The sequence below is a fragment of the Ixodes scapularis genome, unplaced genomic scaffold (genome assembly GCF_016920785.2).
Source record: "Ixodes scapularis isolate PalLabHiFi unplaced genomic scaffold, ASM1692078v2 PGA_scaffold9__187_contigs__length_104089568, whole genome shotgun sequence".
Lineage (NCBI taxonomy): Eukaryota > Metazoa > Arthropoda > Arachnida > Ixodida > Ixodidae > Ixodes > Ixodes scapularis.
Genome location: NW_024609884.1, coordinates 38,886,194 through 39,012,777, shown reverse-complemented (window position 1 = coordinate 39,012,777; position 126,584 = coordinate 38,886,194). Strand labels below are relative to the sequence as shown.

General features: G+C 44.0%; 1 protein-coding gene across 2 annotated transcripts; it reads right to left on the bottom strand.

Annotated features, from left to right (window-relative positions):
• Nucleotides 1-10,149: 10,149 nt before the first annotated feature.
• LOC8036346 (cardioactive peptide) lies at nucleotides 10,150-109,549 on the bottom strand. 2 transcript variants are annotated; one of them, XM_040500526.1, is made up of 5 exons: nucleotides 109,401-109,549; nucleotides 24,829-24,937; nucleotides 16,965-17,174; nucleotides 12,939-13,016; nucleotides 10,150-10,453 (listed from the first exon to the last, which is right to left on the bottom strand). In XM_040500526.1, exons 2-4 carry the CDS (start codon nucleotides 24,913-24,915, stop codon nucleotides 12,939-12,941), a joined length of 375 nt encoding a protein of 124 aa, XP_040356460.1. In that variant the 5' UTR covers nucleotides 24,916-24,937; nucleotides 109,401-109,549; the 3' UTR covers nucleotides 10,150-10,453. The 2 variants fall into 2 exon arrangements, with proteins under 2 accessions (XP_040356460.1, XP_002402276.2); XM_002402232.3 differs by having other exon boundaries at nucleotides 12,947-13,016.
• Between the last annotated feature and the right edge of the window lie 17,035 nt (nucleotides 109,550-126,584).

Below are 126,584 nucleotides of genomic sequence, written 5' to 3'. Positions count from 1 at the left end.
AGATTCTTTCCCAAGTATGTGAATAGGCTCCTTGCATTGACGTCACATCGGACACATTTGCACACCAAGTAAAAGGAGGAGAGGGAAGCTGCTTTTGTAAGAATTTTGAGTGACGGGTTAATCTTCTATAATCTTCTGGGAGGAGAATAGCGACGCCTGTGCAAATCCGGAAGGCACAAAGGAGGGTCCTGATAAGAGGGGAGCTCCTTCTCCCCCTCTTCTCTGGAGGGTATCGGAAATGACGTCATGTGCAAGGAGCCTATAGGAACCTTGACGGGTAGTGACGTTAACTGTCTCGCCTCCGGCCACCACAAGAGAAGGGGGAAGGAGGAACTCCCTTCTCCCCGAGAATCTGTGACGTCACGGGTCCAAACAAACCGTTGCTAGGGTCGTTGTTATGGGCAAATGCATGTGGCTAGGATTCGCTGCGAAAACCCGACCGTTCAAAATCAGGAATAGGATTTAAACTTCTAAAAATCACAGATATAGAAAGCTTGACTGTCATATATGTTTCGACAGAAGTGTGCCGGTAATCGCTTGCTTCTGAGATATTTACGACTGCAATTTCCGGTCCTCAAGATGCCTGCAGCAGACGACGAATGCAAGAAGTATGCCGTCTGCTGTCGTTTGAATCGTACGTGCGGATGAAGACGATATTCTGATATTGCATTTGTTTGAAATATGAGTTTCAGACAGAATTCATAGTGGGGTGCGATGCAAAATATCGTTTATCGAAAGTCCGGGCGTCGATCGAGACGATCGTCTGCTAAAGATCGCATTGCACCTGTGGGAAAAGCACTTCAGGTGATCGGTTGAGATCCCAAATTTTGTTTGCGGACTCGCGCTATGGGAGGGTGCTTTGTACCTGGTTGTAACCATCGCGTGGAAGAAGATTCTTGCAGTGTCTTCAGATTTCCGCGAAACCCCAAATCGCGAAAGAACTGGATAAAAAAGATAAGGTTAGTACATGTAGCACTGGCGGACAGTTGCCTTGATGTAAAAAAGAGCCAAAGCAACCGAGAGCACGTAAAACCCATATTCTGTTCGCTCATAATGTCTTAAAATATGGAGCTATACTTATATATTATTACTATAATATTGATAAAGTAGTTGCATGCAAGTAGTAGTGAGTGAAAAATCGTATGCCTGTCCATGCGCTACCCGGTTATTTTCCCAAGCAGCACAAATATCCTGTGAATGTCCGCAGGCCATCCCTGGGACATTAGGACATCCTAAAGACGTTTACAGGACGAAGTGTGCTACTAGCGTTGTAATGCTTATATATCTACCTTCGGTGATGTTTTCTGATTGTGCTTTCATACGTTCTCCTGTTCGGACTTGCTTTTTATTTTAGTATTTAGTACAGGAAAAAAAACGAAAAAACAAAAACGCACATTGCGAAGGCTTCTACGGCCATGGCGATGCATTTGTTTTTGTCACTCGTTTACCGACGCAATTCAATGAAGACGCTCGCTGCAACAGAGGCCAGCAAATCTATCGTGTCGTCTGCTACCAAAGCGAGGCAGAGTGTAATACTTCAGAAATGGCTTTCATCGTTGGAATACGACACTGAGACGATAAGAACATCTTCATAATTAGACATCAAGCAGTTAGGTTGCTTACAAAAAATTATTTATGTACTTGTAAGCAAATATCTAGCATCATGTGGAGTCTCCATGCATTAGTCCATAGCAACGTCCCTAGCAACGGTTTGTTTGGACCCATACGCCGGCCATGTTGTGATGTAGTCACGGGGTCAATTGTCCCTCTACAAGATCATAGAAGATTAACCTGTCACTCAAAATTCGTGCACAAGCAGCCGCTTCGATGACTGGAACGACTTGGACATCCTTTCCACGTCAGCCTCGCCACAGCTTTGCTCCTCCCGAGACGAACTACGTCACGATTGCGTCGGATCTCACGTTCTCTCCGCTGGCTGCTCTCCGAGCGCTTGCCAGAGTGGGCCGTTTATAACGAAAAATACAGCCACCAGGCTCAAAATACAAACGTGCGATTTTCATTTACGGATATTGTGCATCATATTCAACCTATTTTTGAATACGTACGACGGGTATATTTCAAATTTCGTCGAAGTATCCCCTGAAGTCGATTCTGAGATCGTCCTTTTGTGGTGACAACTCAATATAGACGCCCTAAGCATCCCAATAAACCCAAAATTACAATCGTGCGTAACTTATTTTCTGGTTAAAAGCGTGTTCAAAGATGGCGACACGCCCTTTTTGGTTCACGCTAGAGTTTCTGTATGTGCTCCCCCAAAGGGGTGTAGCTATATACAGGAACTCTATAGTTCACGCTGCTTCGCGGCGACAGTCTGCGGCACCTCATTACAAAAATGTTAACCAGCCTGACCTAGAGTTTTTGCGCGTCTGTTTTCCACGTGCGGCCGTGCCGCTATTCGCCGAGATCCGATCACATGAGGAGCACACTCAAATGACGTGCAGGAAAGTAGACGTTGCGCGCGCCCCGGCGTACGTTCCTCTGCTTTTGAGCGCGCCGCGCGCCTCAAACGCGCGGGGCCGCTATTCGCCGAATTCAGACACGTGAAAAGCAGGCTCAACATGCCGTGTAGGAAAGACGGCGCTACGGGAATGAACGCAGAACTCTGGTTCCCGTACGATGCAGGAACTTTAACCTGACCGACCCGTACACGCCGCTTCGCGGCGAGTCTCATGCAGCATATATTACAGAAAAAAGTTAATCTGAGCTGTCGATGAAACTTCGTTTGATGAACTGATTGCCACTGGAGTCTTTACAGTTGTTATGCAGAAGTTGCTATTGTTTATTTATTACAAATAAATTTATGCGAATGGCACCGCCGGCAGACACCGCGAATGGCACGCCGGCAGAAAAGCAGACACCGCCGGCTTCGCTCCATGGGGCAGTTAATGCTTTCGCATTAATAATGAGCCTATCAATTATAAGTATGTAGACGGCACTGCAATAGCCTCAATTCGGCCAGAATTCTCGCTTTATAACTTCACAGACACAAAAGTAACGCAACATGTTTTCGCAGATTCCGTTAGTACATATCATTAGACTTTAATTAGAAAGGTTTAAAAAGAAACATTAAAGATGTCATTTTTTGAATTGATTTTCAAAATAATCCGTATTTAGTCAAATGGCCCATTTGTGCATTTTTCGTAAATTTGTCCCGCTAACCAGGACAACAACATTTAGCTCAAAGATTAAAAATATGCAGAGCGACACGTGGCAAAGATTAAAAATTCTAGCGTTTATATGCGTGAAAACAAACACACACACAGACACCATTTATTACGCGATGTGTCATGTTTGCTCTTCTTTTACGATCTAATGACGTTGTTACTCCGTAGTAAATACTTGGGATTAATCCTTCCTGTGTATTTTGTCAGTAAATATCTTTAGATCCGTAGACGGAGCGATTGTTTTGGGGGAGGTGCCCGAAATGCCAACCTCAAGCAATCCGCAGAAAGCGCTTCGGACCAAGGGTGTGCTAACATTTTCCCGCAAATACACTTTCTTTTTTTTTTTTTCCTGCTAAACAAAAACATTTTTTTCTTTGTATGGGCATTGGACCAACAAAAAAAAAAAAAAAAAAATATATATATATATATATATATATATATATATATATATATATATATATATATATATATATATATATATATACCCAGGCAGCACCGAGTTCTGGGCCAAAATTTGGCTTGCGTCTGGCAGTTTAGGGCATTAAAATGCCCGAAGAAGCCAAAGTAGTGCCAAACCTGACCTCCCTTGGCAACAGTCTGGGTATCTTGGCCCTAATTCGCCAAACAAGTGCCATATATATATATATATATATATATATATATATATATATATATATATATATATATATATATATATATATATATATATATTAGTCAAAATTAAAATGGCCACCGGACTTGGTCGGCCGAAGTTTATTCGGCGATTTTTTTAGCTGCCCCAGCTAACTATATTTTCCGAATCTCCGACCTTTGCCCTTTCCGGTATGCTGTTTAGTATCGCGAAATTAACAACAGTTATTATGAAATCGGCTAGTGAAAATGCTGCGAAAAACCAACATTCAAATATACCCGCGCTTTTCAGTACGTCAGGGTGAGGCAGGCTTGCAGGTCGAGCGGGCAGCCTAAAAAATGGACTATGCAGAGCATTTGTTTTGTGCTGCTGCGCGGGTGCCGGAACGAGCTTCCAAAGCATTCGTTTTACGCCACGAAACTGCTTGTAATCAGCTGGGAACAAAGTCTACAGCCCAAAGAGTGAACCCATTCCTTCCAACGGCGTCACTTTTTAGAGCGCAGCTCTTAGGCGCCTGTATCCGTGTTGAGCAACGTCGCCGTTGCCGTCGGCGTCGGCGTCGGCGTAACCGCCCCGACAATTTTAGCGGGAATTGAATTGGTGTTGATGTCACGTGACGTCAATTTTCCCGCTATATCTAGCGGAGAAACTGAATTTGTTCATGGATGACGTAACGCGAAGTCATGTGACGCCATTTTCCCCGCTAAATTTAACGGGAAACTGAATAGGTGTTGAGATCACGTGGCGTCAATTTTCCAGCTAAATTTAGCGTGGAAACTGGGACAAGGGGAGGGTACAGAGGTGGAGGATGGGAGGGTAGACAGGAGGAGGAGGGGAGGGTAGACAGGAGGAGGGGAGGAGGAGGAGGTGGATGAGGAGGAAAGAAGGGGATGAGGAGGAACACAGGAGGACGGGAGAAGAGAAGGGGAGGAGGAGGAAAGGAGGGGAGGGTACGGAGGAGGAGGAGGAGGGGCTACCCTCCCTTCCGTACCCTCCCCTCCTCCTCCTCGAGAGTTGTGCTCTAATTTCGCATTACAGAGATTTGTAAACACCTTTCGTTTTTTATTGTTGCCAGTATAGAGACTTTCACTTTGAAAAACACGGTGAGGACCAAAATTGTAAATGTAATAACTTCGCGAAAAACTAAATATTATTTTAACCCAATATTTCGGTTACTATTTCAGCGATGTTTGCTGGTCTGTTTAGCAAATTTTCTGGCAAATCGGGTACTGTGAAGAAAACGTCGGAGTGGCGTGTACCCAAGCATTTTGTTATCGCTCCGCAGCTAAGGACACTCTGCGCTGATAAGAACACGTACCGAAGAACAAATCTCGAAGTAAGAAGCGTAAACATAGGCTGCCAGCGAATCGGTGTTTATATTTGCAGCCCAATTTATTCCTGCATGTTTTGTGGTATATTCCGTCACAAAACAGAAGACGCTAAAAATGTGCAACTACTAGTGGACATTTTCTACGAGTATCCAAGAGAGCAAGAAGGCGACGGTCAAGCTACTACTGATCTGGTTTCCTCGCAAAGGAAGTACCGTGAAAGGAAGTCCTCTGCATGCTGCTCGCTGTCTTTGCTGAAATTGATTGCCGATCGCGTGTTGAATTGCGCACACTCAGTAGCTGCATGCCTTTGAACTGCGGCAGTAGACGCCGGGATATGCTAATTAATGCTGGTTTCATCCTGGGAGCAATGGCAGCTGCGGCCTATAGAGCGTATACAAAATCAAGTTATTTTGTTTATCTTTTGCAATTCTTTTACGAAGAGGTGTTATCATTTTTATCGCTGCACCTAACAGGACTCTTCGCTTTCATCGTGTATAGACGCTTTCAGCGCTCGCCAGATTGAGCCTCCATTGCCGACCTCCTCTTGTCTTACCGAGATGCCGAGCCACTGACGTTGACGAGCCTCCACAAAGGCCTTTGCTAGGGAGAGGGACACAGTAGCACATAAATTGGTAATAACCTGTCCTGCTGTCGCAATGATGAAGTGGAGCGAACGGAATAAGAGGGAACAAAACTGAAGGTCAGTTATGGCAGCGCCCATGCACAGCTGCCTGAAAGCGTCTATTCTGTTGCACAGAGTCGAAAAAGTATAAGACCCCTGGAGCGTATCCAGTATCCGTTTAATACGTCGGCTGTGATGAACAAGCCTAAAGTAGATATATTTTTGCGTGAATGTTCTGCCATTCGATTTCTGCTAGAACTTTTTGGAATGGGTGTTTATTTTAGCCAGTACTGATATGTAGAAAGACGCTGTGTGAACTTTTCTTCTTTCAATTTTCATGTCTCAACAGTTTATACCAGACCGTATGTAACTTAGAGTACTATTTTATCCACTAAGGTATGTGTAATTCTCTTTTACACTAACTACATACTTAAAAAAAAAAGAACTCCGGAAACGCTGTTAGTTATGCTGTTCTTTCGACTACGTTGTGTGCAATATTTTCTTCATTTACAATGACTTTGTATTGTTGCTCCAACAAACGTCCTGCATCAATGCGATATGTATCTGACAATCGGTGCAGTTTTCCATAGGCTTACAGGCTGTTTAAAAACACCAGAAAACTCAAATAAATGAAAGAAATCACCGAACGACTCTGCGGCCTTCGCAGTCAGGGCGGATAGGACATTTCGCAGAATAATTTCTGGTTTTTCTTTATCTTCTGCGAGAAACCTCACTCCTTTGTCGACCACGTCTTCCTCTGCGAGATTTCGCCATCCCTTCCTTGAACATTTCGTATTTAATTCCAAGATTCAAAACAGCGTCAAACGGTAAATTCGTTTGGTACGCTAGAAACGAGCGAGCTAGCTATTGCCAGCCACCGAGAAACAGGCTTTTCGTCCTGGGTATTTTGCGTTTCCCTTTGATGCCGGCGCTATCTGCAGCAGATTGTCGTACCTTTCTTGCCTTGCATCTCGGGCAGCAATGAGGGAGCTCATCTGCTGGTAGCTGCCCACGAAAAGGAGCGACAAGCCAGAATGCGGGGATTAAGGAACAGGAGGGGTGGCCTTCCAGATGGCTTGACAAAACGAAAGTACCGCTGCTCGAGAGCCCAAGCACTTCCGTTGCGGCCGATATAGACTGAGGTTGCAGTTTTCGCTGTAGAACATGTCCCTCCACCCAGTTGAGTGCCTCCTGTTTTCCAACTGTTTTCGCGTACTAAAGTCGTAATCGACTCATATTTTTTTTTCTATTTATATATATATATATATATATTTTTTTTTTTTTTTTTTTTTGCGTTAGGGCAGGCTTTGGCGGGGCCATCCACGATGTAATCGCAAAATCTGGCTCAGATTTCTGTTCTAGTTTTAACAGCATAATAATGATTTTTTTTTTTTTTGGGGGGGGGGGGGGGGGGGTTATTTTAATCTAAAAGAAGACTCTGAAAAGGACTCATTTCAAAAAGGCGCATAGGTAAGGCCTATAATAATCAAGATGTCCATGGGCCCTGCGAAAGCATAAACGATGAGACATGCCCGCGAGTAAACTACTGTTTGAAAGTGATGTAATTACCTGCGAGGGATCCTGCTCGAAACGCTCGTTTTTACAGCTACGCTGTGACTCGTTGGTCGGGTTTTTTCGTGTTCGTCGACTCAACAGTATAAAACCATCGCGCGCGCGCCTTATCTCTGATCATGTTGTTTTGACACTTGTTTCAAGAAGAAAACCACAAAAAAAGTGTCAAAACCACGTGATAGATGATAAGCACGTAGCGCTCCCCGCGTGCGTTTCTGGGTAAAGATTGCGGTTGCATATGCTGCCGCGGCAACGGCAGTTCTACAAAGTCTTGAATATATAAAAAAGTACTGGTACAGTGCTTTTACTTTTCTTTCGTCACTCAATCGTTCCAGGTGATATACCCCAGCTTCGCTGTTCATATCATATCACAACGTAAATTGGAGCCTTCATTTTTTTTTTTTTTTTTTTTTTTTGGTATGCAGATTTATTTTCGAACGACTTGATAGGCCAGTTTTGAATAATGAGGCATATTGCTGGTGAAAAGACGCACATGGTATTGTAGCCTACTTTCGGTTGGATTTTATTGTTCGTACATCGTTGCTCCTTTTCAGTCGAGGACGTGGCAGCTTCAAAATGACACAATGCACGTACTGGTGTATACTTAAGGAGACAGGCCGTTAACGAATTTTTGTCTCGTATGGATTGGTATACACTTAGCACTGTGTCCGTTATGATTAGAACGTCAGATTCGTTGGTTAACTTTTGACGCAAACATGACTAATGCAATTGATGCGATGAAGTGTTGAACAATGCTCTAGATTGTTTTAGTCTTAAATTAGAATTTAAGAGCATTTCATGTTACACTGCTTTAATCACAACATGACTGCGTAAGTGTTTCGTTTAAGCGAATATCGGTGGCGTATTTCTGAGTACCTAATCGCATGGTAGCATACACACGCAGAAGTCAGGGTCTAGCATTTTCATTAAAAATCATTCACGATTAAATTGTTACTCAAATGGACGAGAATATGTTACGGCCAGAATAAGATGCGGAGATCACACGGAAAGGAATGTTGCATTTAGCTATAGAAGTCCCTGGGGTTGACGGTTATCAACCTCGTGATTAGCGCTTAGTGTGCTTATGATCGTGAGGTTGTGTTATTTATATAGTACATTTATGGTTCGAGTAATCAAGTTTCGTAACTAAAAATGGTAGCCTATTGTCACGCACAAATTAAGACATGCAGGGCGCGCCTTACACTCAAAATCGGATTACGCACATATGTTACTCATTTGCAAGTCGTTACACATAAACATGAGTAACATTGGCGAATGGCGCAATCTTATGGGGTGCGGAATCGACATGTCCTGCGTTTCTTCAGCTGTCAGTGACTAGAGAAAATAGCTTTGTTCGTCGCGGAAAAACAATGCGTGCAGAACATAACAAATTACAAAAAACACGATTCTTTTTTCTTTTACTTTTGTTTTTGTGTGGAAGATTTGTCCTCTTGAATTTTTAGGAGTCACTGTTGTCGAAAATAGAAGTTTGAAACGGAACGAAGTGGTGAAAATATAAAATTCACCGTTACATTTTTATCCTTTTATTTCCAAGTTATATTTCGATATTCGCGTTTAAATATTCCATTTTCTTGGTGTGTCGTTGTACTTCATAGCAGTTAGCTGCCTCTAATTAGGTAGTGTTCTGGGCTTTTATTTTTCCACAAGCTTACGCAAAAGAATCGGTCAGCGCGTATCGTTTTTTCCTCTCAAGTCCAGCGCGGACTGCAGCAGCCAAGAGATTACCGAACCTGACTTTTTGTCAGGTTCGGTAACCTTTGACGAGAATTTTCAATTCTCGTCAAAAAAGCACTGCATGTGTTCAGGCCCACATGTGAAGTAAACTGATTGAGCCAGCATACGAATTGCATATACTCTGTGTTCGCTTAAAGGGCGCCTGAAAAGAAAAAAAGAAAGTTTTTGTTTGAACAGTCCGGTTAAAACACGCGTGTCAAAAAAAAAAAAAAAAAAAAATTACGCGAAAAAAAAAAATAGTTTGTTAGAGCAATATTGACGGTAAGAGATTTATTTGAAATTCTGCGCGCGAAGTCCGTGACGTCACAGGTCATTCCGGAATGACCATCTCGGTCGTGAAGACGAAGCCGCTCCACGTCTCCTCCAGGCGCACCAAGTGCTGAGAGAGAAAACAAGTGGAAAGGATGTGGCTGCCGACTAAATCGCGCCTCGCGCCGTCAATATGGCTCTAAAAAAATATATATATATATTTTTTAACTTAAATGGTTTTTTTTTTTGACAGGCGTGTCCCAACCAGACTGTTTAAATGCACTTTATTTTTTTTTTTTTCTTTTCAGGGGCTCTTTAAAAGCTAAAAAGGTCCTCGAAAAGAGAGGTGAATTTTTGCGCATTTTTGTCTGGTGAATTTGAATATCACAAGGATTTCAGACGAACTTATCAATAGACGCGAGAACAACCAAAAAGCCAAGCGCTGGGTGTGACGTCATACCCAGAGGTTTCAACTGCCTTGCGCGCGCCGGCCGTGAGGGAACGCGTGCAGCGCTCTTGACTGCTCGGGCAAGCCTTGCGGAAGGCGCGGAAATCTCGAGATCTTTATATAATTCGTCATGATAACCTCCTCGCCCCGAACGCGACGGGAAGGAGGGGCTTCAGCGCTATCTTGAAAGCGCTGTTGTGGCTACTTGGCGCATCAATCTGAGATATAATTTTGATACGCGTAATCCTGGAGGCCGAACGGAGACGATTTAAGGTTTTTTTTTTTCTTTTTTTCGTCTCAAATATAGAACTGTTTGAGTTTCCCTTTAACTAACCTACGAAACCGCGCTTTGGTGGCGTCTTGAAAACGAGGGCAGTTTATTCGAATTTACGACTACACGACTAGTCTACAAGGTCACGACGACGTGCGTGGGCGTACTCAAGCAAGGTGTGCTTGGACGTGCAAAGCTCGGGTCAACGAAAACGCTGGAATGCAAAGACCGGGAGCAGAGATCGCCTAAACAAGGTTCGTGGCACACCGCGCTACACAAGCTGATCGACGTTCATCTTCGGCGACCTCGGTCAACAGGGCTGGAGACAGCGGGAGGGAGTCCTGTGAGAGCCTGCCTCGAGACGTACGTTGGTATCCCAGGCTAAACTCCTGCGGAAAAAAGAGCAACCGTAAAGGTAACAAAGATTAGAAAACGGCGTCGTTGGGAAATGCATCTCTGACCTAAACGTGTCATTTTTCGTCAGCAGAGTAAAGAAAACTCGAGAAAAAAAGCGCTTCGCTTCACCCCCATAAATATACGAATGTATAGACGCTTTACACACGCGCCAAATTACAGCCGCCATTGCTGACCTTCTCTTGTCTTACCGAGATGCCGAGCAACTGAAACGGTAGTTGACGGTCCTCTACAAAGGCAGATGCTTTAGAAAAGGACACAGTTGAATCTAATATGGCAATAACCTGGCCTGCTATGGTAATGATGAAGTGAAATAAACGGATTAAGAGGAAACAAAAACTGAAGGTCAGTTATGGCGGCGTCCATGCACAGCTGCTGCAAAGCGTCTATACCTTGAAGTACAATAGCATTTGACCGCCAAGTCAACAAGCTTACTAAAAAATTGGGTTGTGTGTATATTTATACAGCCTAGAACTTGGTCTGCCTCACAGGGGCGACGAGTCTCCCAGCTGTAGATGAGCAATTTAGCCAGTGCAGTAGAACCGCTAGCCTGGGGTCTTTAACGTGCACCACGCAGTAGTGATACACGACCGCACGCCGGTACGATGCTCATCCAGATCGAAACCGGCGGGGGTGGGGATTGAACCCAGGATCCCTGGGTTCTGCAGCGCGAGCTTTCGCTCCACGTGCTCCGAGCTGGTGTGCGCTAGCCCACTCTCTTCTCGAAATGTCTGTGTTAAATAAGCCTCTGCTGTTATTCAAATTTAACATCACTATCCTCGGAAAAGCGGTAAGTGTAAGAGACGTTCAGGGACGGAAGCGGCATTTTTCCTTATGTTACAGGTTCTGTAGCAGTCAAAATATGGGTTTGGAGCAGCCACTAAGCTTTTGGAGCAGATGTCAACATCTGTTAACACATCACTTAAAAAAAAAAAAAAAAAAAAAAAAAAAAAAAAGCTGCTCATTTTCTTTTTTTTTTTTTTAAGATTAGTTTACAATTAGGACAAGGAAGGTCGATCTGTAATAATCCTGAGCAGAATTTGCGTGCCTATCGCGCTAAGTCAGGCGCTCCCCCAGGTCAGCCGCTGCTCCTAGCACTCTGGTGCAAAGCGGCGAAGCTCGACGCGCGTACGCTGATGTTAGGCGGTGAATTGTTGACGCGAGCGGCGCCAGTGCCACGGTACTCTGCAGCCACGGAACGAAGGCATGTGGCAGACATTCACCTGATCTGATCAGGAGTACAAGACCCTGGTTTTGTTTTATCACAATAGCCGCTGACTTATATCACAATAGCTCCTGACATCGACGACATCGTCTGAAAATGTAGACGATGTCGGCGATCAACTGGCCAGAGTGGTTAAAGCGCAGCATCAACGGATCGAAACGAACTATACGATGATTAGAGACGCTGAGAAATACATATTTGTACAATGTTTCTTCTTTTTTACTTCTCTGAGTATTAGGGTGGACCAACAATAAAATATTAATTGTTTCGCTTTGAGCCAATCTTGGCGCAGGTGTGGCGCAGTTGTTAGCAAACATGGCATTTTGGCGCAATATGTAGCAAACTTTCGTTCATGGTTAAATTTGGCGCGAATGATGCGCAGCCCTTCCATCACGTTGCATCGCCTTTCTCTGCATCGTATAGTATAGATGTGGGGTGTAAGGAGAAATTATATTTGCATATTTTCTTGTAGAGTGTCTTGAACAAGCTGCTCTATATTGGACAAAGTTAAACATTCTTAGTGCGACTACACGCTGCCGAAGTGCTTACAAATCGCCAGAATAACCGCAAGCAGTGCTGCTTTTTTTTTTTTAACTATGAAGACGCCGCGCCTGTAAAGTGCGTCCATGCTTGTGCCTGTCGTTTGTAAACTGTGTTTTGAGTCGACTGCATACATAAATACACACGCCCTCAAATGCAGGGATCGCTCTGTCGTTTTTCGAGGTGCGTGAACGCTACATGGAGTTGCATATGTTTAGGGCTACGGTCTCATTTTAGACACAGTGACTTAAAGCTCAATAATCGAAGGGACATAGTCAACTCGAGTCTAAGAGACAAATTATATATATATATATATATTTTTTTTTTTAAGCGGAAGATTTTGATCAAACCGGAAATCATGCAAAGGAGGACCTCGAATTCTGCTGTTGAATCGGTTCCGCGTTTTAAGAGATATAAATAAACTCCATATCGCACGTTTAGCGTGCATATAATTATTTGGATAAGCACAACTTAGTGAGTGTACTACGTTGTTTTTGAACTGTTTTCCCGGTGGATATAGCACTCGTGTTATGAACAAAGCAGATAAACATGTCCATTCTCGTCACAGATGCAGGCCTGCTACTTAGAGCGATGTGACCAGAATCCTTGAGACGGGAAGCCGAGTTCCGCGTTTTTCAGCGCGTCAAAGCTTTCGACATTTCGAAGATATGAAATAGAACTTTAGAACGGCCTACCTACGGACCTTCCATTGGGAACTTTCGTTTCCGGAACGAAGGCGTCAGGAGGTCCATTAGGAGGCCGTTGCTTCGAAGCTGCAAGGATAAAGAACGCATAGGTCATAACAACACAGTTTAATGTATTGTAAGAGCCTTTCTATATGTAAAATGCCCCCATAAATCTAATAGCTCTCACTGCTATAACGTTTTTTTTTTTGTTTTTTTTACATCCTTTAGAAACAATTTAGGGTGACCGTTAAAAAAGAGCTTTAACCACGCCCCATTTTTACGGGTGACTTTCCTGTAGTCGTGCTAGTTAACGATCGTTGTGTCAACATCGTTTTCCGGCCCACACCTTCAAACAACGCAGTCTGTGCAACGTTGCCTGCAAAGGGGAATGTCCCGATAACAAATGCTATCAGCCGACTCGGCTCCATGAAACTTCCCACCCCGTCTATAGCCATCCCTGTAATATCCCACGCAAATGGCGTTAGCAACCCCTTTCCCTGCACCTCCCATCGAAGGTTAAATAATCCCTCGAGTTCGTGCTATTGCGCGCTCTCGCGCTTTTTTCTCTGTGTGGCATGGCTCGTTTTGTTGTTGTTACAGGCCTTGTTTTAAACATTTTCAACTAGACCTGCAATAGAGATAAGCTGTGGCTATAATAAGGATGCCCTAGAAACGTTATAACTTGTCCGGTAAATACTACACACGGTCGCAGATACGGGATTATACGATTGACGCATGGATTGGGGCAATAGCTTTGAAACAACAGAAAGGTTCAAGAACCTGACGATCGAGCATCGACGCGCATTGAAAATAAATAAACTCTAGTCAGTGTGGACAACACCAAGAAACGGTTGGTGCTAAGGTAGCAGGTTCTCACTTCGTATTGACAACCACAATAAGAATACCGATATAGTATCTTCTTTTTTAATATCGACGTACCAAAAAGGTAAGAGGATATACGCAAAAAAAAAAAAAATGAAACATGCAAAACAGGGGACGAAGGCTAAGAAAAAAAAAAAACACAACGAGCGAAGTCAGCGCCTTATTTGTTATCTCAATTTTGTTGCTCCTGGTTCTACGTGTACTAATTGCCCAACTTTCAGCTTCATAAGTGGTGCCTATCTCTTCTATTATTTCAAGCAGGAAAGTGCACCTTGAGACAATGTTAGCACCAATTCAACATCATTTACCCGAGTAACTTTTAAAGAAATGGTGATCATCAAATTATGACATATATGTTAGTGTCCCAAATGAACACTTTGCACCGCACTAGTTGTTTTGATAATAATACAAATAATAATATTTATTTGACCCCTTGACTCTCGGGTCGAGGGGCAAAAGGTAAACGGATTTACCTGACGAGGTCCCACCACCCTATACACTGCTCAGCAGGCAAACAAAACATACTAGCAATAAACAATAGAACACAAGTAAAAACGTCAGAAAATCTGATCAAACAATGTTTCACTGTGCCTAGTAAGCACGAAACAAGCCATCTACAGAATAGTGAATTAAAAAAATCAGATCAGGAGCAAAGTACAAATTGGCAGGAGGAGCTTTCAAGAGAATAATAAAACGAATAACTGTGTTCAGAGCTGATTATACGCTATTCAACCCAATGCTTAACCAAAACGCTATAAAGAGCCTATCGCAAAATATGACGTTTCATGTTATTTTTGAAGGCAGCAAGGGAAGTAGCATTCCTCATTAATTCAAAAACACTTGGATGATCGTTCAAAAGCTGCGGTATTTTATACGCTGGAGCTTGGGAGCCATAATTTGTTCGTATTTTAAGTTTTGTGTATATTTCATTTCTTATATTGTTTTGTTTTGGGGTTGTAGATCTTACAAAACTCATTTTGGCCACTGTTGTACTCACGGCAGGGATGGGCAAAATACATGCGATTATGTATCGAAATACAAATACAAAATACTTCGTCAGAATTGTATTTAATTACAAATTTAATTACATTTAAAAAAAAAAGCATTTAAGTACAAGATACAAATAAAACCAAATGTATTTGGTCTCCTTCAAATACTTTTCCAAATACATTCCTCAAAATTTGCGTCAGCGACTTCAGGGCACCTGCAACGGGTTTCTGTGTATCTCATTTTAATTTTGCATCGTACACTCGGGAGTTAGTGTGCGAGGCTCTAGTAACGTAATAGAAATATAATCACAAAAAAATGCAATCAGCTTGGACGTAATAGGTGAAAAAGGTACAGAGCTTCAAGAAGCTTTTTTTGTCGATTACATTTTGGTATAAACCAACAAAGAACCGCGACGACCAAGACGCGCAGCACTAGCTAGAGAATTTTTTTATTGTTGCAACTCGCACCGGTTACAAAAATCTGGACGACCCGCGCATTTAGAATGTTCCAGGCAAAAACATGGATGGAAATCAGGCTGGAAAGCATCACAAGTTGTCACAGGCACTTATTTAGCCAGTCTGCCTGTGAACGTCGATTTCGTCGCTATTCTTGCTCTGGACTAGCACCGTAATCACAGTCACTAAACGTTTGTGCTTGATTGAGAGACACTGCATTCGGAGCAGAACGTAGTTTTCTTCCTGCTCTGGACAGTGACACTAAATTTGAGGGATGTATTTTCGCCCACAAAATTGTATTTAATTACAATTGTATTTGAAATACCTACGTCTTAGTATTTAATTACACACATCAGATACATTACCCAGTTTGTAATTAAATACAAATGCAAAATACACAAAGTATTTGAAATACGTATTTCAAATACTTGTATTTGAAATACTGCCCATCCCTGACTAACGGTGTATTCTTATCGCTAGTTTTAAAATAAAAAGTTAATGGATATCTAAAATTCGATATTTTGCGAAATATGGGGCTGAATGATCGTTATAGTGAAGGTTTTCGATGCAGCGCACAGCTTTTACTTGTAGGCATAACAGTCTGTCTAGATTTACTTTCGTTGTGGTTCCCCAAACTAGTAAGCAATAATGTAAATGAGATCGTGTAAGACTGTAGTAGAGTTGGCACTTGAGCCAACAGGGAAGGAGATGTTTAAGTTTATACAAGATTCCAATAGATCTAGATATGTTCGAGCGAATATGATTTATGTGATCTGCCCAGCTGAATGTTTCTTACCTAGAAATTTTAGGGAGACACTCGTTCCAATTCTGAGTTTCTAAATTGTACCGTTAAGTTACTACAGAGTTGCTGACGCTCAGGCTTGAAAATAACATATTTTATTTTGTTAATAATCAATTCTATTTCATTAGATTTGATGACAACCCTTTGATTCTAAAAAAAAAAAAGAAATTAGCGCGGGCTTGTTTACACCAACAGTTTCGCGCAGTGTAAATATTTCTTGTCCGAACAGCCCAGCACTGAAACAAAGCATGTTTCGGTGCTCGTCGGATTAAGTCACTGTCACTGTCCAGTGGAAATGGCTCAAAGGTTTGTGGCGGCGTTTAGACCCCTCTTCTGTACAGCCCTTCAATTTCCACAGACTGCAGCGGTATCGGGACATGTTAACTGGTTTCACTACTGACTTCAAGCAGTTATCGCAAGATCACTTTTATGATCGACTTAAAGGTATGCGCTTTTACGCAGGGGGGGTTTTACAAAGTGCGCCTCCAACATCGTTAATTCATTGCTGCGACGATCTCCCATATGCTACTCAAAGGTCGATGGTTATGTGTCTGTCGAACCAGGTGCCTGAAAGAGAGTTCGGGGACTTGGTTATTTACTGCAGTAAAATGTGGCAGTGCATCGAAGATGCCGACAGCCTAAACATCCACGATTAGCAAGTCTGACAACCGCAATCATCAATTGTATGTCAGCCATTTTGTGTTATCCACATTGAAAGACTACACAATTATGTGTTATCGCAAAGCCGGCTGGATTTATGGGGACAAAATCCCACCCATCTGCCGAACTACAGGATAAGAACGGCAAGAAGGTCTCGTGAGTTTCGAAGGGCAACGACGAAGGGCAACGATCGCGTGTGCTGGAGGCATCCGAAATAGACTCCTCGCGCTTGTTCAGGCGACTCACGTTGTCCGTGTATTCATCGTGTCGGCGGCTGGGGCCTTCTTCAAGTCTGGTTCGGAGTTCCAAATTGCGGATCTCACTGAGCAGCCGGTTCTGAAGTCGAGCCAGCAGATCTATTCGGTTGGGGGAAGATCTTTTGCCTCCGCAGCCCGTGAAGGCGTTGCAGAAGGGGCGCTTCTGTTCCACCAAGTAGCTGTCGTCGGCGGTGTCATCCTGTGGAGAACCAAGATGTCAAATTAGGGGAAGTGAGAATTATAGAAAGTCAATAATTCAATTATATCGCTGGAGATACTAAAGGCTGCTATACCAAACACACTGAGGTCGTGAAATGATTTTCGAAGGCAAGATCAGGCGCTTGCAGTGATGATATACTTTCGATCGCCTGTGGACGAGTTCGGCGATACTACTTCCTCTGGACAAGAACCGTAGACACGACACTAATGTGTAAGGGGGATCGAACTATGCTAAAAAAAAAAAGTGGGCTCAGAGAGACACCACCGCTTATCTTGCAGACCGGGCTCTCCTTCTGCGCCGATTTATTCGGTCGCCATTTCAGTGGGAGATGAAATAGACGAGCAGGCTCTGGATTGTTTGCGAACCGGGTAGTCGTCTGCGTTCTGTTTTCTCCATTCCTTGCAAAGGGTTCGAGTAAACAAGTCCACAGCCATTACCTTCTCAATGAAGGCTATGCCAAGCGAAACTTGTTTTCTTCTTTTTACAACTGACATGAGATCGTTTGTATGGAATCGGTACGTGAAAGGGTGATTTGCGCAGTTCGATTTATCCGTTAGAAATACTGATGGTAACGAAGAGGTTAGGAATTACAGACTGTTTCTGTCGGCAGTCTCACCTCTCGCCCAAATACCTCCCTCGCGATAAGCATGTCGGCCGGTGTACAGTGAAAGCTCATACAAGGGCGAAGAGGCGAAAACCCATCGGAGCAGGCGCACCACCTCCGGAGGTAGAGCCATCAAAAGAGACGTGTTGCTTCGTTTTTAGAGTAAGGAGGGGCAAAATGAGACATTTTGAGTTTAGCGCCATCTTTATTCGAATATTATAATTTGATTAATTTTATGCTGTTCCGACATGTGCCGGCGCTTGTCCGCTTCACTTTATAAAAAATCTGCTACATCTGGTGGAAACACGTTGGTGAAAAAAATTGCGCAGTTATTGTTCATGGGTCGACGGACCGCAAAAATGTGGGGAAATTCTGCACTTGCATTCTTCTGGAGGCGTGCAGCTGAGTTTGAAAAAGATACTGCGCCAAGAAAATATTTTAATTTATTAGTTTGTTTTATTAGGTAACTGTGGATGAAATTGTATCGCTATAGGTTTTTATTGTTATGACTATAAGTTTGTCTAAATAAGAGTATATGCAAAAGGCAAAACACCTCAATATCGTCATCAACAGGCATAAACTGTCTTTTTTATGGCGGGTTCAATGTTTTTTCCCCAGCTATAGTATTTTTTCTCGTGTTGTCTAGGATGGTCTGCACATACACAAAAAAAAAACAGCCAAGGCTTTATGGTGCGAAAATGACATGAAGAAAGCGCTTGAAAGTATGCATCAGCAGGGTCAGTCTATTGGCGCTGCAGCCATAGCCTTTGGGGTATCTAAACTAAGTGTACACTCAAAAAGCTTGCAAGGAAATTAAATGAGTGGAAAACGCGAGTGATTTGAAAAAGTGAATTCTGATCCGAACAAGGAATTCTTTCCGACCAGCAAAATAAAAAGGGTTCCGTGAGCATATTGCGTATATGGAAAAGTTCCTTCTGGGATCACGTACAAAGATCTTCAAAGGATAGTTTACACCTGCTGTGAAACAAATGAAACAGAGGAGAAAGATTAGAGAGGATGAAGGAGAGAGTCTGCAGACTCTTTGTTCACTGAATGAGTCAGCAAAGCGAAAACGTTCTGCAAACTGCGCGACGAGCGCCAACGTGACTAGCAGTGCCTGGTGTGCAAAGAAGTATGGAGTAAAACAAAGCACCGTTCTTTGTAGATCCAGTGCACGGCGTGCGACTAGTGGGCTCACAAAGATTGAGTGGGGGCCTCCGGAGTATACTTCAATTGTTCTGAGTGCGAGAACTGAGTTATCTTAATTTTTTTTACCGTGTGTCTTATTTTGCCCCGCTATACATCGTCTCGCCCTACGATGTACTAAAGGCAAAAGCTGCTGACCGCCAGATCCAATCACGAGCCACTTAGAAGTTGCGTGTTATTGCGCTTTGATGCACGTATCACTGCCCGCGTCTCGGATCACTGATGGGGATGGGCGGACAGTGGTTATAATCGAATAGCAGTGAGTGACTAAACAATTTTACATCGCAAAGAAAGCCACGACGTACAGGCTGTCGGCAGTGTCGAAGCTATAGAAATTATGCAGCGTTTTAGGGTTCGGAGCATTATTCGTCTACGCCTAATCAATGTTAGGCATGTCATAGTTTAGCGTGGAACGTGATTGGACCTGGCGGCCCGTGGTTTTGGCCTTTAGTCCATCGTAGGATGAGAGAAGGTATACACTCTTCAAAAAGCCCGTGCGTCTACTTTTTCACACAACACTCGGAGGGCCAATCACCGCAACATACGGAGGCAGCTCAGCGAATAACGATGCCGAAACATATGTTTAGACCCACGAACGCAATATGAGTTGTGACATTAAGCAATGCAAGCGTGACGTTTTGCATTGCTTAATGTCACAACTCAGACCGCGTTTTTTGGTCTAAACATATGTTTCTGCGTCGTCATTTGCTGAGCTGCCTCTGTAAGTTGCGGTGATTGGCTCTAGGAGTGTTGTGGGGGAAAGTAGACGCACGGGCTTTTTTTAGAGTGTAGCAGCCTCGTTTTGGCCCCGGGGGTCGGGGAAAAGTGAGACATTTTTGACTTCTTAGTAAAATTGTACATCTCGAGTCTAGTTTTTTTTTTTTTGATAGCAATGATAAGATACCAATGAATAGTTTCGTTTAATGTTTGCTTGATTCGCAAGTAAAAATAAAAAATACAGCATTGATTTGCAAACTTTTTGTCTGATTTTGTCCCACCTTACCTTACTAACGAGTTGTTTTCATCAGGCATGCTGCATGTGAAAGCCCCTCTAGAATTACACAATTATATATGATCCTAGACTGCTGCAAGGGCTAACGATGCACGTACTCAAAACCAACTCCGTCATTCAGTAATGGATTCGTTCTTTTGTATTTTATTTTCTTGTGGATGTATTGGCCTGTTTTGGAAACACTCTGTCAGAGCGCCTATCAAGAAGACATTTACTCTAGGCATAGAAAGAGACGTAGAAGTTTTCGTTCAATTCTAGGTCTCCACTGTCAATCGAAGATACTTGTCTTCAGTGATGAGTCATAAGTGACCGATATCTTAAACATTGTTACTAGAATTGAAATAGAACAGAGCCACAGGCTTGACCAAAAAAAAATAGAAAAAACTGCAAGATACCCAATGGACTACGAGCATAAAAATAACAAACCACAGAGAATGGGTTGCAGCACTTGAAGCTGAACTGATTGCCATGAAAGTGTCATGTGATGGAGGCTCTAACAATGTTGAAGCTTTCAGTAGAATTGTACTGGACATAGCAAAAGTAAATACACGATATGATGACGCCGAAACTGAACTACGGCTTATGAACTTGTTATTCTTTGGCCTACGGGACTCGCAGACTGAAACCTGGCATTAATCAGAGGGAACTTTTGTGGTTCTTTTGTGATAAACATCTAGGAATTCAGATTGACCCGATTAACATTGATCGGTCACATCGGCTAAAAAAATTTGTACCGAATAAAAACGACCAATTACTGTTAAATTTTTACGTTTCAAAGATGAACAAAATATCTTAATTTCCGCTTTTACGTTGAATGATTTTCTGTATGCCATGCGCGAAGACTTATCGGATTCGGTCCGCTTCGCTCAGATTAATGTGGACGGGCTCAGAGTAAAACGTTTACAATTCGATTTGATAAACTCTACGTCAACAACAAAATGCTACCGATATGATGCTTCTTCTGACTCAGTGGTGGAGCGCTAGTTAACTAAAGTTGTCTAACGACGTTCGGCCTCACCCCCTTATCCATGCAATGCGATGAAAAATCTTGGACTACAATATACGTTCACTGGTATTCGAAGAGTGCTGCCTAAACGGGAAGAACTAAGTAGTTTTATTTGTGATAACAACTTCAGCATTGTCATTTTGAGGCTGGCTGAAACCCGAAATAAATTACAGTGAAAAATTTACCAGTGACTTGCACTTTGACGTTTACCGGTGTGACAGACCCGTTCAAGGAGGAGAGGAAGTAATGATTTCGATAAAAAAAAATTATATATCATCTTTCTTGGTCGGATGTACCCTGAAATAGAGGTTGTGTTTATCTGCATCACGTCGGCCTGTAGGCAAACTTAAATCGGCCCGTGTTGTCGGGCACGAAACAGTGTTAGGGAGTGTTGTGGACACTTGTATTTTGTTTTACTTCATATTTAAAGCACCCACGCAAAAGTGCATTTCTTGTTCTTCGGTGACTAATCTTTCAAATATTGATTGGCCGAATTTGACAACTAGTTGCTCAAATAATGCGAAATAATTTCTTGATAACGGTTTGAACTTCAACCTCACTTAAGTTGTAGATGTACACACCCGCGGGGACGATACTCTTGACCTAGGTCTTACTAGCTCCCCCGAACTGATGAGAAATGTTAACTACATTTTTGGTTCAAGAGACTATCAGATATTGCTCGTCAAGATATTCGTTTCTGTCCTTGCGAAAAGCCCAACCACTAAAACGATTTGTTACTTTAACAAAGTTGGTTACAAGGCAGTAAATCGGAACTTTATTTCCTTGTTATTCCATTTTTTGTAGAAAACTTTTTTTCAAGGTAAGTGCAAGAAAATGGGTTACTTTTTAAAACAAGTTAAATAATCTAACAGAAATGTGTACCTAGTGTCACTATTCGTAGCGACGGGTATAATAACCCTTGGTATCATTAAATCTTACGATTACTAAACAATAAAAAGACGTGCCTGGTTAAAATAGCAAAACGCTTGATAACTTAGCTTGGAATGATTATTTTCTGTTCCTTAAAAACTATACCAAAAGTATCGGGTTGTCAAAACAAAACAGCTTTACTATAGACTCACCTAGAATCCTTCAAAATAATCCCCAAAAGTTTTAGAAAATATTTTCGCCCAGAGATAGCGCTCGTACTATCCAACTGAAAAATGCAAACGGAGCCGCAATTTCTGAACAAGATGGCGCTTTGGTGTTAAAAAAAAAAAATATATATATATATATATATATATATATATATATATATATATATATATATATATATATTTCTACTGTATTAGTGAATGAAAAGGGTGATGAGATTCCTAGCTTGCCCTCGCCTGGCTTTGAGCCGATGGCTCTCACAGATAGTTCTGCCTGCTGGTACACTTCTCCCTGAATCATTAAAGCTAGCTTGATCTTGTGGTTCTGACAATATTAACTCAAAACTGCTCGGAAACACAAAGAATATTTCTAGTGAAGTGCTCAAATTAATGTTTTTCTCGGTCCTTACAACAGGGTTGCCCACCATCGAACTGAAAACTAGGGAAGGTCATTCCTTCATTACGTCCAAACTTATCGGGCACATATACACTCACAATGTCTCGTACTAAGAAGCCAAACATTTTTCTCTACGGTTACCAGCACGGATTTCGCGAGAGCTACTCATGTGAGACGCAACTTTTATAATTCACTCATGAGCTACTAACCAACCTTGATTCACAGGACCAAACAGATGCTTTGTTTCTTGATTTCTCTAAGCCCAAAGGTATTCCACAGAGTTCCTTATCATCGCCTAATTTCAAACTTTCTTGCGTTGCTATTGTCCCTCTTATTCTCTCCTGGATTCTCGACTTCTTTTTTTCTCGCACACAATTCTCTGCCGCTGACGACCTCAAATCTAACTGTACGTACGCCACTTCTGGTGTCCCACAAGGATCAATGCTCGGTCCGTTACTATTACTATTTCTAATGTGTATTACGTAATTACCCACTTCCATTAATTCTAGCATCCCCATTTTTGCTCATGATTGTGTCTTATGCCGCAAAATTAGCTCATTTAACGACCATCTACGTTTTCAAAGTGACATTAAAAAAATAAACGCCTTGTGCTCTAAATGGCTTATGTCATTAAATATGTCACAATGCAAACTAGTATGCTTGACTCGCAAAAAGTAACATTCTTTTTTTGTGTATTCTCTTTGATCTTAACTAATCTCACCTGTCTCCACTTATAAATAGCTTGGCATAACTATGACTAAAAGTGTAACTTGGAATAGTCACATGGAAACCATCAGAACAGAAGCTTCGAGCCCTTTTGGATATATCAAGATGGAACCTTAAAGCCGCACGTTCCCATCTACGTAAAATGGCCTACGAAACATACGTGCGACCGAAATAACAATGTAGAGCAGCAGTTTGGATCCCTCATCAAATTTACCTTATAAATCATCTGGAGTTCATTTAGACCGCGCAGCAAGATTTATCCTCAACAATTACAACCTAACAACCAGTGTCTCCGCACTGAAACGCCAGTTAAATATTCCACATTTAATCGCACTTACATGGTAACCCAAAAGCGGAGGAAAAACGAAACAAACACAAAGCTCTAATTTTTTTTTTTTGCTTTGTGTTTTTTCTTTCCGTTTTTTCCACTTTTTGCTTTTGTTTCAAATATGTAATCGCACGCCGTAAGATATCACGTTTAACTATATTCCATAAAATTTATTATCATTGTTCATGCCTCCGTGACTTATTCCTACTTACTCCTAACATTGCATCGTCACAATTAAACCACTCGTGCCATGTTTCTCGATCTCCAGACGCTCAAAAATATTTCAACCGGTAATTTTTTTTCTCTCCAACAGACCGTCATAAACTGGAGTGGCCCTCCCTGCAACATAGTAGTAATAGGTGACCCTGTCTTCTTTTAAAATGCTTTGATTTCTCATTTGTGTTAATAGATAATTTAACAGTCTTGTGTTCACATTATTGCTTTCTGCACTGTTTCAACTTTTCTGTTCAGCACTGTTAGCTGACAACTACGTGTTTGTTTTTGTTGTTCGTGATATCTATATTTTCGGAATGTAACCCCCTTTTTTTGTGTGTGTGCGTAATGCCCCTGTATGAGGCCTTTAAAGGTATAATAAATTATTTCATGAATATAGACTCAAGCATCTGACATCTAACCCCCGTTATCCCCAAAGACATGATGATAACGAGTACAGATGATAAAAACATCGATGCCCTAAACAGGAGATCCCTGCAGGACGCTTCTCTACCGGGCGACACCTTTGAGTTGATCAGTTAGGAACACCGAGACGCGGGTGTAGACCACGCTTCCCGGCGTCTTGGGGCTTCCCTCTGATAATCAACACGTTGCTTTAAGCAGGGAACACATGAGCGATGCAAATGGTCGCCGCGTGCCAGTATCCATAGCAACCGGTGGTGGCGTCCCTACTGCACTTCCTCGCTTTAGCCGGACCATATAATGTATCAGTCACAGGTTATTTTTTTCCGTTTCGGTTCTGGGTGCAATTCATTGCCACATCTAAATATTGGTTTCGTTCTGTTTACGGCTCTCGAAAGAAAAAAAATATTTAATGGTTTTCGGTTCAAGTTCCGATTTCGGTTATTGCTCAATTTAGATAACTCTACCTTTCTCTGCTCAATCAAGATAACTGTTCCAGGCCGGCCTGTAGTATGCCGTTCTAGAAAGGTTATCTGGAGAAGATTCAAAGTCAAGCTCTCCTATCCCTAAGTTTTCTTTCTGTCGAAGGTGATGTGGGTTACGTACTTTCGAGTACGCGCTTACCTGCTTTTCTAGCGCCGCGCTAAGACAGGCTGAAAGAAGCAAGATGTACAGGGAGGACGAGATGACGGTGGACAGATCTGGCTTCATGGCCGATTCCAGTGGTCTGCACCTGCAAACAGATGGAGCGCTCATTGGGAAAAATTGCGTTTTCTCCGATCTTTCAACGTACATTATCACTTGTCCGTATAAAAAGCAAAGCGCTAGATTTTTTTTTTTTTTCGCTAGTTCTTGGGCAGTTAAAATCATACATGTTCTCTCATTTTTTTGTTTGTTTACGTTTTACGCGTAAGGAACTCTGCGGAGTCGAAGGCAGACAGCCTTTTGCCAGTTTAGCTAGATTGCTTTCCTATAGCACAAACGTCTTTTCACTTGGTTACTTTATTTCTGCTCCTTTTAAATTAATCTATTCTAGCTCCCCGCAAGTGAAATTATTTTAACTCATTACACGTTTTCTGGCGAGAGCAGCATGGTCAAAACGTACGACGCAAAAGCGAGACTCGATAACGAAGCACAAAATAATTATAACCGAAAGAACAATATGTCAGCGCCGCTGCAGGGCTTCAACGCGGGTGGTGCCTCACTCCTATCGGTGAGCGTAAGCGATCATGTAATCATAGCGACATCCAATGGCGCCCCATTCGGAAGTCACGGTATGAGTCTCGGTACGTAAACGACTGGCACCGAGATTTGCCGACCCAAAAACCTATTCTACGTATGACGATTTTGTCAACTATGACCAAAGTAAACTGTTCTCGTTTTTTCGTAAATATTGCGGTTTCTCTTTATTTCAATGTGTTCTTGTCAAACCAAGGTTCACTACTTAAGTACAAAAACAAACGTGATTGTTTTCTGTAGCCGTTTATCTGCCTCCACCCCGTTTTGACCTGTTTAACCTGGGGATCTATGTTGGACAAATGTTTCGTTTCTCCTAAAAGAAACGGAAGTGACGACATCGCGTCTGATTGGTTGAGGCTCGAATGACGAAAGTTCCCTACGAAAATGTGGGCGGAGACGGCGAATTGCCCCCACCGGAAGTGACATCACTTTGACGTATCGTTTCCTCGGTGTTTCGTCTGAAAAGGGAACGAGTCTGTCGATGGTCTCTTCGCGGTAACGAAATTGGAAACACGGCGTCTCGGAGGCAGAGCGACAGTCTTTCTATTGTTCAACTTTTTTTTTCCGTCCGGAAAGGCTCCACCGGCTGCACCGCGACACCGCGATGCCTTTGAACTACCGGAGGAAGCTTTTCGGAGGTAGTACCGTCTCACCAAGAATGTGGTCCGTTGACTGTGCGACGAACTGCGCGAGGAGCCAGAGTTGAGGCTGCGAGGTTCGTGGACGGTGATGTCTGTGGAACAGCAAGTATTGTGCGCACTTCGCTTTTACGCCACGGTGAGCAAACTGTGCGGGGAGCTTTCAGGGCATGGTGGCGAGCGAAGAGCACATAGCGAGGAATCAGGCTAGTGTCGGCATCGTTGTGCGGGCTGTGTCCCTCGCTATTGTGCAGCGTCTGGGGATCCGGCGCGGCTAGATCGACTTTCCCCAGACAACCGGCAAGAGGGACGACGTCGAGAGGGGCTTCCAACGGCTCGGCAGGATACCCGGCGTCATCGGTTGCGTCGACGGGACGATGATCGCCATCGTCGGCCCGTCAGAGAACGACCCCACCGTCACGAAGGCGGCGTATTGGTGCCGCAAACAATTCTACGCTCTGAACGTGATAGGGGTATGTACGATCACATATATACTACGTCTCACCTTAGCATGAGTGCAAGCGCGAACGGCTTGACTGGAGCACTCGCTGCACGAGCGCTCGTGCAGCCGTCGGGGCTTTATCCAAAGCAGCTAGCTCGCGCTTTTAGCTATAGATCAATGACCGTTCTGAATGGGTTTGAAAAAGAGCGTAACGCTAATACGGTGTGGATATGCCATTTTATAAATGAGAGTTGTGAATTGTTAGTACTCGTTCATCCTCCGCACAAGCGTTTGTTCGACGAAGGAAGGGAGGGTTTGTTAGCTGAAGAGCTTTCGATCTCTGTTTGTTTTCATGTCGTGTTAAGCTTTTAAGCATTAGTCCCTATCCTGCATGATAAAGTGTAAACTCTCCTTTGAAGAAAAAAAAATTGCCTAAACTATTACGTGGATCAAAGGTAGTGGCTATTTATCATATAATTTTAATCTTTGTAACGGACAGCGCTCTGTCTGTGTCCTCCTTCATTCACTCCGTCGTTTTTTTTTTGTTTTTTTTTTGCGCTGTTTTAATACTTTAAATTTGTAAATTACATAATTTATGGTGTTGTGTTGGTCAGCATGTAAATAGTGTTTGACAGGGCCCCATGACAATGAGTGCAATCAATTGTTTGTGGATTCAGTTGAATTAATGTCGACATATGTCTCACTATCGCAGGTGTGACGCCGACTGCCGGGTGATGAGCATCGATCGACCCACGGTATCCTGGGTCGTTGCACGACTCCTTTGCGTGGCGCTACTCGTGGCTCCGGAGCAACTTCGAGCAAGGCCGGCTGATAGACGATGGCAGGCTCCTGCTCGGTAAGCATACTTTATTTGTTGGTTATGTACATGATGGCTCTGCACCACTTATAAGCTACAATATCACATATACTGTTCCAAACATGAATAACTGGCATGCGCTCTGGCCATACCTGTGACACGTCTCCTTGGAAACACTCTGACGCAGCTGTCAACTACGGGGGGGGGGGGGGGGGGGGGGGGGGGTTAGGTTGCAAACAGCAGTTTTACCTGCTTAGTTGTCAACAATTTTAAAGGAATAGTACAACGAAATTTCGGTGCTTATTTTTTGGTCTATACATGTTCAAAAGAGCAGTATCACATCGGACACATCCATATCTTGTTAAAAAAGGCACGAAAAGGCATTTAAAAAAAATTAGGCAATTAGCAAAGAGCAATTTCTAGATGTCGCTAAAGCCGTTTGTAATGCCCGTCTAGGAACCTTGACAGGTGGTGATGATAACTGTCTTACCTAGAACTATACATGCTTTGAACCTGACGTCATACGGACAGCTGTACGGCGAGCACAAAAGTGGAGGGAGGAACTCCACACTCAACGGGACTCTCTTTTGTGTGTCCCAAGATGATAGAAGATTAACCCGTCGCTAAAAATTCACACAAAGCAGCTTTGGGGTTAGTTGCGGTGGCCCGATCGCTGGCGTGCTTCGACCGCTTTGGTTGCTGGAACAGCTAGGGCATCCTGACGACGTCTGCCTCACCGCAGCTTTGCTCATCCCGAGATAAACTACATCACAATTGCACCGGATGTGACGTGCTCTCAGCTGGCTGCTCTCCGAGCGCTTGCCAGTGTGGGCTGTTTATAATGAAAAATACAGCCATCAGGCTCAAAATATAAATGTGCAATTGTCATTTACGGGTATTGTGGATCATATTCAGCCTATTTCTGAACACGACGGGTATATTTCAACTGTCGTTGAAGTATTCTTTTAAAGAGAACAGCGTTAATATCTTACATTTCCTTCTCTGACTCTGCAGGTGACAGCGGCTATGCCTTGGAGCCTTGGCTCATCACCCCTGCCCCTGGATTCCACGCGACCTCCACCGCTTGCGGCCGGTTTAATAAGGCACATTCTTCGATAAGGTCCGTTGTGGAGCGCTGCATTGGGCTGTTGAAAAGCAGATTCCAGTGTCTGCAAAGGCATCGGACTCTGTATTATCATCCAACAACAGCCACCGTCATTATATCGGCGTGTGCAGTGCTCCACAATATCTGCCTTTCATCAAGAGAGCCAGAATCGGAGCCAGACTGTGACCCTGACAAGCCAAGGTTGGAGTTTGGGCCAAGCTCGGAGGGGTCAGTCGCGGATGACGAGAGGCTGGCTCCTGCCCACCCTCGGGTCAGCCTCTCGGACAGGGGCAGGGCTCTGAGGCAGCGCCTTGTTGCGCAGTTCGGAACCCGCCACGGCCGTGCCTCCCTGGAGCCCCACGGAAGCCATGATGGCAGTTGCGCCCACCAGGGACACCACCAGCGTTAAGGAGTCCGTCGCCACAACGGAGGTCCCGCCCATCAGGGACGCCACCGACGACAGCGAACCCCTCATCGTCCTCACCTTGACTGACGCCCTCGCCACCAAAGAAGCCCCCCCCCCCCCCCCTCCCCCCCCGTGGCAGCATGTGCTTCAGTTGTTGCTCCACAGTCATGGCCGTCCATAAGCTCCACAGTGTCAACTCCAACGCTTTGCGCAGTTCATCGCACAACCACCGTGTTACCTTTACGGACATGTAGAACTGCCTCCGAAAAGCTATTCGGTGCATCACGGTGATGTTGATAGAGCCTTTTTTTAATTTGCAAGCAGGGTGCATAAGATGCGTGGGACAATAACAGAAGGTTTTGTAGGGTTATTTAGCTAGCTAACGGGGCATCTGGCTCGCCCTTGTAGGAAACGGAGAACTCAATGAGGCTACTGGTGAGACCTGTTTTGCTTCTTTTACTGCAATATATTGTTTGTATCGGGTTTGGACATTGATTCATTTTCTCTACACTTCCATTGCCCTGCTCCATTTTACAATCTATTATGGCTACCACAGAGCCAAGTGTATTACTCGATAATCGCATATTGGATTTGTGTCTGTTTGAATGTATAAAGAAGACAACAAGCAGTTTGTCTTTGAAAGTGCTTTCTTTTTTTTATAACAATGCCGTAACGTGAAAAATAAACATGTTTGAAAACACAGGTTGCAATACTTTCTTTAAAATGAAATTGAGCATGGACTAGTAAACACCATATAAATTCTTTGTCATTATCCAGGCTATATCACAGACATTATTTCACACTTCACTTAATTCAGCACACTGCCATTTCGTTTGTGTTTTGTCACACATGGAAGCATGGCAGATTCCATAGTAGAGGAATATTGAGATCAACAATGATATAAGAAAACAAACAAAAAACACAGGGACACAGACGAAGGAAACAGGACAAGACACACTCTCAACTGAAGTTTATTGGAAATTCAACTTCAGTTGAGAGTGCACCTTGTGCTGTTTCCCTTCGGCCGCGTCCCTGTGTTTTTTTTTTTTTTCGTCGCTTTTCTGCTTGCAATGAACGAACTGGCCGAAATCTCCACTTTATTACGATATAAGAAAAATGGCAAACCTGGAGGCCAGTTTCAGGCGGGTGGCAAGTTGTGGCTAGAGTGCAGGCCTCTTGGTTTCAAATAAAGAAAACCCGGGAGCGCCCAGGGCCGAATCCTCGCCCACCAGCGTCAAAATACGTGAGTATGATGACGCCAGTGAGCGCACCCGGGCGCCTCCGCCCCTTGTTTGCCTGCGGCTAAAGGAAGTAATTCAAAAGCTTGGTCCACACTATGAGTAGACTACGCAAATTACCTCGCCTGTTTCGCCACCTCCGTAGCCTGCGCCCGCGCCTTCGACACTCGCATGGCCCAGTAGCGTTTCCAACCTTCCGGCTCCTTCCTTGGAGGCCCGAGGAAGTTGAGCCGGGAGGTTAGCTCGTTCCAGAGACGAACTTTGTCGTCTCTGGACAGCGCCGGGCTCAGCTCAGTTGCGCCGCGTACCAGAGAGGCCACATCCTCCCGTTTCTTGAGCAGTCATGAGCGCCAGTAATTTGAACTAGGCGCTCATCCGCGTCCCGCATGTTGTTCTAACCTTTTATGCGAGTTTACTCCATCTAATATTTTCTGGAACCGCTACAAAATCAGCAGTTCATTTCAATAGAACACGTGTATTTTTTTAGTTTGACAAGTTTCTTTAAAAAAGAGCCGATGTGAAGGTCGCCGCCGCAAGGAATTGGCTGCCATCGCTTGACTAAAAGCAGAAAATGTCTTTCCGGTTGCCGGAGAAACGGACGCTAGCGTAGGGACTAGGTTCCAGATAGGTACCGCCAGGAAAGCGTAGGTACGGCAGGGGGACAGCGTAGCTACTTCCGCTCTTCGGTGGTTGGCTCTTGACGCCTCTCAAGTGAGTGACAGACGCCAATCTTGCCATGTCGTCACGGCGTCAAAGAGGGCGGTTTCGCGGTGTGCGCCGTTGCTTGGTTACGCGTCTCCCGCCGCTACGTCACTTCTGTTTCTAGTTTCTCGAAAGTCCAACATAGGTCCCCAGAATGCGATTGAACGGCTATCTTGCCGTTCGAAACAGCTCAGCTTGTCACAAATCACAATTCAGTGCTCACACAGCCAGGACCTCATGCGTTATTTTACAATATACTGGGATATAACCTAGCTACTTTTTTATAACTCTAGCTGCAACTATATAAACATGAAAAAGCTAAGCTGTGTTTGTAACTTAATTACATTTAAACTCATAGGACTATAATAGTAGTAGATCAATTCCTTTCACCAGTAATGCTGTCTTTTTTATCCAAAATCCTTAGATGCAATAGGCGCTTTTGGTTTTTTAATTATCCTTATATTTATTTATTTATATTTTTTAAACAAATGTAGAATATCGCCATGGACGTTTTTTTTATTTTTTTTATACTGCTCTAAGATAGCTTTGTTATGATTAATTCCGGGCAGCGAACGGAAGGTACAACGATTTGCTGCACTACAGCACTGCTGGCGACCTAAAAGACGGGAGCCGCTTTGGCCGTACAACTGGACAGGAGCGCTGAGTCAGCGTTCGATAAGGTGCTCAGACACTACCTAGATGGAGACAGAAACAAGCTAATTCCATCAATTTAACGCTAACACGGAAGCAAATACATCCGACTACAATCGGTGACAGGTTAAAGACCCAGTAGATGATGATAATTTATGATAGACGATGAAGTGTTATCAAAAGCAGAAAGCTCACACTCGAGGCGGAGCATCTACGTGGGTTCTAACTCCTTAGCCTGTCACTGACTTTAGTTCGGTAATTGCACTTCCTCGCCATTTGCGATTTCGAACTGGTTTTAGAGAAGAAAAGTTGGGGCTTCAATCCACGCTGTGAAGGTAGTTGGAGAGCGAAGTTGTGGTATATCACCTGCAATGATTGGCCACTGCACTATAGATCTATTTCACAAGGGCGCCGCCATCTTGAATTGTCTTCACTTCCAGTATGGGCAAAAACAGTGTTTAGCCGTCGCCACGCCAAAGAATGCATTTAGGATATAAGCGTAACCGCCACACATTTTCGTTTTGTCTCCCCTCTATTGCTTTACTCTTTGCAGGATGAAATGTTTTATTATGTTTTCGTCGTCCATACCGGACATGCCTACCAGGTGACTGGGGACGGGAGTAAGCGAAAAAGAGCTATAGACCCTTTTTATGGCAAACGCCACCAGCTGGTGCTTCAGTCTTTGACGTCCCAGAGAGCTTTTGGTTTATACAACGAATGAACAAAGGCCATCTTAACACCGCTGCTTGAAATGTAGATGAAACGTTTAATTACAAATTATCCAGGTGAACGTCAAAAGAACGAAGGAGTGCGAGATACGTTAAAATGTTTCGAGTATTCTTGTAAACAAACTTGCCTCCTCCGAGATGTAATATTGTACAACTGAAGGCCCTCGTTAAATCTCCAACTTTATTGTCCGTGTAGCATTTATGCTTTCTAGCACTGGCGACATCAGCAAGCTCAACAGGCTTGCAAAGGCGGTGCGACCGGAAGTCGCTTGGTACACAAGCGGCAGTTCATGCTTGCAAAGAGCAGAATGGTTTATACCAAATGATTGTCAAAAGAAACGTAAATGCACTGTACCAAAACCTTTTTTTATATATGAAAGACTTCGTACGGCTGCCGTTGCCGCGGCAGCTTATACGACCGCCATCTTTACCGAGAAACGCATGCGGGGCTATACTCCGTTTCACGATAACTTGGCGAATTGTGGAGGCTGTGGCCCCCGCGACCCAATAAGGGCGCCGGAGCAAGGCACGTGATAACGCTCCATGGTCGAGGCCACCGGGGCCTCCTTACCCCTACAGTAACAGAGCCCTCCGCGACAAAAGTAGTTCTAGGCTTCCTTTTCTTTTAACGACAGTTGAACTCGCGTGATTCCATCTATAAAGAAAATAGATGAAGATAATCACAAATTTAATCGCAATAAATAATAACAATAAAACTCACAATAAATAATCACAAATTGATGAGTTTCAATTATATTTAAACCAAAAAAGTTACGTCACATCCGTATCCGCTCGATTTTTTTTCCTTGTAGCACTTTGACCGTTGGCAATCACCGGCGATCGCAGCCGTGTAGTGGGCCGTTTCCGATCAAAACATCGCACTGCATGTGCCCTGGCATTAGCACCCGTCACAGATTCGCGGCTAAATTGAGCTTATGGTTGTCTCATGAACTGTTCCCGAAGTGCTGGCTATTCTAGCGGACGGATATGTTGCTCCTGTGGAAGTTCATTCGAAATTGGTTGGTTTCGGAGCAGACGACCCTTGGCTATCAGACGACAGCCGGTTCCTCCGGGTCTCGCGCCTCGCATTTGGCGTAGTGACACAAATGCTCCCGGGACGTCGGGTCACGTGTCGCGCTCTGACGCTCTTATTGGGTCGCGGTGCCCTAGCCTCAACAGTTTGTTAAGTTATCGTGAAACGGAGTATAGTGACGTCACACCGCACTTGGTACTCTGTCGTTGCCGCGGCAGCTTATGCAACAGCAATCTTAACCGAGAAACGCATGCGGGGAGCGCTACGTGCTTCGCATTGCTCGCGCCCGCCTTATCATATATCATGTGGTTTTGAATTGTTTTGTGGTTTTCTTTTTGAAACAAGTGTCAAAACCACATGATAAATGATAAGGCGCGCGCGAACGGTGATAAGGTGCGCGCGATGGCTTTCTGTCGACTACCGTTCTGTCGACGGGCACAAAAAAATCCGACTAACGAGTCTTATACAACTTCGCTGCAAAAAAAAACAAATAGAAAAAAAAAAACAAGAATGTTTTAATTAGGAGGAACCTGTGTGACATCCCAAAAAATTTCTGGAAGGAGTACTAAACTTTTATCTGTTTTGTCTTCTGTTGTTATTCACGCTAAAATTCGCGCTTATTAATCCCTCCTCACCTATACTTCTTCGTTCTGTGTCTCGTAGGAGCGCCCTTTGTACGCAAAATCAAGATGTGAGACTGGCAATTGCCTAGCTATAAGAGCATGGTTGAACGAAAGTACAGAATTCCTCAGTGAGCATGAAACGTATACAACTACGAAAGCAGGAATGTAACTGTAATGAATAATAGGATACTGTAGAAATACAATACATATGAAGTGCTAAGAAAGATTCGGAAAGGGGATAGGGTGCGTATTCTAACTTTTGGAAATGAAGTCCCATTCAGAAAATCGGAAGTCCAAGTGAGGCTAGAAATGAAGTAGCTCGGGATAAGTAGGTTGGCCCTGGAAGCACACGGCGAAACTCGGAACCAGGCGTTAGTACAATGAGCCTTGGGATGGAAATCATTCGGAGGCGGGAAAAATAGTAGCATTATAAAATTTGATAATCGAATGAGGGAAATGAATGATGTGTGGTAGGCACGAAGAATTCTTAGCTATTTGTACATGAGGAGTATCAACCCAAAATGGAGAAAGTGAACTAGAAAACTTACAGCAACAGGTTTGCCCAACATTGGGGGACAGACCAGAAAATATCAGTTGAGTTAAAGCTACAGAGAAGAATATGCGAGAAACAGGTACGTATAGCCTTGGAGACGTACATATTGTTCAAGACAGACATTACTCGAGAAGCTATCTATGACAATTCTACGGTGAGCTATTTCTTGTTCCAGGCCAAGACGGGAGTGTTGCGTACTAAGATGTACATTGTTAGATAAAGATTGACACAGTATGTGGGACGTGTGGAGAGGAATATGAGATGGTTGAGCGCTTGATACCTTGTAATGGGGAGGTCCCTGCAGTTGTCGAAGGCGTGACAGTTTTAGAGAAGACACTGCGGTTTAAGAGCTACGATAGAAAAGGATGTCAAGAGTGTAGAGACAAATAAGCAGAGGCTATATGACTGGAGGAAGAAGTTCAGATAAGGATAAATAATCGTGTTTTTTTTTTGTTTTTTTTTTTTGTTGTGGCGACCTCCATGGCGGTAGGTGCACGCACCTACCTGGTTTCAAGGAGGCGCTTCCGTCACAGGATCGGATTTTTTTCTTTTTGAAAAGCTTATCTTTAATATAACTAGTGGCAGTTAAGACTAAAAACAATTGCTACGTGGCGCAAGCCGCCACCTGATTAAGTGATGGATGAAGAAAGAATAAACAATTAAAAGAGGGACAACACAACCACATCTTTCAACTAGCAACAGACGAGTAAACTTTCAACAGCGAGCATCCGACTATACCCAGTAGGCTTCATTCATTCATCCATGACTTAAACCAACACGCTCTTCTACCAAGCATACCTGATCAAGTGGTTTAACCAAATCCATTATTAAAGCATTCAATAGTTTGAGGGGGGGGGGGGGGGGGGGGCTTCTCTCTCCACCTACGCAATCCCTTACTCTCGTGTGATCGTGTTTTCGCCCCAGCCAGCGCTGCTATCGGGTGATAGGTGCACCCACTCTTCTAATCTGACCACTCTCGGGGAAGAATTCACATGCGTCTGTGCCACGCTTGTTGCCCTGTGCAAGGTGTTAGAGTGGAAAATTAAATTGTGGACCTTTACAAAAACCCTAAATTCGGTAGCTTATGTGGCAACTGAAAACAGTAATTAAAGAACACACTTAAAATTTGAAATTCGAGAAGGGAAATTCGAGATCCGCACAGAAAAACAAAAGAAACCTGAGCGCCCACCCGCGCTATGTTTCTGGCGACTGACCGGTCCCGGGTACAAAGGAATACCGTTTTGGAGATTTTTTATCTTCTCTTTCGCTGTTAATGCGGCAGAATACGCGACGCTGGAGACAATACGGGCATTTGGAAAGTACCTTTCCCGTAGAATTATCTTTTCCTCTCCCGCATACGTTGTTAAACTTTCCGTTTCAGTGAGGAAATTTGAATCGAAAGGTTGAAAGCATTGTTGGGACCGTGTTTAACGGCCATGGCTTGCATGCAAAGAAGGAGCTATTGGGTACAGTTCTCAACAGTCAGGAAGAGAGCACGCTAATCTAACTCTATATGCCTTAGGCACCAAGAAGTTGCACTGTATCTTGATGTATCACAAAACTTGAGGTCTATAGGACTTTCGAGACCCGGCTGCAGTATGGGTCGGGGATTCCTCACGCATTAGCTAGTATGACAAATTGAACCTTGTTGGTATGTTCGAGAAATACGATTGGAAGTGAAATACCCGCTATTCTTGTTAGCCTATACATTGTCAATGTATAGCACTCCACTTGATTCAGAAAAAAACAAACAAAAAACGATAATGAGTGAGAACAAAAAATGGGATCACTAGCGCTGGTCAACTGGTCGATTAGCCTATAGATTACTCGATTAATACGTTAACCATGATCCATTCTTTAACCGGTCAATAGGTAAAATTTTGACGAACCAAAATAAAAAAATAAAAAATTAAACGCTTTCACAACGCATCCGCAGACGAGAACACCTGTATAGAGGGCAACTTTTTGGGTGAAATTTTAACCTAAAGTAAACTGCATGGGCAAGATTTGTAACTCCAAAGATGTGAAGAAAGTTACGCGTGTTCCGGCCACTTCAATGCCATGCGAGTGTTCGTTTAGCGCAGAAGAGACGATTGTGAACAATCAGAAGAGGTCGCTCTTGACGGCGGAATATCAACGAAACTCATTGCTTCATGCAGATGAAATAATAGTCTGTAAGTGTGAATGTCTTTAAACCCGTCTCATCTACAGACTGAGGTTGATGCGTTAGCAAAATTGTATATTGCGTCGTTTATAACATTATCAGCAGGCGAAAAAAAACAGGAATAATTTTGAATTTTAAAGATATTATTCAGGGAAATGAACGAGACCGATTATTCGATTAATTAATCGATTAAAGGGGATGATTAATCGGCTTAAAATTTTAATCGACGCGCAGCCCTTGTGATCACTGAGCAATGTTTGTTCGTCTGTATTTTCAAGCTACTGCTCCTGCTAGTGCTAGGTGACAAAAGGAAAGCTTTCTCTGACCTTTCTAGCCTTGCTAGCCAGCCCTAGCCCTACACTCTTAATTTTTATGAAGGTGAACACCACCCAGATTCAGATTCCTTACCGCAATGCCTGTGGGCAGTTCTTAGCAGGCCATTGCCGTTCTGACCAGTGCGGACTTTGGCACTCCCCTGAGTGACACTTCACCAGTGTCTGCCGTTCCGAGAAATTGTTCGTGGCACGTAACAAGGTCGTACCTTAACCTTCTTATCGATGTAGAGTGCGTATCCGGTCATTGGACACATAAAGTCTGGCACTGCTGCACAGCTCTTAATGTCAAAAGTAAATTGGGTGTTAGATGTTTAGAGACAGCTTGTTAATGTGCCATAGTATGGTGACACTGGTTCACGGTGTAAATAAGAAATTTAGCCAATGTGTTACGGTTGCTAGCCACTTGGACTGTTTAACGTGCGTCACATAGTAATGATTACACGAACTCACGCTGATACGATGATCATCCAGATCGAAACGGGCAGGGACTGGGATTCAGTTGAAGATGGGTGCTACTCAACGTGCACGAAGCTTCGTCGTACGATCACCCCGGCACCAATCTCCACCCCATGATGTACAAAAGTTATAAATGATGTTATGAAAAGCTATCCAATGAATCATTTACAAATATAGATGATTCGCCGTCGTTATGAATTAAACATGCAAATTAAATTCTTCTCGCCCATCGCACCGAAATTGGTAAATTGCGAATACCGTGGACATTCACGGGTTGTAAGCAACTTGTGTGTTTCCTTCTTTTTCAATGCCGTTTAATCCGCTTGGAATTGAGCCTCTTTCTACGTATTCCACACTTATTCCTCGTGCTGTTTCTATTTTTAGCCTCCCCCAAATATAACCCCGTTGAGGGTAATGCAATTGTAAAAAAAAAATACATCTAATAAAATATATACATGACGAATGCAACTTTTCACTGTAGTTTGATGAGCCGTACAACCTGTTTTCCTCACCTCTGTCATTGATCGGTGGTGTAAAAAATCCTTAATGAATGGCCCTATTTGTCCAACAGTTTAAGTAACGACCATTACCACTTCTATCGACGCAGGCGGTAATTGGAGCAACGGAAACAATTCCCCCACGCCGATGCCCCAGGCTGGTAAATGCAAATTGTTTGCTCAAAGGCTTTGATTTCTGGTCAAACAGGCTTTGACGGGGAATGCCGTGACACGTCTTAGTCTGTTTAGCATTTACCACGACCTCATCTTGACCTGGCTCGTTCGCGGAGTCATTTGTAGAGCTGGATTTAAAACCGGCCGCGCGGTTTTGCTTGAGCACCGAACACACACGACGAAAGCACTTCGCGATATTTGTTTCGGGCACGTCAGAAGAAAAATTGGCTGACTTTCGAGGCAGAAACATCAAATTTTAATTAGCATTTGGACCGTGTCGACAGTAATGTGCTGCTTTAAGAATCGACTGTACATAGTTCACCCGCTGGCTTGTTTCTACAGAGTTCTGTCGTGCGTCAGATAGCTTATCTCCGGCTTTAATTCCACCTTAAAAGGGGGATGTGTATATGTGTATATCTTGTCTGCTTTTCTTTCTTGTTATAAATATTTTATTGATTGCTTAAGGGGCGTAGAAATCATGTCAGCAAAAGTGGTGTTGCAATGCAGTTCGTCTGAGTTATTTCTCTTTTCGATCAAACTCTGCAAAATGTCTTTAATACGGAATCTTTTTTTATATTTCTTATGAAACATGTTTATAGTCGAATCTTTAAAGCTGTAATGATGCTGAATTAGAGATGACTGGTTCGTAGGTATTTCCAAATCCCTTGGGTCGGAAGGACGTTTCCTGTGCACATGAAGGCAAGCTCACTTTAAGAAGGGCAAAAGAGCTGCGATGTGCGTATGTTAAAAGCAGCAGACGAACATACAAAAACCGAGATGTCAAAAACAACGCTATTTGTGTCCTTTGCTTTGAGGGATGTTTGTAGCAAGTTGTCGGCGAACGCACTTCGAGGGTTACGAACACTTCTAGGCCTGTTTCCACTTCTGATGCTTTCGACTTTGACAATGAAACAAAAGCCTATAAAAACATATTCCCATTAACTTACGAGTTGCAAAACCTCAAAGAAGAGGAAAAAAAAGTGTTTTGTTTTATACACGTAGACTCCAATGAAAACTGAGATTGAAGTTATCCAGTGCTCCTAGAAATAGTCCTTGGATATCGCCCACTTTTTTTAATTGCAATCACTGCGTCCACGGGAATGTCAGACAAAGCTTTGGCTTCGTCTGTCGCTACATCCTAAAGCATAGCCGCTTACTACGATTATGCTTATTTTTGGTGAATTTATTAAATTATTATTACCTTTAGTTTTATGGGAGGCACCTACTTAATCGGAAATAAAGTAAAATTACTCGATTTCGATAACAAATTTTAAATAGAACCGATTGCGGACCGATTGAACCGTGATCTTGGGGCACGGTAATGGTTTGCTAAAAGGCCTCAATTAGCTGCGGTAAAGCATTGTTATGTGTACGGGGATGAGTAGCGTAAGTCGCTAAACATGTTTTCAGGCGCTCACCCGCACCATGTTGGAAAAACTTTCCCGAAAAAAACTGGCCCCGTAATGAATAGCCCCTGAAAGAATTGTCCCAAGTGACAGTAGGAAAAAAAGGGTCGCAAAGGACAAGGAAAACATATTCATCGTGAAACCCATTTTGGAATTGGAGATAATAACCTCGCAAATTTTTCGAACACAATAATTGAATTCTGATTTGAAGTTCTGTCATTTGTTTCTTTTTGTGTCTAAAAAAAGAAAAAACAGGGAGGAGCGCTTTTAACACACCGGCGTGGACATTTTCAGTACACGCAAAAACGTTAGAATCCTGTGGTAATGCCGACAGCACGCAGAAGGTCCTTTATTGATGTCATACCAGCGACACACTCCTTTGCTCCTCTTTTTGGGAGGAGCGCTGACTCGGTCCTGGGCCATCTTCGTGGCTATACGGCCGGTTCCCCTGACCGTAAGGCGTCGATGGCCTTCCACACTGTTGGAAGCTCATGGCTGTGACGGACAATGCTTTCCATACCATGTATTCCGCGCTTCACGCCAGTGTTTCAAAGTGCGTCCCCTTGTTTGTTTTTATTACAAAAAAAAAAATACAGCACTTCAAACCAAAACGCAATTACTGTGTTGGGGAAACATTGCGAGGTTAATACCTCCCATTGCAAAATGCGTTCCGCGTAAATAATGTTTTTCTTACCCCCTGGGACTATATATTTTCCTACTTGCAACTTGGGACCATTCTTTTGGGGTCGTATTTTCCGGGGCCGTTTATTCCGGGGCCCTTTATTCCGGGGACATTTTATTCCGGGTACATTCTTTTTTTTTTTCTCTTTTTTTTTTTTTCGGAACCCCTCGCAACCATAACAGTTCTGTCAGAACGATTGACTGAAACGCCCAAATTCGTTTTCTTTTTTTCATACGTTTATTTGCTCGGTGTCTCAAAGTCTGGTTTCTAAGGTAGAAGTGTCCGTAGAAACCACAATGAACTAAAACATATTTGAATTCACCCCATAAGATGAGCAACACGGTGTAGTTGTAACAGCGCGTAACAACGAGGACTATAAAAAGAACACACAACACAGGACGAGCGCTGGCTCAATTTAACGTCCACCAACTAGCCCAGCTTTCTACTTTGTTATCATGACATTAGTGCTACGGGACACATTCTTCCGCCTCCCCCCCACCTTTATCCAGAAATAAAAAGAAACAAAAAGAAAAGGTAATTTGTGCCTTTAAGGGGCCCTGCAATCATATTTCAGCGTCTACCTTTTTTTTTGCGATTTCCACGTCTCTTGGGGTTCGGGCAAGCCAGCGGGCACGGAGAAAGTAACTAAATATCAGTGCATCATATAGTAACCGAACGACGCGGAAACCTCCTCCACCTACGGGGGCGACGCGCGGGGCCGAAAGTGCGCGAAATGTGATGTCTTTGGTCCTGGGCTTACTACTGGTCAGAGTCACTAAAAGCTTCTTTTTAGTCGAAATAGAAAATATAAGTGGCGCGAGCCGGTTCAACGATTTATAAAAGTAGTTCTCGTTTAATATTTTAGATTAAAAAAAATGCAGTTTATAGAGTACGGAAACACCAAAATGACCCGTCGACATGCCCGCCACCAAGCGGTGGAATAGGCGGCGCGTACTAGAAAGGTGTAGTGGGATCAGGCACCGACGTGCGGCGAGCGTAGAAAGGTCCCGGATGTAAGTGGCGGCGCTGCAGTCGAGGATCCCACCGGTTCTGAGTGTTCCGAAGGCCTTCGGCGAGCAGCTTTGGCTTGCGGTTTGGCCCTTTGGCGGTATGGCAGCGCGAAGTGGCTCCCGTTCTGAACTGATCTTTACCCCGTGTTTTCTGTCGTTTGTGGCCAATGAAGTGTCATGCCGAATTTGTGTCTAATCGTGCAGCAAATGCAATGCGAGCCGCCCTGGCTGCCCGCTTCATCCAGCCTATTCAGTAGATACTTTAGTGGCGCCCTCTCGAGCCGTCGACACGGAGTGCGGCAGCCGTGAGCGCTCGCTGAGCTCACTACCACTCCTCTAGTTCACGGCCACTCAAGCGACCAAGGACGTCATGAAGGAGGTTATTTCTTGCTTGTTTTTGTAATTTTAATTTGCCTATAGCCTTTAAAATAAAGCGAAATTCGAGAAAAGAAAAGTTTCATTAAGTTACTACGTTCAGTGCGCTCAGGCTCGGTGCAAATTAAAAACCAGTAAAAAAGTCCTTGCAGGGCCCCTTTAAGAATGAAAATTGGCTCTTCCACTCTGCAGCTTTGTTCTGTGTCTGTGGTTCTTTCACGTTAGATTGTTGCATTCATTACACCGTAGTCACTGACAGCAGAAGAAACGCAGGGCTTGGCCTCTTAGGTTCACGCCTGTTGTTTCGTGATCGGTCACTGGGCGTTCTTATCGGCTGACGCCGTACTCTGATTGGCTGCGGAGCGATGATAAGGTGTTCGGGACTCGCAGCAACCTGCGTTTCTGATACCGACAGTGACCACGTCACCAACTTCTGGAGATGCTCTTTCGGCGTTATTACTTATCCCCATGCTCCTCTTGTATTAAATAACGATGTTGACTGAGCGATGGTTTGATTAGCTCGACATAACCATCGCTCCTTTCCTCCTCTCGCGCACGAAAAAAGAGAAAAAGGAATGACACCATTCGATTGGTTTAACGGGTGCCGCCGTGCGCGCCGGATGTGCGAGCTTGTGACGTCATCCAATATAGTTCAAAGACACGCCGCCAGGCACAAATCATATCGAATGTTAGATTTCGCGCGGAGCTAGTATTAAGTGACTGGCTGCACATAATCATGTAGATTTGAGAAAGAAAAAAAAAATATCGCGCGAGCATTGCTGTAACAACAGATTTCAGCCGTCTAAAATCAAAAATTAAATCCCATATTTAGAAAAAAAAAAAGACGTTTCCGGTTGTTAGATTAAAAAAAAAAGATTAAAAAAGTGTCGCCCGAGTTTTTAGTTTCGGGCTTTGAAAACTGCAAGATTGCGAACGAAAGAAGCAAATTATGCGTATCGGCAAATAAAATATATTCAACGCTTACGGGGCGTGTTAGTTGGCTCGTTTATCCAATATCTCCTTTTTTTCTTTTTTTTCAGTGGGACATTTTTATTAAATCTTCAATGGCCCTTGGTTGAAATGATGTATGGGTGTCACGCAATGCTGACAGGTTATATTTGAGGAATCGCAGCGGTAACGCGTTATTTGTTTCCGGCGCCACAAGAAGTCGGGCCAAGATTTATTGCAACGTCCGATTTTTTTTTTCTTTAGGGACATTTTACCTTTGTTTGAATGAAGAAAACAACTTCGGATTGTGAAAGTCCGCCCTACGTAGGTACAGACTTGCTCGTTTGCTTTCTGAACGAAGCCACAATTTTCTAGTTGCATAATTGGCCCAAAACCACCTTGCTTCTATGATTCGTAGCTAGAAACGAGAAGTTGTAATTAATTATAGTGCAATTAAATGTAAAGGTGCAAGCGAGCTGGACAAGAATGACGAAAATAATCCCCGAAGAAGGGGAACAAGAGGTACAAAGGACAAACACAAATCGTCGTTCGCTCTATCATGCCGTGAATAGAGATGCTGCAAACTTCTTTCGAACCTCGGGTTTGAAGATCGAACCAAGGGGTGCAAAAGGTTCGACAACGTTTCGAAATGTCGAAAGCTTACGCCAAAAATTGGAAGATTTTTGAGCTTTAGAATTTTCGGCGCAAAGAAATTCGGTTATTTTTCAGGCTCTAGAAGTTTTCGCACTACGACATTGGACAATTTTCGAACAAAAGTTTGACGAATTCCTGAACAGAAGTTCGACAAAATTCGAACCAAGTTTACCTCTAAAGGGTTAAGGCAACACATATAAAGAATACAAGATGTGATTTTTTGCAGTGGGGGAATGCACTGGAGCTTCATTTAGCCGATCATGGGGTCGCCTCGGCCATGTACCTTCTTCATCCGGATTCCGCACAGAGACTCGCCCGCGCCCAACTCGGAAGGCTGCTCCGAGGTAACCGGCGGGCCAACAAACCCCTGGTCTGCAGGCTTGAAATTCAACCGAGGCTCTTCGCTGGGGTGTCATGACCCCCGATTTCCTCGAGTAAGCGGGCGCGCGCGTAGCGCGACGCTGACACGTCGACGCGCTGCGGGCGTTGGATCGCGTACTCGTTATCGTTTGGAACCATGGCTGCATTTTAGAGCTGCCAAGGTGTTCACTCATCGAAGTAGAAAAGTTCCAGACACCGGCAATATGGTGATCCCAATGACGACCGGTCATGACCCGGGTCTCTAATCTGGACGCGAGGCGGAGAAAGTCGACGAGGAATTCGGTGGCCATGACTGGCCGGCTCCGCGCTTGGCCTTGGCACCGGCCATTGACGTAGGTCGGACTGCTCGCCGACGTTTTCGCCAAGTGTCCATAAAACCCCTCATGAGCTGTTTTTTTTTTTTTTTCTTATTTTTTTTTTTTTTTTTTTTATTGGGGGCTGGCGAACTTCTTAGTTTAGTTTGGTTGCCTTCTCCTCAACCTTGAGCTGTATCGGGTGCTGTGCCTGCGTCCAGTGTTTTCTCCATCATACGGGTCATCCCACCGAAAATAAACGTCCAGAGAAACTAATATTGCTTCCATTTAAGATTCGTCATCATTTAAATCCGCCATTACCGAACATTTTTTTCATCCTACACTTGTTTAATGTTTTGTATTTTTACTGCATATTGTACCACTGTTGAGGTATTTACTCCATGTACCCACCCCCTTTCTAGTGCCCCATGGGCCCTGAGGCTATTCAGAATAAATAAACGTTTTCGGGAAGCCTGGATTTCCGAAAGCGGTAATTTATTTATTTTGTTTAGTTGTCCCATGCCAGCATCACATTTAAGCGACGTTTAACTGGACTGCTACTACTTAAAAAAAAAAAAAAGATAGAAGGTACGTTTTCAGGGCTGATCGATGAACCGTTCAACCAGTTCAGCTCTTGTTTCATGAGTTGCGATAGATAACATGTAATACAGGTGGTGCCGTCAGTACCACGGTACTTAAGACGAAGTAATTACGGCATAAAAGAAACGTGCAACGTCTTCAGTAAAATCATGTAGCACATTTCGCGATTTGTCTTTTAGATGAATCCGTAAAATCTTTATTCGAAACTGCGGGGCTCGATCTCCGTCTGTGAAATTCGAAGACTTTGAACTTCAATTCGACCTTTTCGACCTTGTACAATGAAAAAATTTGAACATCCTCGAATTTTTAGAACCTAAAATTTCAAAGAAATTAGAAATATTCATTATTATGATGCAATTAAATGCAAAGGTGCAAGCGAGCTGGAAAAGGATGACGAAAATAATCCCTAGAGAAAGGGAACAAGAGGGACAAAGGGACAAGAGGGACTCTTGTTCCCCTTCTCCAGGGTTTATTTTCGTCATTAGAAATATTCCAATTTTTCGAACTTTTATTTGTCAAAAATTCGAACTCCTCGAACTCAAACTTTGAGAAACCTTGATATGTCCGTTTTTTGTTTTTTTTAGTTCGAATTTTACCGGGTTTGAAAGTGAAAAAAATTTGTAAAACCTTTCGAACTGAAACTTCGGGAGGTTCGGGACATCTCTAACCGTGAACACCGAAATACCGCTTAGAATTAATACTTGACGTTCATAACCTACGAAACACTCGTCGAAGTGGTGCTATAGAGAGCTCTTATCCTTTCTCGCCGTTTGGCACAGCCTGAGAAGGTAGAGGCGCGCCAGTTCTAGCAGAATGCTGTCGTGGAAAATTTGTGTTAACGCCCCATCAGCTCAGGGTTGACTAGTAAGACGGACTATGCAACGCCAGTGCGAAAAGGAGTAATTTCAGTTTATCACTCGGCGTGGCCCTACGTTAAATGGAACTAAACGTTTTCTGCTCGTTTTATATCCCTACACAGAATACCCTATCAGATGGTTGTCACTCTAACTTAAACATCTGCTTTGATGAGAGACTGATTCACGAACAGTTAAATGAAATTTTATGCTCCTTGTTTCAATCTAACTTGGATGGCGCTAGAGCTGCAGTCCCCGTGAGTTAGTAAGAACGCCCGAGTAAGGCACGTGACAGCGCTTCGGGGGTACGTTCCGGCAGTTCCTGGGCGTGTCATTCGTTCCTACGCTCCAATTGGGTCACGAAGACCGTAGCTTTCACCGTTCTCAAGTTTGGCGCTGCCATCATGGGCGCTGCCATCTTGGAATCACGTGATGCGGCCGCCATTAGCTTGCTTCAACTCGTCGCTCCGCTCTCCCCTCCACGCCTTGGCGGATCTGTTGTATTAATGTTTTTCGTCCTATTTCACCGCGTTTTCTTTGCTTTACACCGCAAAGTGTCATTCGGTACTTATATGCACCACCTGATTGCGTTAAATCGTTATGTGCTCAACTTCTATAGGGCTGGGCAATTGATCGGTTAACCAACCGATTAATCGATTAACGCTTTAATCGCGATTAATATTTTTAACCGGTTAACCGGTAAACTTTTTACAAAACGAGAAAGTAAAAAGTAAACGGTTTCACCACGCAGTACGAAAACGAAAACACCTGAATGAAGGGCGAACTTTATGTAATTTTTTAACCTACAGTAAAGTGGGCAAGATTCGTAACTCCTGGGAAGTGTAGAAGGCAACACGTGTCCCGACCACTTCAACGCCGCTCGAGTGTCTGCTTAGCGCAGCAGAGACTAGTGTGAACAATCAAAAGAGGTGGCCGGATAATATCAACGAACCTCTTTGCCTCATGCAGATGAACTGCATATATTCTCTGCGTGGGAGTACCTTTGTACTGTTCTTAGCTACACATCAAGGTGGGTTTCATAATAAAAAATTGTATACTCTGCCCTTTAGGTTACCTCATATTCAGCAAATGCATGAACAGAAAAAAAGATTAATTCTGACTGAAAAATTATTATGTATAAAATTAATGAGACCGATTAATCGACTAATTAATCGATTAAAGGGTGGCGATTAATCGGGATGAAACTTTTAATCGACGTCCTGCAGTTAACTTTGTAGCAAGGTTTTGACTAGTTTCACCGTCGGCTGATACATGTGAGGATATATGAGGCACGGGAATCAACGCTAGCACTGAGGCACATTGAGTATTTAGTTGACTCTAAGATAGCACGAGGCTTTAAAGGCAAATTAATTGTGATCATTTCGGTTTGCTTACTACGGCGGAACATTGGCAATACGCGAGGGAAGGTGACAAGAAGTCAGCGCACGGATCCCACTGTGTTTCCAGAAAACCTCGTCCTTTGTATTCTAACAGGCCAAAAACAGTGGCTTTTGATTGTAGCTCGTGAGGAAGATAGGCAACGAACGTTTAAATGGCATTTCATCTGATGCTAGGAATAATGGAACGTCAACATCCCGTGATATGTTTGCCCATACTATCACACCTACATGTGTTCGGCGTCTTTAATCGATTTTGCGTTATAAACTTTCGCTTGATCGGTTTATTTATGAAGTTCAAGAAACTGTATTCCGTGCTCGGTCCCGTGTCTGCAGTTTTTCAAGTGATGTAATGATTTCTTAAGATAAACAGTTTAATTTATTTTATTTACAAAAAAAAAATTGAGCTTCCCGCGTAAGAAACTGTCACAAACAGTCTGAGTGCCTGGGGACCGCAATCTGAGACGCCGACAAAAAGCCGTCTACATGAAAATCACTCGAGTGCAGCGTTGCCCATGGCGAAAATAGATTTGCTTTCAGTGGCTGGCAACGCAGAAATCTACGAAGTGATCTGTTCTAACAATTAAAGATCTGTCGACACAGGTTCATGAAGTGGCGCTTGGCGTTTAACTTCACTCAAACTTGCCGAGTCAACTTCTCTCGCACCCTTTTTATTGTTAGGCAGATACTATGGATAACAAATGACAGGCCTAATTTGTCGGGCTTGTCATTTCTCTCACCTCTTGAGCACGCCATAAGCGAATATTCATATAACAAGTAGTTTATTGCCTTCGGCCAATATTGTGAACTGCTGTGAATGAGGTCTTTAGCAGTGCCGATAATGAAAGAATTGCCGTGCTCAGCCTAGGTCGGACAATAGATATAATTCTCGAGTATCGCATTTCTTTAAAGAAAACCGGTCAAGACACTATCTTTTCATAGCTTATCCGCGTCATTATAGGAGACTTTGACAGTCTGCGAAGTTCACAAAAGTTGGTGGGAACAAATAGAGCCATAGAGTTGCGATTCCATCAGTTCGTCGCGTTTCAGCGCATTCGCTATGCATTCATGGATTATGCATTTTAATTAGTTTATTTTTAAAACTAGTGTGATCGGGTACTACCGTAGACTATTTTAATCCTCCCTGTGCACCAGTGCAGTCGTTTCGTCGCCAAACCTAACCGAAAGTAACGATAAATGTAATCAAATTTATCGAAGGTGTTCGTGAAAATGTCCGTAATTGAGGCTCGAAATCACTTCGTGGTTCTCAATGTGGACAAGCACTCCCATTTCATTAGTTGTGTGCTATAACGGACATATTGGCGAACCACAAAATTAAGCTAAAGCAACATAACCCAGCAACACAGCCGCGTGCACGTTCAAACAGAAACAAACCAAACTGATGCAACCTAATGGCGGCGTTGAGTCAGCGTCCTCTATCCGCCGGTCAGTCAACTACTGAAATTAAAAGGTCTATATACTTACTCCCTTCTACGCGGACCCCAATTTGCGTCTAAAAGACGCATCGTCATCACCCACGAGGGACAACACGAGGGAGTCCTCGTGTTTTGACGTTGACGGCAGCTTTCGGTTCGACCACAACCCTCTTTTGCCTCCGCATTTTATCGCTGTGTCCCCCCTGACGCCACCAGAAACTGTCCAAGCTAAGTGCGGCCTCGAGTTTGCTTCACAAAACGGGCCTAATTGAATTGGGAGCGCGCTGGCGCACTCACAGCTGAGCACCGCAAATTCTGACGACGCCTTTGCGGACCTGAGCTCGCTGCTGTTGTGGCTTTCACGAGATGCGGCAGATTTTGTCGGCGCGTTTTGAGTGGTCTTGGCGTAGCGACAAACACTCCCCGTGGCCTTTTTTGCGCGGTGCATTGTGCGGTGTGGGTGCGCCGTACTCGGTGAGGGCGCGACGGTCGAACGCCCATTGTGGCCGGATTCGCGCTCTGGGAATGCATGTCGACATTCTCCGGGCAGCAGATGCCCGCTTTCCTACTTCTACTACGGACGAAAGTGCACGCGTACGTCTTGATCGTTTTATTTCATTTTGTGCTCTCTTTTCAGACACCTCAAGTGTCCGTTTGAACAGTGATGTCGACTTCGTTGGCATGCGGGTTTATCTGCGCGTATCTTAGGAATTCAAAATACAAAACTATCTCATAAATAAGAAAAAAACGAACTGTGCAGATTTTTCACACAAAACGCCAAAGCTGCGTGGTTCCACCATAAATGAGGGAGTAGTTCTTTGAAAATTCTGCACGGGAATGTTAGTTGCACCACGTAATGTCAAACGAGAGTGCCGAGTTCCACGTTTACACTGGTTTGAGCTGCTTCCTTTTCATCCACGACCTTTAGTAGAATGCCGGCGTGCATTTTGTCGAGCGACTTTCCTGAAAATGTTCTGTGTTTCTTCTGAATTGTTTGGATTAAAAAGCGCGGGAATGCGAACCCTGCGGGTATTGTGCCTCGAGACCGAAACCAGACTTCTGCAAGTGTTTTTCTTCCCAGGATTGCCTGACAGGCACACACATTTTGCCTAAAGCGACGACTGACCCCTAAGTGAGAGCAAATTCACGGAACGAGAATTCAGAAAATTTGCTTGTTCTACTGAAAAGCCGTTGCAAGTTCGTACGGGAGTGTGCTGACTTCATGAATCTAGTAACTTTGTACAGCGTCGATAGGTGGTCCCCACAACATGTTGCGCCTTTGGAGAGTCCTATATAAATAATTATGGTGTTTTTGTAAGTAATCAGCATTTGATTAGCTATTTAAGTAAACAATAAACATTTTAATAACACATTTTATTTTCGGTCAGGGAATTTTAAAATGATGGATCGCTTTTACTTGCTACCGCGTTCGACACTGTGCAAGCCTTTGGCAGTATCAAACATACTGTTACCAACACGCTTGTTTTGTACTTAACTTTTGACAGTGCTCGCACGAGTTAAGCTTTCTTTCAAATATAGCTTCTCCTATTTGTCCATTTCGTAAAATCTATCATAGCATGATATTCCTCAACCCAGTGCACAGCTCATAATCTCACCATTGCTAGTTTCAGCACGTTGATCATCGTCACAAAGTCGGTGTCCAGTTTTAATACTCTAATTCATTTTTTGCATCATTCATTCCTAGAACTTCTATTGGCTTTGTTTCATCCTAAGTCCAGACGCAGCCGACGCTACGAGCTGATGGGATCAATCAGACATCAAAAGCGCAATACCGTCACAGTGTCTATCATGTTTCTTTACGTATTCTATTATCGCTGAACCAATCTTTTTTTTTTTTTACATTTCGGGATATCATCTTAGATGAACGAAACATATTTTCAGTAGCATTCGGGCTTTGCTCGGATGTTTCCCCACTCAGCAACTAGATGTCGAGAGTAACGTAATATACACGAGGAGCAGGTCAAGCGTCCGCAAACATTAGAAGAATAAAAGAGCAAAGGTTTATGGTGCGTACATAACACCCACATCTATAAAATCAGGGAAATAGCTAATGATCGGTCCCAATTGATTTCTGCCATTGCCTTTGACAGACAACTTTTCACGCTGCCTTTTCAAAATTTCGATGGCAGAACATGTTGCCAATGTTGCAAAAAAGTGTGCTAGATAAACTCTCTAAGAAAACAACAATAGACACACGTGAATGTACAAACGTAAATGTGAACAGGTTGCAGTGATTTTTCTTCCGTTAGGAAAAAAACCATCGATTAGCTTTGTTTGATCCGTTTCACCGTCAGTGTATCGCAAAGTGCATGACTCATTCAATACGTTCCAGCAAGCTCTACCTAGATTCGACTTCACACTATGGCCCAGGCCTTCATACAGGATAAAAATTCTCCTTTCTCGCCAAATGTTCTGACATCGAAAAAGTCGGTCCACCAAAGCCTAACTAGACTTCGTTGAAAGCCTGAGCTTTCGCGACAATTTAATTAGTAGGAGCCGCTTTCTTTGCGAGTTAGTTCCGGAACGGCACCAAGCGCAGCCCACAACACGTCCTCGCAACAGACTATGGTGCCCTTTCTTCACGACCATAATAGGCCGTTGCTCAAACAACTCCCCGTGCCATAGCCTCGTACAGGCGGTACAGCTCCGTAAAGAAAACGAACGGAATGTGTGGAAAGCTTCAAACAAGCGGTGCCGGGCGCCTCTGGTGCAAACGAGCGTGTTCGAGACAAGCTTTATTTTTTTTATTTGAAAGCAAGCTCACTGGATTTAATTACGCAATGTATATAGACGCATCCTTCGGTTGCTCGCTAATTGGTCAGAAATCTTCACTCTGCCAGGTGCCGCAAACCTTTGAAATGGGTCGTGCATTCACGCAGCTGTTAAGCCCGCTTTCTTTTTTTTTTTTTTTTTTTTTGCAATTGGCGTTGCAATAGCGTTCATTCAGAATACACTATAAAGCCACGCAGCGTAGAATAAAGTTTCGTGTTCGTTTTGTAGTTTGTTTTCGAGAGAAAATGGGAGCGGAAGACTTAGAAGAGTACCTCAATGCTGCATGAAACTTGTGTTGTTTAGCAACAATTTTCCCGAAACAGCCATGAACTTTGCATTGAAGGCTTTAGATTTGACGTGAACGTCCATGAATGCAATGGATTGTGTTGCTCTTCAGCGGGCTAAAAACGTGTGTTTTCTTTGACATATTTTTGCCTAATAGAAGGAGACGTCGCACATCTTCTGGAAGAGCAGCGATCATCGACGGTCACTCGTTGCCTTTCATACCCGACAAGACTGTCCAGCGTTAATCATACCCTGGTCCTTGATTCTTGAACAATACTAATGTTGGCGTCTCCCGGAACTCATGTGTGCCGAACGTTTTAAATGTGGATGTGAAAGATGCCCAGACGAAGCCACAGCGCTAACGTCCATGAAACGTGCCCTTCTTTGACAACTGTCAAACTATGCCAAGTGCACCAGCCTATGTTCTGGTTCAAAAAACCTGCAAGACAACGTTTTTTTTAAACTCTTTAGAAAGAGATATTATTATTTGGTGTCAAAGTTATGCAGTATTCAGTTAGAACGCTGTTATGTGCAGCCATATTTATTTTCAAATTAGGGGTAACTTGACATGCATTTCTGTTCGTCTGCTAGCCACGGCCTGCTATTGATCTTGAACACAGGCTTTGTCCACCAAACCAAGAAAGGTGTTCGTAAGGTTGCAACAAGTGGCACTAAAAATAGCACGTAGATTTATTGGCATAAATTCTGAAAAAAAAAAAGAAAAGAAAAGAATAGGTTTGTTAAGGAAGACAGTGAGGTCGCTCCAAACTGCTTGCCTGAACAGATGCTCCCTAACAAGAGGTCAAATACAGAAAGCGCTAGCTCTGTGCTGTATTGTCTTCCTTGTTCCCGTTTTTCTGAGGCGGTTTCATCTGAATGAACATAAACCAACTAGCCCAATAAGCCATTTTGTTACAGAAACCGGCAGGGTTGATGGAATATGGCTGCACACTGGTCTCCACGTTCGAACTCGTCCTAACAATGGATGGTACAGCAAGTTCCTCGAAGGCGATGTGGTTCGCATAAACGGGAGTATTCGCTTGTTAAAGATGCAAGCCATCGCTGCCTGCCGAAGTGGAGTCAGTCAGCGACTAAATATGGTAGTGATCGTCTCGGTAATAGGAGGTGACCTCAGGCACTGCAGCGTCCATTAAGTATGGTCATTGACTCACCGTAATGCTCATAGAACGTTCTGTCATTTATCGTATTCCATAAGTACACTACCAGGGTGATTGGAAATTGGGTTGACACCATAAACACACGACGACGGAAGAGCGAGCCTTCCGATGCGAAACCGACGATAACCTATCCCAAAGGCTCTGCTCTACTTTAAGAAATGCCTGCCGTTCAGTTCTTTCATATTGCTAATATTTTCTTTTTTCAACTTTCAAAGACAGGCCTTTAAAAAAAAAGAGCGTTTCAAAGAAAGAAAGCGCTTTTCAAAGGTAGGCACTTTCTGAGGAAAAAACTTATTTTTACCTTTTAGAATTATTTCTTTACAAAAATATTCAACTTGCTACCAGTTTGCCTCAATTTCAGACTGTTTTATGAGCTTAACCATTAAGATCTATGATATAAAACAACAATCAGTGTGGAGCTTCAGTTATATCCTGCTCCAAACATGTCAAAAATACAAAAATGTATGATTTGACTTTTTCAAATTTTTTTTGTACATTTTGTTTTGGTTATTCATGACGTTGACACTCATCGCATTTAAATATTGTTTGACGTTTTTTTTTTTTGTATTGTATTTTTAGAAAACAAGTTAAGTAAGCCTCCTTTTTCCTTTCCTTTTTTGGTCCAACTTTTTAAAGAACATTCACTTTGAGTTGATTAAGGTCGATTTCCTCAAATAAGCCAATATTAATATTTTTCTTACTTTTTTTTTTTTGAGGATCGCCCATATAAGGCACAGAGTCACTGGATATAACTATTGGTTAATATTATTCTGATCCGTTCACGGCACAACCAGTTACATAAGCCGCCTTTTTACTTGACTCGCTGTCTTTGGCTATGGGATGGTGGCTTCACAGCAACGAGCTTGGGGGGCTCAAAAATAAGAGTTCGCAAAATCTATTTTACCATGACGTATTCATTGATGTATCTTTCTCGCAATGTAAGTTGTAACCAGAAAACATCCCCGGGCCCTAGGTAGCTTCAAGTACTTCGGCTCAATTAGGCGAAGTACTTGAAGTACTCGGCTAATATCACAGACCGTGGCAAGCAAATTTTGATGCTTCGAACCTTACCCAGGAGGGCGATTTCTTTATTACAATATTCGCTGAAGTGTGACGTGACAGCGATAAATTTATAAAATTCAGTTAACACTGATTAATCATCAATGCAGCGGGTTAGCACGTGTGCCGTGGTCGTGCGCCTTTTGCGCACGTCAGATTGAGTAAACAACCATGACAACTTTTGTTTTAGATAAATTACGCCAAATTTAAATATTATTAGGTAAGCCACTACAAAAAAAGAAATTGTAGAGCCCATCCACTTCTCGTGAAGATGGAGGGCCAGCGCCCAAGTCTCTTTATCAGCATCGCGGAAGCGAAAGAAAAGAAGGTGAGATCGGAGGCGTTCTGCCCTCAGCCTCGTCACAGCGCACTCTTAGCTGAGATAAGTCGGTGACCGTAGATGATAACAGCGGATCAGGACCTCACTATCTAACATTCCCAAGGAAGGCTGCTTCACGCGGGTTGCCCCCTCTTTTTATTTATACTGGCCACGACCAATCGGAACGAAGGAGCGCCGTTTAAACGAGTTTTTTTGTTAACATCCATGGACGCAGTTTTACAGCGAAGCTGTTATGTGCTAGGATAAGAAAACAAAATGAGTCCATGGATGTTAACAAAAAAAAAAAACTCCCGTTTAAGCGGTGCTCCTTCGTTCCGATTGGTCGTGGCTAGGATAAATAAAAAGAGAGACCAAGCCCCGTGAGTCAGCCTTCCTTGGCATTATTAGATAGGGAGGTCCTGATCCCTTGTTATCATCTACACTCTAAAAAACGTCTGTGCGTCTACTTTGCCGCACACCACTCGGAGAGCCAATCAGCGCAACTTACGGAGGTAGCTCAGCGAATGACGATGCCGAAACGTATGTTTAGACCAAAAAACGCAGTCTGAGTGTTGTGACATTAAGCAATGAAGCATGACGTTTTGCATTGCTTAATGTCACAACTCAGTTTGCGTTTTTTTTGGTCTAAACAGATGTTTCGGTATTGCCATTCGCTGAGCTGCCTCCGTAAGTTGCGGTGATTGGCTCTCCGAGTGTTGTGCGGGAAAGTAGACTTACATACATTTTTTAGAGTGTACGGTCACCGACTTATCTCAGCTAAGAGTGCGCTGTGACCAGGCTGAGGGCAGAACCGCTCCGATCTAACCTTCTTCTCTTTCGCTTCCGCGATGCTGATAAAGAGACTTAGGCTCAATCGGAAAAAACTGTCCTCGAGGTGCGCCTCGAAAATTTGGGTTTAGAACCTGCCCATAGGTGACCGTAAGGCAATGATCACTTTAGTCACTAAGAATTAAATAAAGACAATTAAAAACTAAGTCGTGTAAAGTGTTATTATTGCAATCAAACGTAAATCATATAGATGTCGTATAGTTGTCGTAATGTTTTCGTAAAGATAACAGCTGGGCTGGTCCTCCATCTTCACGTGAAGTGGATGGGCTCTGCAATTTTTTCCAGCCCCTAGCACATAACAGCTTTGCTCTAAAAAGAAAAAAAAGTTATCTGTCAAAGGAGATGTAATACGAATACGATATCATAGGAGATCCTCTACTTGCTGCTGACGGAACCCCTACGCCACGCCACCGCGCGCTCCTCCTAGGCCAAGCGCAGCATCACGTCACAGCGCCGTCTCTCTATGTGCGCAGCAGGTTCAAAGCTGACGTCACCTGGTCACAAACCTGTTCAATGTGCGATATATATACTGGTACATATACTTATATCCCTTTTTTACGTTGAAGTTTTGCTGTACATTATAGTCACTGACGCTTAAATACGCGCACGACGTAGACTGTCGTGAACATCTTCTTATCGCACATCTCAGCCGATGAGATTAAGGTATCAGCGAATAATAACGCCGAAGAGCGAATCACGAAGGAAAAAGCGTGGACGTATAAGGCCGTTTTAGAATAACGCACGCAATTTCAGCTTACGCTAGCGCAAAATTTAGCGCTTACGTTCGCGCGCAACACGCCACAGAGTTTTCGAAAAGCGTTTTTCCGCCGCGACTATAAAGCCCGAGCATCTCGCGCTTGCAAAGCCACCAAGATACAGTAACCATTTTTATTTCACACACAAAATGCTGTAACCTAAAAAAAAAAAAAAATGTTTTTTTTTTTTTTCAGAGCAACGTTTTTGATTTGTTTAAATATGAGAATGCGACGGGAGCGGTCGACCGGCGCGTGCCTTTTTGCGTTTCCTCGGCGCCTTTGCATACCTTCGCCTAGAAACACTCGCGCGTCGCAAGCAGCAAATTTCCGCCGATCGTTGCCCACCCTACACTGGGTCTTCCAAACCATTTGTGACGTGCACCTCCCATAGGAGTGCAATGTCGTCCTGTGTTGAAAATCGCAGTTGCAAGGATATGCCGCCGACGTCGCGCTCACGACGCCGCCAATGCGGCCGCAGCGGCGGCATGGTGCACCTGGAACGCGTCTCTGACTGGAGTGTTTACCGCGCCCCAAAGAGAAGTGCTTCCTCGATTTCCGCCTGATGACGTCATAGAACTGTCATGATGTCGCCGGTCGCGATCCAGGCAGTGTCCCAGCAGCGGTGCTGTATGTGGCAGACGCCTGCTCTGCTGCGGGTCGCTCTTCACCTGAACAGTCCACGGAAGCTTCGGAAGCCTGGAGTTGGGACGCCGCGACGATAGCGACACTCGTGTTCTCTCGTGCTTTTTTTCCGGTACTTCTAGGGCCAACCGCCAGGATCGCGACATCCGACAGCATGACACTCCGGCTTTTGTGACGTCATTTGCTGCCACTTCGGGACCACTTTCGGTGAATGGGCGGGGTGGGACGTTAAACACACCGGTCGGAGACGCGCTCCGGGCACCCTAGCCGTGGTCCTGGGTGGGAGCCGCCATATTCTAAGTGTGCTCGTCTTGGCTTTGACCAACTTCCCATCACGAATCCTCCTTGGAGAAGCGCAAAGACTCTTTGCGTATACGCGTATACGCACGCTATTTACAATAAAAAAAAAGCGTACGCTAAACTAGCGCCCGCAGGGCGGAAACTGCGGTTAGCATTCGTCACATGCGCAGTGGCGACGAGGCTATTCCTTGCGTATACGCAAAGCCCTTTTACGTCGCTATTTTAAAACTTCCTACTATGCCATTCCCTGCGTTTCTTCAATTGTCAGCGATTATAGTAAGTTTATTTTCCCTTACAGCCGTAGCATTTATTCGTGATTATTGTTGACTGCAACAAGGCAGAGTGGCTTAGAGCGATAAAGTGGTATCCCGTTCACAAGACAAAAGTTACCCCCCCCCCCCCCCCCCACCCCTGGCTGCCGCCATGCTGTACAATTTTGACCACTAGACACGTGACCGTACCAAATCCTGAGGCTTTTGCGCAAAACTGAACCGAGATTCGTAATGCGATCGTTGTAAAAAAAAAAAAAAAAAAAAAAAAATATATATATATATTATATATATATATATATATATATATATATATATATATATATATATATATATATATATATATATATATATATATATATATATACATTTTTTTATAGTGTTAGCCCCAGAGATCAGTGTCTACCTCTGATACAAAAAAATAATAGAAAATACCGCACCACGGCTGGCGGCATCTAGCGGAGGCATATCGAAGCTGCCCGAGGTTTTGTCGTAAAAGCACATTTTGGACTTAAAAACAAACGAAACATAACTTATCTCGTCGGTACTGTTAATGAAGATCGGTAAACAATTATTTGTGCACGGTACTTCGTCAAAACCTAGACGTAAAACTATAAGGTCACTTGTCTAGTGGTCAAAAATGTGCAACATGGCGGCGGCCGGGTAAGGCTCACATTCAGCTGCCAGCTTATCGCTCTAAGCCCCTCTATCTCGTTGGTTGACTGCCACAGGGGACAACACGAGTGTATGTCGTACACTTGTTCCAAAAGGGATTTTGGCGAGATCGAAAAGCAGTCACAGGACGAAACGAGGTGTCACTTCCATCGAATGTGTGCACTTTCTAATCTGAACAGCTACATTCCGTTTCACTTTATGTTCGACCGCAGCCGAGGCTGCGATATAATAGAGCCAATCAAACATCACCAAAAGCGCATCATCATGGCGCTCAGCTTCTTTGTGCGTTTTGTCCGAATAGTGTCAATTTTGGCCACCGCGACGAAAACACACGTTACAATAAACTCTCCCAATTTGTAGCCGTAACTAACACCGTCCAAACTTATTTTGTCCAATTTAAGCTTAGTACGATTCATGATGTGCGTGGCATGCATTTTCCCACTTTTCTTGTTCTGCTTACTTAGTGGCGTTTTTGTGATGCGCGAAACTAGCGCAGACTGTAGAAAACCTTTGACCTTTCGGCCACAATGACAGGAGAAGTTTGTGCAACCCTGTTTTATGAAATATTGCCACGAGCGTATACGGTCCATCTCAGCGCGCAGTGCGCCTCCCTGCGTGTCTGCCATACGCCTAGTCTTTTCCGTCGAAGCCTTCCCGTCTTATTTTATTTGAAAACTTTTTTGAAGATCCGAATCTTTTGAAAAATTGCCCTCCAGCTTCAGCCACGAGCTGGCAGATTTTTCTCAATGCTGAGACCATCAAAAAATAGTACAAGGGTCGAATAAACGAATACATATTCAAAACTAGGAAACGCCTCGGTTCAGTGAGGGCATGTGCAGACAGGGATAGGAACTGACAAAATAAATAATGCGAATGCGTAGCGTTGAGGGGCCCGTGACGTGCAAGAGGGAAGGTGACTGTTTATACGAAGATGGGTGGACTGCCCACCCCGAATGGAAACGACCAAACAAACGAATAAGTCTACACAGTGTACGGGGCACAGCGAATGCTGTTTTACATCGGGATCGTTCCGTATGGATGCGTTTTTAAGTGACGTCGCGCGACTCATAAAGCTGGCCGTGCTTTTCCTCTTTGCTATGTGGAGCGCGGACGGAATGATATGTCATTTCGTATTTTGTTGTCATTGTCCGATAAAGCATCCGGCGCTGCGCATGTGCATGTGTGCGAGGGTTACTCATGTTTCTCGATTGGAGTGAATGGTTGTGGGCCCGCAGGCTACGCGCTGGGAAGTTCGCTCCGCCAGACTTGGTTTACACTCAGAAAGACGACGAACGGGAAATTGGTTTTGAAATGTCCTTTTCACCGCCAAGGCGACGCGGTTCTTTTGCCGTTGGCTGAAAAGATGCTAGGCACGAACGAAATCGAAGGAGAGTCGAAGACAGCGGTGTGAAGTCTTTGCTGTCAGCCGGTCTCACCGGTGCTTTCTGTCGTGCTCTAAAGGCCGATGAACCGCGTGCTCGATGTTTCTTAAAAAACTAGAAGTCGATTGCAAACGCCGTTTGCATCTCGTTGAGAGCTCTAGTTCTGGACACAAGTTTTTTCGCTTTTTTTAATTTTATTCATTTAGCTGTTTGACATTTTCCTTCATAAGCGTCTATGCCTGTCCATGCTTCTTTCCACAACTTCGATCGATAGCTTCTAAGTAAAGAACCTCTTCTCTTCTCTTTTTTTTTTTGCGTTACGGGGATAGCTTTTTTAGTACAGTTGGCAACTGTAGTAGGTGTAGATATAGGGACACACCTCTGTATTGTACTAATTCTAAAACTTCTTTTTTTTCTACAGGTTAATTACGCATGCTTGTTCGGAAAATTTGTCGTTTCCTCGTAACTAAATTTTGTGTAGTTGAAGAGCCATTCTCACGCCAGAGCCATTCTCCTACGTGCCCCACTAAGCTGCATGCAGTTTGTAAATTTTCAAAAATTGTATCGCATGGTTAGAGAAAAGCAGCTAAAGAATTATAGCTCGTATATTATACATCATTATTTGCGATTACACTCAAATTTTTCTGCACACTTTATTCAAAAATAAACATATTAAAGCAGTGAGTTTCTACGATAGCAAATTCTTTTCATCATGATTAAGAAATCTCAGTTATACCAAATAATCGACTGCAGTGAGTTCCCAGTCTTCAAATAATGTATGGCAGAGTACCTTTTCAACAATCAGAAACAGCGTACCAATAGTAATGTCGAGCAATACTTCTTGTGGCTGCCTTCTCCGTTCAGAAGGACCGATAAACAGCCGACACTGCCACATCATTGCAATCTTCTAAAGAAGATTGCATGATCGCTTTTGCCGTCTGAACGGCGAAACCGTCCATGCGTTCCTTGGGAAGGAGCTACACGACACTGTGCCTGTCAAGAGTGATAGTTGTGCACGGGCGACTTTCCCTAACGGTGCCGAGAGACACAAAGTTGGCAGCGTTTTGTGAGAACTGTTTCTCGTTCTCTCTCGTTCTTCTTCAGTTCTAGTTTTCTAAACTCCACAACTCCCATGCCCCACGTACACAACCCCTACATCATGAACACGGGTACTTCTCAAAAGCAGACACAAAACCTAGGGCACACAAATATGTCCTGTAGTATTTAGAAATGTTTGCTGCGTGCAATGAAAGGGAACCAATAAAAAATATGTAGCGATGATGACATACCGCAGCTGTGTGTCGACGTTCCAAGACGCCTGCTTCAGCCTTTAATCGACGCAAAGCAGAAATTACTAGAAATACAATGTAGAATTTATTTATTTTTTCGTACCGTTACAGTCTGAGATAGTTCCCGACGAAGCCACAAAGATTATTAAGGGCCTCTGCGGGAAGCTTACACGTGGAAGAGATCAAACTCCTCCAAGCTTCAGAATGGTGCAAAACTTGGTTCGAAGCATAGGCGTAGATTTCGGGGGGGCATCGGGGCTCGTGCCCCCCCTGGTGAGCAGCGGGGGGGGGGGGGGGGGCGGGGGGGAAGAAAGAGGAGGGGCAGAGCCCCCCCCCCCCCCCCCCCCCCCCCCCCCCCGGGCCCGGGCCTCGATCCTTACCGAGACGCTGCTTACGTGCCATGTAACGAGCGTCTAGTAGTGGCATGTAAAGAAAATAACGCCCACGTTGCCTTTATTGACAAAATACATGGAAAATGGAATCCCAGCGTGCTTTCGTTAACTTCAATCTCCAGTTCTGGCGAAAAGGTAACGCGCAGCCCCCCTCTTCGGGAAAATGGAAAGTCTACGCCGCTGGTTCGAAGACAGGTTGGTACACAAATTCTGCACCAAAGGGGCACCTAATTGCATCGCCGGAGCCGCCTCGTGGGCGTCGTAAGCCAAGTTTCGCTTCACTGATTGTTGACTTTCTCGAAAGCAGGGCTGAAGGACGATTGGTAACCGCTGTCGATTGACCCTTGAGGAGTCTGCTGATTCTACTTTGATCGATCGTGGCTCCAGCTGGCTCACGTTGAAAGGGAGCTGCCCCGAGAGCTTGTCACTGGTCCCGGATGATTAACTCGTTCGGAATACGCACGGTGTCTATGCAAACGGCGGGATTTACGCAACGCACCGTGTTCGAGAACATGATTAATTTGAGTCGATAATGTACCTAGGCGGCTCGGATGGGGAATGAACGGAAGGGCAGGGGGCAACTCGAGGTTTGAGTAAGGAGGTCGTGGACCTGACGCCGTGTTTTCTGCGAGGGTTGGTTCTCGGTTTCCTCACGTTGCCTGGTATACCTTCGACTATGCATATGCTATAAACGCTATATAATAGGGCTCCATGACTGTGCTCTTACGGCGTTCACGCTGATTATGCACGAAATCATTTATGAGTTTCAGAAGGCATCTAATAAAAATACTCACGAATCTGTCGTTAGGCAGCAAGTATTATAAACGATTATTTTACGCCTCCACAGGAACTCTCATATGCTCGAAGCGATTATTTCACGAGATAATAAGTACCTAAAACTGCAACTGCATCCCCATATTTATTTATTAATAACAAAGTGAGGATTATTACTAAACAAGTATCAAATTGATTATTTGACAATGAACTACTATATTAACGTTCTTTTTACACACGGTGAAAACCCTATCATTGGAGAAAACACAAAGGCGAATAACAATGTGTAACGTCACAAACGCAGCTACTTTCATGTAATAAAAAACACACGCAGGTATCCAAAATAAAAAAAAGAGAAGACAACCTAATGTATTCCTTAAAATGTATTCTACGCTCAACCTATGACTGAAGACGCTCGGTTCAAATAAAAAATGATAATCTCGCTTTATATTATAGGAGTGTAGCAATTGGTGCGTAAGCTGCATAGAAATATTAGAAACATACAGCTTATCCTTTGGTATTCAGAACTCTGCCTAAAATACTGTAAACCTACAAACCCTAACATGATTTAAGGGCACACAAAATAACATAAATCTGGTTTAAAAAAATAAAAAAATACCTTTTTTGTAGACATGTTTTCGAAATGTTGCTCGTGAGCAACTCCGGGCATTTGCAGCCCTGGTTAACGTCGAACGACTGAAAGCAGTTACGACCTGGGAGAAGACACAGGTGCATATCGAATTTCTCGCGGTAGAAAAAGGTGTTATACTTCGTTTCAGCTTCGGTCCAGACGCAGCCGATGCTACAAGCGCGAGCATGTGGCCCAGAACAGTGCTTGCACAGCACGAGCGCGCGTGCTTGGCAGGGAAGCTGAAAGCCCGGAGCTCGCGCTTGTAGCTTTGACTGCGTCTGGACCGAAGCTGAAACGAAGTATAGTGGATTTTGCCATATCTGTGCCCGCTTTCCCTCTCGCACTGATTCGAGGCAGTGGTGCACGCCGTCCTAGCTCAGATTCGCCGTCGGATTTGGTTTTGAAGGGCGAGCGATCTGTTTTGAAGATACAGTAACGTTCATCCTCCGCTGCAAAGCGCAGGTATCCTCGGCCTTGCGACAGAGGGCTCCGAATTTATTGGGCCGCACGTGGAGCGGGAAAAAATAAAGTAGTTGCTCCTGGGCAACGCAGGGCATCAAAGGGTTTTATTGATACCATTCAAGGCCCGTTCACACTCTTGCGACCTCTTAAACCCAGGTTCCTTAAAACGTCTTAAACGAGGGAACACACTGGCGCCATTTATTGGGAAGCAGTGTAAACTCGGCGGTCCGGCATATTTTTTTTTTTATTTCTCGCGCATTATCCTTTCTTTCTTGGCTCGAAAATTTTTCGTCGATGCTATAAACGAGCCTTTCTATGGGTAATATGCACATTTGACCTCGGAAATCTTGCAAAACCTTAGCTCTTCTGAAATGCAGTTCCAGGGTTACCGCATAGATGGCGCCACAATGCTCAGAGTGTTCCCTCATTCTAAAAACATTTAAGAAGTTTTAAGAGATCTCGTCTCTCTCAGTCGTACTCGGTCGCAAGAGTGTGAACAGGCCTTCACACTTAAGGCCCGTTCACACTCTTGCGACCGAGTACGACTGAGAGAGACGAGATCTCTTACAACTTCTTAAATGTTTTTAGAATGAGGGAACATACTGACATTGTGGCGCCATCTATGCGGTGACCCTGGAACTGCATTTCACAAGAGCGAAGGTTTTGCGGGATTTTCGAGGTCAAATGTGCGTAATACCCATAGAAAGGCTCGTTTATAACATTGTCAAAAGTTTTTCGAGCCAAGAAAGAAAGGATAATTCTCGAGAAATAAAAAAAAATATGCCGGACCGCCGAGTTTACACTGCTTCCCAATAGATGGCGCCAGTGTGTTTTCTGGTTTAACAAGTTTTAAGGAACCCAGGTTTAAGAGGTCGCAAGAGTGTGAACGGGCCTTTAAGCTGAGACTGTAGCCGATGCCACAGGCACGAGACCTCAAGGTCGCTGCTTTGAAGCGTTCTTGGTCAGACCGAGATCTCGCGCTAGAAATGCATATCTCAAAGCCAGGAGCGTGGGCTGCAGTCTCAGTTTAAGGGTGAACAGAGTGCGGACCCGTTGCTGCTGTGTTCCATGGGCGTCGTCATGTTTGTTTATGCTGACGCCATGACAAAGTAGTGGGGCCGGCTATGCTTTCTGCAAGCCTCCGTTCTTTTAGAAATCTTCGCACATACTATCGTAGTGGAAGAACGTCAGAAATGTGTAGTCACGAAGCTCCAAGAGCAACACCGATGCTAAGTGTGCTGTAGAAAGCAAAATTTCGTGTTTTATGCGCAGCCCTTCTCTTGACAAGAGCCCGCGTTTTCAGATTATTATTTCCCATTTTTATCGCTGGGGGCTATAGTCCAGTGGCGTAGCCAGAAAATATTTTCGGATGTGTTTTAAGATGCTAACACACACACACACACACATACACACACACACGCACGCACGCACGCACACACGCACGCACACACGCACACACGCACGCAAAATATATATAAAGGGTATTTCACGTAACTTGAGCCAAGGTTTAAAAATATTTTGGTGCCTTTTAGAAAGACGAAACCAAATAAATAAACATGGTCATTGTTTAGAGCAAGTCAGGTTATTTTTTGTATTTTGCCCAATAAAATAATTAATTAACATTGTTAATCAGCTTCTGAAATATTGAATTCAATATAGAGCAAAAGCTCCAAAGACAAAGTTGTAGAGCGTCCTCAGAAACATCTAATTCAGTGGTTTTTTTATCGAGAAACCTTAACACAGTTCTTTTTTTTCTGGACTTCAAAAAAAAAAAAAAAAAAAAAAAAAAAAAAAAGCCCGCCAATAATAAAAAAAAACAAGTGACTGAGTTTGCGCGCCTCGTATTGCAGCGCTCACAGCCGTGGCTCGAATAAACCAGGCCCGCATGCTGAATAGAGCACTATTGACAGGGCGCTCTTGACAGATTTGCGTTTTTTGTTTTATTTTTTTTTCTTCACAATTTCCGTGTTTTTTGTTTTGTTTTTTGTTTTTTTTTAAGTCCAGAGAAAAGAACCGTGTTAAGGTTTCTGGATAAAAACCAGTGAATTAGATGTTTTTGTTTTAATTAATTAGTTAATTGGCGAAACAAAAGAGGACGATGTTTGAAAATACGCCTGCTGTGAAGCTAATCTGCGGAAAAGCGTTTTTTTGTTCGCTGTTTGCGCTCGCATGATAGATCTGAAAGCAAATGCACGAAATGTGAAGAGAAAGAGATAATGAATGGTATTCCTCAACAAAATCCGATACAGAATGCATTACTGCAAAAAGAAATGCAGAGAAGTAATGACATTCCTAAGCACACATAAACAGAGCGAAGAACAGACGACGATTATTATAATCTTAACAGAAATCACATTCGGGCATCGGCTTGCATTAACTCGATACTTCGCTAAATACTCTAAATACTGCCTCGAAAGGCTATTGTTATATTTGGTTTTACGAGCACTTGTTTTGGGCCCTCACTTTACAACGCTGTACTTTCTCAGTCATGCGCTCTCACATTTTATTAGGATGCTTTAGATCATCGCAAGCCAGCTATCAATGCTGCACAACTTTACAATTTGGACAGCTAATTCTGCTAGTGTTTCGAACATTGCGCTTCACCAGAAAAAGGAACTGCTTAACATGGTGTGCACGTGACATCATCGCAGTATATGCAGCTGAGAACATCAAGTCCGTTGGTGCGAATTTTCACGCGGTAGAACGTTCGCGCTCAGTGCAAGCAATGTATTTGAGGGACACAACTTGTTTGGGGCAGCGGCGTGAGGAACCGCGTGAGCGTCTGGCACCACGAAACGCGCTTTCTGACAAGAGTGTTTTTGCAAACAAAGTAGTTTCCGGGGCCACGCTTTCTGGTGGGCCGTTGACGTGGGGCCCGGAACCTTTACAACGCAGTATGTTTTTTTTGTTTTTTAGCTGGCTCCCCTCCCTCTTTCTTTTCATTCCTGAAAGATTCCCTCCTCTATTTAGGGGTATTGATTCGACAATTATACTTGTCTCACTGGTTAACATAATCCTCCTATTCTTTTATACTGCATCTAAAAACTGCGACGTTTAAACAAAATGTGGAGGTAGTCGAAGCTTTGGGAAGAGCTTGAGAACAACAGTCCTGTGAGACTTAGAGCGGCTGCCAAGGTTCCGTTGTCTTCTGAGTCTACTAGGATCTTTCTTTTCAAGTATCCCCTCCCGTATACACTTGTAGCTCTGAAACGTCGGATTGATAAGTCACATTTAGTCCTATCAATGCTTCTAAGCTCGGGGAAATCTTTCTGGGGCAGTTTGGCAACAACGAAAACATGTTTGAGCGCAGCAATGATGTGTAGTCCTGCAACAATGTTTATATTTTGAGTAAATACCGCTTAGAACTAATCCCTGACGTTGATAACTTGCAAAAACACCCATCATTTTTTCTCTCCGCGCAATGGCAGACGCAGAAAAAAAGTATAGAAAGAAACAGCGTTCCCCTCCTCAACTCGCAATTAGAACAAGCGGCCACATGATCTCACGCTAATTATATACCGTACGTGTTAGTCACAGCTAGAGCCACTAAATGAGCTGCGCTTAGAGTAACGGCACTCTGTTCCCCGACATTGTTGTGTGCGCCGTCATTTTGGTGCTTGTGCAGAGCAGACGCAACTGCCGATCGTCATGATTCAAAAGTGCGACTTCCTCAGCATTAGATTCGGTGTTAGAAAGCTCCTGTAATATTGCTTTGCTTTGTCGCGAACTATTTAAACATTTGTGGAGGACGGAACAGTGTTTCCTGTGATTTCAGATAAGGCTTCAGATAATTGGCAACCTTGATTTTAAGCCATAATATGGCCAAGTGTCGTTACTCTGAAGCGTAGCTTATATAGTGGCACTAGTCACAGCTTGCGCAGGGGTTGGAAAAACAGAAAGCATGGGCTGAGCTTCAGATATTATTAGGGTTCGGCTATTCTCGTATTTGATTGAACACGAGCCATTACCCCAATGTTTGGCGATGGTGACTGTCATGAACCCGAGCACTCGACTCGAACTCATGACAATCGACTACGTCACGGTGTCTCGTGGTTCGCGGTGAGGAGACGTGATGTCATGTGACATCATGGTTTCAACAACGCAAATAAATCTTGTGACTTTTTCAATTTAAATCGACTTGACGCAGTGAGTCATGTGACTACGTCGCGTGATGTCACGTGACCACGTGGCACATAATTCATCAAAGTGGCGATACACAAGCGCCATAAAAACCCACAATTTCTCAAGCATTGCAATTTTGCGTATGACGATTTGACCAATGCATAGAAATACAACTTCCAACTTTCTTTATTCTCAAATATTCATCTTGTGGTACTAACAAAAAAGGAAAAAAAAAAATGACCGTGAACCGTTTTGAACCAGTTCCGGTTCAACCCCAGTTCAGTTTCAAAATGGCGGCGAAGATTTCGTTTCGGTTCAGTTCCAATTCGGCTGAAAATAACGGTTCGGATCTGGTTTGCGGTTGAGTTCTGTTCCGGTCTGACACTCTGCTCGGAGCAGCTCCGGTCGATGACGATGCACCGCAAGTTCTTGACCTTGAGCACCTTGGTCTCGACCATGACATGTACGTAACACGTTGCTAGTAACGAGTTACTTCTACCTAGTTACTTTTTTTGCTAATGAGTAGCCTATTTAGTTACTTACTTAGAAAAGGGAGGAGTAACGTATTTAGCTACTTTTAATGCCAAGTAGCGTGTAACGGTATTTTGTTGCTTTCGAGGAGTAACGTGTCGTTACCCGTTTTAGTTCTAACCTGAGTATGCGTCTATCGCGACAAAGGCAGATGGGCCACCCGAAAAACAACTACTAAACGGTATGAGAGTATAGCGACGTTTATCACTGAACACGTCAGTCGAACTCTACAGCTGGGAACGTCCTTCACCCAGCGAACACAATAGGTAATGTCCGTTGGTTGAACCTCCAGGAGTCGCGTAGAGATCATATGCAAACCCGGAGGTTGCCAACACGGGAAGGCACAGAACCCATTGTCAACTTCGAACATCAGAAGCAGAGGGAACAAGAGAGAAAGAGGGGGGCTCTTTCTCTCTTGTTCTTTTTGCTGGTGACTTCCAGATTCACCAGCTTTTCCTGAAGCACAACACTGCCGTTCCTTCGAGCGCGTCAGCAGAACGACTCTTCAGCGTCGCCGGAGCGGGAAACAGCTGATAAAACTTGGAGAGGCAGCTACTGCTTAAGTGCAACGACTACTGGAAAGAGAACGATAAGCCATGAAACAAAAGCAGTTGTGGTTTTGGTCGTCAAAGTAACAAGAAAAGTAACTGAACACTTTTGCGGTAATGTAAAGCGTTTCTTTTGAGAATTAGTACCGAGTAACGTACTCAGTTACTTTTTGAGCGAGTAACGAGTAACGGTATTTAGTCACTTTTTTGGGGTAACATGTACATGTCTAGTCTGTCTGTAGCGTCGCCATCCACACATGGTTTATTTGCAATGCACCGAATGAAGCTATTTTATTCAAACCATCACACCTTTTCAGCTCGGTCATGAAGTCCTCGATATGGTAGGCACGCCCCCTCAGGTCACGGTGCAGAAGAACACAGATCAAGACCGTCGTTAGTGTTGGGATCGGCGGCAGCACCAACATTTGTAGTTTTTAATCCGAAGAGGAGGCATGAGTCGCAATTTCGTTCGCGGATGTGCGCTGGTTTGACTAATTAGGATAAAATATCAGTTGGAAGTTAGCGCATGTCTGTGGCATGTGCGTTTTCTTCGCTCTTGTCTTGTTTTGCGCCTTTAACCTTTTAAATAATTATGAACCAACTAGTTCAAACCAGTCTTAATTTATACTCGTCGGCTGCAGCCACGCCATCAACATAGGAACCACGGCCGACAACGGCCGCTATCGCCACTCCATAGGAGCTATACTTCGTTTCAGCTTAGGTGCGAGCGCGGCCGATGTTATGAGCCGAAGGGCCAATGAAACAGCGTTGATAGGACTAGCCGGTATTCGCTGTCTCTCTGTGCGTGCTCCTCCACCGGCTAGTCCTATCAAGCCGAGAGAGCAAGCCATAACGTTGCGCTTTTTGCGCTGTTTGATTGGTCCTTCGGCTCATAACATCGGCCGAGCTCGGACCCAAGGTGAAACGAAGTAGAGTCATCCTGCGACCGTCTTGTGCAAGTGCAGAAGCAGGATTTCGTCACTACAGATTGCCGTGAGTTGAATTAGCCAGAAATTTGCTATGCATTTTTTTACGCACCCCGTAGGCTGCAAGCACCGAGAAGAATTTGAACGGCAAAGCTTTTCCAGTGCACTCACTATTATAATGAAGGTTGTACAGCTTATTGGAACAAACCTGCCGTTTTTCACCCTAGGGGCACAGTGATCGTTTTGATTATTTGCCATCCTTTTACCCACCGCCGTTTTTATCCAACCGTCTGTCGAGTCTAAGTTAATTGCAAAACTACATGTCGCCTGCATCACCAGGTCGAATTAATTGAAAGCTGACGTCCAAGAGTCCCCCTCGCCGTCCATGTCCTACCTGGGGTCGCGGGCTTCACAGTATCGAATTTTTTTTTTTTTGCCGTTTTGTGCTTGTTTATTTACTTTTTTTGGCCATTACCAAATCTTGGGTCAGACAATTTGAAAGACGGAGCCCACTTTTACGCAATTCATAAACAAATCAAAAACTTTCTTTTTTCTTCGCCAGTGTGAGAAAGAGCGAAGGTTGGAGCGGGTTCGATATTTTCAGCTGTCGTGGACATTAGCATGCCTGAAGAAAGCGTGACGCCTGGCGTTACCGCTGAATTACGCGGACGACGCCTTTGGCGAGAACAAAGTGAAGCGGAACTTCACTTTTCAAGTTTACGCTTGGCAAATATGAAAGTGCCATGCTGCGATTAAAACCTTTTAGTCGATTCAAACAACCCATCGTTCATTGTAAAAAAAAAAAAAAAAGAATAATAATAATGCCGTTTGGAAACTTGCGAGTGTTTTTGAAATCTTCGTTGCTTTTATTATTATGTTTATGTATACTCTCTGAAGGTCTGTGTTGATTACAAAACATCTCCGGAAGGAGGAATGCGGGGCGCCCCTAATTGCGGTCCCTAGACCGTTTGCCCAATGCACACTTTACTTCGCAAAAACAATATGCAAAGTTTTTAAGCTTGCGCACTTCTGGAGCTCTGTTCATGCTTTAGTGACCTAACCTGAACTAACGTCCTATTTCTATTAAACGAGGTTTTTTCTTCACGTTTCGGGAGGGTCTAGCTATGCGCGCACTTTCTATACGTGAAGCAACGCTCTTGTGGCTCAGCATTGGAGAGTATACATACCGGTTTTCTAAAGGAAAAGAGGCATTAGGCATTATTGCGAGGGGGGGGGGGGGGGGCACAATGATTTATAAAACACAGCCGCATTCTCGCGACACACCCCTTCCATTGATGGCAACTACCATTCTGAGATGGTCCGTAGAAAAAAGAAAGAAATAATTTACAAATAATTTGTCTTGCCGGTGTACGGCCAAACCTTGCAACAGTGATCCGTTCGTGGAGAAATATAATGTGGCAATTTCAAATACGATGCAGCACTAATTCAGGTCTGACTATGGTAAATCCAATAAAAAAGCTGGAGACGGCGATGTCTACGGCGCTCATCCAGAGCAACCCAGCTCAACTCTTGTTTCATTTTCTCTTGTGCTTAGAAAGTGATTATACCTCCCCGTGGCAAACCGAGCAGCAACAGATTGGATGGACTCCAGTGCATCGAGATAGACACGGTAAATCAAATCCCACACAGGACAAGCATATTCTAAATCAGCTTAACAAATGGCAGATGTGCGGCTTCTTTAAAGGGACACTGACAAGGTATTCATGCTCGCCAAGGTTTTTATTTGTACATGACATACGAGAGCATAACTACCCAGAAAACAATTTGCAGCTCGCAATTCGTTTTCTTTCCGCCCGAAAACCGCCGATCGAGAACTGGCCGGTCTGAGTCGTGCTCACTCTCTTCTCCGTGGTCACGTGCCGTTTTCTATGGTTTAGACAGACACAACCACCAAAGATAATCTAAGTCGTGGGTCATCGAAGGCACACGCTCAATATTAAATATAGAAACAAAATATGATACCTATCTTTTGTAGCTTCTAAAAAGCTGTAAATACGTTGATTGAAAAGAAAAAAAAAAGTTGCACAGCCACGTGATTTTTGGTATCTTTCTCCTTTTCTATATTCCTTCTTCCTCCCCAGTTCAGTTTTGGCTTCGGTTTCGGTTTCGGTTCCGAGCAGTTGCGTTTTCTGACTAATAAAAAGATACGTGACACAGTGCCAAATATTGATTGGGTAGACTTCTGACACAATCGCCCGGCAAAAAAATTAAAAACTTTTGTGTGGTGTCAGTGTCCTTTTAAAGGAAAACTCCGCCGTTTCTTTTTTTTCTTTTTTTTTCTTTTAGCTATCTAATCCGAAGGCATCACCTGAATGCAGATGGCTTCATGAATCCTAAATTGTATCTCGTGCCCTCAAATTCTCTCTAGTTAATTAAAAAAGTGATATGTTGTTCGCTGCCGAAACTGAAACATCGTTCTCCCCAGTATTTTCCCCAGTTTTCTCCGCCATGAAAACGAGACGTCACCGGAGGGCCGCGAGGCTGGAGCCCCGCAATCGGGTATACGCTCGCGCCCGCCTTTCTCGTGTCTAACAGCAAGAAAACAAGGGCGTTCGTGCCATCTGAAGTTGATAATAACCTACAGTTGCACAAAGTATGACCTTGGCCTACGTGCTGAACTATGAAAAAAAAAAAAAAAAAAAAAACAGAACGGAAGCATTTGGGATTTTGAGAAAACCATTTTTGCAACTCGATACGCTCAAGTCGCAGCTCGCTAGTTTCGTGAAATTGCTAGCGAATCCGTTCTCCTTCAATCAGAAGCTGCAGTTATGCTGGCGAAGAAAGATCAAAGACACGCAATACTTTTTTTTTTTTTAATTACCCAAGCACCACGGAGAATGTTCGGAATGTGTGTACAGGTGCCGCACACGCTCGTCTTGCCTGAAGGAGCGTTCCATTTGTTTTAGATTTTCTTTAGAAAAGTTACTGTTGTAAATGCGCGAACGTGTAACTACTCTTGTAGCATGCGTATGCTCCTTGGTGCTTAAGTGATTTAGCAAAATATCCATAGACCATTCCAGAAAAACGCTTCTCGTTGGTGCCACTTTCAACGTACACGTGCGTGTGGCGCGTACTTTGCTCGCCTCCCAAAGCGGCGAACATGCGCGTGCTGGGATCTGACCTAACACATGTAGACTGTGGCTGCATTCGCATGGATGCGACTGTAGCGCATTGAATCGATATTTGACAATTTTGATTGGTGTCAGATGGGTAGAAGTAGGGTGCCTTCATGTGCGCTTTGCTATAGGGTGGAGACATCTGGCCATTTTGTCCCACACTTTTATTTTTCTGTTTTGTTCAGAAGCGCGTGAAAGAGCGTGTCCCTGCGCGCGTATAGGCACTGACTGTGCTATGGCGACATTTTGTTTTCGTCGATTTCTTTGTATTTTAACCGTGAGCGCGTGCTGTCGGCATCGGGTACTACAAAGGATGGCATCACCCTAAACAGAAGGACATTGAGGCACCCTAGGTAGAAGGGGAAGACGTAGGAAGACAGGCTGCGTGCGATTGGTCCCTGCTTGATTCGAGAAGGTGTACGAATAAAGCCCCTCTATCCTGGGAAAAGTGGCGCCATTCATTGTTGTGGAAATGCTCGATACACGTGGCGCACGCCATTTCTGGGATGAACATGGCGTCTGAAACTTAGTTCAGTGCTGCGCTAGAGCTTCCCAAGGGCTGCACGTTGCACGTGCCTCGTGCATCGACGCACCTTGCGCTACATTTGAAACATAAAGGGGCTTTAGCTACGAACCCATTCATGTAAACGTAACCTGCGATAAAAAAAAAAAAAACATTACAAATGCATAGAATTGAATTAACAGCATTCGTGTCGGCCAGATCGCAGGTTACTCTTCGTGAGGATTGTGCTAAAATAAAAAAAAAAGTAAAAGAACTGCGTAACCACCAAGAAAACATTAAGGTGCAACGAGAGGCGTATAAAATGCCCAAATACTCTCTTTGTTTTCAAATGAATATTTGCTTGAAGGTACAATAATGCGTAAAGTACAAAAATGCATCATAAAATGTTTAATTCAAAATAAGTTAAAACATTTATAAAAAAAATGTGTACCCATTTTTTTTTTATTTTATTGTCGGAGTAGGATGCAACGCGCTCAAACCTTCATCCACGAGTGCACGTGGGAAGGGAGTAATTTCATTTAATATTTTTTTTAATTATGTCTTGGTTTTGCACAGCTTCCGTCAGCTGTCAATTTACGTGACCCGTGAACAACATTATTATTTTCATGGTTTCAAAAAAAAAAAAAAAAATCATAAACTCTGTTTGTAATTCTCGACACGAATAGCAATGTGTCGAAAGTCTTGTGTAAGCTCAAGACTTGAACTTTGTTTAGACGTTTCACTCATCGTCTTCAACAGATCGGCAGCGTGAGTGGAACTCCGAGAGTAGTTCGAGCTAGATTCGATGTCCAAAACAAATATAATGTTTAAAAAAAATTGAAACGGTTGTGAAGAACAAATAGGACTGCACCAAATGTCAACTTAGTGCTAGAACGTGCACTATTTTTTTTCTCGATATTTTTATACTTTTCTTGGCAATGCAGTGGAAGGTACAGTCCCGCGTTCCCTCTCCCATTTTGAGTGTACGCAGGCTCTCCTTCCCTCCCCATTTCCGGGGAGGGAAGGAGAGCCTGCGCACACTCAAAATGGGAGAGGGGACGCGGGCCTGTACCTTCCACTGCATTGCCAAGAAAAGTTGTCGCGGAGTATAGCGCTTCTTTTCGGACGGATGTCATAGTGGTCACAGCCGGCTTGAGTCTGCGCTTGCCGCTCTTGAAGCTGTTCGAGCTGCAGAAGGATACCCGACGCGCAGCACGCGGCTATGAAGTATTCCGAGCACAAGTGAGAATGTTTCATGATACACTAGTTTTCTCGGCACACAGCTCGCGGAAAAGCACCTTAACGGCTGGCCTCCATTGCTGCCGGTGAGCGTTTTATTTTCTTCCACGAAAAAAAGAGTGAAAAAGAACCTTCTTTCCCGCACTGTTCCTAAAATCTACCGCGCAGCACAGATTGTTACCCAATGCAAAGGAACTTTCAATCTTAAAGCTCTGAAAAAATAATCTCGATCGCTGGCGCACGGAAAGCCGCTTCTCGGCTGCCCGGGTCGCTTGCCCGCCTACCCGCCGGTGACGTTCGCGAGTAGGGAAAAATGGGGATTTCTCATTGTTGCCTCCTGGAGAACCCTCGCGGCGGGCGTAACTCGAAAATTAAATAACTTCACGGAAATTTTTTTTTTTATGAAATATTTTGGCTATTAGCTAAGAAAGGCTATTGATGCGGTCTGCCAGTTTCCAGCCAAATTGACAAAAAAGCTAAGAGACTCTATCGGGATACTGATAAATAAGTTTCTTTAATTTTTGGTGAAGCCTACAATGCACTTACTAACATTTAGGGACACGTATTCGCACAAAATGTTCCGACGCATTTGAGCTGTACCTTTTCGCCCACAGCACCCTCTGCGACTTCTCTTACGTCTATAATATTTCTTGGTGCTGCGTACGTGCCAAGGACCCAACAGACGGAGTGCCACCCGACACCCCGCTTCTGCAAGCGGGGCCCGACGGGTGCTTCGAAGCATCCGTAGATCAACCCCGCAGAAGGTGCTTTGTGCTGGTCTAGAACAGCCGTTCTTCTTTCTCATAAACTCAGTTTAACCGCAAACTTGAATCCCCACGGTAACATAAAAAACACATCACTTCGTGTTTTTTTTTTTTTTTATTAAAAAATGCGAAAAAGTTGTTTATATATTTTCTCAATTCCGGCTAAAAAACACAAATATATATAATTTTGTTTTGTATTGTATGAAAATGGAGGCAGCCTAATATAAGGTACGCCGCTCAACCCGCAAATGGGCGCCTACAGCGTGTTTCACATGCAGCGATTTTGGCGCGATTTCTGCCGTCGCGGCGCTCGTGCCGCTCAACCGCTGTTGCTGCCCAGAGCGCCGCGACGGCAGAAATCGCGCCGCTCTAGGGCCAAAACCGCTGCATGTGAAACACGTTTAAGAGCTGCTTTCTAAAACTCAATGCTCGCACCGCCGCACGCGCCGCACGTGCATGCATTCCTCGTATAAAATATTCGAAGTAAATAACCAAAATGAAGCGTTGACGAACGCTCGTGCTAGATGCCATTTGTTTTAGGCTTTTGCTTTATAACAGTTACCGCTGCAGACGCCCGCACGTGCGGCGCGTGGAGTGGATAGGTCTATTCAGTAGATTATTTATCACTAGGCACAATGTTCAAGATCAGTAGACTTTCAGATAGATAATGAAGGTTTCTCAAAGATTTGCCGCTGTGCGACTCGCGTCGGCCATGTCTATGCTCGCACCGTCCTCTCTTTGTCGTCGTTCCAAGTCGCTTGCGTGCCTAGTTTCCTTTCCTTCCGCTCTCCCGGGGCGGCGGTCCCGTCGCGCGTGTCTAGTTTCCTCCGGCTCCTCTGGGAGGGTCTGTGTCGTCTGCTAAACAGCTTCGATGGTCATCCACCTTCAAAGAGCGGAATGGCTCGTGATTTTTATTGGCAACTACAGTCCCGCGCATTTAATCCCCTTTTCTGTGTTTCACGCTCCGACCGCCAGGCAACGCTATAGACGCTTTACACACGCGCCAGATTCCAGCCGCCATTGCTGACCTTCTCTTGTCTTACCCAGATGCCAAGTCAGTGAAACGAGCGTTGACGAAATCCCACAAAGGCCAATGCTGGGGAGGAGAACGCAAGAATCTAAAAATGGCAATAACCTGCCCTGCTGTGGTCATGATGAAGTGAAGCAACCGCAACAGGGGGAAACAAAAATTGAAGGTCGGTTATGGTAGCGCCCATGCACAGCTGCTGGAAAGCGTCTATAGTTTTTCCTGCACACTTGGATAGTCCGTATCTTCCCGCGTCCTTCCTTCCCGCCTCTTCCACTGGGCGGCGTCGCCTCCTTCCAAGTTGACAATACTCCGTCTCTCCTTCCGATCGGCTACCGTCAAGGCTATGGGCCGCCAGGTTCAATCACGAGCCGCTTTAAAATCACGTGGTATATCGCTCAGACGTGCGTTTCGGTGCACGCGTCTCGGCTCATAGATGCATACGTCGGAGCGATTTACCACCTAACTGGCCCGTAATTACAGCTATTGGCCTGTAGCTTTTACTGCAGTCTATTTTTAGGTTGAGACAAAGTATAGACAAAAACGTATAGTTCTTGCGAATGTGCCATTTTGAACAATACATTTAGAGACATATTTGTAAGAAATATATTACATGAGTGGTTAAAAATGAGCCAGAAAAGTCTTGCCAAAAGGTTAGTGTGAAACAGCACGTTCTCAGGGTATTCGTTGGCGAAGCCTGGCCTCTGTATCAACGATACAGAAGATAACTCCTGAAATTGGTTGCCTACATTTGTACCTCGCACAAATTATCTGGCTTTCTGTTCCGTGGCAGCAATAGCATGTGACCAAACGTGCTCTGTGAAATGTACGAGTGTGAAACCGCCGGTCACTTATGCTTGTACAATAATACCACGGTTTACGAAATGCCCATTTTCTGTATGCAATTACTTTAATATTATTTTAGCATTCATATCATATGTTCCTAACATACTATAAAGATTATATCTCTCGATGTTTGAATGGCATCCTGCGCCGCACAATGCTTGGTTTTCTAGGTGCTTGGTTTTCTACACCCTGCGCCGCACAATATAACACCTGTGAAACACATAAACCTCCAATTACAGGCTGGAGGTATGAACACATCACGAATGGCCATCAACGAGGCTGTGGTCGCAATGCGTTCGTTTCAAGGATCCTCTGTGCTTCTACCGAGTCGTTCTATTTGTTCGCAAATTCAACGACGTGTACATTTAGGTGCGCAAGGATCTATTTTTGCATGCACGCAGTTGCCGACTTCAACTACCTAATGGTCGTCGAGCGGATCCTAAAGTACGTGCACATTCCTCGCTCGAGTCGATCGTCGCGTTGCAATGTTCAACGAAGATGCGGAAGATGCCCTCATCCACGAAACGCCGGGCCCCCATGCAAGAAGAAAGAGCGAGGTAAGGCTCTGAGTAGCAGTGGAGGACCTATGAGCGCCGGCTGCATAACAATCTCTGAACAAAATTTAAACACAGTTTGTTTGAAGCTTGTCTGAACCCGACGGAAAGTAGACCCTTAAAGCATGTATGTTCTGTACTACGGGAACAGCTAGCGTTTCAGCTGTAATCTTCTGAAAGGCACGCGCGTGGAAAGGGACGGGAAAAGCATGCTTGAGAAAATTCAATCAGGTCAGAGGATGTTCAAGTGTTCAAGCAGTTGATATAGAGACGGTGCCGTTGGCAATGGCAGGAATAAAATGATCGATAAGACAAAAATAAAATGGCAGAATAAAGTGGCAGTGACAGAACTGCTAGACTTGTGTCTGTTCCCTTTCTTATTTTGATTATTCCAGGGTTTGTTCGCGCTTTTCTTTTTAAGGTGAAGAGTCAACAGCTTACTTCCTATTTATATATCATAGAAGAAAAGCTATATATATATATATATATATATATATATATATATATTTTTTTTTTTTTTTTAAATGAGCAACATATTGGTTTTGATGTTGAAGATGGCCTGGAAAGAATTTAGACCGAGCTCTTCACGAACAGACAGATATCACAGCAAATATAAAATATAACTCGGGTGATGACGGTAAGATCAGCAGTGGAGAACGTGATGTCAACGCTATTAGCCCCGAGAAGTTCGCGTGGCGCCCCCTTACAGCGAACCGGGGTGACGTCACGGCGAGGAGAGAATTTTTCCCCGACTCGGCCCGCTCGCCCTGTGGAGGCTGTGACGACGCTAGCTGATGGCGCGCTCGTTTCTATTTAATTTTTTTTGGCGTGTTTTTCGTAGGAAGTGTAAATTCTTATATGTGCCTTTATTGAGGTATGTCCTGTTGCTACATACGAAACTTCAACCAACATTTTAAGCATGGTTGACAGGGCAGGCAACGCATGAATCACAGCTGGTATATGAAAATAAAGAAATATGGCCACAATTGCAGGAGCATCACTAGATTTACATCTCGCACAATAAATGCTGCTGATGGTCTGAATGAATTGGCAAGTTATATATATTTTTTTTTGTACCTCTGTTTTTAAACAAGATCGCCGAAGCAGAAAAGCTGCATGCTGCTCTAGCAACATGTTAAATACAGTCTGGGCCACGAAGAGAGAATCACAAGTAAGACAGCCCAAGTGCAGGGGCAAAGTAAAAAAAAAACAAAAAAACAAGGAACATTTATTATATACATTGCTTGCATTTGACCTTTGCTGGATTCGGATAGTATTTCAATAAACTACACCGGTGGTATCTGTGGACTTGTTTATATCAACCCTCAAGTAATGTATAACAAACGTAAGCGAAGCTGTCTAGCTCGTTATTAGCCCCTTAAGCTTTAAAACTGAGATTTTACTTAAATTGATTATCCTGAAGCTAAAATACCAGAAGCTTTTCTCACGCAGACTGTCGCCCTTCACAGGTTCCACATTTTCTGCTGCTATAGTGCTGCATCTACCACTGAACAGACGTTCGAATGCTTGCTTTTACTCCTGTTTTCCTCTGATGTCAAAGAGTTCAGCTGTAGGGAGTTTGGAGGCTGAGGAAGCTTTTGGGGACCTGCAGCAGTTTCTCTTTTAATTGGAAATGAGAATTCAGACTAAACGGTGTATTTTCGGAATACCCAAGGCTGGAATAAAGAATGTCAGGAAAAAGTACAAACATTCCATATTACGGCACTATTGCCGTGCATTGTTTGGCAGTTCAATACATATCATACAGACAACTGGGTGCAATTCGGCCGTTTTGCTGTTACCATACAAACTAATTTCCAATAATTTGCAGCTTCTAAGAAATATGCCTGCATACGTGTATAAATAAACTATATAATTAATTCATGAAGAAGCTACATTTATGAAAACCAACCCTGTTCCACGAGCACTTTCGAGATCATCAGACGCAGGGCCTTTAAAACATCTGCGAACCAGCGCATGCAGAGTGGCAGCGCAGAGTCATAGTCGCGAGCTGATTTGCCGACCACCCAAAGGCCCATGATATAAATGCTACTTCAAAGGCCTTCAAAGCGGGATGTAATATTGTCTTAAATCATGAACGTGCAAGGAACAGAATTCCAACGTCTGAAACACTTGCGCCACCGCTTCACCGACCCCTCGCACGATTGCCTTATGTCGTGTGGACGGACGGGAAGGTTCATCGGCGGAATGGCCTCCGCCGATGGCTTTCGGGATTTGTAACCCAATTTTAAATGTAAAAGGGACAAGCAGGCTTATAAAATGTACGGAAGCACGTCAATATCGGCCTAACTCAACGTCTTGCACACCAGGTAAACGAAGTCCAGCTTCTCGAAGAGCTTGCGCCACACAAACGCCAAACCAGGAAACCGGTTCTGGGAAGCGAGCCGATGCGAGATCGCGGAGCGGAGTACTCCTCCTGACGTCACGGTAGACCTCAACCAATCCGGGCGCGGCGACCGCAGCGACGCTAGTGTTCGCTCTCGGGGCTAATAGTCGGTGACAGGTTAAGAGTTCAGGGCGAGGGAAAAGAAGGCTGGGGAGGAGGAGGCGTCCCTCTCGCGCCAGCATTCTGCCTGCTTCCTTCCCCCAACCTTCCTTTCGTTCGCCCTGAACTCTTAACGCCGTCTATAGCGAACACTAATGCCCGTTTTTATGCTCGTGTTCTCTTTTTTTTTTTATAGAGAGAAAGTATGAATATTTGTGCAAGACAGTGCGGGCGTTATTTTAGTGTTTAGAAAGAACAGCAGAAAAAAAACTCTGCAAACTAACTTTACGAGACCCGCGTTCAGTCACTTGAAAGAAAAACTGTTCTTACGTAGAATTAACCAAGCTGGGCTAACCTGAGACTGGGGTAGAGAAAAAACATCAAACGACAGAAGAGACAGAAAATGACAACAGGATAGACGTCTCAAACTAAGCTGAGTAAGAGACGTCATCCTGTCTATTCTCTCTCTTCTACGTTTTGATGTTTCTTCTCTACCCCAGTCTCAGGTTAATACAGTATGGTTAATATTCACCAGCTCGCCTGCACCCGTGCGATAGTTACTCTCACCTAGAATGTCACTACGTTTACCTTATACGGCAACAACACGTTCATAGTACGAATTCGCCGCAAAAAGAAAGTTATTCGCCTCTTTGATGGTTTGCCAGGATTCCACCAGGAACACACGAATATTGTTTTTATTACATAGTGGAATACAAAAAAAAACATTGATGCATTTGGGAAACAATATTAAATCCATGGTTAATACTTTGGATTCAAGGTCCGCAATCAAGAACAGAAAGTCGCATAGTTTGTTCAATTTGTGGCCGTTTTACACACACAAATTCAGGCTGGAGAATAAAAATCAGTATGGTTTCAATAGTGAATTAAAGCATGATTTTAATTTTGATTTAAGCGAGACCGGCTTAACTATCATGATTTAAATCAAACATTTTCCGCAAAAATAATCACAAAATCTTTCCGTTATCATTGGTTTTTATTTGAAGTTCTTTATGTGCATTTGTTTTGGATTTAAGTCAAGGAATCATCAGGCAAGAAACATTTTTATCAGGCTGAACGCGAGCACAAACCAGTGTTCTCTTTGAGCAAATCGGAACGTTTGAGCCATTCTTTCTACCATCCACTCTGTTCGTCACTCATGTAACGTCCTATTACCAGAAACGTAGAACGTAAACAAAGGCAAATCAAGATTTTTCAGTAACGAAAAATATCAAGCTGTTTTTGTTCTACTATGGTGGGGTTTACGCAATGAATAGTTGTTCTTTAATCGCCACTTTAATTTCACGGTAATTCTTTCTTCCGTATTAGTTTCAATGATCAGACGTCTTGATCAATTAATCTGTCATGTTTACTAATGTATCCGGTGATTAAAAAGCACTACCTTATAGCTAGAGTTATTTAAATAAATATAACATGATAGAATTCAAATACAATTGATTTAAATCAAATAAATTTGTTTTCTTTGATATCTTTTAATCGTGACTTTATTTTTCACCCTACACAAAGGGCGTCTAACAGTTTTGTCAACGTTTCTTTGCGCCGAGATCTAATAAAACTTACACGAACGTGTTCTATTTTACTCAAATGATGTTGTGTTCTACATTTATTCACCTACTACGCGATAAGTCCTGGACCTAAAAAAAATATATTACTAGCGTTATAAATACACCCCAAAAATACCTCCGCCTACGATAAAAAAACAAAAATTAAAAAAAAAAGTTTCCGTTAATGTCACAACGACTCCTGTAAACCCACTGAACGGCCCATGTTCATGAGGCTGTCCCGTTTTTCTTTTTCAATGTTTTAATACTGGCTACTAAAATCTCTCCCTCTCGTGCTTTCTCATCTGCAGGCCGGGCATAATATCTCGATACGTTACGATTGTGCTGTTAAGGACACTTCATGAAGAACTGAGTTTAATCACGCTGCAGGCTCCATCCCTTTCCTTGGATGTAACAAATGTTCACATAGCTCGGGGACGAATTGGGCCGTTGACTTGGCGCTTCGTGTCTACAGTTTCGATGGTACAGACTAGTAATGCGCACTACATAGCGCTAATCTGATCACATAAAAATGATTTAACTTTGTTTTATAAGTATATGTGTGTATGTGTGTTTATATTGGATCGCTGCGCATCGCACTCGACATCACTGTACTCTGATAAAAGCTTGAAGTCCTCCTCAGGCCGCCACAATAGCGGTAGCGAGTCCCTGAAGCTCTGAAACAGGTCTGGACCAAGGAGTGGCCACTGCAACCCATAGGCTAACTCAAGTCTCTGACGTCACGCTACTGCTGTGGCGCTGCTGTCGGCACTGCGCATGCGCGGAAGCTTCGCCACAGGCGAATCTGGTTTTTGCCCGCGTGCACGCAGAGCGCATACCCGGTGTGGGGAGGGCGGCCTTGTTTGTAAACAGTTTGTTGGTGCATACAGTCGGTGACAGGCTAAGGACCCAGTAGAAGCTCCGCCTCCCAGCTCGCACTCACTGCCTTTCGCCCTGCTGTGGTTGCGCGTGCGACTTAACCTGTCACCAACTATATATAGGGTCTGTTCACTGGACGCCATATTTTTGGGTGCTGTTTAGAGCGTATACGCTCAGAATGAGCTTACATTAATAGGCTGCTAAGACCGGCAACCTTGACGGTGTGGAGTGCACGTTCCAAAATAACTGTGGAAGTTCGCCATCAGCACGCGCTCAGCAATCGTGCACACAGCTATGGCCGCCAGTGAATAAAACGGCTGCGAGCAGGGCACCTGGCGGTCGCCATGCCTCTGCTCGTGCAGGCAAGTACGTGCAATTGCAAGCTTGCCAAAGCTACGTTCACGCGCACGTTGCACGTGCTTGCAAGGATAGGGCACCAGTCGGGTGCCGTGCTCGCAATTGTATATACCGTTCTATTAGCGGCGAGATGTTTTGGTGGCGCCCTCCTATGATTCCCCCTTGTCACGTCATTACCTTGCGAACAACAAGTTCGATGGTGTTTGTAAATAGCATGGTGGAAGCCTGAAATCATTGCGCTCTCAAAGCAACAATGCCAACAGCGTCGAAATCAAAGTTCTTTCATTCCTCTTATTTCCGGCGATGGTATACCCTTTCCGACGTCACAGTCAGCTTTTGGGCCAATCGTGGAAGGCCGACCACAGCGACGCTTTCGGTCGCGCACGTCGCCAATACTTCATCTCACCTTAGCAGGGACTAACTGTGCAGGCTGTGCAAGCGCGAGCGGCTAGCTTCGACCGCCTTGACTGGAGCACTCGCTGCACGAGCGCTCGTGCAGTCGCCGAGGCTTCATCCAAAGCAACTAGCTCGGGCTTTTGGCACGCGCGGCTAACAATAGTCCATGCTAAGGTGAGACGAAGTATAATATTTATAAAATCGCAATCCGGCGTGAAAGCATCACAGCCCAGCACGCACATGTTGATCGCTTCGGCAAGCGAGCGAAACACGCGCCAAAGGCACGAGCTCTGAAAATGGCACCGACCACTTGCCCGTTTCTGGAATGGTCTATGGTACAGGGGGTATTCACTGGCCGCCGAATTTGAGGGCACTGTTTAGAGCACATGCTCAGAACGAGCTCACATTAATAGGCTGTTAAGGCCGGCAACCTTGATGGTGTGGAATGCACGTTGCCAAAGATCTGTGGAAGCTCGCCATCAGCGCGCACTCGGCAGTCGCGCACACAGCTATGGCCGCTAGTGAATAATCTCTATTCTCCAGTAAAGCAAACAGCACCTAATGGGAAGACACTGAACTAAACAAAAGCGGTCCTGTCACGATTTCTGCTCGTCGGTTGTGGCCTCCGAGATTACGTGTCGTCGGCGGTTGGAGCGATGGAACGGTTGTTCCAGTGAATCTGTCGTTACTGTCGCATAAGCGTGTTGCCCATGGACGCAACGTATACGCCGCGTAAACCAGACATTGTGAGCTTATCAACGTTCATCAACACCGCAGTCCTTCCATCGCTTCCCCGAAGAAGGTTAAGCTTCGTGGAAGCTCGCTCCCGCCAACATGATCGCCGTAGGTTTGAAACGTAGTGAATAAAAATTGGTACAAACCATTTTGACTCCAATGCTTGCTCTGCTGAAACCCGTGCAGCATACATATCGCACCAGTGAATTTTATCCGAAGCAGGAATGACCACCAGCACAGTGGGATGACCGTTACGTGCAAGCCATGTATACTTTTGCTTTACACAACGTTTGCTCTGCAGTGCGTTCACGAGAGCTATGTTCAAAGCAGGGGGGCTCGCGCACGAATACACTTGGCTTAGCTCACGCCAATAGGATCGAGTGATGCAATAATTTTCGTAAATGCTGTAAATATCGCTTAGAATTATTCCTTGACATTCATATAAAACTCGAGTTAGCTTCTGGTTGCTTTGTTTTGTTTTTTTACACGCATTTGCAATTTTAAAAAAATATTTCTGGAAAAACGAACAGCGTTCACCTCCTGAACTCGCAGCCAGAACAAGCGGCCACGTGATCTATGGAGTTGATTATATATTAAAGTGAACTAGAGGAGGGGCAGTGAGCTCAGCGAGCACTGTTGGCTGCCAAACATCGTGTGGACGTCACAAGAGGGCGCCACTAAAGCATGGGCTGCAGTAGCGCATGCATCGCATAGCATTTGCTGCGCTATATTGGCGTTATCGTTGTCGTCGTTGTTGTCGTAGTCGATTTGCCATTCCACTTCAATCGACATAAGCGACAGGAAACACGGGGGAAAGATTTGAACGGGAGCCAGTTCGCGCTGCCGAACCCCCAAGCCAAACTTGCTCGCCGAAGACCCTCGGAACGCTCGGATCCTCCGGTCCAGCCCATGCTACCACAGCGCCGCTGCGTACATCCAGAACCTTTCCGCGCTCGCCGATTCACACCAATACATGACGCGTGTCGGTGCCTCATATCAGTGTTGCGGAATGGGCACCCCCATTCCATTCCAATTCCATTCCGGGGAATTAGAGTTTTCGATAAATCCACTCCTTTCAATTCCTAGGAATGGGGACACTAGGCCTATTCCCACTCCTGGAATGGCTGAATCGTTCCATTCCATTCCTCTAATTCCTAAACGTTAAAAGTGTCACTTGACAGCTGCATTGCAGGGTTGGGCGGAAATATTCAAAAATGTATTTGGAAATACAAATACTGGGATAGATGAAAATAGTTGCTAAGATACTGATACTAAGTCTCAAATATATCTGCAAAATTGCATCGCAATACGTATCGGAAATACATTTTAAAAAGAGGCAAAGTCTTTGGAAATACGAATACAAGAATACATTTTAGGGAGGGCAGAAATACAAATACTGATAATGCAATACATTGTTTCAAATTTCTTTGAGACGCCAACTGAGATGAGGCTTTAGGTTTGAAGTGGAAGTTTTTTGTTTGTTTTTTTTTGGTCCCGAAATTATTTTCCTGCAGGCTTGGCACTTCGCCTTGAAGGTAGTGGTTCCGGACGAAGAGTCCTCAATGGGTTTAAAAAAAACGTTCCATCAAGGATTGACCGCGGTCCCTTCTCTGGAATCCTGTCTGACTGACCAGTGATGCAAAAATGCTTCGACCTCTAAATAAATTCCATCAAAACATCACCACTTCCCTGTTCAATAAGGGCGCCCCTGTCAGCATTGATCACATGACGTCACGGTGGGATGTACTAGTATTCTTGAATCTGTAGGTGTTGCCTTGAACATGAAACTTTACCCACGCTGCTGCATGAAAGGACAATACGTAGTTTTGTTGTAGGTGACCTCGTTGAAGACCATGCAGGCAGTTGCATTTGGAATTTTCGAGAAAAGTGGACCACCTGAAGCATTCTGGAGCACATGTCTTATCTTCTGTTACGGTTGAAAAATCGATACGGTGGCATTCCTGTTGTGACGGTCCTTCCTACCGACTTTCCGCCTCCAACGCATGAATGGCAGTCTTCAGGTTTCGCCTAGCATCATTCAAACAGAGACCTCGTGGATTGCGACCTGAGATGGCCGGCACAGGTGCGAGCTCTCCGAGAAACAGCGCGCTCGAGACGAGTCGCAACTCGCAGGTGTATAAAGTCTGGGTCCGCACAGCGAGGCCACGTCAGGCCTCCTTCCCGGGTATTGGATCACCAGAGCAGCGGGTCACGTTCACGTCGGCTGATGACGTACCCTTGAGCCGTGCAATATTACAGGCGCAGACGCATTCGGATATGTGTTGAACTTCACTGGTGAAAGATGCCGCCGCCGCACCCCCCCCCCCCCCTCCCCCCCCCCCCTCTGTTCTTTGCTTTGACGCTTGTTTTTTGTATTGCATTTTTTTTTTTTTCGTATAAGTTTGTTAGGGCCTTACGCGGGTTCGCAGTTTCCCGCTCATTTTATTTCTGAACAACCGACTCTCTGACTGGTTCGGTATAGTTGAACGTAAAAAAACAATAATAAATAAATAAAATATAAAAAACCTGGCCCATTCCCATTCCATTCCGGGCAAAAGGCATCTAATTCCATTCCCATTCCATTCCCCTGAACGTTGCCGCCATTCCATTCCCATTCCATTCCGGGGTCGCTAAAATGCGGAATGATTCCGGAATCATTCCAAATGCGGAGTGGCAACTCCGCAACACTGCCTCATATCCTCTATGCTTCGTTTCAGCTTCGGTCCGAGCGCGGTCGATGTTATGAGCCGAAGGGCCAATCGAACAGCGAAAGAGGCACAACGTCATGGCGTGCTCTCTGCAGTTGATAGGACCAGCCGGTATTCGCCGTCTCTCTGTGCGCGCTCCTCCGCCGGCTAGACCTATCAAGCGCAGAGAGCACGCCATGACGCTGCGCTTTTCGCGCTCTTTGATTGGCCCTTCGGCTCATAACATCGGCCGCGCTCGGACCGAAGCTGAAACTAAGTATAGTTCACTGTAATTAAATGCCGGCAATGTTTACCATAGGCGATGTGTTTATCAATGTTTATCGCGCTGGGGGTTTATCGCGCTGGGCGTTTGCGCTAGGCCAGAATCGAACCCAGATCATCTAGATTATTAAGCGAGTGTCACGACACATCACCATGAGTTGAGGTCCTATTTGGCGGGAAAGTCCTGCGGGGCATCCGCTCTGAGTCCGGCAGACAGCAGCTTGTCACCCTGTCACACGTTTTTGAAACGCGGGCTACCGCCGGTATGTTCATGCCAGGAATTGCTATCGAGTGTATAGTGCACGCGTTAAGCTAGTCGCTAAACTAACCGATGAAGAGCACCGAGAGCGTAGACGCCACACGCTTCACGTGCAACACAATTTCCCAGTGATTTGCTTTTTGTTTTAATAGTTAAAGTAGAAAACTACTTTAGCGAGCGACGTGTGATGTCGTTTAGGTGTTGCATAGGGCCTTCGTGCTGCCAAATCCGAAAGTGTCGTAAAAAAAAAAAGGAAAAAAAGGAAGCGGCCGATGCCTCGTCACTAAAACTTCTATACTTCGTCTCACCTTAGCATGGGCTAACTGCGAAGGCTGTGCAAGCGCGAGCGGCAAGCCTTGACTGCCTTGACTGGAGCACTCGCTGCACGAGCGCTCGTAAAGCCGCCGGGGCTTCATCCAAAGCAACTTGCTCGCGCTTTTAGCATGCGCGGCTAACAATAGACCACGCTAAGGTAAGAGGAGGCGTTTTTATCATTCGAAATCAGCGGCATAGACCGTTTTGAATCATCGTAGAAAACACACACACACACACACACACACACACACACACACACACACACACACACACACACACACACACATATGTGTGTGTGTGTGCGTGATCGATGTCATTAATAATTGTTACCGACATGCAACTTGCGAAACCTCTCAATTACCGGAAAAAGCCCTTCGCCATCTACGTTATTCCGAAAACGATGCGAGGGAGATCCTGGCAGAGGAGGAGAGGAGGAGAATATTTAACGTGCACCTTCGCGCGCTAGAAATGTCTTTTTTTTTTTTTTTTTTTCAGAATACACTTTTTCTTTTTTCTTTTTTTTTTTAAAGGGGCTATTATTATGCGCTTGATACAGTAAAAAGGCGTCGATGTTAGGGTTGTCAGTTTTCTAAGATGGAACGTTGTACAAAATATATGGCATAATTCAGCGCATTCCACGGTTGCTACCCTCCAATAGTTTCTTGCAGGCGTAAGTCGCACGCGCGTCATATTCGCCTCCGGGCCTCAAACGTAACGAAGCGAGGACAACAGCCCTGAAATGTTCTGCCTTCAAGATTGTTTCAAAATTTCTTGATATATCGTGGGAATTGAAGATATATCGGAGCTGTAAGCATATGCCAAACGCGCGTGGAGAAACGATAGCACATGAGAAAAACAGACAAAGCCGTGTTTCGAAAGATCGAGATGATTGACATCGTAATTGGTTTGGTTATTTTTTTACTGTGAACAGTCAGTTTATAGTTAGCCGACACGTAAGGCAGACATGCCCTAGACCTTAAAATAACTTCATATTGAACGTGTTTCTGAAGATGATAAAGCCTGATAGAATGACACAAGCTACCTTCCCGTGATGCGCCTCGTATATTTTCTCACTCAATACAGAAGCAGCCACCTTTATTGTCGGACAAAGTACATATACTTCCCTTTGCCATAATAAAGAAGAGTCTTCTGAATGCTCATAGGAAGGCTCATCTGCTTCAACGTTGGCAAAGCTGATTACAGATATGAAACAACGATTATAATTCCCATATTGCGTATTTTCCGCATACCGTATTTTCCGCACTGGTGCTTTTTGAGCGTTTCCGACCTTAGCCATCGGACATATTTATTTTATTTTCTGTGATACTGTTTGTGCTCAAGTTGAGGTGGTGGTGTGTACTCGTTCTTCGGTGTTGTCCGAAGGATATGAGTTTTCACGCTTAACTTTGTTAGTGAAAGCATTCTTGAATACTTACTTCGTCTTTTTCATCTGTGAGTCATACCTCGCCGTTGCATTATCGAGACAAAAATGTCATCCATAATTGTGACAACAAAAAGAAGAAGAAAGAAACCTGGCAAAATGTATGCCTTTTGTTAAGATTGTCTGGTGTTCGAGTCGACGGTCTACGCGCTCCCGGCATAGCCTAACCATTTTTTTTTTTTTTTTATGAACCTTGAAAGTCTCCATCTCGAAGAATAGAATTCAAATAAATGTTGGGCTCATGAAAAAAGAAAATCATCCATTCATTCGTTTACCAAAAAGAAAAAAACGTAGCCATGCCATATTTACGAAGGTACGGCATAAACAGCTGACGGCAAACGTATCGTATTTATGAGCCGGTCATTCTCAAACCTCCAGTGACTTTGTAGCTGAGAGCTGACTCCTAGACGGTTTTAAGATGTCTCTGGTCTGTAATCTCTGTCGGTCGAACGCATTTATCCCTAATAGCTTATGCTTCGTTGCACCTTAAATCGCGGTCGAACGATATAATAAGAGCCGATGAGACAAATCAAGTAGCGTCAAACCGCAACGTCATATCGTTCGCCATTTTCTTTCTTTCTACGTGTTCTTTAACCGCGGCTAAGCCAATCAATTGAAGTGACTGCCCAGTGGCTTGCGCTTTTAGTAAGTATGTCCGTGGTTCCATGTGTTCGAGCCTTCTATTGCGCTCTGACGTACGATAAAATGAAGCATAGTTCCCCTTGTCATTACGCATAATACGGAGCTGTAGTAGTGCGCATACTATTGGAGCAAACGCACGCACCTCTCCTTTGCCGTTAGCGTTGCATGTTCTACACTGCGCATGTGCCATACTCACGCAACGCAGCGAGCTGTGCGTACGTACGGTCGTTTTCGACTTTTGCGTGCGTACGCAGCGGCCCTTTGCATGCCCTTCTCGTTGCTATCGTCGCGCGCGGTACAGCGCGAGACTTCCCAATGAAAAATGCAAACCATACCTCAAACTGCTCGCCCATACGGTTATTAAAAAGAAAAAAAAACGTAAAGCACGTTTACAGCCGGCACCCGGAAAGAGATTTATGTTTAGCAATATGATTCGCGGCATTGGGTTAGCCTGACAGAATACCGGCCTCGGATTGTTTGGAGCAGTTTGCGTGGGCACATCTAGATGGCATATGCTTTTGTAGTCCGCTGTATGTGTGGCACAGCAACGGAAGGGTTCTTGTGCGCAAGATTGACGGGGAACGACCACTGGTGATCTCTTCTGTTTACGACCTTGAGAAACTGTAATTAAAAAGGGACAAAAAAAAAAACAACTAGTAAACATGAGGTGTACGCACAATGAATCCTACGTGCTGCCACACAATTTTGAGAAATATGTAGTTAAAGCGTATTTAAAATCTTTCAAATGTTTTCATTTGAACGTAAGGTCAGTGAAAAATAAAAAAAAATCGGATATCTTTCTTTTCTTTGAACAGTTAGGTCAGGAATTTGACGTAATAATGTTAACCGAAACATGGTCCACGGATGAAACAAATATTTTCCGTCTTCCTTCATACGATACTTTTTATTTAAATCGCAGTAGCGGTCGAGGTGGTGGCATATGTATATTAGTGAAAAAGGCTTTGAATTGCGCACTAATACAAACTTTTTGTGCCATTACAAGTGATTACAAGTTTCTGGCACTCGAATTGCAAAATATGACACTTGCTGTTTGTTATCGTCCCCCGAACGGTGCTATCACGCCCTTCTTAGATTACTTGGAAACATTTTTTTGTTATGTGAATAAAAATAATTTCGATTTGATTTGTGGAGGAGATGTCAATATAAACATGCTAGCAAATGACTCTTCAAAAATAAGGCTGGATGTTTTGTTGAATTCCCATGGTCTTTTTAACGTGATCAATCTTCCTACAGGAGTAACACACAATTCAGCATCTCTAATTTATATTTTTTTTACAAATATAAGTTCAGACCGAACTAAATCGGGAGTATTTGCCTATAACTTAAGTGACCACTTACCTATATTTGTATGCACAAAAGTACATGCACATAGAAAAATTAAAGAGTTGACACGCTTAATCCGACAAATGAAGGAAAAAAATCTCAGCACATTTTGTGAAAAAATTGCCGAGGCTTCTTGGGATTCCGTTTTCAGATCAAATAATGGAAACGACGCTTATGAAAAATTTCTTGATATCTTGAAGCCCATATATGCATCTAGTTTCCCCCTCGTACATATAAAACAAAATACAAAAACACGAAAGCCCTGGGTAACTGCGGAGCTTTCAGCAAGAATAAGAAAGAAAAACATTGTATTCAACGTTTTTATTAAGACTAAAGATCCAAAAAACACTTCAGGAGTTCAAGCCATATCGAAACCGCTTAGATAAAGACTTAAAAAAAGCGAGGCGTGATCATTTTTTCAACTTATTTGGTTCTGCTTCTGGGTGTATTGATCAGATGTGGAAAAGACTTAATTCTGTTTTGAATTATAAGACTTCCCATGACTCTCTTCATAAGATAAAACTAGATGGTATTGAAGTATCCGGTAAACCGCCTGCAGATGGATTTAATAATTATTTTGTAAACGTTGTGGATAAACTGACGTTAAATACCGACCTTAGACATGTTTCACACAATGATAGCACAATTTTTCTTGAACCTGTAAGTGAAGAGAAAGTCGTCGATATATTTAGAAATTTGAAAAATAGTAATGCTGAAGATATTGATAGTATGCAGGTAAAGCCATTTAAACATGCTGTTTCCTCTCTTGCACCATGCATAGCGCATATTTTTAGTCTTTGCCTTAGTCAGGCGGTCTTCCCGATAAAAATGCAGGTTGCTCGGGTCACAGTGCTTTTTAAGAAAGGTGACAGGAATGACATGGGAAATTACAGACCAGTATCAATTCTACCAGTACTTTCAAAGGTATTCGAAAAAGTTATTCTTAAACGCTTTAATAAATTTGAAACAAAACAACACCTGCTAATTGACTCCCAGTATGGTTTTCGTAAAAACCTCAGTACAGAGCTTGCTCTACTTGCGCAGAAAGAGTACATTCTCTCCGAATTAGAAAAAGGAAATCTAGTCTTAGGTCTGTTTGTAGACTTCACAAAAGCCTTCGACCATAATAATCACGAACTTCTCATAAAAAAACTAGAGCGATATGGTATTCGGGGAATAGCAGCATCCCTTATTCGATCCTATTTACAACATCGTAGCCAAATCGTTTGCTTGGGACACTCTCTATCGGACCCTCTACAAGTTTCTTCTGGCGTACCACAGGGCAACATTTTGGGCCCCTTTCTTTTCAATATGTATGTCAATGATATCGTAAGTATTTCTTCTAGTGCCAAATTTATTAATTATGCGGACGATACCAGCATACTTTTAGCCGGCAAATTACCCGATGAAATAATTGACCTTGCGAATTCGACCCTACTTAGACTAGAAGACTGGACAAAATGTAATGGTTTAAAAATAAATGTTGAAAAGACAAAAGCAATTCTATTTCGTGGTAAAAACAAGAATATAATCACAAGCAAAACAATTACCTTAAAATCTGCTCCTGTCGAGATTGTGCACTTTTTCAAGACATTAGGCGTCATATTTCAGGAAACATTGTCTTGGGACAATCATATAAATTCAGTGATGATTAAACTGTCGCAGATCCTCGGCGTGACATATCGGTATAGGTATATACTCCCACGTAACATTATGATCTTAATATATAATTCACTATTTTCTTCGAGACTCAACTATTGTCATTTAGTCTAGGCTTCGTCCACGCAAGAAAATCTTCTGAAAATATATATATTACAAAAAAGGTTTCTGAGAATGGTAGAAAAAGTGCCTAATAATTATCACACACAATCTCTATTTACAAAATATAGTGTAATGCCTATAACAAAAATGTATGATTTCCGCCTTTGTAAGCAATATAAACAAGAAACAAGAAATAACATTTTCCTTTTAATAAACTTGGCAAGACTAAAACTACATGTTGCAGTACACAACACGCGAAAAAATGAGCCTCGGAAAATAGACACCTGTAGAACAAGATACGGCTTAGAAATGATACAAAACAAACTACCAAGATTATTAAATAAATTACATGATAAACATATTCAGCCAGAACATATTTCTTTTAAAGAACTGCGTAGCTTTTTCAGTATGCTTTAAACTCTTATATTGAAAAAAAAGAGGGGGGGGGGGGTGATTTGTTTCCAGGAACTTCTATTGTTTAATTTTTTTAAATCTTTTTTTTTGTGTGTGAATCAAACGACTTGTCACTATATGATAATTTTATTTCTATGATGCACAGTTTATTATATTTTGTATGTAAGCAGATTCACCATTGTGTGTCCATTTTTATTTGTATTTCTAATATGTATAGTTTATTATCTTTCTTTTGTATTTTTATCGTTTTGTGTGAAAAGATTCGTCAAAATGTTTCCACTTTTATTTCTATAGTTTATTATCTTATCTTGCCCCGACGCTGCCAGTATGGGGGCCTTCGGCTTTGTCAAGCTGTCTATGTGACAGCTTTTTCTGCAGGCCTCCTGCATCATGTATTTTTGGTGCAAAATAAAACATTATTATTATTATTATTATTATTATTATTAAAAGTGTTGGTTAAACTCATTCCATAGCTCTACGCTTAGAGCTTGCGTGCGTCGTTCACAGTGCTCGCTCGAGCGTCTTTATACTCTATCCTAAAACTCTGTTAGCGCAGCGGTCAATACTTATGAAACCTTTCATTCATGCACGTCAGTTCGCAGAGCTGCAAGGACAAATACGGCGACGTCACTATCGCCTTAAATATTTGTCTTTTCTCCGACAATTTTTTTAGTACAATTGGGAAAGAAATGTAGGTGAAGGTGGTGGTTTGAAACACGTGTGAAGTAAAAGAACATGTTGGCCACGACGAAGAAACGGCGTGCTACTCCATAATTTTATTTAAAAATGAATATGCTACTCACCTTTAAATGTAGGTTTTATGCCAGTTTTATTTTATAAAGAGGGAAACCATTCGGTCTAAGACGAAGTAGATCCACTCCCGGTTTCCTAGCTAACGTACATACAATACTGTCCAATGTTAACCCGCCTCTTGTTAAAATCAAACGCATCCAAGATACTCACGCCACCACCTTTAAGTCGGTGCATAATCTACCCAAGTGTTCATTATTTGCCATTCACAATGTTGCAATACGGTGTTAGCAAAAATCATCGAATAAGCTTATGAAGGTTGACAAATGGGAGGTTGACCGAACTCCTTAAGGATGGTTCGCACATCTGCGTTGGTTGCATTCACATGCAACCGTGGCAAGCGATGCAAGGGGTATGTAGCTTCGCGAGGCAATCGATGAGTCACGGTTGTTGCGATGTTTTGGTCGTTATGGTCGTTTCGGTTGCATGCGAACTCAACCAATGTGTGAACCAGCCTTAAACCATCAGACTTCGCCGAGAAAATGAATAGGTGCATGTGCCAACGCACTGTTCGCGGCACCCTCTCTTATCCTAGACTAGACTCTGGGTTTCGCTGGTGTACTCGATATTTCGATCTTATCGCGCTTAAGGCCCATTCACACCGGAGCGTTTGCTGATGTTTTCGTACGTTAGGTTATAAATCAATAAGACATCCGTACTTCGTACGTCGCGCGCAAATCTACACATTGATTATGGTTGCCAGGCTTCATACGAGTGACGAACATCCCGTTGATTTTGCGGCATAAGCAAACGTAAGCTCCCGTAACATAACGCAATGTAAGGAAACGGTGAAGTGCCCTTTACGCGTGCGAACACGTTTCTTCTCGTTTCCAAGCCGTCACGTGCACTCTTGTCGCGCAGCGCTGAATTCTCACGAGGCGCTCATAGATATAGATATGGCTTCACGGAGTCGCGGATCCCCCGTTAGTACAGAGTTTTAGAATAGGGGGCCCCGAATCTTTGGATGGCCCAAACAGCTTGAGGTGTCGCACTGCGGATGCGCAGAAGCTATCTGGGGGACCCAAAGCGTGGGGGGGACCTCTATTCTGAAACTCCCTATTGTGAGCACTGGGGAATACACGAGCGTGAGCGCGGGGTATTGGAAAGTGATTTGCTAGTAAGACCGGTTGTACAAACAAAGCATTATGCAGAGTTATACCTTAAGGCTTGTGTTTGAAGGTTCTTTCGTCTTGTTTTGTCCTACGTCTTGTCCTTGTCCCTTGCGCTTTTCGATTTTTACTACAACTTCTGGGATGTACTGTACACATGGACGGCTGCTGCAGCGACGAGCATTCGGGTAATTACTACTTCGTGATGCACGTTCGACGCCAGGTTATCAACCCTTTTCCGATTTTCGTTTTACTTCATTTATTTTTTATTTGGTCCACGGGGGAGACTGAGCAGTATAAAATATCCAGGCTCACTAATATTTCTTCCGTGTACGAAATTATGCTGGGCGATTTCTGCTGTTGAAACTTTCCAGGGCGCATTGAAATAACGCTCCAAATGAATACAAGGTGCCAAGTCTAAAAAACGAAATAATAAATAAAAACGTAATCATAAAATACCGGGGGAGCGCCTGCCCCACTTCCACTGAAAATTGAGTTAATCTATAGACCTGGGCGCTTGTCCGGTCAATGCGGGCGCTTAACGTATAATTTGCAGTATTCCAAAGTTTGGGAAAACTTAATAGTGGGCGCTTGAACGAAGTGGGCGCTTCCGCGATATTTTATGGCGGTTCCGCGTTTTCGTATAGCAGGTGAAGTTCCAGGGAAAGGACCGCAATATAAGAAAGGCCGATGCACCATCCGTGACTTACTTGGGTGGCTTAATTTGGAAAGGTACTTTAATTGCAAGTACATTTCTCCGCTACAAACGTAGTTAACCGTAAGTATATTTATTAGCGTACAAAAAGATAATTACAGTTACGCGCTACTTTTAGAAAGTAACGCACGCATTTCACAATCGCTTTCCTTCTAAAGTACACGGCGTGAGACGTTGGCATGGCAGAATGTTTCCACATTGAAATGTATCTGTAAATGTCTTTCCTCCCCATTGACAATTCAGTATGCTGAGTTTTACATTGGCCACGTTTTATGTTTTTGTTTTATCAACTTTATTATTTGTATGCTTCCGAGCCGGGTTTTTTTAATACGATATGAATACGTTGTTTTATTATTTTGCAACGCAGCTTATACTGCTTCGTGATTTTTCCATGCTGATGTTGCTGTTGCTGTTGTTTTTTATTACCGGCTATTCAAAGTATAGATGTGATCTATTATGTATGTTGGCATTGAAAGAAACGAATAAATACTCAAACTCTTTATTCTTTTATTTTATTCTTTTATTCTGGAAATGATTGACAGGAATTGTAGTCAGCTTACATTTTAAAAGCTCAGCCGCGGTCTTAGCGCTTTCAAAGTTACACGAGCTGGCAGAGGGGCAAGTTATTTATTTATTTGAAGCCTAGATCGCCCAGAGGGCATTATAGTAAGAAGGAGGGGGGGGGGGGGGTTGTGCTTAAAAGAACACGTAAAGCAGAAAATATGGCATAGAAAGCATGGTACAAAGAGGAATACAGAACTAAACAAACGATAAAATGTCAAGTTCACAGCAATGTTATTTTATTGAGGCTGACGCGCAACGCTTTTTGTCCTTCCAGTTGCAAGCCAGGCATCTGGACGCCATGCCTCTACTCGTGTGGGAAAGTACGTGCGCTTTCAAGCTTGCCAAAGTTATCTTCACCCGTATGGTGTAATTCTTGCACACCTCGTGCACCTTCCGGGACGCCATGCCAGTGGAACAGAACCATAGAAAAGTAGTTGTTGCAATTCGACGTTTGAAGTGGAGAGTAATAAAATGGCAGTTACAACTACCTGTAGCAAAAATCATTTAATAACAATTGGAAACTACTCAAAAGGCAATTAAACTATCACAGTAAATCACTCCGAAACACGATCTGGGAGAAGTTGCGTGATGCGAGCGCTTTAAAAATCTCAACTTACTTGTATACTCTAAATGAAACGCGTGTTTATTCGACAACTGAAGGAGACCATTTCCCTCGTTTTCGCAGGTTACACGAAAAGACGCGCATGCAGTGCCCAAGTCTCAACGAGAGGATGGAAGGCGCTCGGTCAATCACATGGTTAAGACACCTTCTTCGATCCATAAAAAAAAAACACGTGAAATGCTATGTCAGAACTAAGCCATATGTCCCCTCAGCATCCCTGCATGCCAAGGAATAAATGGGTTTTGATATGATTAATCGGTGGGAAATGAGGAGGGGCTGCTTGCGAAATATCGTTCTACACAGCAGCTTAAACCCCAGCATGTGTGATGCGTTTGCTTGATTCTTCAGTTTGATTCAGACTAAAGGCCCATTCACACAGGCGCGTATGCTTACGTTTTCTTACGTTGCGTTATGAATCGCCGGGACATCCGTGCTTCGAATGTCGCGTGCAAAGTTATTCCTTAAACTGGTTGTCGTGCTTCGTACGAAGTGCACATGTCCCATTGACTTTCGTCGTAAGCAGACGTAAGCTCCCGTAACGCCTCCGCTTATCGCAGTGGCTCCGCGTGCTCTGTGGAGAACCAGACTTGCGGGGCCCTTGCATCGAATACAGACATTTTCATCAAGTCTTTAGTTTCTTGCAGGCAGCTCTGTGAAAGCTATCTTTTAACTTTTTGCGTGTGTCATTGCTATCACTCAGCATGCGTGCGTGCTAGTTTTTTTTTTTTTCTTTGTACATTGAGTGCCCCAAGGCGAAGGCCCGTTTGGTTATGGGCGCAGTAAAATTAAACATTTTTGTTGCTGCAGTTATTTAAGATGGTGCTCTATTCTGCCGCCCAATCAAAACTGGCCGCTCCACACGCTCATTATAAAGCAGGGGTCTCCAAACTTTATGGCTAAGGGGCTCGAGGACCAGAAAATAAACAAGTAAATATAAATAAGGAACAAAAATCACAGGATAAAAAATAGACTTAGATACGCATTTAGATATAGAAAAAATCGAAGTGGAATAAAAATTAAACAAAAAAGAATCCAAGGTGCATTAATAGAAAAGCTACATGCGAATAACATGACTTACGAGTGATGCAGCTCAATATGTAGCACAGTTTATTATTTAGCTAATTATTTAATTATGCAATAATTGTAGCCCAGAAAACTCACCGGGCATAAATCAAAGCGCATAGGAACGTCGGCATGTTCGCAGAGGGTAGTGCACTAATGAGAATGTTTCTACTGATTATGACAATACGCGATGATACTCACTACACAAGACAGTAGGCGTAGTATACATGAGAAGGCGAAATAATTTTAACGTAGCTCTAGATACATGAAACAGGGGACCGAGAGTGGAGATGCCGGTGATGACAATGTGTATTAACTATGACACGAAATTATGAGAAGCATAAGAACCGGAACGGATGGGAAGCGTTTGGTGAGCGTCGCGGCGCCGTTTCTTTACAGGCGCTTATTTTTGCGCCAGCGGTCACTTACTGGAAACAGGCCGTGGACCGGGCGTAATTGCAAGAACGGCGGCCAGCCGCGGGCCGGATCTGGCCGCCGTTCTTGCAATTACGAGGGCCGGGATTCAGAGACCCCTGTCGTAGAGGAGTGGTCAGCATAAACCTGCCATTGATTTAGCTGCTTTCTGTACTTTGTTTCACCATAGTTCAGGGTGCATTCAAAGGCTAGCATAGACACAGACTAAAAGTGTAAGGTGCGCTTATTTGTTTTAAGGTGATGACAGCAATCGCAGAAAGAGATCGCGAATGCCGTGACGTTGTGCTCTATGCAGTGCTTGGTTGGCCCCAACGTAGCATCGGCTGGGCTACGTCTGGAAACCCTACAATGCATGGCGTATCTGATATGATACACTTCTGTAGAAAGCGCCTTCCAAGAAAGCAGAGCAGAAAGGCAGTGCGAATGCATGTTGCATCACATCTGAGGCATACGTTTTGTGCCACCGGTCTCAGACAGACACGCCTCTATTAGGGGCGAGATGTTTTAGTGGTGCCCTCCTATGGTTTCCTCTTGTGACGTCATTACCTTACGAACAACATGTTCGATGGTGTTTGTAACGAGCATGATGGAAGCTTGAAATCATTGCGCTTCGAAACCAACACTGCAAACACCGTCAAAATTGCGGTTCTTACATTACTCTTATTCCCGTCGATGAGAAAACCTTTTCTGACGTAATAGTCAGCATTCGGCCAATCGTGGAAGGCCGACCACAGCGACGCTTTCGATCGCGCACATCCCCATTTGGCTGCCCGGCGTTTAGCTCGGCGCTCAGGCGCATGGCGTGATGACATCGGAAACACTTTCGGGGATAGCTTTAAGCCTGTTCAAACATGCAGCGGAGCGCTACAAGCATAGCGCTGACCTTGCGCTAAGCACGTGCTGACGGGAGCGTTCGCCAGCTTTCTATCGCACCGTAAAAACTGTTGCTCATGGCAGACGAAAAGTATAGCTGACGACACGTGAGCAGCGCTACATCAGCGCTTTGCTGCATGTGAGAACCGGCTTCGAATCCGGGGGTGTTACACTGCTTATACATCATACAAAAGACAGTCTGCATACATCTGAACGCGAGTCACCGCGAGATCCGTGCTTCGAACGCCGCATGGCAATGAGCTCGAGCAGGAGCTTGGGCACGCGTCATTCGAACCAGGGATATAGCACAGACTCGTGTTTGCAGACTGTTTTTTGTATGATGGGTATAAAAGCAGTGTGACCCCGGCGGCCCTTAGCACAGTTGCATTTGAGTGGGTTTGACCAAGTTTGACTGCGTTGCGTCGAGGGAAACGAACGCGAGTCACAGGCACATCTGTGCTGCTTCGTGTGAAGCGTGCAATCCAATTCAAGGAATAGCTTGGCACGCGACATAAGAAGCAGGGATCTCCTGGTTTCTCACAGCCGCAGCTCAACCAAACGCACTCAAACGCTCTCAAACGCAACCGTGTGTAGGGGCCTTAACGTCCAGGCAGCGCCGCTAGCTTCCGGACTGTACATCCCTCATGTTTGAAGAGGGAGTATTCGCTGGCGGGCAATAGCTGTGTGCGCAACTGCTAAGCATGTCCTGACGGCGAGCTTCCACGGTTCTTTTGCAATGTGCATTCCGCACCATCAAGATTGCCGGTCCTAGCAGCCTATTGATGTGAGCTCGTTCTAAGCATGCGCTCTATACATCGCCTTCAAATATGGCGTCCAATGAATTTCCCCCTACTGCGAGACATTTGCTGTTGCGCTGTGCTGTAACAAGGACAAAAACTGCTTTTACCGCATCCACAACCCATGAGGCACCGATACATCGTCTACTATCAGACATGATACACGGAGTATATTTCTTCGTTCTTGAGTTCAAAAATTGAATAAACGTGTTTTGCATAATTTTTTTAAATAATTTTACAACGAAACACTCCAAAATTATTTTAGTAAAAATAAGAGGGATTAAGGTGAAATGAGGTTTAGATCATACAAGGCATAAGAAATGGGAACGATGTTGCAACGTTATCAAGGTGAGATAATCTTCGTGGAAGCATCTCCAAAGGGACACTAAACTTCCAACAAACATTTTCTTTTTTTAAATTGCTCAATTGCCTTGGTAGGAATCACAAAAAAAAAAAAAAAAAAAACTATCCAAGAAACAAAAATTGGCGCAATATTTGCCCCGAGACTAATTTTAGCGATTCCAATACATGCTTCTACACTCCAAGAAGTGCCTGCGCGTTTGCTTACCTGCAAAACACTCGAAGAGCCGATCTCTGCGATCTAGGGAATCAGCTCAGCGAATGATGAGGCGGATCATCTGTTTAGATCTCAACATTAAGTCTGCGCTGTGGCATTACGCAGTGCAAGCATGCTTTGCATTGCGTAATGCCACAGCGCAGACTTCATTTTTAGTTCTAAATGGATGTTCGGGCTCATCATTCCCTGAGCTGATTTCCTAGATTGCAGAGATCGGCTCTTTCAGTGTTTTGCGGGTAAATAGACGCGAAGGCATTTTTAACGTGTATATCGGGGTCGACGTTTAGATATAGAAGCGTTTTTCGGAATCGCTCCTCACTCAGAATGAGTCCCTCCACATAGATATTGCTCTAATTCCTTTTTTTTTTTTTTTTAAGGGGTGGGGGGATATTTTGTGGCATATATGTCATATCCAGGCACTTCGAAACAATGCATTTGGGGAGTTCAAGGCCTCTTTAAATGGATACCACATGACTCTCATACTGCTGGTTTGTTAAAAAAAAAAAAAACGCTATTATAACTATACATAACTTGTACAGTTACAGGTTGACCGCTGGTTTTACAAGAGAGAAAAAACGAAATTCTCAATTCCTGGCGACTCTCGCGCTGTTAACTAAAAACGTTCTAACCTATCCACATTTTAACCCTGGAAAGTGGGGACAAGGAAGACAAACACGACACAGATCTGTGTCGTGTTTGTCCTCCTTGTCCCCACTCTCCAGGGTAAAGATGTTTATATTCAACCAGCTCGCCTGCACCCTTGCTTTAACCTATCCAACACGGCACGTCGAATATTGGAGGATGGTCCCTAATAGAACTATGGCCCGCAAATATTCAACTATACTTTACCACATTTACTGAACAGCTTCATTAGTTGCGACATTCAACTGGACTCGCTTGCCATGAATGAGCTTTGAAATTACTGTGTAATATAACCGCACAGTGTAAATAGCTTTGTGTGCTGATCTGTTCTGCCAGGACTCTTTTTTGTATCAGCTATTTTCGTGTCAGCTACTTTTGTTTGCTTGTTTGAGCTGTTCTGTTCTGCCAATGTTGGGGGCCGGGGAGCCGTCAAGCTGTCTTTACAGCTTTTTTCCTTGGCCTCCATTTCATCGAGTGATGGAAAAATAAAGGCATTATTATTATTAAAAAGTTGAAATGTACTTCTCACGTTGAGAAATCAGTTAAACATGATCAACGAAATCTGCTTAATGACAATCGCTCGTTTGTAATTTGAACAGATGGCTATATTTCTCGTTCCAAACAGCCGATTCCAGCGAGTGCTCGAAGAGCAGCCATCGGAGAGCGCGATGCGTTTCGGGAGATCCGGCGCCCCCAGCGCGTTCGTGACGTCAGGTTTTCCTTCGCGAGCAAAACTACAGGAAAGCTGGCGTGGTTGTGAGCTTCGCCATCTGGTTGCGTCAACGTGTTACAACCTGGCCGTTCAGGACGCCCGCTACCCGTTCCCCGCAGGAGTTGAATAGGCGCGGGAAAGAAGCGATATCCGGTTCGGCCAAGTTAGGACAGGGCTCGCGCCCGCGCAGCTTGCTCCGTACTTCCGCGGAGCGGCGCTTCTTTCATGGAGAGTATGACGTAACAACGTTCGGTTTATCTCTTAAAGCAGCTGTGCAACGATATTCAATTGGAATGTTTTTCTCTCTACACGAGCTTACTGGCACACCTGGGACTCAAGGATACTCACACGCAACGCCATTGGCCAAGAAACTCCTTTGTTGCGGTGTAATTTCAAGGACAAAAGCGATCATTTTCATTCAATCTCTCCTTTGCAAAATTTGATGACGTAACTCGGGGATCGCAGTACACCCAAGTGACGATATTTGAATGCGGTTCATAGATTGGACCCGAGCATTGCGTGGGCACTCGACTTGGGCTCGTGACAATTGCTAGCTCGAGAAGCATTCGGGTTGTGACCCGTGTCCAATCGCTGCAACGACGACAACAGCCGAGCCATAACAATGTCTGGAACTCAGCGCGTGTCCTGCGCTTTGCCAACCCCAGCGCGTGGCTATGATCAACACTGGCGGCATATAATCGGCTCCAGATCACGTGGCCGCTTGTTCTGGCTGCGAGTTGAGGGGGTGAACGCTGCTCGTTTTTCTTTAATTTTTTTCTGGGACTTCTATTGCGTGGGGTGAAAAACGAACGCGTGTTTCATAGGTCATTAACGTTAGGGATACGTTTTAAGCGGTATTTGCGCAGAGTACAAAAATTGTTGCGTAGCTCCTTTAAATAAGGTTTCGGTTTCCTTTCGAGCATAAAATTAGTGTCTCTGTGGTGTGGCCGGAACATGGTTGACATTGAGACAATAAAATAGGCGCTAGAATTTTGTTATAGTATACCCGTTTACGACGACCGTCATTTCGCTAAAAGCGAAGAGGCGTAATGTCCAAGTTCCGCCGAGAGAATATGCAACCATCTCTCTCCACCCCGAGACATAAGACCACCATGTTGGCGGTCTCGATGACGCTTCATTATCATCGACCGACCAGAAGCAAGCGTGCCGTGTTTGTGAGCATCATCGGTTGTATACAAAACGTCGACCGACGTTCTGACACCTCGCCATAGGTGGGGCCCCCGGATGCGTCGCTGGAAGGTCTGAGCACGGGAACATCTGTGAGTGGCAAACACCGCGATACGCGTTTTCGAGAATATGGATTTGTTACGCGGAGCGTAATTTCGTCTGCTTCATGCGCAGGAGTTGCGGTGACGACAGAGAGACGTCGAGCTTTGATTGGCTCTGATTGAAGGATAGTGGGTAGACCTTAAATCAAGCTGCCTCGATGTCCACCCACTATCCTTCATTCAGAACCAAACAGAGCTCGGCCGTTCCGACGTCACCACAACCCCTCTGCAGAAGAAGCAGACGAACTTGCGCTCCGTATAGTCAGTGACATCTGAAGAAACCTAGGGCGTGGCGCTTCTTATATCCACGCTTCTTGCTTCCTGATTTGTCTCTCGGTATATTCTTATCGAGAAAAAGGAATGCCGCGGTGTCATATGATGGGGTATGATAATAGGATACTAAAAATTCAACAGGCCGAATTTTTTTTTTTTTTTATGTTATTGTTGATTGCGGTTGTGCGGAGCATGGCAGCGACTCTTGGGAGACTCCTGCATCCCTAACAAGCCCTGCTATAGTGACGAAGCCCACATCGCTCAATCTTCGAGTAAAACAAACGGATCTGCGTTGAGGGCGCCGATTATCACGTCTCCCATGTTTGGTTTTTTGACGCTTATCTCGTTTGTAATTTTTTTTTTCGAATACTCTTTTTTTTTTGGGGGGGGGGGGGGGAGAGGGGGGGTTTGAAGTTGTCTTTTGCCGCATCAAAAGCTTAAATGCACTACCAGTAGCTCGCACGCACCATAACGGTTCTTATGTAGTTATTTCGCATTCAAGGGTGAGTGTTGCTATTCGTATACACCAACACGCAGTCCTGACGTCACGCCGCTGCGGTACTACTGCTATTGGCTGTTTAAGCCGCTGCAGGAGGCCAACCATTCAGGCGTGTGGCTGGTGTCGCTCTCGCTGTCTTCCACTCTAAACAAAGCCCGCGCGTCTACTTTCCCGCACAATACTCGGAGATCGAGCCAATCACCGCAACTTACGGAGGCGCTCAGCGAATGATGATGCCGAAACAAATTTTTAGGCCAAAAACGCAGTCTGAGTTGTTGAAAAAAGAAATTTGCGTGTGTGTATGTTTATACAGCCTAAACCTTAGTCTGCCTCAATGGGCGACTTGTCTTCCAGCTTTAGATGAAAAGTTTGTGTGACATTAACAATGCAAAACGTCACGCTTGCATTGCTTTATGTCACAACTCAGACTGCGTTTTTTGTGGTCGACACGTATATTTCGGCATCTTCATTTGCTCAGCTGCCTCCATAAGTTGCGATGAGTGACTCTCCGAGTGTTGCGCGGGAAAGTAGACGCACGGGCTTTGTCTGATCGTGCATATTCATCATCGGTTAAAGCATTTCAACGAGCGGCGCTATTTTAGAGGACATGGAAGGACAGATAATTGTTGAGAGACAAAACCACACTTCGTTCGCCATTTGTCCAACAGGGCGATGGAAGCTACGTGCTTGTTGGACATGTCAGCTGTCGATTTTGCACCACGTGATCCGGCTTTCCGCGCATCACGCGCAAAAAAGCGGAATCAGACAATAAAAGGCAGGCGATAGACTGGTCCAGCGAGAAGGAAGCATCCACCACCCTGTCACCTTAGCGGTGCACGAAGTATAAACGAGTGAAACAAGCCTGGCGATGGCCAGGATTGTTTCCTTCGTGCTCTACATCAGAACTGCTCGTACTTCTGCGTACCACGGCACGGTTCTTTCTTTTCTTTTTTTTTTTTTTTTGTATTTCGTTCAAAGTTTTAATTTATTTTACGCGGATTGGGGTTCTAAGGGTGCGCGTGAAAGCATTCACCGGATTTTATCTTCTGGATACAACAAAAAGTCACCACAGCTTATGTACTGCATCCGACTCTGTCTGTAGGGATTTTTGAGATGAGCAAAAACGAAAACAAAAGCGGAAAAGTAGCGAACGGACTAGCCATAAGAGTTGGACAGGACTCAATCATCAGCTTGAACTCAATGCGGTTAGGTCAGACTTTGTTTTGAGAGTCCAACCTGTGATGGAGTCGAGTTAAAGAACTATCAACCTGTGACCACTTTTTTTCGAATTCCCAGTTTGAGAGGTTTTTGGTATGAAATTCCGTGGATGTGGCACGAGCGAGCGCGAAGTTTCCTTCGAGCCACGAAGCTAGTTCCTGTTGGCTCCATTGAGCTATGGTGACGTAGATGGAGCTCCTCAAACATCGCTTTTGTGCCTATGGGCTCGTAGCTCTCAAGTTTTGAGCAGCGCTCCAGGCGAGCAAAATAGAATATTTGGCTCGCGTTTCAAAGATGCGTCAATATGCTTCCCCACTTGAGTTTTTTTCTACTCCGTTCCATTCTAAGTGCCAGCGTAGCAGAGGCTACAAGAGCGAGCTGCGAGCTTTCAGCGTCCCTGTCAAGCACGCGCGCTCGTGCAGTGCGAGCATCTTTCAGGAGGACGTGCTTTTGCGAGTAGCTTCGGCTTCGCTATCACGTAAAGGGAAACTTACGTGCTCGCGGAAGCTATGAAAGAAGGCAAAGATGAAAGGAATGTTTAATGGGACGCCCCGGCCGCAAGCTGCATAATTCTTTTTTTTTTATTTTTATTTTTTTAAAGGTTTTGTTATCGCGAATCTTCAGATGCTTGCATTCGAACGTGGCACGTGCAAAATCGAATCTTACAGAGACACCTGAAAGGTTCAGCCATCATAACATGGTCGCGTCTTGCGGATGCGCTCGCGCCCCCTGCCCCAGAGCAACGGGTCTAATACCCAAGCTCGTGCTCTCCTCTGCCCCTTTCTTTCTAAAGCCGGGGTCACGCTGCTCGTACATCATGCAAAAGACAGTCTGCATACAAATTGGAAAGCGAATCACCGCGAGATCCGTGCTTCGAATGCCGCATGGCAATGAGTTCAAGGAGAACACTTGGCACGCGGCATTCGAACCACGGATATTGCGGCGACTCGTGTTTCCAGACTGTCGTTGGTATGATGTATAATCAGCGTGACCCCGGCTTAATGGTGCCGTTTGGTTTTACGAGTTTTCTACCAAGGCATCCTCGAACCAAGTACCTATCTAACATGGGGCACCAGTTCTTCGCAAAGTGGTGGATTCTACAACGTGCGCATATTTTGGAGTCACTTGTGCGAGTATGCTCATGCAATCTTTGTTATAATGCAACTTCGAAAGTGGAATTTTTGCATTTCAGGAGTAATATCTACCTGAAAAACGTTTCTGTATGGGAGAGTAGTGAACGAGATATTTAATATGTATATTGCTTACCACCCCGCTAGCGACGCAACCGAGTAACTAGCTAAAACATTTAAAAAAAAAATACATATTGAGAGTATTGTGGTGAACTCCTTGCTTGACTGTACTATGAGCAACGTTTTTCGCTATACAACACGCAGGTTGAGGCAGGGATTGTACTACTATATCCGCATAACGGGCATTTCCGTAAGCTTAATCGGAAATGGTTGTAGAGTAAGTCAACAGAGTGAATTCCGGCATTCTGATTATCGCGTTTTCATGGACGTCCCATCGCCTGGTTTACGGGGGGGGGGGGGGGGGGGGGGGGGGGGAGGAGGAGGAGGAGGAGAGGGGAAAGGGGAAAAAGGGGGGGGGGGGGGTGGGGCGAGGCATACGAAAACATGCCTCAGTGATACGCGCACTAGCCTTTAGCCTTTAGCCTACTCCCAGCTTTTCTCTCCTACGCATATCTGGTAAGAAAATCACGGAGTCTGGTAAAGCCTAGCGAGCTGGTTGGGGAAACATCATAATCGAAACCCTGAGACATGGATAAATAAAATAAAATAAAGGACAAGACGACTGGTCCGTTATTTTATTTTCTCCGCGTCTCAGGATTTAGATTATGAAGCTCGTGTAAGAAGGTTCTAAAGACGTACGAAGCGATATTCATAAAAGTGCATCCCCGAACAGGGAAAAATAGATTCGAAGTAACAGTGACGCCACGTCTGCATGCTCTTTCTCGCACTCGTCCGACACTCGTCTTGGGGGGGAGGGGGGGGGGGGGGGGCGGGGGGCGGGGGGGGGGGGGGGCGTTGGGATTGTTTGGTCCCCCCTCAGTCGTTTTAGCATACGTCGTCCTTCCTTTACTGTACGAGGAAAATCATATGTTTCCCGTGCATACAGGTAAGTTCTGGGTTTGTGTTCCTTTTTTTTTTCTTTTTTTCTCTCTTTTTTTTTTTTGCGTTGTGGAGATAAATATATTTTTTATAAGTAACCAAACCACAAACCACGATTTATAAATACTCACGCCATGTAACCAAACCACAATGAATAAATAGAATATGATATTACGATAGTATAAGGACCCATACATAAATCTCGATGTGTTCTTTGCCAACCGGTATCAGACAGCTTTTTCTTGTTCATGTCATGACAGCGTTTCTTTTCGTTTTTTTTTTTTCCCCTTGTGGTTGCTTTCTTGCGTTTCTGGTGTTCTCGCACTCTGTCACTCTCTACTACGATGAAGGGGTGAAAGTGAAATCCACAAATTCACCCCCGATGGTGCCTGTTCTTCAGTATTTGGCGAGTAAATGCAATTGTAAAAATATGTATGATCCGTCTCTACTACTTTTCATAAGTGTACTGTGGATGCATGAGAAAAAAAACATATTGAAGTGTACTAGATATTAGATTTAGTTCTTGATTGAATTAACGACTACGTCACTGCCCTACCTTGAATTAAAATAAAGCAGCGCGTTAGCATAACCGATAAAAAGTAACGGACGTTACTTTCTAAGCATTCTGTTTATTCGGGAAGAAAACTCCATATTATAGTGGCACGCAGAAACTTTGCTCAGTAAGTTTTTCTTCTCTCTCATACTAGCTAAAAACTTAGCGAGGAAAAATGAAAACACGGAAACGAAAATTCTCTATGCTCCAACCTGAACTGGAGAAGCATATCTCCCGCACTAAAATATTATTCATGATACAATTAGACTTTCGTGTAGCCTCTTCATCTTAATTATAGACCGCTGTTCAGCTGACGAAGAAGCAACATTTTAAAATTAAAATATGAGACGCGTACTGCTTCTTGCTTCACTCGTCTGCCACAAATGAATGCGACTACACGAACGCGCTAAACGAAACTGCTTCGTTTGCACGAGCACGCGCGCTCGTGCAACGCGATCATCGTTCAGGGGAACATGCTTTTGCACATAGCTTCGACTTCACTGTCACGTAAAGTTACAGTGTACTAGAATACGGGGTAGTGTTGGGACCGGAGCGGCTCGCGTGAGGTGTGTGGTGTAAATCGCGATAGGTGTCGATACCGGCGCATCGGCAGAAGGATCAGGGTGGTGGTTGTGCGCGTGCACCGCGTGCACGCGCACGTGCGGCGGTGCGTGCGGCCTGCAGTGACTTTCTGCTGCCCTGTCGACTGTAGCGCCGCGATTGTTGTCTACACGCGCAGCCTCACAAGTTCCCATTGTCGAGTTGCGCCGGTCCAAACACTACCCCGTATTCTAGTACACTGTAGTAAAGTGAAACTTATTTGCTCACGAAGGTAAAGGAAGCAATACAAATAATAAAGCTGAAAGGAATGCTTGATTAAACGCTAATACCGCGAGCTGCATTTTTCTTTAGTTTTGTTAGACGCTTTGTTATCGCGCATGAACAGGTGCTGAGAGAAAGCTTGTATTTGAACGTGGCTCCTGCATAATTGGACGTTACAGCGCCGCTTTTATGATCGTATCGCGTGGATGGTGCAGCTAATATTACATGGTCCCGCCTTGCAGACGCGCTCTCGCTCCCTGCCCGAGAGCAACGGGCCTATATCGGTGCTTCGAATGCCGCGCGCCAAGTTGCGGCATTCGAAGCACGGGTATCGCGGTGACTCGCGTTCGAACCTTTATGCAGACTGTCGTTTGTATGATGTATAAGCAGTGTGACCTCGGCTTAAGGTATTCCACAAAAAGCTTCGCGTCTCCATAGGCTATGCGGCCACTTACTGTGGTATGTTTCGCGCTGGGGGAGTCCTAGAACTTTCGTCTGAAGATCAGGCAGGTGTACTAATCGAGCAGTGAACGCAGCTAGTCCGATTAAAATGGCAATGATTTTTTTTAAATATATAATAGACCGATCTCACCAAGCGTTCGGCGCATGCGTGACGCCACTATAGCTTTAGTTCGCAGGAGGGAGGCAGCAGTGTACAAGACGGCTCGCGCCGCCTCATGCTCCACTCGCGCAGAGCTCCAGCGAGGTTGTCGCACGTGCAGAAAGACCTAAAGCTCCCTGGATGCATTGCGGCAGCGGTGGCGTAGTCAAGCTGGCTGGTGAGATCGGTCTATTAGAAGCGCGATTAAGGATGCGTAATTCTTGCTCGAATGTGCGCGAGGAAAGATAGGTATATCGGTTCATCTTGCCTTGTGCCAATTTAGATAATCTTAACCCCATGTAGCTTATATGGGGAGTGTGAAAGGCAGTATAATCATCGACATGATGAGAACGACAGGGCATCCAGCACGCGCTCTTTTCCTTTCGACGTACTTGGCTGCGCGCGCACGCTCGAGAGTCATGAGACGCCTAAACTAGTGGCTCTAGCCTAAACGCTATCGAAGCTATAGAAAAATTGCGCTAGACAAGGAAAACCTAAAAGACTACCCTTCCGTTCTTATCCTGTCTGTAATTATACTCTGTTTCACCTTTGTTGTACCGCAAAGAAGGCTAGAAGCTCGAGCTCATAGCGTTGGGAGCTGCTCTTAATGCACGAGAGCTTGTGCTACCGCGATGTGCCCTAAAGCAATAAGCTTGCGCTTGTAGCCTTTCCTGCTGTACATTATGAGGTGAAACAGAGTATATAAAAACACAAAGTTGAAGTTAGGAAACTTTAAACTATTTTTTTTTACCGTCAAAATTTGTGACATTAAAAGTGAACGCGTAATTTGTAAATGTTAATCTAAGAATGCAACGTAGATACTCTAGATATTTGTTTCTATTTGAAAGTGTAACTACTGCGCACGCAATCGAGGAAAGAAAAAAAAAGCAAGGCGTTATCGGTAAGGTGAAAATGAATAAAATTCATGTAACGCGCATGCTGTTAACACTGGTGTTTTTTTACACGGCGAACACAATTTTCGAAACGGCGAAACACTATAGCCGATCCCGCAAAATCACTGCTGGAAAACTGACTACGATCCGACGCTCGTCAAAAAACCCAATAGTCCGATTCTGCTACGATATTAGACTACCGCGATCATTGACCAGGATCAAGAACTTCTGGTCGCGCTTAGGAAGCTTTCAGTACACACGAGGGTGACGGCGAAATAGTTTGACTCGTTTCCGCTAATGAGGACAAACCTTTCGGGAGTGACCAAAGTAAACTTACTGACTCGGTGTTCGGACCCTGCTCCGGCTCTGTCGGCGCACTTCCCGCTTTTCCCGAACTTCGGAGCAACAGTACAGGAGATGACACGTTAACGGGCGCGGACGAGGAGGCGCGGGACGCAGGAAAGACACCTTCTCGTTCTTTCGAACCAGCACGAGCTTCTGTAGGGAGGCCCCGGCTCTTTTATAGCGGGCAACCGCCACCCGTTTCGATGACGTGCGAGGCCACGTGATCGGTCCGCACGTTTTCCCGACCACTCAAAGTTTGGGCCGGGAAGGCTCGGACTCGGGCTTCGCGAGGAAGGAGGGGGGGGGGGGGGGGGGGGGGGGGGGGTCATGGCGACTCGACTGCGCACGCGTCGACTGTCCGCTCCTGCGCTCCTGCCCCCCGGGTCCTCTGAATCGGACGACGCGATTTCTGACAGTTTTGCCCAAAATTCCGGCCATAAAATGCGGGTGGGTGTTTTGGTATAGCGTTAAAATCGGATTGTAGATGGTGCTGGGAGGAGAGAAAAGGGGAGAAGGGGGGCGCGCTCCTAAAAACGGAGGCAACGCGATTCCTCATTTCGGGCTTTTTATTTATTCGTCCGTTTTTTACGTGTCGAAAACGGTGGTGTACGAGGCCTGAGTCGGAGGTATAATTGCGGCTTCTATGACAGCGCGGGAATTTGGCGGGAACGGGCACCCCGTCGCGACAAGGCCCGCGTATTGTGAATTCGCTTGCTGTGGGAATTGAGTCGCGCAACTGCCATCTTTCTGACAGTTTTCTCGGTGGACTTGAAGAACCTTTTCCCTCTTTCTTTTTTATGAGGCGGCTGGGCACGTTGCTCCTCGTCGCTTGACGTTAAGCGATACTGGGCGAACCAGTCACTCCTGTCAGCCCGCGTTCTCTGCAAGCGGCCGGAACACGTCACGGAAACGGTTCCCGTCATCCTCTGGACGTCAGTTTAATGCGCATGTCAGGTGTCACCGCGGATTTGGACCCGCGATGAAAGTTTTGGAGATGCAGCTCGGACGGGCCGCTCTGCACGAAAGGGACGAGGATTTCGTTTTGTATGAAGATGGTTATTTACATGGACCTACGAAGGAAATGTAAAAGCTGCTGAATTAAAAACGGGTGCTCTTCTTTATTTAGTTTTTCTACTACTAGTGGTCTTGATTCAGTTGAATTCTTGAAAGGAATACACTCACGAACTGCCTCAAGGCCTAACCGCTCCTCAAACATTTTTTTTAAGCAGGGATGGGCAGTATTTCAAATACAAGTATATGAAATACGTATTTCAAATACTTTGTGTATTTTGCCTTTGTATTTAATTACAAATTGGGTAATGTATTTGACGTGTGTATTTGAATGCTAAAACGTGGGTATTTCAAATACAATTGTAATTAAATAAAAATTTTGGGGCTGAACTATATCCCTCAAATTTATTGTCACTGTCCAGAGCAGGAAGAAAACTACGTTCTGCACCGAATGCAGTGTCTCTCAATCAAGCACAAGCGTTTAGTGACTTTGTGATTAAGACCGTGCTAGTCCAGGGCAAGAATAGTGACGAAATCGACGTTCACAGGCAGACTGGCTAAATAAGGGCCTGTGACAACTTGTGATGCTTTCCAGCCTGATTTCCATCCATATTTTTGCCTGGAACATTCTAAATGTGCGGGTCGTCCAGATTTTCGTAACTGGTGCGAGGTGCAACGATAAAAAATTCTCTAGCAGTGCTGCGCGTCTTGGTCATTTCGGTTCTTTGTTGGCCTATACCAATATGTAATCGACAAAAAAAGCTGCTTAAAGCTCTGTACTTTTTTCACCTATTACGTCCAAGCTGATTACATTTTTTTTGTGATTATATTTCTATTACGTTACTAGAGCCTCGCACACTAACTCCCGAGCGTGTAATACACAATTAAAATGACATACACAGAAACTCGTTGCAGGTGCCCTGAAGTCGCTGACGCAAATTTTGAGGAATGTATTTAGAAAAGTATTTGGAGGAGACAAAATACATTTGGTTGTATTTGTATCTTGTATTTAAATGCGTTTTTTGGAAATGTAATTAGATTTGTAATTAAATACATTTTTGGCGAAGTATATTGTATTTGTATTTCGATACATATCTGCATGTATTTTGCCCATCCCTGTTTTTAAGCGACATTTTTTTTTTAATTTTAATTCTATCTGTTGGTGGAGGAACTATGCAGAGTTAAACTGGTCATAAAAGTATCTCTAGACGGTGCATTTGTTAGATTCAAAGGCGATGTTTTGTAAATATGAGCAAAACACAAAAACAAAACAGTCCTTTTGCGGGCAGCACAGCAAAGATGGTGCTGCAAATTGTGCTGCAAATTGTATTCTGCTCAGAGCTGTATCTGGATAAATTTCAGTGCGTGTTCACGGAAACGGGGGTGCAGCCACCGGAGCCACATATTTCCCAGAGCTTCCATGCCTCATTAATAAGGACCCCGTTAATCTGGGTATACCCTTCTATAAAGACAACTTTTTCAATCACGAACTGGGTAAATACACGTATTTTTGGCTTGTTATTGTAAGTAACTCACATTATGGACGCTTTTTCCGGGAACGGAGGTGTCCATATTAATGCGATATCACTGTGGTGCATCCAACTGCAGGGTTGGATCGAGGAAATGAAACCCGATTTTTCGGCCCGCATAAAAACAACGCTTTGCAGCGACCTGAAACTCCGTGACAGTGCGACGCCAGCGGTGGTGATAAAATGCGAAATTTTGAGCGCATGACGTTACCTTGATCAAAAGATACGAAATAAAACAAAATATATCTATTTGTCGACTTCCACCTAAGCCTAATATTAATCGAATGTAAATTTCAAAGTGTGGGTGCGCTCTAACATTTACTTCAGTAGAAAAAAAAAAAAAAAAAAAGCTTGTCAGTTAGAACGTTTGTATTGCTTTCTTTTTTTCTAAGTTTTTCACTGACACAATTGCTACAGGCACCCAGAACCACAAATTTCAGTTTGATGAATATTATAGGGCTTACGTGGACGTCAGCTCGTATAAACATTTTGTTTATATTTCTTTTTGATATTTTGATTCAGGTAACGTCATGTGCTGAAACTTTAGCATTATCACCACCCGCTAGTGTCACATAGCCACATTGCCACAGAGTTTGCGTAGTTTATTTATTTATGCGGGCCGAAAAACCGGGTTTCATTTTCTCGATCTATCCCTGTATATATGTAACCTTAAATCTAAACATTCGCGCCCGCTACCAAAAACAAGGAAATAAGGCGTCGGAAGACTGAAAACCGCATGACTAAGATATTTTAAGCTGTCTCAGCTAGCAGGCTGACAGGCGCCACTCTGACTCTGTATTCATTTATCCCACCATCGAATACGCCCTCGAGAGCGACATCACGGGCTTCGCATTTTCAGTCTCCACTAGGGGTGTCGCGAACCGGTCGAGGTTCGACTTCGACCAGGTTCGACTTTTTCGAACCTCTTGTGAAAAGTTCGACAAAGGTTGGACTCAGGTTCGACTGCTATGCGCATGCGCGATAGGCTGGCAAGTTGGCTTCGGATTGGATGGTGATGGCTAAGGAATGAGTTAAGGGCAGAACTGATTGGTTATTTCAGTTAATACAGTACAAACAATTAAATTATTAAATATCTTCAGTGACTAGAATTAGTTCATTTTATTTGCAACTGTTCATACAATTAAAATAACCCTTTGCATAAAAAAAAATTCTCCAAACCTAGGCATGCTTGTATCAAGGTATGACCAAACTGTCCACAAAGTCGAACCGGTCGAATCTGGTTAAATGTTAAAAGGCTCGTCGAACTGGTTCGACCCAGTCGAACCCCGAAAGTTCGACCTAAAAATCCGTTTCAACAAAAGTTCGCGACACCCCTAGTCTCCACGAGCTATCACCCTCATCTCCAGCGACGTTAAAACAAAGTGACCAATAGACCGATCTCACTTATAGAGTTATTATAATATACGCTAGAGGTTCAACTGGCGCTAGTGTCTACGGGACTTTCGGGATGCAAATTGAGGCAGACAGCAACCAGTCTACTTTTGCGGTGCTCCTGTGCATTCCTATGGGAAAACGCGCGTGTATTTTGTCTCTTCGCCGGAAAATAACATGAATAACTTTTGTTATTCGGGTTGTACCGAATAGTATGTACCTTTGTTAACATTGTAAAAGTGTAATTGCTTTAGTTACAGCATTTTTCATCACCAGTGAACGATGTTAAACTTCGCTACATTTCAGGCTCTGTTCCATGGCAGGTATGTAGAAACGAGTGACAATTATAAGCAAAATAACAATCGAAAGAAATATAGAGTGTGTTCAAGGTTCGCTAGCATTCCAGTAACGCTTATATATCGCTGATATCCCTGTCCTGTCACTGTAAAATAATGACCCCGTCGTGCATCTTTACGAGCGGTTAAAATACATGCAAAACGTAAAGAATAAAGTATGTGGGCTATGAAAGGTGTGTATTTTTTATTATTTATTATGCCGAGCAGCTTTTATCAGGCACCTGTTTTCTGTCTTATCCCTATTTTTAAAGATTTCAAGCGTGCGGGTAATGTTTTGAACGCAGAACAAGCATCTACGCACATATTGATGAGCAGATACCTATTTACTGCAAATAGGACAATAATACGTGGGATTCAATTTATTGTGATCATGTGCATGCACAAGGAGTTACTGCTCTAGTGTTACTGCGTAGTTCTTGCCGTCGCTCTTGGTTTTCCAGATGTCCCGTTCGTTTAATATGTATATATTCCATGCTGGAAAGCGCCGACGCGGTGTTCGCGCTAATAGTGTCCGACAGTGCACATAACTAAACATGTACGAAGCCGTTTTAACAGCGTTTTTAACGCCATGAATTTTAAATAAAAGCGCCGTAACTGACCCATTATTTCGTCCGCCTGACTGAGAAATGTTCCAATCTACCTAATACTTACGAATTATTCGTGATATTTGCTCTTATAACTATGCGCAGAGAGAAAATCCGCTCGCTTTTCCCCATAGAAATGCATTACCGGAAGTCAATTTCCGACTGGTTGCTGTCTGCTTCAATTTGAAACGGCACACTAGCGCCAGTTGAACTTCTATCGTACATTATAATTAGGGTCCCGTGTTTTTGGATAAATCCGGAAAAAAAAATCCCTGAAAAACACTGGCCGTTAAATTTTCTGTCAATCCGGATTTATCCCAAAAACTCCCATTTAAAAAACTAATCGACCAAAAAAAAAAAGTCCGTGTTTTAAAACTAAACCAAAAAAAGAAAAGAAAAGAAAAAGTCGGTGTTTTACAAACACGTTTTATAAGAGCACAGGGTCAGTGATCCTGAGGAGATGCCAGTTCAGTTTTCTTTGAAATCTACAAGTACCGACAAAGGGGTTTGCCTTTTAGCAGGTCGAGGTTCCTCAGGACAACGGCTCATGATACCCGGACCTCATTTATTTATTTATTTATTTTTTGAAGTACAAGAATACCGTAAAATGAACTCCGAATTTTTTTTGAAAAATTGGTTATCTAACAAAAATAAACTCCGATAAACCCCGGATATCCAGCAAAAAATAAACTCCAAAAAAAGAAACAAAAAAAAAAACCTCAGAATTTTACGAGAAATAAACTCCGAAAACACGGAATCCTAATAGACCGATCTCACTAAGCGTTCGGCGCATGCGTGACGCCTGCAGAACTTTAGTTCATAGGAGTCATGATTCGAGGGCTCGTGCACCATCTCGCGCTCCACACGCGCAGAGTTCCCGCGGGGTTGTCGCAGGGGCAGAAAGGCTAAAGTTCCCTCGATGCATTGCGGCAGCGGTGGCGTATAGGGAGTATTCATTGGACGGCCATATTTGTGGGTGCTGTTTAGAGCGCATGCTCAGAACGAGCTCACATCAATAGGCTGCTAAGACCGGCATTCTTGATGGTGCGGAATGCACGTTGCAAAAGAACTGTGGAAGCTCACCTTTAGCACGCGCTCAGCATTCGCGCACACATCTATGGCCGCCAGTGAATGCTCTCTATAGTCAATCTGACTGGTGAGATCGGTCTATTGTAATAACTCTTTGTTCTCACCAGTCAGTTTCGCCACGCCGTCGCTGCTTGCATGCGTCGTGGGAACTGTAGCCTTTCTGACCCACTACCTGAAATCACCGGGGAGACGGGGTTGTATAAAGACAATATTAATTGTGCCGCAAGACCTTGTAAACTGAAGATTTTAGAAAACATCACGCGCCTGTTATTTTGCACTAATCTCCAATAAAGTTCCTACAAAAAGGTTTTTTTGTTGTTGTTTTTTTGTTTGTGCGGTCCGTTCAAGGTGTAAACGTTCCTGTGGTTGGCTTGGGTCACTCTGGGCTTGGCCCCCTGACCTCGCACCCACTTCTTGAAATTGCACTCACACACACACACTATACAATTTCTTCCTTTACTTTGCGTGGGGCTGTCGAGCGGTCTCGTCGCCCCACTTGACGACGCGATGCGTCCGTTTGCCTCCGAGTCTCTTCTCGCACTGCTCTTTCTTACTTAACCTAAACCCCAGGTTCTCAAAAACAACATGAAAACTTTCCCCTCCCATGGGTCATTGCCCTGTGGGTCCGCCCCCTGACCCTAAGACAGAGGCCTTGCAAACAAACATCCCACAAGGCATTTTGAACACAGACACATGACACCAACCTGTCAACGTGTGGTCTGCTCGTTGCCAAAATTTCGAGAGGAGGCTAAGTGTCTCTTCCTCCCCCCCCCCCCCCCCCCCCCCCCCCCATCCCGTTTCCCAAACCCCTCTAAAAAAAAACATTTGTCTTTACAGGAGGATCACCCGGCACACGACCACTTCGACAGAACGCGTCTCCCCCATATGACCTGATACACGCCAGGCTGCGACTTCGCGTCCCCAAAGGAAACAGTTTACGTCCGCAGATGCTTCTTCTCAGACTTTTGTATCCGACCCTTGCCATTTTATGTGACACATGACAGTGACGATATAAGCTTGGCCAAATGGAATAGATTGTGCAAATGTCGTGACCTGGTGCTGTCACTCTTCTTAGCCGTGCTCTTTCTGTTACCCACTGTTGGGTTCGACTCCAAGGTGAAATCGCTTTGGTTTTGTAATTCAGCATTTTTATTCCTGAAACCTCAAGTCGCTCGTAATTTGCTAGCGGAATAAATGCACTACCTAGAGGTGCTTCTATGACAAGTTTCCCCTTTCTTCATGCAATCCGGTCATGCATATACGCAGTTAATTTCACGCTAGAGTAACGCTCACAGAAATAAGACAAAAGTATTGCGATGAAAGTCTTCAGATGGAGGTTAGTTTTACCGCAGCACACGGCTGATATCACACGTGGCATACCTCCCGTACGCTGCCCCTGCTTCCCACTAATAGCCACCGTTCAGAAATATTTATTAAATCCTAAAACTAAACATATACCTAATTACCTTGTTTGATGAAACTGTTCAAAGCTTCGAGCTGTTGAAAAGTCATAGACAAATAAAAAAGATTAACAGCAATGAAACCAATCCGCGTCGCGTTAAATTGTTTATGTTGTGGCTGCAGGGAATATGCGTGTGATTATATATCACACGTAATTCTGATTTCCTTTTCAATTTTTATGTGATCATTTTCCCAACACTGTGATCTATGTAGTCGCTGTTGATTGCGAGTGGTGCGTTTTGGGCCCAATCGGCCGGCGTTGTCCTTGGGAGGCCGAGCAGCGCAGCAAGTGGTATGCACTACAAAGTACGCTATTTTTTATATATATATATAAAACCGCACACAATCCGGTTTTCAAATGGGAAGTTGCAAGATAGCTTTTTTTTAGTTTTATTGTTACTACGGCTGCGCAGCCACCGGCGTAACCATATTTAGTCACACATATTATAGGAATAAAAAAAAAGTGTATACGTATATGCGAGTCGAGATGCAAGCCTCAACCTGGATGAAGAAACATACCGAAATGTGTCCTCCATAAAAACCAAAGTTCAGGCTGAAAGATAAGCGAGCTAACGGATGGCCCCATGTTCAAGTTGTCACTTGCGACATTTCTGAAAAAATTGCCTCAAGTGTGCTCTTACGCTATTGGCGACGTGAGTGACCAAAAAGGTGGCTGTTGTCGGCCTCTCATGATTGTCCAAATTTTCACGGTGACGTCCATAGTAGGATTAATTGTTCTCATCAACGGAAATAAGAGTAATGTCAGACTGTCAACTCCCACGCTGTTAGTGTAAGGATCGCGATGACTCCAAGCTTCCGCAGCACAGCCGAAATTGCTATTCGCAACTGACAATCCTCGTCGTGATGTCACACGTAGGAACCATAAGAGGGCGCCACGAAACATCTTGTCGCCAATAGGTATGTCGAGATGATGTAGAGAAAATAAATATAAAATATGTTTTAGTTGTTTAAAACAAATTATCCAACTAAAATTCTCTAACTAAAAGTGACCTGATATCAAATATTTTCACCTCTTGTGCTGCACAATAAACCCTTTCCGAAATTCTGTCTGGCCACTCCGTTAACTATCATCATCTAAGTGCATATCATCTGTACATGCGAATGGCGTCCTTTTGATGGCTGGTGAAGAAAGAATTCAAAGACCGACGCCGATGCGGAGCCTGAACATTCCAGACGTTCGTTCGGAGCATTGCTGTTCGATGTCACCGTGACGAGACATTTAGGCTTCTATGCGCTATACGCATTTGAGGGTATCATGTAAAACCTTGGAATGATCGGCTTCGGCACGTCCCAGACATCTCATGACAATAGTATATGGTGAATTTTATCGAGGGTTTTACTCGAGTAAGGGCCTCGTGCAGAGTGGTACACTCCATCGAAACTGGAACAAATAGAGAAATGACTGTACAGCGAAGAAAACCGTAACTTTCGTACGTCTGCCGTTAACGAATAAGTACTCGATTTTGACCACCATTAGAATACGGAAATTTAAACTGATATTTGAGCCACCAGATAGATCCGAATTTGTCAAAAAGGGTATATTAAGCGAGTGACTCAGGCACAGATTTGTCATATAACATAGAGCCGTTTATTTGGAACCGCATCAAAAAGCCACAACACGTGGCGTTGAAAATACGAACCTGTCGAAAGCTGTCCAAAATGCTTCCAGTCTCATTAACTGGCATTGTTCTACTTGTATATTTTCCATCTTGTTCAGATGCGACGTACGGAACTGACATAGCACACGTGTCTTCTGACCGGGCGCATAAATACGCTACTAGTGGTAAGTTCCAAAACGTCGTATTTTTCGCTCACAATGGGCTTTGAAATGAAAGCGAAGAGCTGTAGCACGGTCGCGCAATGTGGGTGGAATGGTGCCGGCACGTACTCCTGAGGACGGAAATGCGACGTGGCTAATTATCAGAGCCGTCGTGGTTGGCCTCGTGGATGCCACGGACGAACGCCATCAGAGCTCGGCGATCCGTGAAGTAAGTGGGTAAGCGCGATGGAAGTTTCTAAAACCACCCAACATTACGCGCAGCGACTGGATACTGCCAAAGTGGGATTTTACATAACGCGAGCAATGTTTGAAAACAAGTCTTTCAAGCAGACGATACGGAAGACCCTCGTTTCGTCGCGTCGTTACTGGCAGGGTGCCTGGGCGGCCGACGGTAAACCAATGGGGAAACCCCGACTTTCCTGGCCTCGTGCCAAGGGCGGAGAGAAAGGTTTTTCCGTAGCAGCGACGACAGGAGACGAGGTCCAAATCTCTTCAAAGTGTCGCCCGTAAAGCAATTCTCAACTCCAGCCCGCGGCTCGCCCTCTTGCGGACGAACGAAGAACCAGAGGAGCGGGGCGGTGGCAGGGGCTGTCGGCCTTGGTGCCTTGGTGCTACTATTATCGCACGGTTCTGGTCAGCGAGTCCGTGCGTGAAGCGGAACACCCACCTCACTATATGTGAACGAACACTTAACAAGCTCGAATAAGAAACTATTGGGAGCAGCCATCGCGCAGAAGCGAAGGGCTCGCTATAAATTCGTGTGGTCCACTGGTGCAAAGGCGTTTGCGCGCAAAAATGAGACGTCGGAAATGCTAAAGATTACCTGCCTTGCCGACGTCGAAAAAATTGCGAACTAAAATGCCCTATTTTAAACAAAAAAAAATATTTTCGCCTACCCGTAAGAGGTTAACATGGCTGTCCCTGCCAACCTCACAAGCTTGACACGGTATTTGCAAAAAAAATAATAATAATAATCACAAGTCATTAAATTCTTTTACCTCAACGTTAGGTCAGTCCGGTCTAAAGCTGACAAACTTTTATCGCTTTTTCGCACGTTTTATTCAAAATTTGATATCATCATGCTCACCGAAACTTGGTATATGAATGACAGTGATTTTTTCGTACTTCCTGGGAACGCACATTTTTATCTAAACCGTATACAAACCTGCGGCGGCGGAGTGTCTATGTTAATATCAGATACTGGCTTCGAGATTGTGCCCGCGTTTTCGAGAATAACAATTGATTACGAAGTGCTTTGCGTACACAAGAAACCTTGACATGTACTGCGTTTTGTATCGACCACCAAATAGAAAGGTGCATGAGCTGTTAGGATTCTTAGATAGAATGTTTACTGCCGATATGTGGAGTAAAATGCAATTTCATCCTCGGAGGAAATCTAAATATTGATATGCTCCAGGTTCCTCATCATCAGTAGGAACTTTTAGTGTTATTGTCTTCATGTAATCTTGATAAGGTAATACTTCACCCCACGTGTGCTAGGGCATCATGTTCTTCGTTGCTCGACCTTTTCATTACGAATCATGACATATCGGAAATTACTAGTGGGGTTATCTGTTCCGATTTGAGTGACCATTTGCCTATTCTTATACTTCATCCTCAAAAACGAAGGTCAGCGGTAATTCGTCACCAAAATACGTCCCAAACATAAACTAAACATCTTTGCAGACATTTAGGAGGCATATCGAAGGCGCAGACTGGAGTAGTATACTCGGAAAAACTGATGTCAGTGAAGCTTATAATATATTCATTAAACTTGTCGTAAATCTGTATACATTTTCGTTCACGTTGAAAAAACTGAGAATCAAAAAAACGGGCCTTAAGCCTTCGGTGACTGAGGATCATCTAAAATCAACGCGTATGAAAAGTAGCTTATACAAAGCATGTTTAAGAGCAAAGAACCTTGATAAGCTTGCAGAATTCAAATCCTTCAGGAACCGCCTGAATGCGGATTTGAGACATGCAAAGCTTGTCTACTATATGCATCAGTTGGACCCTGAATGCATGAAAGGAACCGATTTGCTTTGGAAGAAACTTTCTGCTCTTTCAGGCAAGGCACCTAATTATGAAAAAAATAAAAAGCTTGTTATTAATGGTATAGAAAAGTGTGACTCTGCATTATCAGATGATTTTAATAAATATTTTGTTCACACTGGCACGGGAACTTATTGTAGTGATGCAGCTAAATATATACCAAGTGTTTGCGAATCTATATTTTATCATCGAACCGACGAAAGTGAAGTATACTCAACCATATTAAGTTTAGGGAACAATTTTAGTGCCGATGTCGATAGTCTTAATATTAAACCCATAAAATATGTTGCTGACCTCATTTTGCCTTGTAACACATATTTATAATCTTGCTCTTTCATATCGCGTATTTCCCGTAAAAATGCCAAATCGCTAAAGTCACCGCATTCTTCAAATCGGGAGATAGAAAGAGTATGGGGAACTATCGCCCTATATTTATACTTCCTGTTTTTTCCAAAAGGCTTAGAAAAAAATATGCCCTCCAGAATTACAAATTTTTCAGTAGAATATGATCTTCTAACAAAATTTCATTTTAGATTCAGAAATTTTAAATCAACCGAGACCGCACTTTTACACCAGAAGGAGGCTATACTTGACCGGTTAGAGGAAAGGTTAGCAACTGTTAGTGTCTTTTTAGACTTTAGCGAAGCTTTCGACTGTATTAATCACGACATTCTTTTAGACAAATTGTATTCATATGGCTTTCGAGGTGTTTCGTTTTCCTCGCTAAAGTCTTATTTACAGTTCCGTCAACAATATGTTTCCGTAAATGATCACAAGACTTCTTTACTTTAAATTTCCTGCGGAGTGACACAACGCAGCATTCTGGAGCCACTCTTTATTTATTTTTTATATGAACGACATAATTACTATTGACGCCGAAGTCAAATTCATTATTTATGCGGATGATACGGCTATGATAATTTCCGCTACAAATTCTGAAACTGTTATTTCTAAGGCAAACAATGCTCTGAGCAAGTTAAAGTTGTGGTGCGAAAATAATCCTCTTCGCCTAAATACGGACAAAAGCAAGGCCGTAATATTTCAACTTCATTCAGAAACTCGGCTTAACTTATACCCTCCTTTGAATTATGGCCCTGATATTATTCATTATGCAGATAATGTTCAAACTTTCGACGTGTTTTTTTTTTTTCTTATATGATGTCCTGGAATGATCATGTGCAACACATTCGTAATAAACTGTTGAGAGTAGTAGATGTGCTAAATAAATATACATATGTTTTACTCACCAGTGTTAAACTTCAACTTTATAGGTCCCTTTTTTACCCACATTTAAGGTACGCCCATCTTGTCTGGGGATCTACTGGTTTGACAAATCTAAACACAGTCAAACTTTTACAACAAAAAAAAAAAGCTATTCCAATCGTTGCGAAAGTCTCTTGAATGTCTCTATCGTTACCTCTTTAAAAAAAATTGTATTCTATAACTGATGTATCAGATATAGCTACCCTCAGCGTTTAATCTTAATTTACCAAGCTGCAACTCGTGGTAAGCATGAAACATTTTTTTCAGATTGTCTGACCTTCGTCCATACATCTCATTGTACCATACTCGTCTCATTCATCCATGGCAAATTCCTAAATCAATAACTAATTTTGACGTGAGAGAATCAAGCATTCACTTCCCGAATTGTTAAATCATAATGGGAGTCGACATCACTTCACTAAATAAAAGGGACATATCCAACATTGTATAAATACGTGCATAATTATTTTTGTATTGTGTTTTGCAAAATTATAGTATATCTAACGTTGTATAAAAATTTGCATAGTGTACCTGTTATTATTTGTTATCTGATTTTATGACTTTGCCTTTTCTGTCTGCTTTGTAGGGTCCCGAGGGCTGGTCAAGCTGTGCAAACAGCTTCCCTCCTTGGCATCCCCCATCGTTCAAGGTGGAAATAAAATCAATGTTCAATGTTCAAAAGCAGTTTTAACGAAAAAAGTGAGCGCGTTAAAATGGGAATTCTTGTGTTCCGCCTCGCAACGGCGTTGCACGAAGGGACCCAGATGTCTAATTTCGTTAGGGACTTTTTGTATGTCGCATTCGCTGCTGATTTCTGGTCTCGTGGTCGCCATATCAATCTGTGCTTAACATGACGGTATACGCTCCTGCTAGTAGTGTGGAGCTCTAGCGTACCGTGCGTCTACTTTCCCGCACAACACTCGGGGAGCCAATCAGCGGAACTTGCGGAGGCAGCTCAGCGATTGACGATGCTGAAACATATGTTTAAACCGAAAAACGCAATCTGAGTTGTGACATTAAGCAGTGCAAGCGTGACGTTTTGCATTGCTTAATATCTCAACTCAGACTGCGTTATTTGGTATAATCATATCTTTCGGCATCGTTATTCGCTGAGCTGCCTACATAAGTCCCGCTGATTGGCTTTTTGAGTGTTGTGCGGGAAAGTAGACTCACGGGATGTTTTTAGAGTGTAGGAGAAAACTGGTTGAACAACGGTATTTCGAGCAATAAACGTCGGGAATGGGTTTGCATTTTAAGGCTATTACAAGGAACATGACCATTTTCTCCACCACTTCAAAACGACAGAATGCGCGCACTTGCCTTCAGGTAATTACGAAGGCAAATAAAGAAATGCTCAGAGCCTTTTAAGCGGGTCCGTGTTAAGGGCCGCCCACACTAGCGAGAAAACGCGCGTGGCACGCCGATCGCGGCAAGTAACAAAATGTCGCCGAAGCACAGTCAGCGCCACGAGCGCGTGCAGAGACACGCCCTTTATCTTCCCGCTTAACCGATTTATCGGCGCGCCGGGCGCGTTTTCTCGCTAGTGTGGGCGGCCCTTTAGCCTGCCGTTCGTGACGCGAGCTTAGAACGGGTAGTTTAGGCGAGGCGGGCCGCAACGTTGCAAATATCACGGTACACAATAGTAGGGTATATTAAAAAGGTTTATTTTTGATAGAGCAATGAATAAACTCCATAAGCACGCCGATGATATGATAATAGGTAGCTTTAGCATAGCGTTCCCTCAGGCTACCGTGCACGTACGGCAATTTAACATGGCGCGCGTTGAAAAGTACGCTTCAAAGGTGCAGCGCGAACTTTCGGTTGCAATGCTGCACCGTACTGCACTCCGGTCATTCTGTTCTGAAGCTTCCTATCAATAACCATAGCCAAGTTTATCCAGTGTTGCACTACACTAAAACTGCGACGATGAGCATCGAGTTGTGAGCTTGTGACACGAAGACATCAATACTGTGAACGCTGCTCTTTCGGAGCTTGACGGTCACGATGCACGGCTCACTTTTTAGAGCACTAATGACCAAACAAAGCGCAAACACCACGATATCTTTATCACCCTCAAAAAGATTTTGCCACAAACAGTGACGAGGCCGGTACCCAGAACGCGCTCGCCCTCCACAAAGCTTCGCAAGTTGAGGTTTCCGCAACTTTAAAATATCAACATACTGGTATTCCTAGCGCACATCAGCATCTCCACCACCTGTAATATGCTCCTGTTCTGACCGCTTCGCATTTGTAGACAAATAAATTATTTTTAGCGCAGTGACCAGCGTTAGCGAGCAGGCACACGGGAAATCCTGGAAAATCCTGGAAAATCCGGTCCTGTAAGCACCCCGTCTCTTCTGCCATCTGGGAACTACTGCCTCCATCTACGGAGTTGCGAATAGCCTTAAAAATGCGCTTCGTTGCACCAATAGGCCGGAGTAATTTCCGCTGACGGAACAGCAAAGCTTGTTTCAATTTTCGTCGTTGAGCGCGTTCCAGACACCGTCCCACCGTTACACCAAGCACTTATACTTCGCCTCATCCTATAATGGACTACAGCCAAAGCTACATGCCACCAGGCTCATTCACGAGCCAAGTAAAAACCACGTGGTATATCGCCTCGCCTCGTGTATGAATTCGCTACTCTCGGAGCCCTGATCCGCGTGTCCACCGCAGAGCGAGACGAAGCATAGTTGCAAGCTGAGCGGCTGCGCCGCTTGCACGGCACATAACTGATTTAACCACTACACCGTATATCCTCACTCATTTCTGCGAAAATCTGACTCAGAATGTATAATGAAGCGATATATGAATGGCATCTACCGCACACCTCAAATCTCCTTACCAGCGTCTGACCATGTTCCCGAAACTAGGTTTCAGCTTCCTCCCACTGCTACAGTCGAGCGTTTTCTTTAAAGCTGTGCATTTCTGGGATTTCAAGATTAACGAGCAGTTTTCTGGGCCACCTGGTGCCCATTACGAATTTCATATGCAAATGCCGCTCACGCGTCACAATGCATCAAAAGGCGAACACGCAAAATCGATTAAAACCTGGGTTCGTCAGGCCCCAAATGCATAAGGGCGATTTTTTATTGGGCATGAAAAAAAAAAGGGGAAAAAACACGCCTATCAGAATTCTCCACCTGCAGCTAGCGCTTTGATTTTTTAGCCGGTTCAGCATTTCGCACCATATTTCATCTTTTTTCCCCCCTTGCGCACAACCTTACCAACAAAAGCGCGTAGGCCGAGCCACCGCTAATGATATTGACTGCGAGATGTTTTGTTGAATACATTTCTGGCGTTTCTTGCGTGGAACATAACGTCTGGGATATATAATGCTTTGCTTTTAATAGTTTTTTTTTTTTTTTTATCCAAGCAAATTGTTGGCCGCAATGTGAACGCTGCACTTTGTCTCGCTGCTCCCCAGCCCGCGTGGGATCATTGCCTTTCTGAAGCGAAGCCGGCGTCCATGGTTGATGCTACAATGAGAAAACACGGGCAGAGGCGCTTGCCTTGATTCAACTCGTTAGACGTGTTGTTATATTTGACACCTTTTCTGGAGCACAATAAATAACTAAGGACTTGTGTAAGCACGAATGGACCTTGGCCGGTCCTCTCATCACGTATGTTTCAAAAACCAAGAAAATAACATTAACGAGTACACGACAATGACTCGTGCTTCGTCTGCACGACCATTCGATTACGTGAACTGACGAGAGTCCAGGGACACGCATTCCCTCGAGTCTTGGTGACACTGCGTATCTACTTAAAGATAATCAATGAAATGAAAGTTTGAAACAATTTTCCCGTGTTCGTAACCGTAAACGTAATAAAACAAGAATTTACTCATGACCTCAGGGCCGAACTTCCTGTGTTCCGTAACACGTCGTCGAATCCGAAGTGCATTTCCCGCATCGCAGAGGAAGATGCGATACCAGCACGCGAAACGTTAGTACAAATATATTGTCTCGTCAACTGTCTCCAAGAGGACTTTTAAAAAAACCTGTCATTTGTGTAATTGTTCCACACGGTATACCTGCTTCCTCCGTTTGCTGAAGCGGCGAGCTCGCGTGACTGGATCAATCTATGACACGCTGGACGGTTACTTTTCGTAAATAGTTCGATGATCTGTTATCGACCATTTCATTGTTCGCAAGCCCCCTTTTTTGAAAACGGTGGAATGCGCCATAGACTATTTTCATGCTTGAGATAGTGTAAAATATAGACCATTCCAATGTTTACCACCATCATTTTACCACCGCGTGGAGAGAAATCCCGGACCAAGTGCGGCTGTAAGCCTGAAATTACTAAATGCACGAAAGCGTGCGCGAGCACGCCATACATGGGTAAATTACTTCCAAAATGTAATTTAATTACAAATACAGTTACTTTGCTCCAAACGTAGTTTAACTACAATTACTAATACGTGAAAAGTAATTCATTACAATTACAAATTATTTTTAAAAAGGACTTTATAATTACTTATTTCTGAGAGCGACCCCGACTTGGGCCATATAACTTTAAACGAATTGTTGAAAAATGCAACGCATTTATTCATTCCTTGCCCCAATGTTTGAGGAGGCTTAAACGGACACTGACAAGGTATCTATGCTCGCCGAGGTTTTTATTTGTACACGG

Bases quoted from the DNA above. Each gene is read 5' to 3' on its own strand.
- LOC8036346 (XM_040500526.1), bottom strand. From the start codon at position 24,915: ATGAAGCCAGATCTGTCCACCGTCATCTCGTCCTCCCTGTACATCTTG. The intron at 17,175-24,828 runs GTAAGCGCGTAC...GGTTCTCCACAG, and splicing joins GCGCGGCGCTAGAAAAGCAG to GATGACACCGCCGACGACAG. The intron at 13,017-16,964 runs GTGAGTCGCCTG...TTATCCTTGCAG, and splicing joins ACGATGAATACACGGACAAC to CTTCGAAGCAACGGCCTCCT.